This window comes from Anser brachyrhynchus (genome assembly GCF_964034855.1).
Source record: "Anser brachyrhynchus genome assembly, chromosome: 3".
In the NCBI taxonomy this organism is placed as follows: domain Eukaryota; kingdom Metazoa; phylum Chordata; class Aves; order Anseriformes; family Anatidae; genus Anser; species Anser brachyrhynchus.
In genome coordinates this window covers 125,732,850-125,853,226 of record NC_137696.1, presented here as the reverse complement: position 1 = coordinate 125,853,226, position 120,377 = coordinate 125,732,850, and the positions used below count along the sequence as shown (strand labels likewise).

The 120,377-nt window shown below is 49.0% G+C and overlaps 1 protein-coding gene and 1 long non-coding RNA gene across 5 annotated transcripts; one reads left to right on the top strand and one right to left on the bottom strand.

Moving 5' to 3' along the window:
• The first annotated feature begins 236 nt into the window (after positions 1 to 236).
• LOC308191630 lies at positions 237 to 7,035 on the top strand. The gene is made up of 2 exons (XR_013948174.1): positions 237 to 860; positions 1,060 to 7,035. It is a non-coding gene; the product is annotated as an uncharacterized lncRNA (long non-coding RNA).
• Positions 4,588 to 119,870, bottom strand: ASXL2 (ASXL transcriptional regulator 2). Of its 4 annotated transcripts, none has more exons than XM_080584181.1 (12): positions 119,645 to 119,870; positions 93,767 to 93,849; positions 75,377 to 75,485; positions 70,628 to 70,790; positions 40,645 to 40,760; positions 34,351 to 34,477; positions 27,314 to 27,454; positions 24,966 to 25,129; positions 21,363 to 21,459; positions 19,437 to 19,542; positions 17,304 to 18,021; positions 4,588 to 14,657 (listed from the first exon to the last, which is right to left on the bottom strand). In XM_080584181.1, exons 1-12 carry the CDS (start codon positions 119,861 to 119,863, stop codon positions 12,237 to 12,239), a joined length of 4,464 nt encoding a protein of 1,487 aa, XP_080440307.1. In that variant the 5' UTR covers positions 119,864 to 119,870; the 3' UTR covers positions 4,588 to 12,236. The 4 variants fall into 4 exon arrangements, with proteins under 4 accessions (XP_080440307.1, XP_080440308.1, XP_080440310.1 ...); XM_080584182.1 differs by having other exon boundaries at positions 75,377 to 83,119; positions 119,645 to 119,869; XM_080584184.1 differs by lacking the exons at positions 70,628 to 70,790; positions 75,377 to 75,485; positions 93,767 to 93,849; positions 119,645 to 119,870 and adding an exon at positions 60,242 to 61,646.
• Between the last annotated feature and the right edge of the window lie 507 nt (positions 119,871 to 120,377).

Below are 120,377 nucleotides of genomic sequence, written 5' to 3'. Positions count from 1 at the left end.
CTGCCTTCGCCCTTCATTTGCTCTTCTTTTTTTTTTTTTCCTTAAGTGCTTGTGCTGCTACTTATGCATGAGCTCTCGGTGTGCCATGCCATCAGAAGTGTTCAGGAGTTAGATGGCTCTGAGTTTAAATCATCTGTCAGCTTTTCTTACCCTTTACATGAAGTTGTGCTGTATATGGTTGTAAAGAGATCATAGGCCGGTCCAAAATGTGTTTAAGTAAAAGGGTAGGGTTGAGAATGGGCTATCTGAGAAACCAGAATAACAATTTTGGAATCCTTTTTTTTTTTTTTGTAATAATTTAAGATTTTTAAATTATGAATGCACAATTTTGGTCATTAGCAGCCATCCAAGTACCAAAGAAGGTCCTTACAGCCCCTGTATATTTGTATCTCCAGCTGTGGGCTTAGCAAGCAGTGTTTGTTGCTTGCAGTTTCCTGTGCGTCTCAAGCTGCTCTCCACCTCACAGGTATTCCCATCTGACAGCCAGCACAGCAACTGAGATAAAGCAGGAGCTGAGTTCAAGAGAGAAGCAATCTCTTTTTTGTTCCTGTTTAATGTGACAAGATAATTCCCTTGCTTGAGCCACGAGTGTGCTTCTTATCTATATTTAGAAATTGATTCTGCAGTTTTTCTTTCACTTATGAGGTGCTTTTTTTTTTTTTTCCTTAATTGCAATTTGGCAGAGAACAAAACAAACCAGATGATGATTATTAAATTGAAAGCAGAGTCTGTTAAAATACAGATGAAATGTCTGTTTAATAAGATATGCTTTGTATGGCTCTCTTGCAGGGCACTTATCACAGCTGCCTCGCTGCTCTGAAGAGGCTCATGGAGAGCTGAAACAAAACAGGCATGGGAAGGTACAGCAGTCTTAGAATGTTAGCACCCATTTGTTATAACCGGTTAGGAGCAATTAAAGGTTGGACTAGATGATCTTAGAGGTCTTTTCCAACCTAAATTATTCTGTGAATAGCTGGGGTGTTTTTCTTGAGGCAGGGTTTTCCACTGCATAACAACAGGATTCTGTCTACTTCTGCAAGTATTTGTTGTGTGTTGTAGGGACGATAATGTTGGAGCCTCACCGCACCACCAGATGGACCTTTGGAAAACTTCATGTTCTTTGGAAAACTTCATGCTCTCCATGTAAAATGGAGGAAATGAGACAGCAAAGTAAGGAAAGGATTTTTACTTCTTTTTTACTTCATGTCTTTCCATAGTGGGAACAGAGGTAGGAAGTGGATTTTTCACTTTGTGTCATTGTATTTCTTTTTTACTTTATTCTCTGGTCTTTTTTGATATTGATAAAATATTTTTCTTCCTTATTTCCAGGGATGATTTTTTTTATTTTTTTTTCCTGGCCCATAATTCTTTCTTTTTCATGAGCTCCTCCTTGCACTGCTGCGTTACTGCTGACTGGCTAAAGCCTGTCATCCGGGACGTCATCCTGTTGTGGTTTAAGGACAGCAGGAGATGGAGGACCCTGCACTTTGTGCCATGTTTGTTTCAGTGTGTGATCACCCTCGCAGCTGAAGTAATGGGTTGTGATGAAGCTGCTCTAACTGTTCTGCTTCACAGTGATGACCCAATTCAACAGTTCCTAGGAAGATGCAGACTCCACGGTCGATGTGCCCGAGGGCATGCATCCTTCGTACCACCCCACTAGCGGTGTTCCTAGCGTATGCATAAGCATTTGGAAAAACAGTTTGCCATGTGGTCAGTAGAGAGAGGCTTTGAAAACTAGAGCAACAGACGGTGACCTGGCTTTATTTATGCCTTTGATGCTTGGATTTCAGGCTTCACTGCTTCCTAACTGTGGGTCATGCCCATCCTCTCTCCTCCCGGGTGTCACAGGGGAGTTCAGTGGGGCTAACAAAAGCTTAGAGTTTTATTTATTCATTTAACAAAAAGACAAAGCAACTGATCAGTTACATGAATTCAAAAAGAGAAAAAGAAGCTCAGGAAGAAGTCCCATGACGCTGACTTCTTGCTGGCAGCAGCTCAGCTCCTGCGGGGTGGGAAGCGAGGAGCAGGTTCTGGTAGGTAACAGGCGTGCGGCGGAACCGCTGCCTGCCTGCTCAGTTCCTCCAGGATGGGCAGTACTTGCTGCCACAGGGAATTACAGGGAATTTGTGTTAGATGCCCATGAGGAGCTGATGTTGCCAGAAATTAAAAACAGTTGTTTGTGAACTGGTCGTTGAGGGCTGCTACTTTAGCAGGTTGCACAGCCACGGGTAATACAGCAGCAGCTTGTGACTGCAGGGTTTCAGAGACTTTGTGTTGTTTCAGCCATGCACTGCGAGGTGTTTAGGAGCCCTTAAGATGAGAAATAGAGCATGAGTGCATGAGAAATTATTCACATTTATGACACATTACTGTGGGACTGAGATGGTACAGTAATAATCTGATATAATAACCTTTAAAGAGTAGAACAAAATAGCCGAAGCGGTGCCAAGGACATGGCATCATTGTTAACACAGACACGACAATGAAAGGAATAATTTAAATTGCTCATAAAAAATTACTGGGCTCTAAAATTGTCTTATTCAGGAAAACAAGCCTATTAAAGCCTTCCTACAGCACTGAGCCTGATACTTCGGTGGAGACATACCATCCCTGTAACTCACTTCATGTACTCTCTGGTGTTTTACATTTTGCCAACTGAGTAGCAACTTTCTTCTAAACTAAGTTTATCCGCAGTGAATTTATATCCATTTGTTCTTGTACCAGTGCTGAACAGCTGGTTTTGCCCCTTAGTGTTTAGCCTGCTGCTAGCTCGCCATGCCAAACCTTTCAGCTTTTGTTTTAACTTGAACTTCTTGACTTCTTTCTTACCTGTCAGAGCCTTTTCCTTTCCTGGTTATTTGGAAGTTTTTCAGTACATTTGTTCCAGTTTTAAGTAGTCTTTCCTGAATGCAAGTGAGTGGAACCACACAAGATATCTCATTACCTTGTACAATTCACTGATTTTATCTCTACTGGCAATACACAGGCTGGACTTTCAGAATTGTTTTTCCTTTCCCATGGCTGTATCACACTGACAGCTTATAATTACAGGGTATGATTAATGAGTATATCAAGGTCCTTCTCATCCCTGTTACTTCCAGGTAGTGTACACCCACTCCTGAAGCAGAAGCTTGTTATTTGTTCCCAAATGCCTTGTGACACCAGCGTGTACGATTGGTTTTCACATCACTTGGGCCGTGGATTACCGGTTTGGTCTGGGTGTGCGTTGCCGATACTTCCAAGTTCGTGTCATCAGTTAATTTTCTTGGGATACTCCTGACTTCTGGTGCTAATGTCACAGATGAAAATCTGAGTAATTTCAGTAGGATCCCCCATCCAAACCAATTTCCCACTTCTGGGTCTATCTGTATTAAGACCCCTTAAACCAGTTCTTTATATTTACTTCATCTTCTCAAGTTTTATTACCAATTTCCCACATATCAGTTTCCTGTATCGTTTGTATAACTGAAGATATTCCTTATGTGACCGGAAAACAATTTACACTGAATTAGTCTGCACATATCTTTGGTAAGATTGTGTTGCTTTCTATCCCATTTTTCAGCATGGCTTCAAGTAGTTTTTACTTCAAAACTTCCAGAGCCTTGCATATGAATGATGTAATTTTCTCTTATTCTTAAATATTGATTAATTTCTATATTTTATAGTATATTATCCTGTATTATGGAATAATTTCTATCATTCCTGTGCTCCACAGGTTACCGCAGTTCACTTGATAAACAAAACCGCGCTTTGCCTGAGCTGCAGCGTTGTGCCAGCTCTTTCAGGAAACCCTTGTCATCCAGCTGAAGCGGTACGTGGAACAATGTCCTCAGTGAAAATAAGGGGAATAGCATTACTTGTGGTTTGGGTCATGCCTGCAGACTATCTTTAATCACTACCTTTTCTACTTTTTGCCTTTTGTATTTTTTTTTCTCTGCATGAGGTGATAAGATTTTTTTATTTTTTTGCCACTGGTTGCAAACTCCAACTCAGCTGGCCTTGTATTCCACTTTGTACTGCAAGACACACATCTCTTTACTGAGCCTTCCTTCTCCATTTTGTGTTAGGTCTTAACGCTCTTGTTGCGATTATTCACTCGGGAGGTTCACAGCCCCTTCGCATTACCTTTCTATACCTGAAATATAGATTGTTGGTGCTTATAATAGATTCAGTGAAAAGAAATCCCAGGCACCTCAGTCCTCCTGATTTTATTAAGTTGTTAACCGTATCCAAAGTTTACCTGACAAATCAGGAAAGTTGGTTTCAGATTTACTTCTCTGACCTCTTCCCTTTATAATAAATGAATTTGCAGTCACGTGATACAGGTTTTTCCCTGTTCCTTCCTTTCCCCAGATTTACAGTTCAAAGCCCTTAAAGTGTTTCAGCACCCCAAGAAGTGAGGCTTGAGGGAACTGCAAAGTGTTTATTAAACCAGAGTTTTCCCCATGAAATGTATGGAAAAGACTTTACAGATATCCACAGCTTACGAAGCCAGAGAAATGTAGTGCAGTATCGTTTATCGGGGTCCATTAAAAAGACAGAAGGTAATCACTGAAAAATCAACATTAGCAGCACTAACAACCATAAAATCATATGCTTTTTATTTAACATAAAATGAAACATTAAGATAAAATACACATTTGTCCATGTGCTGAAGAACTACGGTATTTTACATTCATTTATAAAGCAGGTAGTTTTACATGACAAAAATAAGTGAGAGGAAGAGGAACAGAATCTGCAATAAGACAGAAGCCACAGGGCAGGCTTTGCTTGTCAAAGTGCTACCTCCTATGGGCACACAGATCCTCAAGTGACAGGTTAGAAACAGGCCGCTTTTAGCACTCCTCAGGTTCCTCTTAATGCTGGTGAGAAGCTAAGGTGGAATCTTATACAGCAAAATGGGTGAAGACTTGGTGACAAAACAACCTTTGCCAAAATGCATAGCTGCAGCATGACGGACCACTTTGTCCCTGATGTATTGCTCCTGCTAGAACAGGCCCACGTAGCTCTTACACGCCCAGACGTTACCTTACCGAACTACAATCGCTTTTTTCCCATGCAAACTGCCGGATTTCTTGCCTGAATTTGACTTTGCAAACAGGCCGGGACAGGGCACGGGCTCACGAGGGCACCGAAGATGGACGGGAAGGGAAGGAGCTACCACGTGGCACTGAAGTCAACTGCTCGTGGGCATGTCCTGGGCACGCCTCTGGACAGGAGGTGAAATTGGAACCGGAGCCTCTGTCCCCGAGGTCCAAGACGATGCCTATTGTGCCTCTGCTCGAGGTGGGCGCAGAGCATGCACTCAGACGGCCACCGACGGGAGGCCAGGAGGCACCCACAGCCCCCGCACCGCAGCCTTTTGGCACCCGCGCTGCCCCGCCGCGGCGGTGCTGGCCCCGGGACTCTGCCGCGAGGATGCTGGAGCCCCGGCCTCAAGCGCTGAGCTCCCGGCCCAGCCCTTCCGATAAGAAACCCGTGGTGCAGCGCCTGCGAGGCCTTACTGAAAGGGACAGGAGACCAACTGGGCTTAAGTTCTAAGGGGGGTAGGAAGGGGTGGGAGATGCAGCAGTACCAGGGGAATAAGGAATGTTTATTAAAAAGTGCAGCAGATCAAAACACGTCACTATTATATATTTCATCTAACCCATATATCTTAAATAGGAAAACGAATACAAAAGCTGTACTTCTGTCTCAGGCGTGCGGTAACTTTCCAAGGTGTAATGTCACCAGAAGACTGAGATGAAGCTGGTCTCGCTGTGTACACTCAGCGGCACCCCTGTGCAGCCCCCCGCATCCAGACCCGACCTGTGCGCGCCCCCCACCCGCGGGGCTTCCTTACAGTGCAACTCTGGGGAGCGACAGCCCTGCCCAGCGTGTAGGTAGCAACTTTTGACAGTCATTGGGTGCCTCGTTTATTGTTTTTTCTTTTTTCCCCCAAGGGATTCCAATAATAATCGAAGCAGTATATACAAATACCAGTTGCCTGCCTTTTCAGTTTTTAAATTTGTACTTTTGTACTTTTAAAACCTGACTCGTTAATGCTTCTTCTTTTCCCCCAGTTTCTTTCCCCCCAAGTCCCAGCAATAGAGAGTTGCTTTGAACACCTCCAATTTATATGAGTCCTGCAATTGCTTGCAGGAATAAGGGGAATATAAATGTGATTTGAGATTCACCTAAGCCAAAATGGGCGTCATGGAAAAGGGGATGAGGCAGGTACGCTGTGCTTTGCGCGTTGTGGAGCCATTTCCACCCTCCTCTCCGTGGGAGATTTGTGTTCTCTCTCTATGCAGAACCAGCAGTTACAGGGGCTGCAGATCTCAGTCTGGCGGGGAGCGCCTCGAGGAGCCCAGGCAAGTGCAGGTGAACGGCATTCACTCAGTCCCCAAGAGCTGCACAGACGGGCCATCTCTGCACTGAGAGTTTCACCACAATTCCCACAAAAACCAAAACAAAGCCACTTTGATAGTGCTTCCTTGAAATCATTGGACTTTTGGTACATTGTTTCAGTTCCCCATAAGCACCATAAGATGCTCGCCCAAGAAATCAAACTATTTATGGAAATTCCAGTGGCACAGCACGACTGGGCAGCTTCTGATTCTGTTTTGGTTGAGTAGCTTCTGTACCAGTACGTCTCTTTGGCTATAAAGGTAGCGTTGCTTGTATAAAAGATCCACCTATTTGTCTTCTCACCATGGATGATTCTGGGTGGTTACGAGGCAAAACGAACGAATACAAATGGAGACACAGACAGGACACAGGACTGACAAATGTTCTGTATGCTCTACCTGAAACTGCTAAACTTCCAAAATCCCTTCGCTGCTGCACTTCTGGTTTCTCTACTCCCTGCAGGCTGCTAAGAGCAGCAACTGCAGCGTGCAGGACTCATCTCCTCTCTCCCTCTTTTCTTCTTTTCCTCTTTTTTTTTTTTTTTAACATTATTACATGCTCAAATCCAAACAGCTCAAATACTTTTTAATACATTGAAAATGTAAAATAAAGAATATATGAAGTACATACAGTATATATATACACATATTTCAAATACTTAAAATCCTTACGTAAAATATGATTTTTCTATATTATTTGTGTAAAAATACATTTTAAAATGGTGTCAACTTGATTTTTCTGTACATACCCTCTATTCCAATTTAAGTCCCTTTTAAAAAGGCGAAAGACAGACAAAGGTTTAGTATCTTCTAAACTGTGTTTACAGGCCTGTTGTCAAAACAAGAAAAGCATGTGGTAAACAGTATTGGATTTCTTCTTTTTAAGAACTCCCATTTTTATTGCATTAGTGGAAAAAACTGAATCTTTTCAGTTCTCCTGCTAGTAAAACTACTCCTGGCCTTGCCGAGAAACTGCATACTCCCAATACCCTGTTTATCTAGTTCATAAATCATCCTTTGTCAATTTGTTTTAGATACTAAAATATATATTACTTAAAATATATTACTGTAAGCTCTTAAAGTTGATCTTCAGTTATATCAAATGTATAGCATTAAAAAAAAAAAAACAAAACTTAGTTAATCAAGAAAATTCTGGCTATCATGATCGCAGCACGCGCGTGAGCTCTTCTCCCTGCAGGGCACCGGTGGCAAACGGACCCGACGCCCCCAGGACCTCCCCCACTGCAGCCCCGTCCCCGTCTGCCCCCTCCCTCCCTCCCTCCCATCCCTGCAGTGTCCCCGTCCTAGCACAGGTGCCCCAGGACCTCACTGTGCTCCCCACCGGCCCCGCACGGAGGCTCGGGGCAGCGCCTGGCCGCTGGAGCTGAGCACAGCGCTGCTGGGCTGGCCCGGGGCGAGCAGAGCCCCGGTGGCCGGTTGCTAGCGGCCAGCGGTGGCTTTGGGACAACGCTCCCAAGGGAAACGAAGCAGCTTCCCCAGGGCTCCGCGCGTCCCTGGTGAGGCTCTTCCAGCACAGCACGCGCGCTGGTCTTTCAGGCACTTCCCTCCGCAAACCCAAAGTTTTTTTCCAAGCTGCTTTCAGCGACCCGAGCGCCGTGCGCCCCAGCTGAGGTGGAAGCTCCTGCCCCAGGGCTCCTGCCGGGGCTGGCAGCCCCCCGGCCAGGAGGTTCAAACCCAGCCAGGCTGAGCCTCCCCGTGCAGAGAAGGCAGAGCCCCTTCCAACCGCGGCATCGGCGGCTGCTCATGGGGCAGGAACCGGCCGGCGATGCTCCGTGCGGCCTGGGCAGCGCGACCGCCGCCGTCGGGCGGCACGGCCGGTGCGGTGACCTCCCGGCCATCACGGCCCTGGCCAGAACTGCCTTCCCCATCAGCTCTGTGACTGCCCTACGAAGCACAACCGCACAACGCTGCCGCGCCCAGCATGCTGCCCTTCTGTTTGATTTGAGACATTAACATCTCAAACAAATTTCCTTCCCCGCGCTGCCCATCTGCATCTCAAGACCTCAGCTCACCTCTAGAGTCGCATTCGCTCCTCCATTGAAATAACTTGTACAAGGTGGTTTTTTCTGCGCTGGGAAGTTAAATGCCAGGGGTCACTTTGCATTTCTCGTTCTCACGCTGCAGGGCTTGGATTGAGGCCCAAAAGGGAACACACACACCTGAGTATCTCTTCTCGCCCAAGTTGCTTTTACTGCCACAAACATGGTCTGACATCAGGCTCTGCAAACATCTCATCTCAGATTTTGTTTGTTACGACAGCATTTACTGGAGAATGTCGCTACTTTAATACCTGCCCACCACAGCCTAACGCTTTACGCTATGTCACGATCTGAATTACAGACGCAGAGCGAAGCAGGCTGGTTGCTGGCTGGAAGGAGGACCAGTGGGAAGGGCAGACGATGGAGGAGTGGGGATGAACGGGGGGAGCCTCAGCAGGAAGGCAGCAGGCCAACGCCACGCAGGGAGCGCTCCCAAATGGGCTGCAGGATGTTCCCTTTCTGAAATACATTATTCAATAACCAGCACTGTAAAACATGCAAAGCTCTCAAGGTTTTATGTAGACCTGTACTTGTACTGATCATTACACTGAGCCCCATCATTTCTAACGATTTCCTAACCGCTTAATGCCCTCTTGCAAACCCGTGGCTATTGTTCCTCAAGTTCCACCTAGTAGCTCATAGCATCTGGTAAAATCAAAGACATGCAGTTAAAAGAATTTATCATCTGAAAAAGGAACAGAATAAAAGTAGCCCAATAAAAGTGCTCAGCTGTTAAAGTATAACTAAGGCACTGAACAGAGTTGTAAACTTCCAGGTCACCACGTAAGCTGCCCACACTGCCCAGTAACGCCTGGCAGCCGCTGACACTTGGGGGTCACCCTCGACCCACGGCGACCTCAGCTCGGTTCCTGCGGTGCTGCTCGTGAACAGCAGCCTCTGGCTCTCAGACATGGACCTGGCAGAGACAACCGAATCCACACGCTGCAGGGGAGCTTGTGCAATTTAAAGGCAGTAGCACGTCGGAACCACAGCTAGGGCTGCTGACTGTTTTAGAAAACGCTGAGAGTACCGGAGCAGCCTTTCAACGTGACAGCGGCAACAGATTCAAAAGCCTGTGAACGCCAACAGCAAGGCAGCAGGTGCGTGCTGCTCCCTCAGCATCCCCTCCTTCCCCCTCTGGAGCAGCCTTGTCAGCCCACAGAATTCACACTGATGGAAGTCAAGGTGTGAACAGAATCGATCCAATTACACCAGCAAAGCCTCTTTGCTTTTTATTTGAGGCAAAAATGACTTTTTCAGTTTAGTTTGTAACCCAAAACAACCTTTAAATTGGATTACACTGAGGGAACGAACGTGTCTCACTGAGGATTATGTTGCCGTAACTTTGCTTTCATGTCTAGACAAGGCTCGAGTTAATAAGGGAAGGGAAGATCCTGCTCCGCCCGGGGTACACCACGTGAAACCATCGCACGCCGCATCCCACGATTTAAAAGAATGGCAGAAATTCCTGTTGCCGCAGCAAAGAGGGAAGCAGGCAGTGATGGGTCGCTGTCCAAATGAGCACTTACGTACAAGGCGACCCAGGGAACAAATCATCCCTGCTACAGCATTTGGGGTTGCAGCAGGAGAAGCCAACCCGCCTCTGCTGGGCTCGCCGGGCACGCACGGAGCCAGCCGTGGGACGGTGCAGACCTGGCGCGGGGCTGCTGGCCTGCAGCCACCGGGCGGTACGACCAAACTGGGAGTATGTCTTGCATCCTTTTGTGAGATGTAAGTGGTTAAAAAAAAATAGTCTGTACTTCTAATACTTAAATCCCGTCCACCACCGGATGTCTACAAGGAGCGATGCATAATTAGACAGCAGGAGTCGCTGCTCCCCGGTAAATTTATTACGGGCAAAACTAAGCCCAAGATACACACGGCAGCTCTCGTTACCTCACGCGCACTAACCCTGCTTTGGAGGACACCACGCTCTGCTGGACAGGGAAGGAAACGTTTTTATTATGAAGCGATTAAGTCTGCAACTCTCGTTACCATTAACAAACAAATCAACACCCGCTCCTTGGAAAACCACACGGCGCTGCCCGGGCAGTGCTCCCGACCCTACCGCCAGCACGCCAGGTTCCCACGGCAGGGAGGGGGAAGCGGGGAAAGCAGTAGTATAGTCAAATGGGAAGAAGGAAAAAAGGCTTTAGGACCCCAGCTCATAAAACAGCTGTCACCTATTTTGTTAATATTGCTTCATCTTAAAAAGGCCTTTGGATTCAAAGTGAATTCAGTGCTTTTCCATCAAAAAGATACATAGATCTGTTACCTGACCAAGCTCCAGGATGGCCCCCCTCCCACCCCGCACAGTGACAACATGGGACTGGACGTGACTATTGAACCTGACGCTGTTCTGGAAGAGAAGTGACACACACACGTCCTCCGTGTGCTGCGGACACGCGGCGATACGTCAACATGCAGATCGGCGAACGCTTTATTAGCCAGCCCGTCGTCAATCCTTGTTGTCGAGCACAAAGTACCGTTCCGTATCGGTTAATTCCGACCACCTGGAGCGAACGGAGGCGTGAGCACCGACTCCCGGCGGCGAGGAACGCGTCCCACCAGCTGCGCCCCTCCCGAGCTCGCCCCGACGCACCACGCGCGGAGCCGGGCCTGGCTCGGCGTCCTCCGACGGACACCCGCTGGCGGACACCGGGAGGCCCAGCGGGATCCTTGCTTTCTTTCCCTACGCTCAGCTAAATAGAAAATCTTCTACAGAAATTCGAGAAGTCTGACTATCTGGAGTTTTTAATGAGCCACAAAAAGCTTCCTAGAAAACAGTAGGACAGAGGGTGACATTTAGTGCACTTCACTTGCATAACGTGCTGCAACAACGGGCGCTGCTCAGCTCTGGGGGTGGCACTCTCCAGCTCCCTTGAAATAATGCCTAATAGAGCAGGTTTCTGCCGGGTCCTGACAGTCCAGAAATGAAATGCAGTTCGGCACATATTTGCGATCTCTGCTTTAAATGGTTCCTGGAATTACCAATAATCACGGTTACTGAGTTGTTTTAGTGATTTAAATCCTTGAATCCTATGGTTAGTACAGTTGCCTTTTTCAGTATTTGCCAGTAGCAAATCAAGATACCTCCGTCCCTAGAAGAAGGTTACTGCAACTGCCTCCTTGAAGAGGAGAGGATATGCGAATCGGAAACACCAGCCAATATTGCACAACCCAGTATGCCTTCCGGAGACAGCCGTGTCACAAGTGAGAGGCAATGACTTGAAAGGCCTGTGCAATGTTAACGCCTTCCAATTCTGAAAAATTGAACTAAAATTTAGAGCAACACAGTAAGCCCGTTCAGGGTTTCCTGCTTCGGTGCTCTGTCATCAGTCAGAACAAACGTTTAGTTTCTTAAATCCGGCTCTTCTCTTTGCCAAGAGAAGCCCAACAGGCTGATGTTTCGCCGGGGGTTCATTCCCCCATCTAGAGCAGAGCTCAGCAAACATGCTGGATAGCAGGCTGGGGTTAATGAAACTGCAGTACAAGTCAAACACTATCTCCTAAAAGATTGAAAAAATATTTTTAAACAAAATAATGTGACATATTTACATAATTCCTTAAGTGCAAACTCTTGTCACAATTCACGTAGTTGAGCTCAATTTAGACTCACTGTACAAGAAGGTGCTCTTTCTTTAATGAAAGAAGAACTCTACTCTGTATTCCTGATTCAGTAACGTGTCTCTTGTGCAAGGCAGTAAATTTCCTGTTTCTTCCCAACGTACTTCCGAAAGCAAACACAACATCCAGCCATCCTCTTCCCCACTTCACGTCCCGGTTACCGCACCACAAGGCAGGAGACACAGAGCTTAGAGGGGCCAATGCAATCGTCATGGCAGAAGGCGCCGCAGCCCTTGCACATGATCATGGCTTTCAACCTGCAGTAACATTTGGAAGGGGAGTCCTCCATGCTGTGGTCTTCAGCGAAGGCTTGAACTGGGATGGTCTGACTGTGGTTGCCAGAGTTCATAGCTTGGCTGGTGGGAATGGTGGTTACAGTCACCGAAAAGGACATGACGTTCCCCATGCTACTAGACAACTGATTGCATTCCGACAGCCCAGTCATAAGGGACCCTTGGTTCACGTCCGGGGAGGTGGAGACGTTTATGGTGCCGCTGTAACTGGGCCCAATGAGCTGTGCTGCAGCATCTCCACCCAGCTTTGGAGGGTGTGGATGAGGAAGCTGGGGAGGCTGCTGCTGCGCAGAGTCCGTGGACGGTACGGAAGGACTGAAAAGCTCAGGGCTGCTGTGCATTTTTCCCCTCATTGCATGTGCCATTTGCTCTTGAGCGGCTTGAATAAAATCTCGCGCTAACGTAGTTCCGTCCAACCCCTGGACGTTCTCCCTGCTGGCTGCTGCTTGCTGAGACGCGGCTGCTTCCGTCTTTACACCCTTCTTAGCAAGGATGCTGTAATCTGAAGGGTTTACGTTATGTGACGCCTGTTCTTTTTCACACTGGCCAGACACCTGCGAAGCCTGGGGCTCCTCTTTTACACTGACACGTTCACGTTCATCGCCAGTACTCTCATCATCTGCATCTCCTTCCTCGCTGCTGCTGCTGCCGTGGCCAGCCATCTCCTCACATTCCCCAAATTCTGTTTTCGGAGCATCAGCAGGACTGTTCAGACACAAGCGGTTTTCTGGGTTCAGGGAGAAGCCTCTCCTCAAACCCTCTGAGCCACGGCCATAGGTGGAAATGTTGAGCAGATAATGACCAGACATAGCAGGCTTGGAGGTCCTTCTGCCCATGAAACCCAGCACAAATCTCTGGCTGGTGGAGCTGTTTTCTAACTGGAAGCCTGAGTGAGTGAGGTTCAGTTGTGAAGGCTGAAGGACCGGAAACAAATTCTGCCTCTGGACCCTCTTGATGAGAGTCTGAAGGATCTGCTCTTGGGTTGTTTTGCTGAGCGCCTCTGGGCACTGGTGCTGGTCAACGCTGGGGTCCTTTCCCGAGGGGACTGAAAAGGTCCTTGGAATGTGAGGCAGAGGCCTGTTCTGGCAAAAGATCTTCCCAAGCTGCTGTGCGGGTAAACCCGGTTGTCTTTCGCCACCCTCGGCTCCAGTGCCGTTCCCTGCTACACTTGTAGCACTGGGTGCTGCTGCCCCTTTTTCTTCGTTAGAAGCTAATGGGACAGTTTTCATTTCTGCTTTGGTGAGGGGCTTCGGCAGGATTTGTTCCAGAGGGACATTCTTGCCCTGGAGAAGTTGGGTGACTAAAGGGTTGTTAGCAGGAATATTGGAGCTTGTTTTGGGGAGGGCCCCACTTGAACTTGGGTGAGTTTTAAGGCTAGGTACTGCTGACAGAGTGTTAGAGGATGGGGCAGATGGAGCAGATGTTACCGCACCTCCAGCCTGGGCTTCTGAGCCTGTGGGTGTCAGTGAAGACGAAGACATCAGAGGGGAAGGAGATGTGCCTTTAGAGACATCTAAGCTGGTCCCTCCTAAGGCCGCAGGCGCTACCTTAGTTACATTTGTGTTGGTACCCGCTGGGGACGCAGTGACACAGACTGTTCCGTCCCTGACAGCTGACGCCCCACTGGCCTGGCTCGGACCTGCTGGAGCAGAAGGTGCTTTCTCTTGTTTGTCACTGCTACCGGCGTATGGGGAGCCTGGAACCTGGTTTACAGTCATGTTTGGGGGGCTCTGTTTTATTCTGTCGCTTTTCTCTAATGCTGATGCCGCTGATGAGGAGCAGTTGGTGCCCGTATTGCTGCCTGGAGTTCTGGATTGCAATGTGGAAGTTTGCTGTAGTTGTGCTCTAGAGAGATTGTGAGCTGGTGGCTGGTCCGTGGCCTGGGTCTCCATTTGGGAATGGGGCCCTGGACAATGGGGAAGAAACCTTCTCGAACTTCCCCCGCTTCCAGTTCCTGCCAGTTCCAGTGCATTTCCTCCAGTTCCAGTTTCGTTGGTTCCGCTTGGTGCTGCGTTACTCCTCTCTCCTCCCCCGCCTGGAGGGCCCCCGCCACCGCCGGGTCCGGGCCCTGGCACTGCTCCCCCCGAAGAAGCGGCGGCGGCGGCGGCGGCGGCTGCGGCGGCGGCCGCTGCCCTCTGGGCCCTGACTTGCTGGGCTTTTGCCTTGATGTCTGCCAAAGTTCTGGCCCCTGTTCTTCCCGGACTGGTAACTGAGGCTGGGAAACGTGCCCCGGGAGAGACCTGGCCCGCAGGAAATGGCATTGGGGAGATTCTGGAAACAGGAATCTGAAAGAGAGGAGGAGAAAAGTAGAACTGAGATACAGGGAACGTTTGACCCGCGTATTTCAGAACAGAAGCGTTTACATGTGTAGTCCTAGATAAATCCCTTTGGAGTTCTCACTTGAGATATACACATAGAAGGACATGGATGATGTTTTGATGCCTGGCACACTGATTTTGAGTCTATTACAATCTTAGTAACTCGGACTGGAAGCTCCTCCCTTGCAGCTACAGGCTAGTGCATCGTACTGCATTATTCATAGGCCTCTCAAGATCCCTCAGCAAATGACTACATGCTGTAAGGTTGTTCCGGAATTCACACCTATCGTGCCTTATTCTAAATTTCACCCTCTATGTATACGCAGTTTATATCCATTCAAATGTCTGTGTCAATGTTCTGCTTTATTCTGAATTATACTTCTACCCCTGTCTGTGTCTTCCTGTAAACTAGTCATATTCTCTATTTACTGTGTCTTCAAATAAAATGCCAAATTTTAGTCCTTTCTTCTAAAACATGTTCTCCACTCCCCGTATCATTACAGTTTATTTGTGTAAGTAAGTTCTTTCTTTCTAGAATGCAAATGATGAGAGCAGGGCACTAATGTTGGTGCTTTTCTGTCTCCATTGTAGAGGCTTAAACTAATATCTTATAAGGTTAACATTTCTCTTCACAGATCTGCAACACCTTGTTGACTCCCAGCCATCGTCTAATTAACCAGTTCACTACTTTCTTCTTTTCTGAAGACTGACATGTCTTTGCCTTACAGAGGAAACTATTTTCAATCACCCATAAATTCACTCTGTATTATTAAATTAAATGCCATGTTTATTACCTCGCACTGGAAGGTCAATCGCTCACCCTGCATGATATTTGTTTTTCCCGAATTTTGTGTTATTAACAGATTTTATTAATACTTGCCTACCTTTGCGCTATACTTATTAATGAACTTAGTTTGAACAACGAACCACTTTTAAAATTTTGTTTTTGTGTTTGTGTATTTCTTAGTAAGAACAATCTTAATAGGAGATCAGAATTCTTAGAACATGCAGAAACACAGCAGTTCTGCAGATTTCCACTTACAGCTTCTGCCTAAGGCCCCAAATGAGGCCCTGTTCTACAAAAAACAAACTCGTATTCCCGCATATATAACTACAAATAAAATTTCTGTGCTTGCTCATCTGTTTACTGTCTACTATTGAGCATAACATCACTGAAGAAAGCATTAGTGTTATCCGTACGTGTGCAATCTTGCAGTCATTTTCTGAAAGAGTATCAAATGTGTGAAATGGGAGTGTTTGTTACCTACCAATGCGAACTTCACAGAATCATAGAATAGCTTGGATTAGAAGCGACCTTAAAGACCACCGAGTTCCAACCCCCTGCCATGGGCAGGGTGCCACCCACCAGATCAGGTTGCCCAGGGCCTCGTCCAGCCTGGCCTTGAACACCTCCAGGGATGGGGCACCCACAGCTTCTCTGGGCAGCCTGTGCCAGTGCCTCACCGCCCTCGGAGTGAAGACTTTCCTCCTAACATCCAATGTAAATCTCCCCTCTTGTAGTTTAAAACCATTCCCCCTTGTCCTATGGTTATCTATCCAAGTAAAGAGTCCCTCTCCATCCTTTTTATAAGACCCCTTTAAGTACTGAAAGGCCGTGATGAGGTCCCCCCGGAGCCTTCTCTTCTCCAGGCTGAACATCCCCAGCTCTCTCAGCCTTTCTTCCTAGGAGAGGTGCTCCAGCCCCTTGATCATCTTCGTGGCCCTCCTCTGGACCCGCTCTAACAGCCCCACATCCGTCTTGTGCTGGGGGCTCGAGACCTGGACGCAGCACTGCAAGTGGGGCCTCACAAGGGCAGAGTAGAGGGGGACAATCACCTCCCTAAATTTCCTGGAAGTTTAGTAGCAGGTGTGTCATCCTATGACCTAGATCTCAAGTGCAAGAGAACTGCATTGTCCAGGCCAAAGTGTGGGACCTTTCAAGCTTCCTTTCTGTTTTCTGTGTCTTTTCAGTGATTTATTGCCAATTTCCTTTCATTCTCGCTACGACTCGGCACTAAAGGACTTTTGGAATTGAGATGTTCCCTAAAATAGCCTTTCCCTGCTACCTAGTCTGACACTCCACTGCATTCAGCTGGTATAAATGATAACCGTATCATTTCTAGACGGTCTTTTTAAGCACAGGCAAATAATTTACTTTTCGGACTTGATAAAATCTATCGAGCTGCTAATAGCATTCTTTCTAGACCTATTATTGTACCAAGGGGGATACTCACACGTCTACAAAGTTCTGTGCACTCCTGGGCTACAAGTCCCTTTGTTAGTATAGTCCTGTAATTCCTCTGCAGCTCTCCCCAGCTCCCAACCGTGACCTGCAGTGCTCCTTATTATTTTCAGTCTTGGGCTTGCATGCTAGAGCGTCTGGTCCAGCAGACCCTTTAACAGATGCATGTGTATGAGAGGCTTAACTGAACTTGATTAGCCAGCCAGCTGATTCCCTTTAGCAAACAGCCAAGCTTTTGTGGTCTTGCACCAACTATTTCTATCACTGTAATAAGCAGGTAACGTAATTCACATGCATAACCAGAAGTGAAGCTCCCACCGGAGCTGATCGATACAAAGCCACCCTGTGGATCTGTCTCGGTTTCTCCTTACCTTGAGCGGGGGTACCCGTGGCACCTGGGTCCCAGCTGCAGGAAAGGACTGCGGCTGGGTCCGAAACGACTGGTGGTGCTGGCAGTTCTCCATGATGCGGGGCTTCTTCTCGGGAGTGGTTAGACCTTCTTCACGGCTCTCCGACTTCCTCTTATGGCCTTCAACACTGACCTCCATTTCTTCATTTGCAGGGGACTTCTTTTCTGGTGTTTGTGGAGTAATCACTGGACTTGCCGCACTTGCTACTACTTCACCTGCTTCAGGGCTCTTTGGTTTGCTCAGGGCCAAAACTGAGGTACTCACAGTCTCTTTTACTGGCGCTTCCTTTGATGCAGCATGCTTCCTCTCCTCTTCTGGCTTTTGACTGACAGCAGATTGTGGTTTCTCTTGAGTGGATTCTCCTTGTACTTTCTCTTTTAAAGAGAGAGGGCGGTCGCTAGGCTTCGCTGCACAGCCATCTGGGGAAACTGAGGCCTCTGCAGGTTTGGCTGGTTTTGGCTGCGTGTCCTCTCTTCTTTCCTCTCCTCCTTTTTTCATCGCGGGTGCTGCCTGGACTGCTTGTGCTTTAGACTCTAATGGAGGAGTAATCTCCTCTTTGACTGGTGCCAGAGAGGCTGGCATGCATTTTGGCTGTTCAGCTGCTGGATTTTCAACCTCTGTCTCGGCAGGGCTGGTGTTTGCTGTCAGTCTCTTGGACTCTTCAGGACTTAGTCCAGAACTAACAAGAAAAACAGAATTTTTGTTTTGTGAAACGTTCTTGCAAAAAGTATACTACCCTTATGAGAACAGAGTGGATTCTCTAAGTATGATACCCTGAATATATTTAACACCTAATTTTATGCCATGATCTTTGAAATCCTTCGCTACTGTTAGTACTTCCAAGTGAAACAGAATTTAATAGCAATGTTTAAAACCAATTAAATAAGATATATGGAACATACATTAGATCTAGTCCGCTAAACAGATACTAATTTTCCAAGCTGCAAACCAAAAGGATTTGCCCAACAGTAAACATTTCCTTTACTAGCCACCACAGCCATTTCTCTACCACATGCAAACCCTGCACAGCTTGCATCTGACTGAAGCTCATATGGTGACATTTGCTGGAAGGGAGCTCCCGAAAAGTGTCCCACCATTTCTTCCAGAAGAACGTGGCTAGTGCCAGAACTGCTGAAGTACCTTTAGCTTAGAACCAACATTGCTGCCTTTCCCCATCATCAAAAATCTGGGAATATTTCCCTGTACTGCTCATCCATCTTTATTTGTGAAATGCCACCAGATCACTTGCATTCTCAACCTGGTTATTTTAAAAATACTTACTCCTTTACTCAGTACTCCATATGTACACGCATACACACCAGGCTCCTACTCACTCATGGAACCCCAAACTACCAACACACAGAATGGTAAGAATAGGGCTTACAATAATCCGAATGCTCTAGAGGGTTAAAACGCCATAGACAAATGGAAGAGAAACTAGCTGACAGTCCAAGGAGAAGCATAAAAGCTGACTGTAAAGATGCAGGATGAGAAATTCAGCATCAGGTATTTATGTGCATCTTGTAATTTCCAAGTTTCTTAGCACAGTTATTCACACAGAAACCTGAAATCCTTTCCAAAGCCTCAAAAAAGGGAAAATCTTGAAGCCAAAAGAAACAGAATGAAATATTTACAGACCTGGGAGTTTAACTGAATGTATGTCTGATTGAAGATGTGGGGAAAAACACAAGATTCTACATAGCAGGTGACTCACGGTACACTCAAACACCACACACCTGTGGATCCTCCAGAATACTGACACTAGAAGAACCACAGGAAGGAAGTGTCTCAAAGTATCACAGTAAGGAGGGGGAAAGGTTAATATGTGAAGATCTAAAGGACATTCTCACATAAAGAAAACAATGCTACACTAGTTAAAGACTTAGAAACCTTATGATAGCGAACACATCAGTTCTGACCTACATACCTCAAGATATTTTCTCAGTTCTGTGACAGAAGGATGAAGCTAGACCTTGTTCAGGTTTCAGGACTGATGAAGAGCAATGTGTATTGGTGGGCAGCACGCTAACAGCACAGAACATGTGTGTCTGGGCAGGCAATGAGGGGGATAAAAAAGACAGTTGAAGGTCTTACCTCTGACCATAGTAGCTCTCAAAAAAATGTTCCTTCCACAGCTCAACCTTCTTTTCTTTTTCTATCTCTTGACGTATTCTTAGCTGCATTTCTGGTGTAAACTCACCTGCAAAATGCAATAAAGGATATCTGCATAAAGTGAACTAGGATAACCACAGAAGCCTTCACACTTCCAGATGAGAGTGATATCTCACAGAAGTCCCCTCCACAGCCTGTGACACTAGCCCTGCCTGCGACACCTCAGCATTTCTCCGGAGCTGCAAGGTGTTTCTTTGCTGCCTCCTCCTTGCAGTGGGTGGGCAACAGCTTTCTGCCAGACAGTCCCAACTGCTTTCGCTGTCAGTGTCAGCTCTGGCTGCCAATAGATGCTTTGTGTGAAACGGTGCTTATTAAATAAATATGAATATATATACAAAAATATGTTGGACGTATGCGTGCACTACATAACTGCCACTTTCTGAAGGCTCAGAAGAGATTGCCAGGCAGACAGCAGAGCAATATGGCACTTGGAAATGACAGCCATGGGTGGCTGTGGTTAAGTGTGCATGTGAGAACATCAAAAGCTTCTTGCTCAGCATGCAACTGAAAATGGGCAGTCTGTGGTGCACAGCACTTAAGTCTCCTCAATCTCTGGAAAAAAAGGAGGAATTCTAAAAGAAGACGTGTCAGCGTGGGTGCCAAACGTAAACATGGCAAGTAACCGCCGTTTGTCATCCAGGACACGTGCATATGTTATATTAAACTGTGGGTGACTCCAAACAGCCTTCTTATGAATCATCAGCAACTTGAAGAGTAGCTGAAGAAAGCCTTCAGGACTGCTCTGCCCACAGTGCCACCATGCTTTGATGCTTGGGCAGTGACGTGCTGCTCAGTGAGAATGTCAGTGGAGATCTCCAGCCTTCGCCCTGATCGCTGCAAGCTTCAGCACCACAGCAGGTTCTACAGCAGTTTTGTTTTTAATCTGGTGAGAAGATCTTTGTGTAAACATTGTTGTACCCTCTGGATGTGTACTCATGAATGGACAAAAGGTCTTCTTTATAGAAGACATTAAAGGAAAACCACTAAATGATGAGAGCCAAACCAGGGGGGAGTTTCAACAATTATGCAGTACAGACAGCTGAGGTCTACGCCTTGTCTGTTTATTGGCACAGATACATCCAGAATCCACAAAATATAAAGGGTGACCCAGAAGAGGATACATTTTCTATGGAAAAGCCTCTTAAAAATCAATTGTCTGTGATGAGTAAATGGTATTCCCTTCTCCCTGAAGTGAGTCCTGATTGATGCTGCTGTCTTTACAAAAACAGCTTCATGGCTGAATTCTGTAGAGGAAATGGTCCCTTGCCAACGAATGAGTGCACTTCTGATGATCTGATCTGATCAAATCATGGAATTAGCACCTCTAAGTTCAAGATGCAAATGACTGTTGAAGGTGCAGGTGTCCTACATATTAGTAAAGGGCTGTCTTTACGGTATACAAAAATTATGGCTCAAAGGATTGGCTGTACCAACTAGATGACTTCACTGATGATGAAGCGCATTACTCCGGGAATGTAATTTACCTTCCCTACTGAGTTTAGCAGTGGGCTATGTTTAGCTACTAAACTTAAGAATAACACATCTTTGCTATCATTTCACCAACATTTTGAAAGCATTTTTCCTTCTTTTGTCATTTCTTCCGAAGACTTGCCCATTTTTCCACATAAGTTCAAAAGATAATTCCCTCCTGCAGCCCCTCCTATGAGTTGTAGTTTACAAAGACGTAGGCTTGCATTTGCTCGCATGAGCTACACTGACTACAGTCTTTGCCTAATAAGTTACTCCAGTGCTTCAATTTCACCATCAAATATCTTCCATACATTCCCCCAAACATTCGTTAGCCGAAAGCCTTCTAGCATTTCACTTCTTTGTCAGGAGAAGTTTTACCTTCTGACAACCTCTCCTTCCAGCCTTGGGCAGCTGACGTGAAGAACTCGTTGTTCAATGCAGAGCCACTCAGCTTCATCAAACCATCTGCCCCAACCTGGAATACATAACAAAGCAAATAGCATTAATTAACTGAAAAGGCAAATGTCATGTTATGTTGTCTGAAAACAGAGCAAGAGTTGCAACATTGCCACAAATCTTGCTAAAATTGGTCTTCATCTCATTTGGAAGAAAATAAGCAGGCTTTTTAAGGCTGTGCCAAGTTTGGGATCCAGGAGATTCTGATAAATTTTCCTCTTCCTTGCTTCAGCCCAGTTGTCTCCAACCTGGCTGCTGCACAAACATACATGAGCAGCACATGATACAGGTGGCAAGGAGAATTGCAAGGAAACAGAATGGCATGAAAAGCTGAAAAGCTTCTGCAGATCCACTTTGCCCTGCAAAATCAATGCAGGATATTGCCTGAACTACCATCCAGCTCTGCCGTCTTCTGGGAAAAGTAAGGACATAAAAAGTATCATCTTAAAGTAACTCTGAAATGTATATAATCATTTCCCTAAATGCTTCAGGAAAAAAAAAAAAGAGATGAAGCTCAAAACCAATTCAGTCTTCAAAATATGGTTAACCAAATAGGACAGTCAAGCTATAGCATAGGACATAAATGAGAACGAAATAAAAAATAAATGAATATAAATAAATATTAAATGAAATAAGGCTAAGACTGGAACATATCATGGTGGGACATTATCATCACATAAATAAACATGGAACTTTCTCTGTTAGAAACACAAAAATATACTTATCAGTCAGGAAGTCACAAAAACCTGCTGTGGGCAAAACAGATGCGATTCCATTCCTTGTATAAGTAATAAATCAGAGCAAACAAGCGAAATCTTATTGTCCAAATTTGGGATATATCCGATTATAATGGAAGATCTGTGGAAGAACTTTCAGTGGTGCAGGATTTGGTAAAGAGAAACACTGCTTTTACTGAGGCCTCATTTGTGAGCAGATAGTTAAAATGCAGGACAGGACGTAACAGGAGGTTTCATAGTTAAGATTGAGTTAGGCACTTAAGTTAGGAGCAGCTGCACAGCCAGCCACTATCGAGATGTACAAAACCAGAAGTTTATTTTCTAATCCAAACCTTCATCGATCAGCTACAGGGGACAGAATTCACCAGACTATCCTCTACAGCAGACAGGGTGCTGCCTGCACCTTATTTTGGAGCACAGGCAACTGTTGCAGGGCTGACTCGGTTGCGTCTCAGAAAGTACCCCCTTTCTGTTTTACAGAGGCACCAACTGGAGTAACTCAGAGGGAGTTACTACCACGCGGAACACAACAGTTATGCGACCTTTTGCATTTCACTTCTTCTGTTTACTACAGCAAAGTCTGACATGTTTTTGGAACATATCACGATTTGATGTGGTGGGCTGCTCTAAGAGATTTACTACAGTGAAATGTAGAATTTGTCCTCTCAGGAGCCAAGCATATTATTTAAATAGTCAAAAGTTGTTCTCAGTCAAATTCTAATTGAATTTAAGGATAATTAAACTTAAAAGTCAGGACAGAAATGTCTTCCCATCTGCTGTGAGCTTCTTGCCAGTAAACTCCAGCTGCAAACTCCACCACATTGTATTTTGACACATACCTAATTATTACAAAGGCAACAGGACTTAGAAAACAATTCCTTCAAGTATTTATTGGACTAACAAGTCCCCAGTGAATGCTCATTGAAGATAGGTCTTTGTGAGACAGCAAAAAATGTTACAGCTCTTCCTAACTCCAAGCGAACAGTATCTGTTCAGGAGAGCATCCTCTGCAAAGCAGATCACACGGTAGCTGCGTGACCCAGATGCATTATTAACACTCTGTGAACCCCCAAAGAGCAGCACAGCCACAACAATGGATGTAACTTCACTAAACACGCATGTCTGTGCTCTAAGTGTCTACTTCTGGGTCGGCATCCCTTCACGGTTCATAGTGATCATGCCGTCTGTGTGTGTAGGTCAGGACTGAGCTCTCACCCCGAAGCAGACACCTGTATGTTGCCACGTGCTGCTGGCTGTACCAACTGCATCTCCACTGGCTGTAAAAGGAGCCTGGAGTAACGAGCTGAGATGTCGACTCCCGGGGCATGACTAAGGTGTGTAAACGCAGGCAGCTGGTACTAGTTTGAACATTGCACAGCAAAACGTCTTCAAGGGACTCACAGATCTGAGACGGGACATACAGAAGACATCCCTCTGGAGTGGCATCTTGAAGCCAGCCTTGGTATCTAAAGGACATTCTAGATATCTAAAGGACATTCCTTTGGAATGGCTCTAGGCACATATGTTAATGCACCCGAATCAACAACCCTACAATTGCAGTGGAAGCACAGTGCAGAAGCCCATTTTGCTCTTAAGACCCTAGGCCAGTTGAGGCAGGAATGATGATGATAAATATAACATACGATTAAGGTAAAAGGAAGGAAGTATTCTTGGTTTAGCTGTAACTTCTCTGGTATTCCACATGAATAGATTTAACTTCACTTCCTGAACTCACTGTTTTTTCCTCCTTTTATATGCAAGTGCAACATTTGTTCTTTTCTCCTCTCTTGGTGTCATCCCTGTCTTCCACAAGCTGCTGAAGAAAACTGCTGTGATGTCGAGACTGGTTCAGCCAGATTTTATTTATCCCTTTGGATGAAATTCATCAGATCCATCTGAGATGAAAATAACTTCTCAGTAGGTTCTCTCATCGGTTCTTTCAGTACTGAAGGATGAGTTCTTACCCCCTTGTGACTAATGGTAATTGTTCCAGTTAACATAAATTGTTTAGTGAAGAGTTGGGTGAAAACCTTCATTGTTTCTTCTGTGCCACTTCCAGAAAATATTCACCCATTCCTCCCCGCTGAGTACTTTTCTACTTTTTCAAATCCCTCTATTCCTGCACAAAGAGGTTTCAAGCAGACAATCCCCAAAATATAAAGGGCCTCCAAAGCTGACTCACTTTGCACGCTTGGTACCTTTACTCTAGTGTGTTTCAGATCAGGACACAAGCTCTTTGCAGTCTACTCTGCAATCTGGACAATATTAAAATGCAATAGAGAACTCACTCAGTTTTCACTCTACCAAATCCAGAATTTGACAGCAGTAACACAACATAATGGGAAACAGAAGAGGACGGAACTAAATTCCTCCATCCGTTTAGGCATCCTGTGGGAAGGCACCTGTACAGAGGGCTGCAGGGTTAATCCTGTGCTGATGAGTCTGGGGGAGGACAGGAGAGGAAGATGCTGAAACCATTGCTCCAGGCCCTCATCAAGTCCAATGTAACAGAAACATTTTTAGCTGGGAATATGCAATTGACTGAATGGAATTAAGCCACTGGTTTATCAAATTTGAATTATTTTATCTGGTAGCAACAAATACCCAAACAAATCACTGAAGAATTTTCCAGTATTTTGCACTGTACACAGAGAAAAAAAGTCTATCCCATTAGATGTTGACATAGATGTGGACATAGATGTTGACGTCTTGTCTGAATTACTTCTGGAGATGCTCCCAGCTGACCCCTAAGAGCCTACCTTCTCTTCACACCAGAAACATAACTTACCTGCCTGTCTACCTCTGGCAGCAGCAGCAGCAGGCGCTGCTGGCATTCCGTAGGCAGAACAGAGAACGTATGCTTGTTGATCAGTGCCCGCAGGTTTGTGTTCACGAGGATGGAGTCAGGGGTTTCCACATCGATTTCAGCACATTTTGTTCTCTTCAGCTGCCCTGCAAAGAATGAAAAAGACACGAGTAACATCTTACCTAAGTGAGGATTAAATGCTCCTTCAGAGTTCACTCCAAAGTGGCATTTCAAACCTTAACTTGAAATAATACGTGGTTTACCTTTGTAAAACGTTATATACATAGCTAAAAACAAAATGTGGGAGGTCCTTTCTGGCACAGAAAATTTCCATACCTAATACATCATACCCTGTGTCAGTTAATCAAGCTTTTCTAGGAATCCTGGGTATCTATCTGGGGACTATCAAGGACTCTTTTTCAGGGGGGGTGTTCTAGAATTGCTTTTAGCCACATCAATTTTCTATTTTAAGCCTCTAGTTAAGGTCAGTTTGTTCTTCTGCATTTCTTCTTGGACTTTACTACCTTATTCTGAGCAAAAGCATTTCAGAAAAAATCATCAGCTCATTCTGCTCGTGTTGAAAGCACAACACTAGACAAAGCAGTAAAAATGCAATATTTCTCCTCTTTCCTTTTCTGTGTTTGAAAGCCAGGAAATCCAGCCTTAACCCTTACACTACTGCCAGCTTCATGTACGTACTGCAAATTCAGAAGCTATCACTGAAGAAAGCATTTGTACCATGTACACAATTTCCTTTGGATTCATCTACTGTCTATTACTGGCAAAATACCACATGCTTTGAGGCTTAGATTAAAAGTGCCTTACTAGAAAAATGGCTGATGTTAAGACAGACCCTGTGCCACCTGAGTTCAGGGATCACAGCACTTATTTTAAGGTAACGGTACCTAACAAAATACATTCCATGAGGACTTGTTCCATTTAGGGAAGACTGCTCCCTCAGAAGTTGTTCAGGAAATGGCTCTGCAGGTTTGTAACTTCTCTAGACTTGCAGAATTTCCTATTCACAGTGAGAGCTGAAGCTAGACTGTAGAGCAGGCATCTCAAGCTAGCTGCACTGTTCCCATCTGACTGAGTTCACTGATACAAGTGCCCTGAGTGGCACCTGAGCACTCCTTTGCCTTACATTTTTCTCCCAATATTTCATTTGTATGAATTTTAGAACCTGGAAATTGTTTTACCTCAATTAGTCACAATCCTTTTACTTTTTTTTTTATGGCCAAGATAGCAATTGCAAAAGCAACCTTATCTCACATGGCACTGTAAATGTGTCTGAGCCTTGAGGCAGTGGAGAGAGAGAAGGAATTCAGAACTGAGGAGACAAAAAATTTGACAAATCAGCCAAATGTGATACTAATAAGTGTAATAGAAACAACAGAACTAGAAGCAAGGCCACATCCTCCTCATTGATAAAATTACTAAAAAATGATCAGTAGCTCTTCATTAAATTATGGCTATCTGTTGTCAAAGAATGAGTTGCTCAGAACAGCAAATCAGAGGATGGGGGATTAGAGAAACCCCAGAGGACTCATGGGTGAGTGAAACTTTTGAACTGATGGGATCTGGGTACGGTATGCAGTGAGAAGTTATGGGCTGAGAACTTACTGTCTTCCTTTTCCTGTGACCTCTAGAGGCAGGGCAAGGTGTCATTTAAATAACGATATCCTATTTTATTCCACCAAATGTATATAGGTGTCTAAAATGCAAGCATTGGCACATCAGCTAGCTGTGTGGAGGACAAATGAAACATGCCCTCAAAGTGCCTTTTTTTACCAGTGATAAAGGAAATTAGCATAGATGGAGACCTCAGCATGGCCTTACGTTCACTGAGGTTAATTTCATCATTGGTATATGCAAAAGAAACCACAAAAGGTCATGAAAGCTGAGAAAGATCTAACTCAAATGAACTGAAAGGAAGCTGAATAACATTGGGGTCTGAGGTATAAAGACCTGGGAAGGATTTATTTATTTTTAATATTTTTTTTTATTTTTTAATGTTACCGAAGTATCTTAAACACATGAAAAAGTCTGCTAAATAATGCAAATCCTTCTTTGCTTCTCAAACTGTAAGCTGCAAATTTAAAGGCAGAAACCCCTGATGATAAGAAGTAAGCAAAGGCTTATTTGTATATGGCAAGTTTGAATTATTTATCCTAGTTCATACAGAAGGTATTAGGAGCACCTTCCAGGATTGTCAAGAAATCACTTTAGCAATGGAATTAAATGCACATTTTAGTCAGTTTTGCTATTTAGGCTTTTGTTCTGTCATCAGAATAACTAAATCTCTGTAAGCAGAAAAATAAATATCTTACTTGCATGGAGCCTGTCAGATCTCTGGAATGGCTTCTTCCCCAGCCCTGGCAAGGAGTTATCGAGCTTAACAGAGGGAGAGGAACTGGAGGTGGAGTTCTGAGGGCTGCTTGACTGTCCATCTGACTGCTTTCCTTCCCAAGCTGCACAGGAAATTGAAACATTTAAACACAGGGATGTACAAAGAAATATTACGAGACATCTGTTTGGACTGAAATAAAGATTCTTTAACACGTGTACCCTAATCCCGGCAGCTCTGGGACAAGCACTTCTGTGATACTTACATGCCTTTATTCTTGTAGCACTCACTTACTGCCCAACAGGCTGACAGCAGAAAAGCCTTTTGTAGCTATCAGACTGTCACAAAATAAAGAGACACCCATTTCAGCTATGGTTTCAGTCTACTTCCCGTTTGGTCCCATCTTGTTTCCCATCCATATCCAATCCTGTGATGATCTTGTTAAAATGTCCTTTCAGAAGCAGCTTCAGTTCCTACTAGACTTTGGTGTCACAAAAAACCTATTCGTACCTTATGTGCACTTTCTAAATTTTTACCCATTTTTCTAAATTGTATTATTTTAGACCAACCTCAGTAATTCCTCCTCCTCTTTCAAACAGAGATATTTTCATGTCCTCATCCCAAGTCACCACTTAGCTGAACTAGTGATTTTACCACTACGGTTTTTCCTTACAAAGCAGTGCCACCCACATCCTTTTTTCTGTAGCAGTGTTTTTTACTGCTGGTGGGAAGAGTTTCTTCCCTAGATTCTCCCTGCCTTCCTTTCTCTCCTCTTTTTAAGTGAGATGAGTTAAGGAAACGAGGAGGTCTTCTCTGCTCTCTTCAGGTGTACACGCAATAGCAGGTGTCCACTCACGCATGGAACGGCGCCGAATCCCGTGTCCTTACAGGCCTCTCTCTACCATCTTTGAAAAGAAATGGAGACTGGGGCAGATTCCCCACAACTAAGGCAAATGTTGCACCCACCTTCAAAAGGGCAAGAAGACGATCTGAGAAAATACAGGATAGTCACATTCATCCCTGGGAAAATAACGGAGTGAGCCCTCCTGGAGCACATTTCTGTGCGCACAAAGGAGACGATAGTGACTGGAGGCAGTCAGCATGGATTTACCAAGGGTAAATCATGCCTGAGGAGCTTCATTACTTTCTGGGATCAAATGACTGGATTTGTGGATGAGGGAAATCAGCTGGATGCCAGCTACCTCAACTTTAGCAAGACATGTGACATTGCGTCCTGCAATACCGAACACGCTGAGACGTCGGGGTCTGGATGGTTGGACAACAGGATGGGACAGTGGCTGGATGGTCGGACTTGGTGGGCAATGCTCCATACTCTGCCTGGAGGGTGGCGACAAGCGAGTGCTTCTGGGCACCTGGCCTGCTTCACGTTTTTATTCAGGGGACAAAAGACTTGCTGAAGTCTGCAGGTGCCACCGAACTGCGGGGAGCACCCCCTGTGCCCGAGGACAGAGCAGCCACCCGCTGGGGCCAAGCCAGGCTGCAGGCAAGGGACAGCAGGAGCCTCACAAGGACAAACACAAAGTCCTGCCCCCAGGGAAGAAGGACCCCTGCCAACAGGGCAGGCTGGGGCAGCTTTGCTGCAAGGCACCGGGGGATCTTGGCGGACAGCGGCTGAACTGGAGCCAGCAGTGTGCCCCGGCACCAAAGGCCTCCTGGCCGCATGAGCAGGTCCCCAGGATCCAGGGGGGAGGTTATCCCCCTCTAGTCAGCACTCGTTACACCGCTCCTCCATTCTGCGTCCTGGCCCAGGTTCTCAGGTACAATGAAGACATGAAGAAACAGGGCTGAGCTCTGCTGAGGGCCACCAAGATGCTCAGGGGACGTAGCACTTGCCCTGTGAGGTGAGGCACAGGGACCAGGCCTTGTTCAGGATAGAGAAGAAAGGGCTGAGGGTGGCCACCTCGTTCCTACAGGGGGCCATCGGGAAGATGGAGCCAGGGTTGTCACAGGGGTGCAGAGCAGGAGGCTGAGAGAAAAAGGGGTATAAGGAAAAGTTTTTTTTCCGAGGAGGACAGCCCAGCAGGGGAGAGGGGGCCCAGAGAGGTTGTGCCATCTCCATCCTTGGAGGTTTTCAAGACCTGACTGGACAGAGCCCTGAGCAACCCAGCGGAGGCCAAGCTGCCCCTGCTTTGAGCAGGAGGTTGGGCTATAGGCCTCCCTGACGCCCCTCCCCACACGAACTATTCTACAACTCTAACATGTTTCAGAGTAGTACCAGAAAGGCTGCACAGACCAACAGGCAGAACGTACCACACCTTACAAACTGCAATGTAGCAGCAAAACATGGCAAGTCAGAGAGAGAAGGGAAAAAAAATAAATAAAAAACAGAAATGCTGGAAGAAAATAGTTAAGTTCACCCACGATAAAAGTGGATGTGGCAATGTCGTGGGAAGTGTAAAACCAAAATAAGGAGAGAAATTGATGTGCTGTGACCTCCTGTCCCAGGGGCCTGGTGTGCTGCCTGTGCAGGGCAGCAGGACCTCCTGGCCACACGCAGGAATGGCAAAAGCCTTCCCAGGACCACAAAGAATTAAGACCGAAAACACTTTAAGCACTTTATGTAATATGAATTTAGATTATTTACTCTACTATTCTATTTTAATAATTACTCCATGTTAGCTAACAATGTTATGGGAATATCCTAGCTGCTCTGGGCCCTTTTTCTTCTCCCCTGTTCCTACTTCCCTAAGAGAAAACGCAATTCCTCCTGGGGCGGGGAGCTCGGGAGGTGTGGTCCTCCAGGAACAGTATTGAGAGTTGTGCTAATGAAGCATTCAGGTTTAATCCTAATAAGCAGAGAAACTGCAAAAGGCTTTTAAACTATCATTTTATACCAAACACTTTATGCACCTGGCACTACATTTTCTTCACACGGCCACTGGAAATGTGCAATTTTCTAATGGATTGATTTTGGCTTCCCCTTCACACCACACCAGCTGAGGTGTAAGGGGCACAAGCACAGCTCAGGACTGATCTTCAAACAAGCACAGTGAGATTAACTGTTTTCCCCTGGGCTTTTCTGAAAGGATCTGAACTAGAAAGCTGCCTGGGAACAACAGGCAACAACATCAGCTGCTCAGTACCCACCTCCCTTACTCTGCTATGAAACGATGCATGAAGTACAGTCGATAAGCACGCCTGGTTCTTTCAGATGGATGGACGGAGCATAGCTGCAACCTTCATATGTTTGAACAGATGTTACAAGAAACATTCCAGCAGTATACAACCAGCAAGCCAGGACAGATTGGTCTAGTTTTGGTTTGGATTTGTTTAGGGCTATTTGGAAAGGGAGAATAAACAAACACACTAAAACACAGAAAGAATTTTATACTAAAGAAAATCAGAAGAGATGAGGAAACATCTCCAATTATGCAGAAGGCTGTAGAGAGAAGAAATCAAATAATGTGCATGTCCATGGTGGATAGGACAGGAAATCTTGGTTTTAAACCAAAACAAGAACAGATTCTGATTGGTGGCTGATAAAAACAATTTAAGGATAAAGTTAACAAAGCAGGAAGGGTGAGACTTGCTGGGAGTTTTTGGCCTTTGCATCGGTGGGGTTTCTGAGAACAGGCTGAAGAAAACATCTGTCAGGAATGCACACGAGATCCTGCCCCGAGGAGAGGATGTGGACTAGATGAGCTCTCGAGGGTCCTAGGGCTAGTTTCCGATGACTACAGAGTTTTTAACCCAGCCAGTGAATTTCAGCTAAACGTGTAATTCATATAATCACACCGAGAAGGTCCAGCAGCAAAGTGTTGCTCATGCTGCTGTTATTTTATTGCTATGTAATCCTCTCTGGCTGCTTCTATGCCAGTAAACTAAATGGTGTCACTGGGCATCCCCCCGGCCCTAGGAACGCCTGGCACACACTGGCCATGTTCTGGCACACACTGGCCATGTTCTGGCACACACTGGCCATGTTCTGGCACACACTGGCCGTGTTCGCAGCTTTAAGCTTTCTGAGTCCCCAGGCAGGGTGGCTGCACTGATTGCTTTTTGGGAGCGATGTTCGGCCTGTGCTAAACACCCAACCATGCCAGGGACTGCCTAAGAGACTGCTAGCTTGTCTTGACTGCCAGCCAAGGCTGCGTCAGGCAGGGGATGTAGCAGACGGGATGGACTGAGTTCCAGTTCTTGTGCCCAGTACTTTGGCAACGATGAGCACAGTAGCAGAGATGCAGTTTCTTTCTCCACAGGCAGTTGCTTCTTGTTCTAAGCAAGGCTTGTTGGCTGAAGGACTGACTGCTTGGAACTGGAATCAGGGTAACAGATGCTATAATATTAATAAAGCCACAGCCGCCTTCTTTAGAAAATGGTTTGGTATTACCCTGGTTATCAGGCCTTGCCAAAAAGTCATTTTTAAGAAGACTAAAAATAGCTTAGGATTTGAGATTGGAGATACAATTTTGTTGTGATCTTTTGTGTAACATTTTCTCTGCCATTTTTGGGTAAGCTTCATGACTGCCAGGCTCAGCCACGTCATCTGTGCAGGGACACCTGGCAGAAACCTTTTACAGTGAGAGCTCCTGCTGCATTTTTCTCAATGCTTACATTTTTATGGTCCTCATCTTTCTGAGATGAATCAAAATGAGTCAAGAAGATCAAGGGTGAAGAATGGAAAAAATGACGTAATTATCGAGGGGGAGGGAACTGCCATCTCACAGAAGGGTCTGAGTGTGACAGACAGCACAGAGTTTTACCCATGATAATTAGTGTAAAGTGCAGGGACTTCAGACGGGGACTGTATGTGCTGCAGAGGCAAGTGAGGTAGGATGAGAATCAGCGGAACTGGGAACGAGAGGAGGAGATCCTTGCTTTTTGGTAGAGATCCCAGCCTCGAAAAGCGAACCCTCTTTTCCCCTTGTACACAGCGCTGTTGATCCTGCTCCTGCCTCTCCCTGCTCCACACGACATAACACCAACCCTGTGTACCAAAACTGTGCTCGTGACTTAGGTCCCAACACACATTGCTCCCCGTTATAGCTGCAGAAATACTTCGTGCCAGTGAATAAACGAGCGACAGAACAGCCATGATTCACTGCACAGAAACATGAAGTGATGTACAAAAAGAACAGCTCTTCTAACCATATATACGCAGTGTCGGGCCCTAAAATAGAAAATAATATTTCAGGAAAGAGTCTCAGAATTTCAGCAGGTCTACGAAAATGCCTGCTTTTGGCTGAGTCTAAAAAAGTAAATGGAATGCTAGGAATTATTAGAAAAAGAACAAAATTAAGAATATCAGAATGCTATACAAATTCACAATGCATCTGCACCCTGATTACCATGTGTTCATTCTCTGCCTCCGTAGGCATATAGCTTTCCTGATGAGGAATGAGAAAAATCAGTAGGACTATTCCAATTGAAAGAGATGTTTAGTAAAGACATGAGTGGCAAGAAGTTGTTGAATAAACAATAGTTGTTCATTGCCTTTTTGATAATCAGATGGAATCAAAGTTATAAGGAGCCTGGCTCAAAAATAATAACAACAATAGTTTTTACGCTGTAACATTTGCCACAAGGCATTTACGAAGTCAGCATACCCACCCTCCGGATTAGGCAATGCACTGAAGAAAATGCCACTGAGTCCATGAAATACAAAGGCATCTCCTCCTGCTTGGAAGGTCCCTGGGGCACAACCTGTGGGATTCTGCGAGAGCACTGCCACATGCCTACCCTGTTCACACACCGTGCTGAACAGAGGCCAAACGCCTCTGATTTGATATGCCCATTGCTCTGGTTTCTGCCATACATATGAACAAAAGCAAATTGGCAATCGGTGATCTGGGAGATGCTACAGAGCCACTACTGGTAACGTTTACAGATGACTCAACAAACTGTGGATTGATAAAATAATTATGGACTTGGTCTACAAAGTAATTTAACTGTACAATATGTAAATCACAAAATCCCAGCCCCCCAGGATGGCTGGGAGCACCCCTGGGTGCCCCTGTCCCCCCCCGCCCCAGCAGGGTGCCCAGCCCCACGGCCCTGGGCTCGGGGAGCTCTCCAAGGAGCAGCCCCCGGCCCCTCTCGGGGCAGCCTGTGCCAGGGCTCCGGCACCCGCCCGGCCCAGCAGTGCTGCCTGAGGGGCAGGGGGAGCCGCCGGGGCTCCGGGCTGGGCCCGGGGCCTCTGGGCCCGGCCCTGGGCACCGCCGAGCAGAGCCCGGCTCCGGCCTCTCCGCACCTCCCCGCGGGTCCTGACGGCCATGGGGGAGCTCCCCCGGAGCCTCCTCTGCTCCAGGCCGAGCAGCCCCAGCTCTCGCAGCCTCTCCTCACAGCACGGGGGCTCCGGGCCCTTCGGCATTTTGGTCTTAGTGTTAATCAGTCAATACAAACACAGAAGCATTTGCTCCATCTAGGAGAAAACAACTTAAGTCGTGTTTACAGAACCAGGAGCTCATCCTGGAAAGCAGTTACGCTGAGAAGAGTTTGGAAGCAACTGCCTAGAAATAACTGCAAAGAATTTATGGTAACTAGTGAAAATCTTCTGCTGGTAAGGAAGCAAATAAGTTGTTGAATGAGCAAGAGAAAAGCAGCGATCTCTTTAATTTCTAATGTAGCATAAATACAGGAAGGCGCTTGAGGATCTTTCAGATAAGAACGCACATCTTTGGAACAAGACACGAAAGCCACACTACAAAATGAAAAGACAGTTTGAAGAGAAATAAATACAAAAAGAAATGCCATCTAATTTGCTTAGCCACGAGAAGGACCTGACTACAGTGTAGAGACAACTATGAGGGAAGACATTTGTCATGGAAAAAAACTTTTTAACTAGACAATGGCACAGTCAGACCTATTCAAGATCTGTTCTTAACAGAATGCATCCCTAGTAAAACCAAAGCCAGGAAACAAGAAGCTGGAATATTTCAGAAACAGAAAGAATACCATATGGAAAGGGGACTTTCTCCTCTCCTCCCCTAAGAACAAGAAAAAGCAAGTTACAGAGAAAATGACCGTAAAAGAAAACACAGGAATGCCACTGCCACGTACCAGATTTTGTAGGTGTGGAGTCACTGGCTGCCTTGACAGCCTTCAGGAGGACATGCTGATTAGACGACACGGGCATGCCTGCTCTGCATTGCTGCTGCTGTTGCTTCTGCTGCTGCTGTTTCAAGGCCTGGGGAAGAGGACAGAAGAACGTGAGCAAAGAGATATTAGAAATATTCTTAGAAATTATTAATACACAGTATAAACATCTTGTTTTACAGCAACCAATAGCTGGATTCTAACTGTAAGTCCATCAAAAGCTTAAAATGGCTTCTGAAATACGTTCAGTTTGCAGGGGACACTGATACTGTCTATTTAAATACAGTTCTACAAGTAGAGACATTTCCTACCTTTGCATTTAAAGCAAAAAGCTAATGGTTGCAGAACTTCTTAAGTTGTGTGTTTCGTGAAAAAGTGATCTCTAGAGAAGGCAAAGAGAAAGAATTCCAAATCTGGAGTTGGTCCAAGAAGTAATTATATAAATAACTTCAAAGTAAAAGTTCCACAATGTAATTCATTTCCATCTCCTGGAGAAGCAAGTAGCAACTTACTAAAAACATTCAGCAGAGACGATACCTAATAAGAAAGACTTTTTTAATTAGGAAAGTAATAAAGAATAGAACACTGAAATCCTTTGTTTCAGAAAAGACTGTTAAGGCAACTATAATTCTGCCTAAAAAACACAAATGACTAAGACAAGGAAGTAAGGAGGCAATTTGGTTAAACTGCAGCTTTTACCCAAACCAAACTGTCTGTTTTCCAAAAATGAACTCAAAACCCAAATAAATTTGACAGAATAAATTACAACAGATTAAGTATACACCTGAATTTCACAATAGGAAGTAACAGAAAGTAATATGCTGTTATATATACAAAGGAGTGGGACTGTTAACTAGAGATCCACTATCTCAAATAACAATAGTGAAATACAGTTTGAACTAGGAGCCAGAATAAAAATACGCAGGAGTCTGCAGAACCTGCCACATGAGGAAAACAAGACAGACCTTCAGACACAGCTTGAGGAAGACTAACAACAGGATACAAGTAACGAAGTGACATGTTAGATTTCTCTTTTCCTATCTATTAAATAGCTCCTATTTATCTGCTTGTCCTGTGGGCAAAAAATATTCAGTCAAACTGAAGAAAAAAAAATGAAAATCACTAAGGAAATATCCTCTGCTATCACAATCAATCTCCTCTTATTGAGGTCAAAAGGTTTCAAAAAAAAAAAAAAAAAAACAAGAAAAAAGAGAGAGAGCCGGTATTTGAGAGACCCGGTATTCATACAAGTAACACAAAAATCTATAAACAAGTTCAAGGAAGCTTTTACAAAGTCTTTTCTGATTTGAAGACGAATTCTTTTCTTGTTTGAAGACAAACTGCAGGCAACGGTGACTGTCAGGAAAACATTAGACTACGAAGACCACTAGTATGCTTAGGTGTTTGTGTGAATCCCATACTTCTATTACACAAATCACTTCAAATGTTTAAGATTTCACATGTTCAGTTCACCTCCTCTTCTGTATGCCATTTGACTGCTGCATTTTTCTTAGCTTAGGTAAAACAATTCTGCTTCTGTTCATTGCCACCCCACAGCTCTCCCCTGTGCAGTGTCTCCGGTGCCCACGCCAGTGGTGGCTGAGGCACGTGTGGGAAGGGAAGGAAACAATTATTCATCAGACATCTCTTCTTAAATTCCGTGTCAACTTCACACTTAGGTTCTGCTAGCATCATCTCCGTTTCTTTATAAATCTTTATATATTGAGTCCTGTCCTCATCACAGAATAATTCAGGGCTTGTTGTGACAAGCCTGGCTCCATCAATACCCTCCTCAGAAGCACCTGGAGGGGACAGAGAGACCCTGCTGTCCGGTTTTCCCCTCAGCCTCCCCTTCTCCAGGCTGAAGGAGCCCCGTTCCCACAGCCCCCCTCACAGGGCAAGCGCTCCAGCACTATCCCGTGGCCTCCCCGAAACTCACTCCGGTTCATCAATGTCGGCTTCTGTTGGCCCCAAAACGGGACGCAGTATTTTAGGAGAGGTCGAATAACGAGTGATAATAATGATAATGATAATAATCAGCAGATAGATATAATCACCCCCCTCCACCTCCTGTTTGTAATACCCCAAAAAGCTGCCAGGGCATGCTGCAAGCTTCATTTACAGCTTGTGTCTACCAAGACCGTGAGCTCTTTTTCGGCAGAGCTGCTCTTGGTGCTATTGCAGGGAGTTAGTCTGCCCCTTACTAGTCTGAGTCCTCACTAAATTTCATGAAGTTCCTTCCAGCCCATTCCTCCAGCTTGTCCAGGCCCTACTGAACAGCAGCCATGCCCCTGAGTGCATCACCAGTGTCATCTGCATCCCGTCTCCTGCAGGACACTGAGAAAAGGTATTTAACAGGAAAGGTGCCAGGATAAAAACACGATGAGCTCCACCTGCAACCAGCCTCCAAGCTGAGTATAAACATACACCATCACCCTCGGAGCCTGGAGATCCCACATTGTTTAAACCAAGTAGTAGCCTTACCATTTAGGCTGTAACATCTGAGCTTGGACGTATGGATGGTGTGGGACAGCCCACGAGAAGCCTTGATACAGGCGAGATACACAAAATCCACAGCTCTCCCCAGCCCCGACCCGCACCACACGAATGCTCCCCCTGTGCCCATGCGCAGGGGTTCGTTATTGTTCTGTTTGCCTTTAAGTTGCCCTTTCCTTCCGCCGTGGTCCCCATGGAGGCAGGTGTCCTGGGCACACGGGGGGGTCTGCACGAAGGGCAGCTCTGAGGCAAACCCCGCTGCGAAGGGTGGAAACCACTGCTTTATTCTGCAGGGTTGAAAAAGCAAAATGCAAAACGGTGCTGTTCAGTATCAGCAGCATCTCCTTTAACTGCCATTGAAGCAAAGACCTTACAGCACCAGCACGTTCCTCCCCGTCAGCTCCACTACGGATGCCAGCAGGGCTGGCAGCAGGGACCGGGAGCTGGGCCAGTGCTCCCAGCTCTTGCTCTGGACCTGCTTACGGCCCCCGACAGCAATGGTAAAAATGTACGGGGACACACCTAACGGGGAGAAGTCTGTGCTGTGCTGCTCCCTTCGTCACACAGAAGGCAACAAAGACTGTTCACCGACCCAAGAGCTTTTGTAGGGTACAGCTGACCCCGGTCCCTGACCTTACTCCTTCCATGTGTGCGTGGCAACAACAGATTAAAAAACGGATAAAGACAAAGGCCAGCAGTATAAACCTTATCAGAACAGAGGTTATGGCTCCTAGTCTCCAAAACCCCAATGATATCTGAACTCTGATGTCTTTGGGACGGCTGCTCAAGCTAGGTAAGGAGAGGAGACGGTCAGTGGATTGGAGAGAAACAGAGGAAAGAATCAGGAGGTTCCTGCATTTTCCAGCAAAGAGTGAGAAATCACCTGTCTGGATCCAGATCACTAATTTCAGAATCTCAGTGTCTTTTTTTCTGTATCACCAAACTACCACTGTAACCAAGGAGGCTTCTCCCCACGGTTGTTTCATCATTTTAGCAGGATGAGCACGGACATGCCTCTGTCACTTTAGACTCAGATTTTGCAAACCTCTAACTCAGGATTCTTCAAAAGCACTGGAAGGAACATGTGGCTTGTGCTGAACACAACCATCTGCTTGCTTACTGTACTGCGTGGTGTTGGCACACCACTGTACGCCATACTATTTGGATGTATTTTACAGTTTTAACCCTGATCTGTTCAGGAACTAATTCCTGTTTCTTCTTTCTTGAAGGACCTGATACTTACTGCCAGTATAGCAGCAGCATGGTGCTCAAGGGTTAAACGTCCTCACTTGCAAATCTGCTCTCTCTTCCCTCCAGTGATAATTACTTAGTGCTTAAGACAGGAGCGCTGAATCCAGCCAGCTGTCTTCTCCAGTGCACACTAGCAAATAATCCGGGTGTAATTAAAAATATGAAAGCTTTCCTTAAGATACTGAGTGAAACAAGAATTATGTTTTTCCTACAACTTTACTCATGACACTTCTGTCTCCTTCCTGCTATCAACATTTGCTCATTCTATCTATTTTTATGACTTTTCCTGCCCACGGGAGCAATCCTGTTTAGGAAGAGGTGGAGGGTGTGGTATTTGGTCAAAATGGCAGAATTCCACTGGAACCAAAATCAAGCAATGGATCGGGCATGCGATGATCTTCATTTGACCCAAAGCCAGAGCAAACTTTAGGCAGGTAAGTTAGAATGTCTGAATGGTTTCAGCATTCTTCAGCAACACCTCTGTGCCCAGAAGATAAGTTACCCGTGTGCCCAGAAGATAAGTTACCACGATGCTACAACTTGATGCTGTACTCTGGGACAAAAGAATTCAGGGAGAAGAGCTGCCGTGATGGTAGATGATAACCATCAGAAACTGCTTTTGGACCTATCGACAGCTGCAGAACTGTGAAGCGCCATCAGGTATGCTGTGCTATGCAGACACGATTTGTTTCCCCATTTCTCCTTCTGGGTTTCTGACCTTTTTTCCCCAAACTAATGAGATTCTGAACAGCGAAACTGAGAACACTGTCTGAAGTTTGGAACTCACTGGTTCTGACATATTTTACTACATACAGAGGCAGAGCTGGAATGAGGATGTTCAGGACGTACACATCTCAGGATATGAAAGCTGGGGAGTGGAGGAAGAAGAGAGCAGAGGCAGAGAGGAGCAAATGTAAAGGTGAGGAAGGCTGGTGGTAACAGGGGCAGAAGGAATTCAGACACGGAAAGTGGAAAACTATTAGGCATGTAATGACAGGCTGGGAGGAGAGGAGAAAAGTAGACGGAGTGTAGGTTTGGAAATAGGGACCCACAGAACAGGGAAAATGAAGAGAAACTGCCGAACACAACAGTGGGAAAAGGACTGTTTATAACAAACTCTAAATGTGTTTGATCACTCTCTTAAAAGAGAAAAGACTGTGGATGTTGGAGACGAATGATTGCCAGCCAGGCTTAACGAGGGATGAGGAAGGGATGGCAAAGAGTATAGTTAATATCACGCTGAATTAGTGAGAAGCAACATTCTGAGGATTCAAATGAAAGTGGAAACCTGACTCTTCAGAAGAAAATCTGCCTGAAGTGACAACACAATCTCACGTCTTTAATTCACCGAACAGCAGCAAGCAATGCCATAGTAACACTGCTGCTTCTGTTGAGAAACAGCAAAGTGGGAAATGAAAGAGAGAAGATTCCCTAAAGCAGGCATCTCATTTTGACATCAATCCAACTCTTGCTGGAAACAAAGCTCCAGTTTATTCAGTTTCCTTATCTTCTCATGTAATATTCTCCTCAACAATATGCCCTAATTAGATCCTTCGCTCTCACTGCAAATCCTTTTCCAAACACCGTAGGCATCTCTGATAGCTGAATACCACTCTGAGTGTTGTTTCCCAGCTGGCAAATTCAAGAAAGCAGGCTGGGCTGGTAAAGGTAAATCCTATCCAGAACACATCATGATTTCATCAGTCTGTGACAAGCTTCCGTAATCCCTCGACTAGCACCTCCTCTGCAACTTGATTCATAACTCCTTACAGATTTTACTCGACTAAGGAGTAAATCTAACCCTGTTAAAGCATTTCCTTTCTAAGGATCATGGAAAACTAAACAATGCAGCTGGGGAAACACCTGCAAATAAGAAACTCAGGGGACTAATTCATCTTGCATTTTTCATTAAAAGAAACAGATCATTTGAGGTACAAACACTTACCCATTCCATCCTGAGTGCCTGCAATAAACACTACCTACAGAACAGTCATTCCCCGAGCATGGAAAATAACCAGTCCTCCTCCTTCTCTCCTAATGCCCAGTAGAAGTCAGTGTGCAGTCCTTCCCCTTCATCCCTCAATAAATACACACATTGCCCACAGAATTCCTTGGAAGGGAAAGTACGCCCCTAATTAGGGGATGAAGTCAGAGGACTTAATTCTTTTCTCAAAAAGACGTTCCATTTTCTAAAACAGACTGTCGAAAGCTAAGGACACTCAACAAAAGGTTGGGTGAAAATAAACAATGTCTTCTATCCATTATCTAAAATAACAATGACAAAATTTCCAGCTGCTTTTTCAGGGAAAAGGCAAAGCACTAAATAGCACGGTATTTTCAATCTCCTTTAGGAGAGGGGGATGTTTTAACAAAGCCCTGTTTACTACCAGACAGCCAGGAAATCCTGACTTACTTCCTTGCAGAGTGCGGTTCCACTTGGCAAGATGATTTACCAGAGAAATAAAATTATTGCCACAATCCCTAGACTAGGTTCCAGACTGTGCTGCTTACCTGTTTGAGTGCCTTCTTGCTGTGCTTCTGGGACGAGGAGATGACTTTGCCTGTTTGGATGGAAGGTGACGGGCAGCCGGCCTGGGGAGAGGACGTCTGTGACAGTCTAGATGACACTGCAAGAAAAAAGTACGAATGAGCACACCGGACAAGCCAACCTTTATAGGTTTGCCTGCAGCACATTAGCCAGTCCTCACCATTTCAGATCATCTCATGAGGCTCATGAAAATTGCACCTCCAGCAAGTGTTACTTGTGTAACAGAAGAATCATTTCTGTTTCCTAGTCCTGTATCAGCGAGGCAGCTGTTTTCCTCGGAAAGCCAACAGCAATTCCTGTGACTGGCTTCAGATCTTTCATCTCCTGTCCATTTCTTTTTCGTGATTTTAATCATGCAAATAGCTGCTATCAAACAACACTGCTGCCTGAAAAAGTTTCAGCTTCACACAGGTTTAGCTACCCGAAGTCTAAATAAAAATACAGACACAGATAATGGTTATCTTCATCTGGAACGACCCGTGGTCAGGTACCTGCCTGCCTGGTGGCACTTCTGATCAGATTAACTCTGCACCCCATGTAAGAGTGGGAAGATAAATGACACGGAAACAAAGGGGAACGTGACTATCACTCACTCCTTAAGAAAGAACTACGGGAATATACTGGTTATACCAGTACATGAACATATAGGCTCACTGAATGAGCCTGGATAGAGTGTAAAGAAATCTCGTCCTAGCCCTGTGGAATCCTAAAGCAAGGCTGCTAGGTTCCCATGATTTGGACTTTCATATCGTCCCCTTACAAGCAAGAAACCAGGGATAGGAACCAGATCACAGCTGGTTATGCGGCTATGTTATACCTCTTTGGTACAGGATACTGAAAATGCTCTGCTCTGGCGGCAGTGCTGATGGATATGTGGCCAGCCGGGGAAACCATTTGGTGTCAGGAGGAAATCCTTCCCTCCCAGGGCGGCGAGGCCCTGAGCAGGCTGCCCCGAGGAGCTGTGGGTGCCCCATCCCTGGCAGTGCCCAAGGCCAGGCTGGATGGGGCTGGGGGCAGCCTGGGCTGGGGGCAGGGGTCGTGCCCATGGCAGGGGTGGCACCGAGGGGACTCTGAGGGCCCTGCCAGCCCAAACCGCTGTGGGATTCTGTGATCAGACTCAGAATCATGGTTTCCCACCTCCTGTCTTGGCAAACCCGTACCGTCGTGGCCAGCAGCCAGGTTAACCTCCCACATGTGCGTATGGAACAGGGCAGGCAACCAGGGCACTAGGGCCAGTGAACGCTTTCGCTGCTGAGGCTGAAAGAGTGCAAGAAAAAAGACCAAAAATACAGAACGACATGAGTCGGAACGCCTCACATCGCACGACGGCCATAAGAAAGCAGACACCACACGTGTCAGCAGGAATACCAGTGAGATACGGCTGCACCTGCAATGTACTCCAAGGCTGTGAGACTGACGGGGTACGGGAGCAGCGGGTTAAAAAAGCAGCATAAGTTAGCAAATTTGGGGTCTGTGTATGTATCTACACATAAATTAGTGCAGATGATAATGCCAGCTGTAAGATCAAGGAGAAAAAATAAGTGCAAAAGAATGTCTGATCCCAGAGATGAGCGTGACCCCAATCACAAAGGATAATCAATAGCTTCACGTTAACTGTTTGAACTACTGCTTCCTGAAGCAATTAGCTGCAGCCTGCACGAGGCTAAGCTAGGATCCTTTCCTCGCAGAAAGGAGGTAAGAGATAATAGCAGCAGCTCTTCATTAACGAAAGGCGCGCTGTGGTTCTGTTCAGTATCCACAGCAAAGGGAAGCTGCTGAATAGGGCACTGACGGCAAGCACCAGAGAGCAATTTCAATAAAAGGCACAAAATTAGTAACAGCAAATCATACAAAGTAAAATTCGCATGTGTGGCATAGGAATGAAGTGTAAACAGCAAGTTGCCTAGAAGGCATATACGCTGGAGATGGGGCTGTATCAGACTCTGAAATGCCATTAAAAACAACTCCTAGGCCATCACGCATAGTAAGAAACCAGTAATTTAAGTCACTGGTAAGATCGCCATATCCAGGTTGATAGGTGCATATAATAAAGGTGACACAGCCGTAGAGCAAGCATAATTACCACTTAAATAGGGAAAAGAAAAAAAAAAAGCTGTCGTAGCAAGCCCTGCAAAGCAAAGGTTATATTTGTACTTTAAAACAGCAGAAAGAAAGTTCCAGAGACGTGCTGCCTCTACTGCCTTTGTGAACTCGCATTTGTCTCTCAGTCTGGTTGAAATCAGAGTTCAAGAAGAAAAAAAAAAGGTGCTGGAAAGACCGCAGCCTGGTAACACCTGGAGAGAGTTCATGAGAACATAAACTCGCAGGAATTCTTTTAATGCATCAATAAGGAGTAATGGCAAAAAAGCAAGTTTGTTGCTGAGAGTCACTCAGACTTCCAGAGATGTTCAACACGCCCCCTGAAAAAGGTTTCTAAAAATTATTTGGCACTTGTTTAAAAAACACAGAATTGGCCTTACTCTGACACTGGATAGAAGGAAAGAACAGGATCCAACGTTAATCAGGCAAGGACTTAACAAATATTCTGCAAGGTCGCATTTTAGTGCTTAGGGACAGACTGGAAGTAAGTACGCTTCTGGAGGAAAACAAACAAGCTCCACGTAGAACCTGTAGTAATCCAAATTAACTGCGTCAGCTCAGGAGAGATGGCTGACAGGTACTTGAAAATGGCCAGCAAGACGATGCAACGAGTAAGGATGGAGAGATGCAGTATCTACAGTTCTTACAGCCTATTTATGCTGGCTGTCTCACTTGCACGCCGTAGCGCTGATCACGTAACATCAAAAAAATGATTATAGAGTTTGACAGGATTCAGGAAAGTAAAGAAAATGGTTAAGGACATGAAAAAACCTAGGGACACTGCGAGATTTGCTGTTACTCTACAGGAAGGGCCGGGACTGGAACATGCAGAACCAAGTGATGCAGCTTCACGCCCATGGGCAGCTCCCAGCTCCCAGTTCCCAGCTCCCAGCTCCCAGTTCCTGGCTCCCAGCTCCCAGTTCCCAGCTCCCAGTTCCTGGCTCCCAGCTCCCAGTTCCCAGCTCCCAGCTCCCAGTTCCCAGCTCCCAGCTCCCAGTTCCCAGCTCCCAGTTCCTGGCTCCCAGCTCCCAGTTCCCAGCTCCCAGCTCCCAATTCCCAGCTCCCAGTTCCTGGCTCCCAGCTCCCAGTTCCAGCTCCCAGCTCCCAATTCCCAGCTCCCAGTTCCTGGCTCCCAGCTCCCAATTCCCAGCTCCCAGCTCCCAAATCCCAGCTCCCAGCTCCCAGTTCCTGGCTCCCAGCTCCCAGTTCCAGCTCCCAGCTCCCAGCCCACCAGCGCTGCAAACGCCCCGCGGCCGGACCAACGCCGTGCCCCGTCCCTCTGACACGGACCCCAGTTTGTCGCTGTTACACACGAAGAAAACACAAGCGCAGCTCAACATTTGCACCCCGTGCACAGAAGCAGACTGGCTGCTGCTGGCTCTGAGACGTTTGAATAGCAGAACAGAAACCACATCCTCTTTGAAGCCTATCACTGCAGAAACTTGAGGCTCTGCATGGAGCAGACGCATTAAGCCAAGCGGGCTACGTCCCTCCAGTCTCGTGCTCCGTTCATGTTTTAATTTTCGTGCTGCCTTGTAACCATGAAACCAACCTTCCGAAGCCAGCAGTGGCGGCGCAGGCTACAATCCCCGCCTGGGAGGACTCACCCCCGGAGCTGACCCAAAAAGTCGCGCCATAAGATTCTGCGCATCCTCTGAACGCGTACGAGCCCCCGGTGCTCCAACGGGCGCGGAGCTTCGACCGGCAGCTGCGACCACGGCAGATTCCGGAGAACAAACAGGAGAACTCGACAAAGCCGAGCGAGTCACAGCTGCTTGAGCTCAGCTGCGGGCCCCAAAGCGAAGGGGGGGTGGACGAGGGGATAAACCAGGCAGAATACACCCCTGGGTCCTCGGGCCCGAAAGCGCTCAGAAAGTTTACAGCCTTTTAAGAACTGAGCATGCAGCCAAGTGGAGGTGTAACGCAAGGACGTGCACGTACAGAGAAATGCTCTGACTCCCCCAAGGACGAGGCTTGACAAGCTGAGCTTGTTTCCTTTAGATTTAAAAAGGGCTTAAGTAAAGTACGCTCTCTCCTCACTTCAAGCTTTCTTAATTGGAAAAATATGCGGAGCTGAGATTACACCTCTTGATGCCCTTAAATCCTAAGAGCACTTCGGGGGGGAAGCCGCAGAACTAATTGCAGAACGTAAAGCAGCACCTGGGAAAGCAATGAACCTTGCAAGACACCCATTTAAAAAACTGGGTGAGTTGCTTTGCACAGCTTTTCCTTCATCAGCTGAAGATTAGGGAAGACTGTGGGACAGTACCTGGCAGAAAAGGGTTTCAGTAGATTTTGTGCATTAGAAACAGTGAACAGAACCTTCTTGTCCCAAAGAGGCGTAACGGAAGGGATGGGGATGTCACCTGGATAACAGGAGACAAGGACAGAAATACGGCTGAAGGGCAGTGCCAAAAAACCCTCAAGTGTCTGAGAGTGCTGGCCTGGAGAAGCAGTTAAACCTAAGCACGCACAGCCAGGACAGCTCCAAGACTAATAACTCCGCACGCTCAGCCCCAAGTCTTTAGCCAGCTGGTTCATTCGCAAGGGTTTATTACTTCCCGCTGTTGGTTTGGCTGGGAGAGGAGTGTGCCAGGTGAAATTTTAACAGCTCTCTTAGATTAAAGTAGATGAGACAAAGTGGAACATGTGTCAGCCAAAGCTCATGAAACCCAATTTCAGATAAACTAAGAATGGACCCAGTAGTCCTGTGTCCCAGCTGCAAGAAAAAATGCTGCAGAAGGTTTATCTGCAGTCCATTACAGTTGCAAAACGTGGGACAGAGGCTCCCTTACGCTTCAGTCTTCTTAACGTAGTTGACACAAAAGCATTTCTTCTGAGAAACTAAATTACAATAGAAATTTAATTGTGTTAAAGGTCAAACTAAATTAGAATTTTCACTCTGGCAAAATCTGATGACATTTTACAAGGTATCAGGTTCCTTTAAGGTTTGCAAACCCTCAAATAGTCATGAATCTATTCTCTTACGTATGCTTACAAACAAACTGTGCTAACAGCAACAGGGAGGTATAGTAAGATTTATTTAACAGTAATTTATTGAACGAGAAAACAAATGATTAGTCCTCTTAGAAAAACTGCAATAAAATACTGCAAATTTCAGGATGTAAACGAAGGCCAGTTCTCACCTAACATAAATAGGACAGGTATGGTTTCATCAGGATGCTGCCTCGTCTCTTTGCTCTGTAGAGCCCCGTTCGGTCACCGCTAAGGCCCTCTGCTCGAGCCCCCGTGCTGAAGGAAGGCACCGGTTCACCACGGCTCGGATGAAGCAACCGGAGGACGACCGGACTGCTCCCCCGCGGGACACCGCGCCGCCCCATCTGCGTCTCCAGCGGTCACAAGGGCAATGGTGGGGAGCGCCACGGTCCTTCCGACCCTCCGGGACTTCGACCGCCCCGGGCACGCTCTGCTGTCCCTGCCCAAAGCTGCTCCTTGCCCAGTACCTGCCCCCAGGTCACCCTGATACCGAGCACCAAGCAGCAGGACTCGTAACTCGCACCTGGTGCTAGGCATTACCACGTAAGACTGAAAAATATGGAAAGGTGGAGATGCTTGAATTATTTTTACCTTTTTTTTCTTTTCCTTTTTCTTGGACTTCTCATCTTAGTCAGGTTATTTACTTTCTGGGGTGTGAATTTAGACAGATATTTGCCTGTTTGAAATAACAGGATCACAGAACCACAGAATGGCTTGGGTTGGAAATCCTACCGGCTCCTGGCACACATCTGCTCACTAGCTTAAAGGAACACTTAATAACAATACTGCAGCTAATGTTTGTCTTTCACAAACAGCACCAGGTAAGCAACGAGAAAACACATGGATGCGGCTGATCCCCCTTTGTGAGAGCAAGATTAACTGCCTGACCGTAATGTCCCGTTAAGCTCAGTATTTCTGGTACACAGAGCTATACGGACCTTAGCTCGTTCAGCCAGTAATTTGCTTTTTGATTGATTGCCTTACCCTCCCCTGTCGCTGCACAAAGCGTGGCCGGCTGCAGAACTGGGCTGTTGAGAGCACAGCGGCTTAAGCCAATGCAGGAAAACACCTGGAGGAGCACTGGGATGGAGAGCAGGGAACAGAAAAGCAGAGGGAGAGCTTGCAGCGTCACAGTGGGGATGATGACAGAAGTCACACTTTTTTGGCAGGCACTTGGGTAATTCCCAAATCAAGATCAAGATGAAGATTTTCTTAAATTGATGTTGCAGAAATGACTGGCTGCTTTGCTCAGGCCTGCCTCAGAAGAGAGCAGTGGGAACTGCTGAAGAAAGCAAGCATAAAGAATGACCTTGTATTATACAACGGTTTTATTTCAGTGACTCCAGAAGAAAATTATTCTTGGAGCAGTCAGCTCAGGGTCAGCCTCGGGTGTTCACTTTACCAAATACTGGCACATGGATACCTTAAGTGCAAACCGTTTAACAGCACAAAGGGAAGCAGAACTACTAAAAATGCACTAGACATAAAGGAAAAAGCTGTAGTTGCTGGAAGAGTTTGAGAGATAAAATACTCTCAAATCAGAAGAAAAAAAGATATAACAGATTGCTAAACTTTGATCCTGACCAAGAGTCTTTTACATGAGCTAGGAAGACAACCAAAACAAAGTGTAAAATGAGTACAAGGACCCTGTATCCTGATACTGCAACAGGTTCGGTGATGAAGGCAGGGGTGCAGCCTTCTGACCCGTGCTCATCACTGGTAACTGGAACTGCGGGGTTTTACTGGATTTCTCATCCTCCAGCTTTTAGAGACCAGAGCTAACTATCGTTTCAAATATACTATGCAATAAAAGAAACTCTCATCTTTGGTAAATGGAATCAAACTATTTCGGAGCAATGAAACCGTTCTGCTAAATTTAAAGGTTAGATAAAAACTCTGCCAGGGGCAGAGAGCCTTCTGCTGGGTAACTGCTCTGGCTACCTGCACCACAGAAACCAACGCCTTAGGAACGGCTGACACAGCCCGGTAACCCATTCAGAGCACCACAGAATGCCTTGGGTTGGCAGGGACCTCAAAGATCATCAACTCCAACCCCGTTCCACCCACCAGGAATCTGAAATCTGTAATCCGCTGCCAGGGTGAATTTGGTTTACTGCTTGGCACGGAAGAAGAACTCTTCTGGATGGTCTGCAGGCACGAGACACTTACCCTTTGCCTTTAACAGGACCCAAACGTAGCGTGGTCCAGACGCAGTACGAGAAGCAGCCCTACCCAGGCAGTGGCGCCGGCCCTACGCCTGCTCTCGCCTTGCTGCGGGACTCGGTGAGCAACACGTGGGCGCACGGACATGGGACTCACCTCTGCTTCCCGGCTGCAGCTTGGACGTAGGGACTCTACTGGGGCTTTGTCTCTGCTTTTGTTTGGGCTTGGGAGAGTGTAACATGAAACGAATTAAAATAGTAGATCCAGAGTTCCTGCTCAAGGGGTTGCATGCATTTCCATGGGGTTTTCTGCCTTGAAAGCTACACATTCAGAAAGAAAAGGCTGAACTTTACTCATTTGGAAAGAAAGTACAGTCAAGCTGAACCAAAAATACAATACTCCCCCCCTTTCAACTATGTGCAGTCACAAGCTTAAAATAACCCAATTTTAAACAGCTAATGGGATCCAGATGTATTACATGAAAAACTCCCAGTGAAAGTCACTGAAACACGTTTTGAGAAGCACAGAAACGTCTCCTGTTCGCCCAACGCCACCTTTGTTCTACAGGTATGCAGTTTGTCAGCGCAAGAACGGGAACTCGAGCTTGAATTCATAACAAAACAGGATCAAACATACAAGTGAGACAACGTTTTCAAGAGTTCTCCACCACACAACTGCTCCTTGCTAAAATTAAGGAGGGAGAAATGACCAAAAATATCATCCAACTGCAACTTCCCAGAACTCCCACTCCTGCACCGGGTGAAATTAGAACTTTTAGTGCTGTGACACAGGTTACACATTCCTACTGTCAGGTTACGTTCTTAAAATGTAATAAAGATCAACCGTCTGCTTCATATAGAGAGACCGGAGTGCATTTGGCACTGGCAGCTCTGGGAATACAAACTGAAGTACTGAACAAGTCTGCGGCTGAGCACCGTGTGTCTCCATGCCCCACAGACAGGCTCACAATCCTCTTCACTACCCACTGTGCTCACTATCCTCTTTTGCTCCCAATTCAAAGCTTTCTTAGAGTACAGTTATTCATAGACTCATAGACCCATAGAACATCCCGAGTTGGAAGGGACCCATAAGGATCATCGAGTCCAACTCCTGGCACCACATAGGTCTACCCAAACTTTTAGACCATATTTATTGATATATGCTTTCTTGGTTCCATGGTTAATTCGTCTACTTGAGGAAAGGACACCAATTAAATACTGAAAACCACCTTAAGAGATAAGAGGAAAGGAAGGAGACAGCTCCACAGCCCTGCCCTAGTGAACTGAAGAAGTGAACTGAAGAACTGAAGTTGGCACCAAGCAGCTCAACACCACGAGCAGTAAAGTAGTGGATCACTTTGGGGAAGACCTGATAACCTGAGGTGCCGTTAAGAGCCAAACATCCCCCATCCAACACTCAAGACCTCGTGTCCGTGATGCCCGGTGGTCAGAGGGATGGGTCACTGCAGTGCTCTTCGGGGCGCAGAGCCCCTGCGGCGGCAGCGGTTCTCTCCGGGACAGAACATCACCCGTCAGCATTATCAAAGCGTCAGACACCACCACTGTCACAAAGCCTTATCAACCGTGGAGATCTCCCAGCTAAACAAACCCCAGGCTTGCCTAAATGACACAGAAGTAGTTCTGGTTTCAGCCTCGGTGCACAGGGAGGGCACGGGACCACCTTCATTATTCAGAGCACGCAGCGCATCTAGCAACACCAGCCCCAGACTGGGAGGCCCTGCTGCAGACGGCTTGCACAAAGGCAATGAGAAGCCCCCACCCCAGTATAAAACAAATTAAATTAAAAGAAACAGTAAAAAAAAAAAAAAAGGCAATCTATATTCCTATCAATTCTGAAAGTTAAGTGTTACCACGTTTCCTGGAGGATGCACAGCGATGACAGAGGCAGACAATGTCATGTCTCCCTGTGTTTGCAAAAGTAAAACCAAGATCATCGAAATGCTCTGAATTTAGAGATGTTTTACTGATCTAAGCAGCATTTTTTCATCTGTTGGGGTGTAAGGTAGTTGTTTTACATACATGTTAGAAAACGACAGCTCTAAGTGCCGGTTACCTCAGCAGACACCAGTTTAGCCAACGCCAATGAGTTGTTCCGAGCTGGTTTCTTTAATATTACAGCAGATGTGTGCTTTAGGAAAAAGTGAGGACTTGTAACGGTGACTGCTAAATTGAAGTCATTCACTTTGGCAGCCCAGGTATTCGACAGGAGCTGTCGCTACCACGGCTGACAAATATCCAGCTCTCACTGGAAGTCCCTTGGCAGCTGATCTGGGTTGCTGCTGCTCTCCGATCTCACCAAGCGGACGAGGCCGTGTTTTGCCAACACTGCAGTTCTGTCCAGCTGCACTTTTCCTGCAGTCTGAACACGCTACACTTCCAAGGAGCACGTGGTACATTAGTGGAAAGGTTGCAGCGTTTGCTTCTTACTCGTTTCCATGCCACGAACACTTCCTGCTTCCTAAAAAACACCTCTAGAGCTCAGAGAACTTAGCAGTACCCCTTAGCTCCTCTCCTTTTGGACCCTGGAAAGCAGAAATGGAATTATTCAGGTGAAGGCCAGTATGTGTAAAACCAAGAACTGAGTGTAGCAGTCCATCCTGCCCAAGCTTACTGCCACGGAAAATCCAGGTGCTGCTGCTGTGTGCTTTCTGCTGACGGCACACAGGTGCTTTGGATCAGCACCTGCAGGTCGCCCCAAGGCAAACGGGGCTGTGCAGAAGAGCCAGCCTAAATTCGTAAAAGACACCTGCAACGCTCCACGTGAAGACCAGCAGAGCCTGAGAAGAGGAGCAGCGCTGATGAGGAGTCACCTCCGCAAGGCAGGCGGGCGCCTTCCCAGCGCCGCGCCGCCCAACTCCGCCACCCGACCAGGGCGAAGGCGCAGGGCGGCGATGTCTGCACGTGAGCACAGCTGACACCGGTGGCCACCGATGGCCTTGAAACGAAGAGCGAGGAGGGTGCATCGCCCCGCAGGGAGAAATCCTGTCACTTCGTGTGGTAACACAAGAGTGAGGAGGAAGCACGAAGCCTAGGGTGGTTCGCTGCTTCCTGAGGCCAGTTCCAGGGCCTCAGTGGGCCCGGGGCTGGCCCGGGGCTGCCAGAACCCAGCCGGCCCCTTCCTGCTCCGACACCCCAGGGGAAAGGCAGGGCAGCCTGCTCGGGAACAGCACGCCGCTGAGGCAGGCCTTGGCGATGCCGGCCCTCGTTTCTGGCTGGCAGGGGCGCGCCACTTGGCCGCGAACGCAGCCCAGCGGGGCAGTCAGCACCGCACCTTCAGCGGCCCCAGAGCGACAGCCCCACCACAGCTCCGGCTGCTTTGCAAACCAACGTCTGCGCAGTCCTGCGGCGCGCAGTGGCCTTCTTCTCAGTGTGATACGGTTCTGTGGTTTCAGTAAGCACAAAAACTATTTGGCTGGCTAGGAGTCAGCCTGGAACCCATTCTGCAGAGAACTTCACCTGCAGGTTTGGCGTTCTCACTGAACGCCAGGTAGGGATATTGAGACACGAACACACGAGGCTCATGCAGTCTACGATAAAATGAGGGAAGACAGGAAAACTGTCACCTAAGCATGTCAGCAGAAGATTTATTTTGAAAAAGGCCATTATGTTACTCTCTCACACCAGAAACGCTTCTAGCACTAACATTCAACTCCTAAAGCGGACAGCTGTGATGTGGCTGACCCCAAACAACTGTTCCCTTTCCCAGTATCCTTCTGTTGCTCAATGTGAACACGGCACCTGCCCCGAGGACCCTCTAAATTGGCTCTTTTTGTTCTTCACAGGTATTCTCATTCCCTGGATCTTAGTCAAAGTGCAGTAACCAAAGCAGAGGTGCCATTTGAATAGGTTATTCCTCAACTTCTGAGTCCTTCAGGAGGAAAATTTACAACTTACAGAACAGGCAGCGACTTGGGTAACATCTCGACAGAGGCCAGCAGGCCATGGACCTCGCCATGCCAGCACCTCCTGCCGCTGGGCAGGGCTGCGTGCAAGGGCAGGAGCAGCACAGCGTCTCTCCCCTCTCACTTTTCAGACATTCAATTAAAAAAGGAGCGTGGAAGGTATTTCGGTATCACACACGTGAACTAGAAGGGTGATTAACTGCACAACAGGCCACCTCACCGTGGGTGCTCTCGCTGTCAGGGCCTGCAGGAGGAAGCGGGGCAGGTCATGGCCCCACGGCACGGCACAGGGCGCACGAGGCACGAACACTTGGCTGCTCTGCAGACGCGGCCGTTCACAAGGCTGGCACCCTGCTCGCATGATGTGTTGGCTTCTGTAGGGCTTCTTCTGGTGTAAAAAGCCAGGATGTGAATTTAGGGTCGGAGGAGCGGGACAGCATTGGTACAGCAATGTGGAAGCAGAAACTGAGGCAGACCTGCTGAGAAGCACGAAGGAGTGCGCACGCAGCACCTTCCTGCCCTGAAATATTTACCTTGCCACACAGTTCACCAGTTCGGCTCAGTGACAGCCAACTGACATCATGGTAAAGCAGAGAAACTCACCTGCTTGTATTAAACCACGTACCTGTGCATGGCAGTCACCAGATTGCCAGGAACGGACAGCTTTAAACAAATAGAGCAGAAACGGCAGCACACGCAGGGCACCGGTGGCACTCGCTGCCAAGCAGGTTCGGGGTAGGACCACAACAGCTTACCGGAATCCAGGGCTTTCCCTCCTGGCTTCCAGGGGGAGTTGAAAAAGGAACTCCTGTCGACTGCCATCACTGATATCATCGTGTTTTTAATAACAGTCTATTTTTAAGAGAATCCACTTGCTACATAACTCAATAGGTCAGAAAGTACTGTCTCCGAAGAAGTCACACCCATACACAAGGTCTGATGCCTCCACCAGACCCCTCGGTGAGCTGCCCCAGCACTGGGCTCCAGCCTTCTGGTCGCTGCTTTGTTTCTGGAGGACTACTGAGGCGTGCAGGCTCCCAGCAGGGTCCTCACGAGTGCCCACCCCTACCCACGGTCAGGGAAGAGAGCACAGGGACCAGAGGCAGGGGAGGAAGTCTTCCGAGGGCTCTGCTGGCCCTGAGCATCTCTGCAGCAGCTGCTTAGAGGCCGACGTAACGGGACCGTGAGCTTCAGGTGCTTTGTTACGGGACACCAGAGCACGTTTCTAGGTTGCTGACTCAAACACAGAGCTGATCAGAGGTGGCCAAACGTGAGCCGTGTAGGAAGCAGACGTAGGCGTTTGAAGAAGGGAAGATGCGGTCACGTTTCTTTGAACTCCCCTCCAGCTTCGTGCGCTGCATATCACCACGGTGTGAGTGCAGAGGGGGGGCCAGCACGGCTACCCTCTTCCTCAGGTCTCAGGAACATTATGCACCGATTACAATTAATTCATTAGCTCTCAGGTCTCTTTGATCATTTCTACTGCAGCCTGTCTCTGTCAAGACGCATTCCAAGAGCAGAAAATACGCAGCTTTAAAATCCCGTACCCTGCTCAGGGAGCACGTCCGACGCCGCCGGGCAGCTGCACAACCTGGGTCGCGCAGAGGACCCCCGCTGCCTGTACCCGCGAGGTGTCTCGCCGCCTGATCCGCTCAACCAGGGGCAGCTGCCAAGACACACGAGCCTGAGAACGAGCCTCTAAGGACGGTGTGAGGGCCAGGAGGGGACAGTTTCATTTCTGTGTGTTTCATGGGCACACGAGAGCAACAAGCAGCTACGCCTGGGCTGTGACAGCAGTGCTGCTGAGATGGCACTACCACAAGTGTCTATTTCGTTGAAGAACCATGAATTACTCACTACACTGACGCTTCCTGATTTTCACCGTGTGAAGCAACATTTGTCTTGGTCGGTGAAACCCCACACAGCTGATTTGGGCGATTCGGAAATTCTCCAAGTAACTTTTATGCAGGGAAACTGGAGAAGGGTGACGACCCCCGCAATCGCCTTGTGCAACACCAGCGCAGGCTCTGGGGTAAGCACAGCTGGCTGGTGGGCCCGTGGCTTGCAATCCTAAATAAGGGGTCAAAGTGTAGCCAGTACAGATGAACGTAATCTGTTTCCCTTATCTGGTTTTACCTACTGTCACTTGTCCTAAATGACTTGAATGTGAGGTCCCGAGGGGCAGGAATCCCACGTGCAGCCTCCAGCACGGCGCTGATCCGGTGCTAGAGCGGGTTTGCAACGTGTCCAGCTTGGGGCTTTCTGCCGGAGAGCAGGAAACTTAGCTAAGATTAAGTTTAGTTTCTTCCCTGCTATTTAGGGACCATTTTCTACAGACCACTGTCAAAAACGTCAAAATAAAGCTATTATGGCTCTTCCTCATGCAGTTGTTCATGATTAACTCCTCTTCCTGATTCACTCCAGATGTGAACAGTCGCTCAGGAACAGAAAGGCCCACATGTAGAAAGATTTGTGAACATCAGTTCCAGCTCACACCCAAGCTGATTTCTGGTGGAGAGCAAACAGCACTGAAGAACCGGTCTCACTGCTGGCCCCGAGATTGCTGCTGTGACCCGTGCCCTTGCCCAGCTCTGCAGAGCAGCTAAGCTGAATGTCCCGGAGGCTTAGGAAAGCAGGCGTAATGTCACGGAAACAAAAAGCTGTTCTTTTCCTACAGCAAGAAACTGCACAGTCGAATTTCAAGTCCTGGGCTGAGGCACTGCCATGGCAATGCATTACACTTGGAAAAAGAGGCTTTTAAATTGACAGAAAATCGATTTTCCTACACTTTATTCTCAGCTGCAGCTGAAGATATTTTGCTGCTATTAAAAGACATTCCTGTTTCTCCAGACAGACACTGAAAATAGAGAAACCGACCCCCCAAACTGAAGTTTGGCAAGTGAAAAGACCGGCGGGCAGATTGAACTCCTGCTGCCGCCGCTTCATGGCCCACCTGTGGCACACGGCAGAGACGGGAACTGTCCCCAGCCCCATCTGCTGCTCCAAGCACCGGTACGACAGCCGCGGGGAGGAGAGGATGGCCACGAGAGGCAGGGACAGCATCCGCAGCACATCCACGTGGGCAATTGCTCGCTTCGCACTTGCTGAGGCGTTTGTGGTCTGAGCCACCGGCTGCTTCGGAAGCAGGGTCAATCTCCCTTAGGCGTCTGTCTACATGATATGGAAAGAAACTGGGAAGTCTTGAAGACATCAGCCCACGCAGCCCTCTGTAGCTACCAGCAAGAGCTTTAACAGCTCTGAAAGTTAGGAAATTACCGTGGGGCGTGCGTTGAGAGGAAAAGAATTAATTCCTGGACTAGAAGATGGCAACAGCTGAGAGCAGGGAGCACGATCGTACAGTTCTCACTAAGAACAGGGACGGTCTGAAACACTGGTTTGTGTATTTCACTTTTAAAAGGTTTAACTTCCCACAAGTGATGAAAACATTAGCAAATCTGGCTGGGAAGAACGCTGACCAGAATGGAAACTGCAGATTGTTACAGACACCAATAAGTTGTGTGCAACCACACTGCACACGGGACAAACAGAATAGAGAGGGGAAGCGAAGGAAACAGTTAAAAATACAGAATGTACTATATATTGCTGTGACACCTTCACAGCTGAAGATGATGACCAAGCTGGCCGTGATCAGTGTTAAGGTGGAACTTGGCTCCTCTTGCTGCTAACAGAAGAGGCAGTTACGTGGCCAACGCTTAGTGAAAATCAGGGGAGTGTGGGAGAAATGTCAGTTCCTCTGCGGGGAGCACAGGTCAGCGCTCCCAGCCGGTGTTTTCAGAATGCATGTCATCCATTTCTTAAAAGCTAAACTTTAGTAAGGCTGAAAACATTTGTACCCTCTGCTGGTGAAGCAAGATGTCATCAAGTCACTCGGGGCAAATGCTGCACAGCATCCAACACCTACGAAGACCCCTCACAGCCCTACAGTCCAGCAGTGCAGGCATATACAGCCCAAACACAGCTCTCCTACTTTCAGCAATGGCTGGACAGGAAATTCAGCCAGGTTCGGTGTGCTTATGACAACCACCACGATACGGCCAAGCCCCACAAGAGACACGATTTGCATGGAGCTGCCGGCTGCGAACCCGACCGAACGACCAGCGCCCAGGGGCCGACACGCACCGCGCTCGGCGTCAGAGCAATGCTGCCTCGGTACCGGGAAGAACGCTCCTAGGAAAGCCTCTGGTCAACGGGGGTCAGAGCAAGGAGAATGACAGGAAACGAAAACATGTACCTGATCTTGAAAACTCTGCGCCATTTCCATCCCAGGTCTAAATACAACCCGGTGAGGCAGAAAAGCACAGCAAGGACAGAACGGCCCTTGAATGAGCAGTGAGGGTCATGCGGGCTGGGGGAGCTGAGCAGCGGGAGGACGACAGTCTGTGACATGCTGAGAGGCACAGCACAGCCAACACAACGACTGCTCAGGCTCAAGTGCGAGAGAGGAAAGCACAAAATGAACGGAGAAGATGCCAGGTTTAAAACCAAAACAAGCGAAGGGAGATGCTCCTTCACCGGCACGCTGAGCTGAGCAAATCCTCACTGCGGGACAGGGCAAGGGCCAGAACCGAGCAGGGGTTCAGCAGGGGACGGGACCAGGCCACGGATGGCATCAAGCACAAGGACAGCCGCTTTGCTCCCAGTCCCTGAGCCTCAGGCTGCCGGGCGCTGCGAAATCCACGCCTGTCGCGCTCCTGCCCAGGAGGCGCCGCCGCCGCCCTGAAGCACGCCGGGCTTCCCTGAGCACGTCTGAGCCTGGGCTGGGGTTTTCCTGTCTGGGAGCACCACTGATGCTCAGCCTCTGCTGAGGGTTTCTGCCCGCAGAGCCCTACCCCAGGAAGGTTTCACTGGGACGCGGACGTGGAAAACACAGAGCCTTGGTGTCGCAGCACACGGCGTTCAAAAAAAGCCCAGTGCTGATTCACCGTGGAACAGCCGGTTCAGTTTAAAGGCACAAGGGAAAAAATGGATGGAGAGAGGTTAAAGGAGGATCCCATCGTGCTGACAGAAGGAGAAAATCAGGCTTTACTCCGAAACGGCTTCGTATACGGAGATCTCAGACACCTCCTGGGGGTGTGCTTTGTTCCGAGCCCCTGGGGAGCCCCAGCAGCGCCGGTGCCCCCGGTGCGCAGCCGCCTCGCCCCCCGGCTGCTTTCCAGCCTGTATTGCCCTTCTGCTAGGGCAGAGCTCGGAGGAACAGCAGGCCGCAGAGCACCTTCAAACATGCCTCTCCCCCAGAGAGGAAAGGCACTGGGCACGTCCGTCCGCACGTAAAAACCTAACGTGACACAGAACACGGAGCTGAAATGAAAGCCACCGAGATTTTGTTCGAAATCCTGAGATTCCGTGTGCTCCGGCGACGTGGAATAATCCGCATTCATCTCTCGCCAGCTGGAGACCCACGGAGCAAGAGGCGCTGGCACCTCCCTGCCCAGCCCCTTCCTGCAACGCAGTGCAGCCGGAAGGTCCGAATGAGACGGGACAGCACATCAGTACTCAGCGACTCCCAACAAACGCCCGTGCAACACATTTCCTCTAGTCTCCAGCTAAGAGAAGCACCGGAGACGCCGGCTGCGTGCAGCAACGCCCCGCGCTCAGACAGAAGTGGTTTTGGGGCTCCGCTGATGGCCCCGAGCAGCTGCAGCCACGTGCAGCAGCTTTCAGTTCCTCCCCGCTCTCCCCCGGCAGCTCTGTGGCTGAACCCCTCCATTCATCACAACCGGCAGCTTTCGGGGTCAGGCCTCACCTCCCTGCAGCGACGGGACGCCCTGCCAGAAACAGGCTCTTTTCCTCAAAAGTGCTTCCCACGATAAGCGGCTGCCCACTCTTCAGTTTTCTGGAGAACACATTAGGGACTTAGAAATCACATTTTCCTGCATTTCAGTGGAAATACCTTGGGGCCGTACAGCACCTTACAAATATCACACCTACGGGAATATTTAAGGTCACCCCAAAACAACCGTTCCGCATTGGTTGGAGACACAAGGCAGGAGTGATGCCCAAAGCTTCCCCGGTCCACGTACCGATGACAGTCAGGGAGCAGCAGCACGATGCCCCTGACCGCCAGCGCGTCCCGCAGCAGCGGCTGCAGCTCCCGGCTGCTCTGCCCCTTACGGATGCGGAGCGGAGCCAGACCGACCCAGAGTTCGTTAAAGAGCTGGGAAACGGCCACAGGTAGAAGCAGCAATGGGAAGTGCACGGCAGAAAACTCATCTCTGTTCCCTTCAGTAAGCCTTGGGACTTTTAGCTGGGGAAGAAAAGGTGCTAGCCCTGAGAGCAGCGATTTTACATGAGTTTCTACACGCCGGCCCCAAAGCACGTACGGCGAGGGCTGGCCCGTTCTGCCCACGGGCTATGATGAAGAGCGAGCAGGGCCAGGTTCGGAAGGCTGGTGCAGGCTGGGATGAACACCTCCGACCCCTTCGCTCCCTGCAGCCCGCCCCGAGGCCCCTGCAGCAGCACCTGCCCCGGGAAATGCCGGCACAGAACCTGCTGGTGTGCAGTCTGCGCCCCCAACCCATCCCTCGGCACACCTGAATGCCCCCCGAACCCAGAGGCAGGTGGAAGAGCCGTGACCACCGCCAAGCTGCTCACCCATCGTGGAACCGGGGGGCCCGCGGCCAAGTCTGGTGCAACTCAGAGGCAGCCTCGGGCGGCTGACAGCCCGTTGTGCAAACCCACGGGTCACCCCACATCTGGCACTGCGGGACAGCCTGAGCGGGGGGTACGCTAACCCAGATAAAGGAAAAGGAACATTTCTGACTTTGCATTTGCAGGTTGCTTGATAAACTGCATAACGTGACACTCGGGAACTGCTTCCTCGTGAGTCACGAGCACCGGCAGGAACTGGCTGAATTCACAAAAGCTGCTATTTCAACCGAATCTTTGACAGGAAGAAACAAAATGACATAACCCAAACAGAGATCTTTTCTACAGTTTTTTTGCAAGTGCTAAAGGCTTGCGGCAGCAAAGCCCTTTCTGAAGCCAGCACCCTGACCAGCCCACGAGCGTTAATTACGGCAGCTGAGGGCCACCGCCAGGGCACGGCTTCTACAGCAAAAGGCGGTGACGCCCTCCAACTGCGAGATCGCCTTCTGTGTGTCCAGGACACACGAGACTTTCCTTTATGCTAAAAGCTAATATACTGAATTTCAGGTATGGAATACAGTTTTATTTCTGTTTTCCCAAGCACGGGCCATTGGCAGTGAACATACCAAGTGTGGGTGTTTAACCGCACCGGGTATTCTTGGTCACTGTCCTGTTTAAGGAGTTTATGGTGAAATCCTATTTTAACCTTACTGAAATATTCTAGTTTCGGTAAATAAAAGTTAGACGAACTCTTGCCCTTAAACAGTAATCTGGTTGAAAAAAACCTGCCTGCTGAGGAGCCACGAGGGCTCCACCAGTGTGTGTCTGCTGTACAAGAACACCCAGCAAGCTGGTAACCGGCTAGTGGAGCAGGGCCATCTGTAATTGTGCCCACTTTGCTCCCTCCTTTTCCCTTCACATTCATTTCAACATCTGTTTTTTCTTCCCTTTTTTTTCCTTTTTAATACAGCAAACATAGGTTGTGATTTGCTGCAGAGACCTGTGATCACAATGATCCCCCAGAAGGTGTCAGCGGCAGAAGCCACACGAAATCCTTCTCCTTCAGGATGCCTCTGATTAGAAAGCGTGCACCAGGAACATCCAACACGTCAGAAATTACAGGAAAATCCAATTTTGGCAGCTATTTCTATAGTTAGAAGCCACAAAAGTCTGGGCAGATCTATACTGGAACGAAGTCGATTTTATTTATTTGTACCAGCTTGCGAAGCCAAGTTTACGCACTGCTCCTGTTGCACTCAAGCCAACTGAAGTTTTGCAGCCGACCACAGAAACAAGACTAAGTTACACACATTTACTTCCAGACACCGTAAGCACAGACTGTGTCAGCAAATTTGAGCTTAACAACCCCAGACGTACAAATGAGGTGCGCCCAGAGACCTAACGCTGCGTTACTGTACTTCTTGTTCACCGCGTGCATTACGACAAAGCACTTGCAAGCTGCCCTTGGTGAAAAGGTGATAAAAGCATCTGGAATCGAGGCATTTACACTTTAAGTTTCGAGATGATTTGAAAGAACACGACACCAAAGAGTCTTGGCAGTAGCCTTTACAAGTACTGTACTGTATCCAAAAAGGCTTTGCTTTTATTGTCAAACTCAAAAGACGACAGCTAAGGAGCTGTTTCGCTTCAAGGCCGAAGAAAAGATATCTCTGTCTCACCGCTGCTCGAGGAATCCGAGCCAAAAGAGCACCCACTTCTTCCCCTAAAGTGCAAGTCTGCAGCAGCTGCCTGCTGAAGCAGCTTCATCTTACCTTCGAGTGGAATTGCATAAAGCTGCTCCATGAACATTATTTCTTCTTCTTGAAATCTGCAATCAATGCTCCTGGCTTCCTCCAGCCTTCCGCTTATGCACAGATGCACAGACAATAATGTATGAGGGTTGTTTCAAATTTTTTCCTCTGTGCTCCTGATTGGCTCAGCGCAATGCCCATGTGGGTCTACAATGCAAGGTTTCTATCCTTTTTAAAATCAAAGTGTCAGTTTTGCTGCTGTCAGAGCACTTTATTTTTGTACATATAAGGAAGTGGCTGTTGATGTTATCTGAATGTGCTTCCTGTTTTATATGTATATGAGCAAAAATAATGTCACATTAAGCTAAACTGCCGTTTCGGAGAGCTCAAGTCAAAGCCTCCAAGCAAAACACGATAATGTGAGCACATCTCATCTGTTCGCTGTCTGCCCCAGTTTGCATCCACTTCGCTGATTCTCATCAGCAATCTGCATTCTCCCAGCGAGAGCTCTCCCCAGGAGCCCGGCACGGAGCTGCACGCCGCGCAGCATCGCCGCCTCCAGAGGTTCTCAGGAGGGTTCAAATCACAAAGGCTCGCCTGAGCTGACATCCGTACCTCAAACACTGCACAGGTGAAAGAGCAGCCAGCACCCGGGCAGCGCCACGAGAAACTCTGCCTGAATTTGGGCTATCCTCAAATCAGGGTGACTTTTTTTTTTTAACGAGGAAGGAGTCTTCTGAGTGTTTCATGTAAGCGCTCAGTCCAGGAAGTGGCGGTGTAGGAGTGCTGCGTTCCAGAGCTGATGCTGCAGAGCATAACACCAAAGGAATCTTTCTAATTGGAATTTAATGTCTTTCTGGTTATTTTAAGGCAGAGCAAATGAATGTGCAACCGCAAACTCGGTTCCACACAGAAATCCTTCTACTCCTGTAGAAGAACAGGGCAGCAAAGCACATGGAGGCACCTCCGAGGACAGCTGCCAGCGCCACTGCTGCTCACCCCCGCTGGCAGAGCTGTCCCTGCCAGGAGGTACTGCCACTTGCACACTCATTCACTGCCACTTTCGCGCAGTGCTGGCTGCAGAACACCCACCAGAGACGAACGACTGCAGCTGGGAGCGAGCTGAAGCTGTCTGCACTTTCTACTTTCATCAGACTTCCCACAGCAACTTCTGGGATATTGAATGCAAGCTATTTTTACAGGTAACAATACAACGAGACTGTGGGTTTTGCTGAAGGAAACCAAAAGAATCCTTCCAGAGGCATGCAGTAAGTAAACGAAGTAGTAAAAATTAAAGAAGATGTTCTTCCCCGTGGAGCTGATGGCACAACGCCTTCCTGCGTGTGTCTCTGAGAGTGCCTCTGGCGTGCAGCTGCTCTGCGCCCTCAGAAACTTCAGCTGACCCACGCGTGGGTTCCGCTCGGTGCAAGTTTCTGCCTCTGAAGTAACAACAAGGAGGAGTTACAGCGTGTGACCGACGGAAGATGCCTTACAAGTATCAGAATTTAAAAATATGTTGTGCAAAGATTTTTTTGGACCATTTCCCATTGCAGTACCTTATTCTATCTCATTAAGCAGATTTGGATCATTTCATTTTGGTGCAAGGCTATGTTACAGGCAAGAATCGCGCCTGGGAAGATAAAGCAGGTGTCTTACATAGGGACAGAAGACCGAAAGCCATCACACCAAAATTAAGTATTAAGACCCAGACCTAGCAAAGTCCCATTTGCTGTACGTTTATGCCCTGGCACTGATTGATTTGAATGTCTGAAACCAAACAAGCTTCACAAGTTTCTCCTGCAGCTGGGGCAGTCGCATCGCCCTGCTGCGCGCTCTCACGTGCCTGACAGAGCATACGGTCCCGCTACAGCTTTTTGCACCCCTGGAGCGGGTACGGTGCCTCTTCTCTCCACCCAGCCACTGTCTGGAAACGCAGGAACGTGATGATCTTTGTAACCCCACCAGCTGACAGCTGGGGCTTAAAAAGAGACCAACCCCACGAGCACAAGCCTTGTTTCCAAGCCCCAAAAAACAAATATCAAAGGTGCGTCCAGCCCCGGACCCCCCGGTCGACCAGCTGAGTTGGATGATGTTCAACGCACTGCAGAAAATAAGGGAGCTGCGATTCTGCCCCTACCTCCCATTCCCTCGTCACAGCCTGGAAGGGAAAACAGCACCAGAAATCCAGGGCTTGGAAGCTTAGTGCATCTTTTGTGTGTGTTTTTTTTTTTTTTAGGACATTTTACTTGGAGAAGTATCTTTTGCTTTCGACCTTCCTTACATGTTTCCAAACCCGCTCGTGAAACACGGACTGACACAGACCTGTAACGCCTACCAGGGGTCTCATGGCTGAGCTGTCAGATACAACTTCTTTAAAGCGAACACAGACGTTTCATGTCGGTGATTTATTCAAATGCACCACACGTGCTTAACTCTTTCAGCTTTAGTGCTTTCATTTTATATCTCCAAAGAAAACCGATCTTATGGGGGGAAGAGGAAGCGGGAGCGAGCAAGCAGACGTTCCTACTGCCTGTCCTAAGTTTTCTTGGATACCAAAAGGATGAGCTCAGCGGTGAGAAGTGCTGCGGTGTCCCCAGGGACCCTGCAGGGGCTCAGAGCCTCCAAGCGAGCGAGGCCGGCAGGTTCCTGAGGCTCCTCGACGCGAGGCTGCAGTGGATGGCAGCGAGACGAGGAGGAAGAAAGGGAGAATAACAGAGAAAGGAAACAGGCACTGCAAAACAAAAACTAAAGAAATCACCAGCAAAGCAAAAAGCACGCAGGGGAAGCCCCTGGTGTGGTTGCTCACTTCCTACGGCTTATCACTGACACAGCAGCACAAAAAGTCACCGAAAACGGAAAATTTGTCAGTAGGGGTGAATTTGAGCCTGTGGAGAGGAATAACACGTGGCCATACAACACACGTCCATTTTCACATTTTGCCAAAAGAGGGAGCTTATCAGGAGCACCAGCACCAACGCATGCGTTTCTGGAGCCAGCCCAGCCTCCACCCTGCACAAGCCCCGGTGCCACGGAGCAAAACCTCTGCGGTCACACACGGGGATTCACACCAGCATCCACAAGCACGGGTTTCAGGACATTAGAGCTTCATTTTCCTACAGCGCTCCATAAAAAGAAAAGGTCATTCATTCCCTCTCATAATGTAACAGTGAAATGTACTTACAACTTCAGCGTTACTCTAAATGACTAAAAAAAAAACTCCAAACCCTTATAAAAGCCTTTTAAAGAGTAAAGAACTTATTTCTGACTTTGAACATTCTCTTGTGCAACGCAGGCTAGGAAATCTTGCATGAAGTCTTGCATGAAGTTTCTGACTTCCTGGCCAGTACAGTTTTTTGTTTTTGCTTAGAGAGAAATCTCTAAAAATATTTCATGTGCCATGTCGTGGTAATACTAAACACTTCATAAAAAGAAGAACCCCACCGAAAGACAGAAACAGGTTAAAAGGAAATTAAACAGCTCATTTAGAAGGGCAAAACACGTGCCAGGGGCAAAGACATCACTTAAATTAACCATTGTAGCCTTCTAGAGAAAACGTTTATCAGACATCAAATATGACTCAAGATTTAGAAATAAATTTGCCTGGTTTAGCAACAGGGTAAAGGAGATGACCAGCAGGGTGCCCACGGAAGCACGCTCCACCGATGCCATTCATCATACACGATCTATCCAGCAGGCAGACGCGGCTTGCTAGCATGGAAAGCTCTTCCGCAGAACAGAAGGGTAAACGTGATTGCAAAGAATTGCCATGGTGCCACGGGAAGGGGCACTGGAACAGCCGGGATAACTCCGTGAGGACAGAGGGCAGCATAAGGAGCAAAGGGAAGAACAGCAGAGCTGTACAGCCCGCGTGATGAACTCTGAAACAGCTACCGGTGCTCAGGACAAGGATCCCACTCACCAGATGTAACTCCAACTCCCCTCATCAGCAAGTAAAAAAGCAAAGACTGTTGCGAAATATGAGGGAAAGGAATAAGCATCAAACATTGAGCTGTTAGAAAATAAAAGACATCATTTTGTGTATTCACAGAACACGAACGTTTTGAACTGAGTGTGCGTTTCTGCCCAGCGACCTCAGAAAAGGTAACAGTGAAACTGAGAAAGGTTCAGCAAATGAAAGAAGGAGGGTCAGAGGGGTCGCACAACGACCAAGTGAAAAACCAGCAACAAAAAGAGAATGGCAAAGGCCAAAAGGATCACGGCACACTTACTGCGCTGTGCCGGCAGTGCCGCGGGGATGAACAGGGACCTGCTGGAAGACCCCGGCGTGCCGGCACTGCCTTGGCAAGCGGCCGTTACTGTGGACGTGCTGCTCAATGCAGAAATACCCTGTGATAGTCCTCAGAAGCTGATACGCTCAGGAAAAACAACGTGCCTTTAAACGAGATGCAGGTTGATGGAACATCCAGCAACCAGCAGCTTCTCCGAAGGGTGCGCAGGCTCCAGGCAGGACGGCCTCCTGCGGTCCGGCACACCAAGACCTGGCTGCGGCTGACGTTCAGGAATCAGCCAAGCCAGACACAGGTTGAGATCAGGAAACAAATTTTCCGCAGACATTCCTTCAGAGGAGTAAGCAGAGACTGTTCAACAGGGTCAACTCAGGAATGAAATCCACTCCTTGGCTGCCACCGCTGTCGCTCCTCTGGTGGAGGCAGAGAAGAAAACCAAACCCAGACACCACCTTGCCAGTCCAGGGCTCACAAAAGCAGTCCTGCTTCTCAGCTCTTGCTCCCTTTGGACAGCTGGGAATTTTTGCATCCCTCCCCACTGCACGCTGCTCTCGCCCTCCTGTCTGAGTGGATCCAAGTCAGACCTCCTGTCCTGGTTCCAGTTAGGACAGAGTTAATTTTCCCTCATAGTAGCTGGTAGGGTGCTATGTTTTGGATTAGGATGAGAAGAGCGCTGATAACATGCTGATGTTTTAATTGTTGCAGAGCAGTGTTTACACCAGGCCAAGGACTTTTCGGCTTCTCGCTCTGTCCTGCCAGCGAGCAGGCTGGGGGTGCAGCAGGAGCTGGGAGGGGACAGACCCAGGACAGCTGACCCAAACTGGCCAAAGGGGTATTCCATACCATCTGACGTCATGCTAAACAATATATAGGGGTGGCTGGCCGGGGTGGGGGGGCTGGCTGCTCGGGGATAGGCTGGGCATCGGTCAGCGGGTGGTGAGCAATTGCATTGTGCATCACTTGTTTCGTACACATTATTATTAATACTATTATCATTATCACTATTATTATTATTGTTATTATTATATTCCTGTCTTAATAAACTGTCTTTATCTCAACTCACCGGCTTCACTTTCCCGTTTCTCTCCCCCATCCCAGAGAGGGAGGGGGGAGGGTGAGCGAACGGCTGTGTGGTGTTTAGCTGCCAGCCGGGTTAAACCACAACACCTCCTCACAGATCCCACCAAAAGCAAACCTCCTTCACCTTCTCCATTAGCAGTTTTCGGTGGGACCTGACCTCTGACTCAGCTCATCGGGTGGCAGCAGAGTTGCCAGGACTGAGACCGGAGATGCTGCGTGTGTCCTTTTCCTTGCCTGCTCTCTGCACCCTGCTTTAATTAGGCATTGGAATGGGCTGCCCAGGGAAGTGGTTGAGTCACCATCCCTGGAGGTCTTTAAAAGATGTTTAGATGCAGAGCTCAGTGATATGGTTTAGTGGAGGACTTGTTGGTGTTAGGTCAGAGGTTGGACTGAGTGACCTTGGAGGTCTCTTCCAACCTAGATGATTCTGTGTTCCTGTGAACTGTCTGCGTGTTTTATTTTCCAGAACCGTGCCCCAAATCAGACATAACAGTTTCAGCTAAGGCATCATCGGTGCTCGCTGCACAGCGGAGCAATTCCGACCTCACAAGCTGTTCTCCTGGCGGTGTATTCCCAGGTGAGCCTTACCCTCACCGCAGTGCTGCCACCGACTGACTCGTTCGTGGTCTCTGCTATTGCAGCATTCTTGCCAGAGCTCCTGCCTAACCAGCTCCTTCCAGTTTTGTGTTCGTGCCTTTATTTAGTCCTTCCTAAAAGCAGTGAATATGCACTTGTGTGAGTTGTAATCTTAATTTGGACTTCATCAGTTTAGTGAAGGTGCCACTGCATCCTGGCTCTGTCTTCCATTCATTCTCTGGCAGGTCTCCCCTCGCGTCCTGCCGACTCTCCTGGCTTCCAGGTGCTGCGGGTGCTGCCTCACCTGCACGCTGAGCTCTGCTGGCAGATGCACCAAGGTTGTCTTGATCTGGAATAAGCCTCCACACATTGTTTCCTTTAGAAAACTATCCCGGTTTCCGGCACAGTCACAACTGCAGCTTTTAAAAGCAATTCATGCAGCTTAAGTAAGAGAAATGATTGTAAGGACATTGGGTTTGCTCTAAGATGTGCGGCTCTTCCTGCTCTGCTGAAAACTAAGAGAAATAGAAATCACAGAATCACAGAAGAAAGTAGTACCGTCTCGTATCACAGCAGCGAGATGTAACAGAAAGCACCTGGCAGAGCCCTCAGATTCTGAGATGCAGCAGAAGTCCTACCAACCAGAACACTTATTTTATTCTGTCATCTTCTGGATAGTCTCTGGTGGCTCCCAAAAAAATAAAAAAGAAAAAATCAGTTTAATGCTGAGAAGAAAACTAACATGGTGTATGGTGCTAAACAAACACGTCTTGCTGTCCATCATGTTCTTCATGTTCATGGTGGCCTCTACTACTCAGCATTAGAAAGAATGCACTTCCTTTTAATACAGCCAAGTGAGCAAAGCTGACTGCAAAGAAAAGACGTTTCAGGTCAGCTTTGTCAACATCAGCATTCAGAGAAATCCAGTATTCTTTCCCCCTCGCTCAGCTTAACTCATTGCTTGTAACAGAAGCAGCAGGAATGCAGAGTGCATTGTTCAAGTTGAGAAGAAGTTGTCATACACCTGGGCTTTCCAAACGGCACAAAACACAGTAGAGTTGTGTCTTTTCTAGAGAAGAAAGCAGCGCAGCAGAACGTGCAATTGCAGCCGCTTCGAGCAGAGCAGAAAGGTATCCTCCAGAGCTATCCCTCCAGCCCCACACCCAGTCCTCCAGGGGTTTCGGCTTGGTGTTTCTGAGGAATGTGCTAAATCTTTAAGTCGGTATGTAAAGAGAAATTTTAATTTTGCTGGGGAAGTCTGTCGATGCAAAGGGACTCATGGTTGATTTACATTCTGAAGCATGAAATTTATCTTTGGCAAGTGGCCTCTGAGACCTAAGTATTTCCAGAAACATCGCTTTATTTCCCCAATGCAACATGCAGAATTACAAGTAGCCATTTCTTAAACCTATTACGAACCAAGAAGACAATGGAGGAGGCCGAGCTCCTGTCCAGGGGAAGACCTCAGACGAAGTCAGCCTCACATCCGTCTGCCCGCCGGTAACACCGCCACAGCAAGTCTCAGCACCACCACTCGGTTCATTTGTTCAAATGCATTCTGACTTCCAGATACACAAACCACCAGACAACGTGCTCTGACACACCGCCTGTCGCTGCTTTCCAACCCACTCCCCTGCACGGAGGTGCATCACCTTTTGCGGGAACTCACTCCTACTCATGCACAGCATTTCAGTATTTCAAACCGAATACAGCCAGTGGTTCCACGTGTCCTAGGGGTGACTTCCCTTTATGCCTCATCCTGATGGCCAAAACGTGGTGCTCAGCAGGCAGCGAGACGAGCAGTCCCCTCCTCTGCTTGTGAGCAGCCAGGCTGCTCAGTGCGGTGCTCACAGCTCACTGCCGGCTCAGCTCCGCCAGCAGCAGCCAAGGTGAGAGCTGCAGAGAAGAGCAGAGTGTAGATGGTGAAACAAACGCCCCCCAGTAGGGCATCTGTGCGTCCCACAAAGGTCGGGCAGCTTCCACCGCTGCTTGCTCCCGTGTAACTGTAAGACATGAAACCCAGAGGCAAGAGAAGCAGCCAGCCGTGGCACAGCGCCTCCGTTTGCATCCATCACGGACCCATAACAGCCGAAATATGGGATGCACTTGTGGGCAGGAGGCGGGATGCACGGACTCGGAAAGGTTTGTCTACAGATACTGCCAGCCAGCTTACGGGATTTAAACTGGGTTGTACATTCAGGATGACTGCGCTTCAGTTTTCACTCCTGCAGTACCGTGCTAGCACAGGTGAAATCCAAGCTCCACGGAGCTCCCCTGGGTCTGGAAGAGGCTCAGTACATCCACAGCCCTAATTAACCGCGCAGAAACACCACCCCTGGTTCAGCAAACACACACTTTGTTGTTCGCAAGTCTCTTAAAGGGAAGCTTAAGGATAAAGTCATCTCCCCTCAAAAGCTGGTCACTGTGTGACACTAAGCAGTAAGTTTGTTAATAATTAAGAGTTACTCACACAAAGGAACGCAATCCGCAGAGGAACAGAAGGAAAACACTCAGTAACACCGCTGACCAGAATTACATTGCTAATACTGAAGTTCTTGACCTCCAGTGCACTGAAGCACATGAAAATACGATCTTTATGCTGAAGGTCAAAATGCCATTCCTAAAAACAATCAGTATCAGACAACAAAGAAGTTCAAAATTGCTTTTTCGTATTTGTCCTGAAACTGTTATTTTCAAATTCTCTGCTTTGAGGTGTGGGTAACTTTTGCTACCCATTTCAGGCTACAACCCCCCTTCCTTCTTCCTCTGGTTCCCAAACCGCACAGGGTCCTGGTTGTTCAGCCATTCGGTAACGGGGTATATGAAACTTTTATATAGATGTATACAAACATAGCTACACAAGCATTGCGATCTCACTGTAAGATACGTTTTCTCTCGCAAGTTCACGTTCCCCTTTCGAATTTTTACATAATATCATAATGTTGGAGGTGCAGACAATGTACCCAAAAAACCCCTTACTGACCAAATGTTTTGAGAGGCTTTGTTAGAAGTGAAAATATTTTAGCCAGACTACCTATAGCTTTCCTTTTAAAAGGATTAATTTGTAGTCAAGTTTTACTTCTAAATTTTTAACGTGTACTTTCCTGGTATTTTAACTGCTCAAATCCTATCTCACAATTTCTTTTTGTTGCTTGCACTGTGACTACGTGGGAAGCCCCACGCAAGGTCTGGTTCCCACAAGCCTTGCACGTCTCATGGACAGAAGGGTTTGGCGGACCCCACTGCTCTATAATAAGGCTTCAGTGGCTTTAGAAAACCACTTACACTAGACTATCCTACTGTATTGGAAATAATTTTTTGATTTTGTTTCATTTCAGCCGGGAAATTCTGTGCATGACTGCGTAGAAAAGGAAAAAGGAAAGGATCAGATTAAAGGGAAAGCTGTAACATCGGCAGCTGCACCAAGAGCTCTGCAGGAACACCCAGAAGGGAGAGGTGCAGCCTGCTACCCCTACTTAAGGGAAAGAGTGAATGAAGAATTTCTGATAAATGTATGTTGCACCCTCACATTTTATTATGATTTTTTTTATTAATTCAGCATGTGACATCTAAATAGATAAGCAGATTTATGAGCAGAATTTTGAAGGAAGAATGAAAATTCAGACAATATTTGTCAAATGAACAGACATGGGAAATAGGGGGGAGTAAAAGGGGGAACTTCAAGTTTATTACTAATACATGATGTAACTATTGCAATGCATTGGCTGAGAGGTGTTCGTTTCTGCTGGTCCTGAGAGAGTAAAACAGCATGATATGACAGTATCCAACAAGATACATTGCCTCCTCAGAGTGGCAAAGATATCAGGATGAAGAAGAATTCATCAGAGTGAAATGCATTCATTACCTTCACTTGGTACTCCCCTGCAATACCAAATATATTATTTCGTGTAAAATCCAGAATCTAGATAGCCTCAAAAAAATTGCTGAAATTTACCATATTATTTAAGGTTGTGATTTAATATTCAACTGAACTGAATACCTAAACATCGTTTGGTTTACGAGGGAAGAGAGTCCAAAGCAGGACAGGACAGGAGGGCTGGAGCCCAGACCCCATGGGACCCCTCGGTTCCCACAACAGGCCGTCACCTCAGAGCTGCGGTGCTCACTCGTAGCCAGTGTTGCATCCAAACATCGCCAAGAGAGGCCAGAATCAAAAGGTGCGGTCATCTCAGGAAAGGAGGGGGATGGCAGAGAAAACCCGAAAGAAAACGATTCCGCTGTTCCTAGGTCTGAAGCACACTATGCCGGTCGCTGACCTGCATCAAGCTGTAAGTACAGACACCTAATGAAAGATACCTTGGGTGCCTCGACAGTGAAGCTGCTCTTGTGACGTGAGTTCTCGCCAGGAGCACAAACAGTAAAAACAGGCCTCAGGCTCCTGTAACGGCCTGGCTGTACAAGGGAACAGATTTGACTGGCAAAATCCTCAAAGTCCTTCACCAGAGACCGTGTCAAAATCACCACTCCTGGAAGGGAAAATTACCTTTCCTTTTCCACCTGCTTTTCTTCCCGTCCTTGTTAGTGCACCCATTGCTGCTGCTGCTGGTGCTGCTGCTGCTGTTCTCGGAGCTCTGCGAGTCGGACTGCGCGTCGCTGCTCTCCTCCGAGCCGTCAGAGAGCTCCTTCAGCCCGTCCGGAACGTCCTTCTGCAAACGAAGCACGCAGGCGAGTTACCCACCCCACGACAAACTCTCTAATTAACGCAATTCTTAAAAGGAGCACTTTGCTTTATTTGCCAAGCACTCGCTGTTGATTTTTTATGCTTGAGAGCTACGTCAGGACTGCTTAGCTGCCGGCCTCAGAGGCACACCGCCTTTCGCCAGTCCGTATGAAACCCATACCCGCTGCCGCGGCTTCTCCACTCCCCCCGTCACCACCTCACAGGCACACCCTTCCCTACGCGCCCCTTTAGTTGTCTGCTCCGTCCTCAGCCACCAACTCCAACACACTTCTGCATAACGAGAAAGGCAGCCAGCTTTGGAAGGTCACGCCAGAGGAAACAGAACGTGCCGGTTGGGCGGCCGGCAGCCCCGGAGACCTCTCACTTCCCGAGCAGGAAGGCCTGCCGGCACAGCCCCCGCCGCAGCAGGCCCGGCAGGGCCGTGCGTTCACACAGGGCTTGAGGCTGCACAAAGCACCAGCGGCTGTGCTCGCCTGTCCGCACCTAAGCCCAGCCTGCCCTCTAGTGATCGGCACCACTCCGGTTTTAACCTACTTAGCGCTAATTAGGGACAGCACCTTGAAGCCTGCCGACTGGGACCTCAGTCGTGGCCGTCACCCCGTCCCGACGCCCGGAGCCCCTCGGTGCGCTGCTTGCCGATGGGCCGTGCACGCAGCGCAGGGCAGAGGCAGACACTGAACTAACGGCCCAGAGTTACCTATAAACCGCAATCCTAGGGAGGACGTCACCAGAAGCGGAGAAGAACCTTTCTATTTATACCAGGCGTCACCAAAGCTGGTAAAAATGAAGCTTGCCTGCTCCTAATGCTCCCGCTCCTTTCAGCGAACCCTCTTTATGTCGTAACTCTTGGAAAGATGACTTTAGTAAGCTGGGACATTTACCTATTTTTCTGATTTTTTCAAGATGTCTCTTTTAAAGTCTTCCACCTGGTCGTCTAGCTACCACTCCTACAGATGTGTCTCCTAAGACGGTGTGCTCTGTCTTTATCACGTGTGGTAAAAGCTGACCTGGCCAGACTTCTCCAAATCTCGGGTTAGAAATATTCCTGCAGACCGGAATCTCCCAGGCTACCGGTGAACAGAAAATCAGTCGTGGGCCTTTCCGATGCAATGGGATAATAAGCACGGGGGAAGCAATAAATAAAAATGCAGGGGGGTACCAACCAGATGCACAGAGGGTTCCCGGGACAATGCCGACCACCGAAAGGCTCCAGCCGCTCACCGATGGACCATCAAGACCCTCCAACCTTGGGGAGGGCCAGCTTGAACTTTTTAAGTAATAAGATGGGGAAAGGGAGGAAAATGAGGGTTCTGCTTGTTTGCCTTGGTCTGGATTTCCAAGAATGACAGCTGTTTTTCCCAAGAACTTTGACTTTTAATTAACAACATGACCTTCAGTTTCTCTGTCTATTGACATCAATACGTCAATTCTTCACTTAAAATGTGAATCCTTCCAGGCAAGACTAAACCTTACTGTACACCTCTACAGCCTGAAACAAATTCAGCCCCTGAAAGCTCATCCTGCACACGCAGCCATTGCAAACACTGAAAAATATTACAAGAAATTGAAATACCAGAAGTTACTAGAAATTCAACACTTTTGCTACAAGTTTTTAAAGGTCATGTAATTTGGTTTATTCTTTAGTATTTAAGAGTGCTTGGAGTTGATCTTCCCCAGGGAACCAAGCAGAGTGTTCAGACTGTCGGAGAAGTGCCCAAGGTGCCCTTACCAGGGCACGTGCATCTTGTAGCTTTAAGAGGAGCACTGCTGGCCGACCCGTGCCGTTACACGCCACTTCAGCCACAGCGCACACCCACGGCATCTCAGCATTTTTAATCAGATGACATATTATCAGTGCTTCCACCTCTCCATGCAAAGCTTGGCTGTTGTGTCTGAAAGGCAGTATCAGTAAAGCACTGAAACAGCCCTCTCCTGTCAAGCACAGGTGTGCCTGAAGCTGTACGTCCCCCACATCCACGCTGCTTGTTACAAAAGCACACTGCTGTGTGTAAGACCTGGCCTCATGGCCTTAAGGAAATCGCTGCAGCTTAGTTGAGAAAGTAGCCACGTTTTTGAGAGCTATAAACCACGTCTTATGGGCTCTGTCTTGGAAGGGTTCCTGTTCACCACCATGAACAGACTCACCGCTCCAAGGCATGGAGTGCTCGGTGCACTTTGGATCACAGCTGACTGCTAGAATTAGGCAAGATTTGGGGAAAGTAGAGGATTAGGTATTTGATAACAGAACTAGAAGCAAAGGGACAAAAAAGAGCAACAACAAAATCCTATTAACAAATATTAATGAAAAATTTGGTTTGATTTCTTGCTGCCCTTAGGAATTCTCCTTCGAAGCATTTCCTGGCAACCACCACCAGAAACACCAGATCCTTTAAACACGATTTCACAGAACTGACATACTCCTCTGTTATGGCTCTCTAATCTGTCTTACATATCTTTACAATCAAATCTAAAAAAAAAAAAAAAACTGAAGGGAGATCCTGGCAGCCTACCAGTCTCCTTCCTACTTGGATCGATGACACAATAATCCGGTTCAGGGAGCCAGCAAAACTGCAAGTACAACTTTGCTTTACTTGCCAGGGATTTTATCAGAAGCTTTCTCTCTTGAGCAGTGTGATTTACCTGACACCTGGCTCTTCTTCCCTCTACTGCAATGGCCATCCCTGCTCCTCAAAGCTTTCTAATGGACAAACCAGCACATTTCATTGATCATGGATCCCCCAAAGGATTTCTCTTTGAACCCACCATCTTCACAACTTCTCCCTCCTGGCATTGCACTGGGACCAAACATGACAACGGGGACCAGAGGATGGTGTGACATGGCTGGCTGACACAGCGGCTTTCTTGACACTCCACCAACATTACCACCTCCGGATCACACAGCCCCAAAGAGGGAAAGACAACGACAAAACTGCCGTGTCCTTAGACATGCAGGAAACAACAGGGTTTTGGAATAACTCGACCTGCTAGTCTAGCCTCCTGCCTAAGACAAATCATTACATTTAATGAACTTATTCCTACGCTGAGTTAAATAACATTGGAGCTTTGCTGAAGCTTAACATTAAGAAAAATAACCAGTTTTAACTTACAGTTCTCATGAGGATGACAAATGGAGCTACCACAGCAGCTCTGATGGGTTTTGTTGTTCAAATGCATGCTCACTTCCAATCTGACTTTGCTTAGATTTAAGCTCTTGACGTTGGATCTGCCTGTGACTTATCCCATCAAAAACACGCTCGCAATCTTTCAAAAGAGATCTTTTTTTCATATCTAGAATTGTTTTGTTCTTTGAAACTTTTCAGCATGGCTTGGCCACATCCTGACACAGAATTCACAGACAATTACTCAACCACTCGTCTGCTACAATATGTGAATCTTTTCCTGAGTCATAACGTTCTGACAAACCTTCTTCCCGCTCTCGACTTAAGGTCGGCATTCCTTACGCCTAAACCAGAAAACTTTACACATTTTCATAATGAAACAAATTGTGTAAGAATGAGACCCAAAAAGACAACTACCTTCCCTCCATTGTTGGCTGTATCTGATAGTCCTTACCTTAAATATACATCCTCCTACCAACAAGATGTTTTATACTTTCACTTCAATGCACTGAAATGAGGCCAATCTCTGTTTGGCACAACAATGTTCAAAGAAAGAAGTTTGTGGGATGTCTTGCAAAGGAAACTTTGGAAGCTCTGAAGATGTTCTACTCTGATGGCACGTCAGCACCAGCACACAGCTCCCAGGTGACAACCTTTGGTGTCACTTTATGTGCTCAAGGAATCGTGCCTTTCCAGTTTACAGGGTGGAGGCAGAAGACGGTGAGAACAGGAAAGCATTTCTCTTCCATTTTAAATATTTTAGGAGACGAATCTCATCTTAGAAGTTACTGTTGCTGTCCAAGGAGCATGGGGTGAGATGAGGAAAGCAGCTCCAACAGAGACATACACTGAGCGGGTCTGTGTTTAGTGAGAGGAACCCTAACTTATTTGACAGTCATCAGTTTCAAATATATAGAGAATTGAGAACAGTGTCAGCAGGCTTCATTCTAGTAGTTTAATTGGGGAAAAAAGTTTCAAATAAAGATTATTCTTTAAAAACCGAATCAGCTAAATCAAGGAATCCTCACTTTGTCCCTTGCAGTATTTTCTGCCTACTGTTAATTGAATAAGGTTAAAGGACTTTTTAATTTCTAAACTGAGATTAGTGAAGGTAACGTTACCTTTTTATGGCTAAAATTGTATCACAATTTTAATTACTCTTTCATTTCTGGATTAATAATTAATAACAGCAAACTGGTAGTTTTATTCACAGTATTGCAAATAAAAACCAGCACTTTGGTTGTGTTTTCAGCACAAAGGTGCTCTCTGACAAGCATGAGGAGACCATGCTTGCATTTGGAGGGATAGTTTGCACTACAATTCATGCCACTGAGGAACAGTTCCCTCTTCAGGATTATCCTAACACAACATATCTTAAACAAATAAAAGTCCCCTTAGCATTCAAACAAAACTGCCCAGCTGAGACACTTACCTTCAGAGTGTACACTCCCATCCGCCCCGGGACCTTATAGAAAATGCCCTCTTCCCCTCGGGAGTTTGTATGTAACATAGCATTCAGGCATGCAAGAGGAGAAGTCCCACTGAAAATAAAAACACAGGATTAATTTTTGTATTTCTCTGGTCAGGATTAATCTTCTGCTGGGAGACGATCACGGCCCCTCACCTGACCACCAGGCATGCAGCGGCAGAAGAGCCCAGATCCAACGTGTATTCCCAAGAATACAAGTTGAAGCTGCCTCAACAAGCAACAGTGAAACCAGTCCAACGAACCCACGCTCCAGCTCCAGAAAATAGGCAAACAAACAAAAAACCCCCAAGTTCAGGCTCTCCGATACCCCTTTGCAGAACATCAAAATGGTCGTTCATTCTTAAAGCTCCAAATGCTCGACGTTGCTCAGCTGAAACTCTGAGCAGATCTGTTGCAAGCTAATTACTGATTGCAGAGATATTTAAAGTTTTCTGGAAAAAATTGCAGCGTGGTGCAACGAGGTTTGTGGGATAGAGAATGGAAACCAATTCTGCAATTTTAGCAATTCCCTGAAAAGAGCCGAGAGCTTCAATCCCAGCCCCAAGAGCTGAAACAGGAGCTCCATCCTTTTCCCTGTGCTGGTGGGGGTTTCTTTGTTTGTTTTTTAAGCTATCCCACTGCAGACAGAAGCAGAATCAGTGGGCACAGAAGACAGGTAACTTTTGTTCCCGTTGCTGGGTCAGGCAGATCGCACACGCTATTTAACAGCTGCCACTGCTTGTACAGCACGCTGGTATCTTGCACTACCCCTGCACAGGAGATGCAAGATTCAGGGCAGAGTTTTCACCTCCCAATATCTTGTCACAAAGGCTCGTACTGGAACCACCAGGTTGACTGAAATCCTAAATTTGTGACTGAATGGCCAAAACTCCTGAGTGGGAGCTACAGCGAGATTGCTACTCATTTGCAGTATGCTTTGCTATAAATATTCAAACAAATCTGCATCGCGAGCAGTGAGATGAGCCCTGGGAGGAAATGGAGATAGAGGTGAGGCAGAGCCCAGACCTCTGACGGCTCAGGCAGCACACGCTCACGCCAGGTTAGACAAAACAGCAGCAAAGCAGCTTGGCTCCATTACTGAATTCTAACAGGAGCAGAAGCTGATATCCTGGAAGAGATTCCAGGGCTCCTTTGCACAGGTGGGGTATAAACATGCAGAGGCCCTGGGCTCGGGGAGCTCTCCAAGGAGCAGCCCCCGGCCCCTCTCGGGGCAGCCTGTGCCAGGGCTCCGGCACCCGCCCGGCCCAGCAGTGCTGCCTGAGGGGCAGGGGGAGCCGCCGGGGCTCCGGGCTGGGCCCGGGGCCTCTGGGCCCGGCCCTGGGCACCGCCGAGCAGAGCCCGGCTCCGGCCTCTCCGCACCTCCCCGCGGGTCCTGACGGCCATGGGGGAGCTCCCCCGGAGCCTCCTCTGCTCCAGGCCGAGCAGCCCCAGCTCTCGCAGCCTCTCCTCACAGCACGGGGGCTCCGGGCCCGGCAGCACCCTGGGGGCCCCGGCCTGGGCTCTCCCCGCTGGGCCCGGCTCTCTCAGTGCTGGGGGCCCAGGACTGAGATAAAGCAGCTCACAAACCACAGGAGAATCACTGTCCCCAGAGGGCAGCTAATATTTACATTGCTAGGCCCAATGCCATCCGTACTAACTGCAGTGCTCTGAGAATTCAGCCCCTGCCGGGGGACCACGGCTCCAGCCGGCCGGTGGGACGCTCAGGGAGGGGGCACCGCGTGCCGGTGGCAGGGGCGAGGATTCAGAGCCACGGACACGAGCCGTGCGTTATCAGGTGGTTCGTGGGACCAGATGGCCGCTTCCTAACCTAAATTATTCCATGTAAAAGGTCAGGAAACAGCCCCCACGGCATTAAGGCAGGGGTGCAGAGCAGTGCCTCAGCACACACCGCTGCGCCTGCTGCCTGCAGTTCTCTCGCGTGAACGCCGACAGGGACGTGACACAGCTGAGCGAACGTGTGTCTGAGCCACGCTTGGCCCAGCTCTACGTGGCAGTATAAACACTATTCCTGTCCTTCTCCCACCGCTGCTCACCAGCTTTCTTCCCCTGCTGCTGCATCTAGAAAATGATCAGAATTTCGTATTTCTGGATCACTGAGTGCATACTGAAGAGCACCGAGCGTGCCGACGCGTGCCTGCACTCAGTAAAGGTCTCAGACGGCGAGAAGCCTGCCACGTACCTGACCTTTCGTTCGCTGAGTACGTTCTTCTTAAAAACTGGATCAAGGCAGAAAATCAACGCTAAGCCAAGCATTTTACAGAAGTCTAGGCAAAGCTATGCTCTGGAAGCTCACCAAGGAATGAAGTCTTGGCAGGACCTATCTTTACAAAAACTATACTTGTCTGGCACCTATACTATTCCTACTCGATTCCATTGTTTAACAGCTTATCTATTACTTTTGCTTTAATTTCTTCTTGCATTCACCTGTCTACAGGTACTTGTCTTCCTCTATACACTCTTTAGAGATCTGGCACAAAGCTAACATTGTTCGAGCCTTTCGTGCACCTTATTGGGAAAATTTTAAAAGGTAAAGTAAGTCTACAAATCCCACATAACTTTCATAAGTTTGGGTTCTGTTTGGGTATAAGATACATGGTCCTCGTGTCATATTGCATCCTCTCTGCCTCTGTGAGCGACCACGGATGAGCCCTTCCCATAGGAACACCTTTCCTCCAGGACCGTCGCTCCATCCGCGCCGCCCCGACACCAGCGCACGGCCGTGGAGCGGAGGAGCAGCCACCACCATGGAGCTTCTGAGCTGCCCTGACAGCAGCTCCCAGCTGAACAGCTCCAGATCTCCATCTGACACACAAACCTCCGCTCTGGAAAACACATACCCAGCACGGTCACAAGGCCAAGGGAAAGAGAGAGGCTGGAAAATGAGCCGAGGTGCTCGTGGCAGCATTCTGATGACATCCCAACCAGGGGGGCTCTGCTGAACTTGCCTGAATCCCACGGGAAAGTGCTTTGGGCAGGTTTCTTTGACAAGATATTGCATTAGTACAACCCTCAACCCACAGCTGACAGTTTGCTAACAAATAAACGTGCAGTGGGGCGGTGGTTATTTATTCCTGGAGATGCAGCCTTCCCCTCTGATGGGAAAGACTTTGCCCCTGATCTGCTCTCTGCTGCCCTTTGCTCAGAACCCCGTAGCACTCACTCATTACTTTTTCCAGCTACCTGCATTTGGTGCCCAGGCGATGCTTTTAAATGCAGTAAATGTCTAAAAATAGCCTTAGGAATCAGCTGATATTACGCTGTTATTTCTGGGGCTTGCCTTTTTTTTTAAAAAAAAAAAATGAACAAAGGCCATCCCTTCCTTTTGCAGGAACTCACACCAGATCATCAGCCACTTCTGATGGTTCCCATCACTCGACCTCAAAAACAGTAGTTAGAGAAGCATCTCAATGGGAAGATGCTGCTCCAGAGGCATCACTATCTGCTATTTCACTTCAGTCCCTTCCATTGCCCCCATACTGCGTGTATGGAGCCACAGTCAGCTGGGTACTGCTGCCCATGTGGTGCCGTTAACGTGCAAGGCATTTTAGAGGTCTCAGAAGAGGATTCAGCTTTCAGAAGACCTCAGCTCTATGACGTGACAAGGTCCCTATTGCTAAGTTCCTTCCCTTCTGGAGAGCAAGCCCCTAACTCATTTCTGGATCTTCTGGACTGAAGCAGTCTCCAGCTTTGCAATCACTCCCATCGATCACCTTGGACTCTAAATAAGCTCAAGTTGTGGTTCTTGGCTTGAAGATCAGGGGTTTGAGGTGCAGTTGCTCAAATGTTCACAGCTCACGAAGGAATTACGTGACTGCTTTGAGGACAGGCTCGTTGCAGGCTTTTGTTCTATCTACTGAAAATTGGCTTGACACAGTATATTGCCTCATGGACAACATGTGTAGAGTTACCGTGAAAGGAGAAAATAAGGTACGTCCATACTGAGTGCCAAAGTCTCCCGGAAACAGTCACACGCTGTCCTTCCAACAGCATTCCTCTCCATCGCCCTCTGATGAGCTGATGATCAAGAAACACAGAGGCTTGCTTCTCCCCTCCTCCCTGCCCTCTTTACAGGCTTTTTGTTTTAAGTTTCCACACAAAGAATCTTCCCAAATGAGCTAAGACTAACTTGCGCTTTTCTCATGTGTTGAGTTCCCCTGTTCCCCCATCCCCAGTCCCCTCGGCATTCACATGCGCACACGTAACAGCGACTGCACCCCAAGGAGCTGGTGGGCAGCAAAGCCACTCTCGGATGAGGGGTTTTGCACACCAGCAGTTTAAGAACAGGCGCTGAATGTGAATGCAAGTAGCACAAGGTCCTGTAACCCCTCCGCTGCTACAAGGTGTAAGGCATGGGGCTCTTGGGGGTTTGTTTGTTTCTGGAAACACGGGAATGTTTAGGAACCAAGCGACATCCTCTTTGGTTCCACGTGCAGCATCCTTAGCTGGTGTGGGACATGTACTGTTTAACAAAGTAGGCACAATGCCAAACTCACATTTATGGCATGGAGCTAGAAGAGAGGTTTTTTTTTTTTTTTGTTTTTTTAAATGAGGTGGTTTTTTTTTAAATGTAAATCCATGCACATGGATTAAGATACTTCATGTAGACAGGGCACACTTAGTATTTTACTGAACTGTAAAACTAAATAGTAGAATTTCCCCCAAGAAGTAGTTACTATATGAAAAGTTACACATGATGTTTTTATTAAAACATTAAGCAGCCTACATATATATACTTTTTTTTTTACAGCTAAATAAGCAGTTCCAATATTCATTCCAGCAGGTTTTTCAGTCCGTAAAGATTTTTACATCACATGTACTACTCAAATAGCATGAAAAAAACATAACATTTCACATTAGGCTTCCACATAGCTGAGAGGCTGCACAACAGTGATCCAGCTGGCAGGTTTTGTGGAGAGCAGGTAGAGGATCACGGCTGGGGCTCTGCCTACAGCCAGCTCCAGCCTGAGCTGGTGCATGCCTCTGTTGCTCCTGTCACTCAGCAACTGGAGCGGCTGCCTTCAGTTCTTGCTTTACTTCTTAATTCAAGGGAGGGGAAGAGCACGACTTCAGTTCACCAGACCCTGCCTCTCTGATCACCCAGCTGCAAAGAAAGACTGGCAGCAAACTCATGGTGTCAGAGCAGGGACCGTAAGCCATGCTTACACCTAGGAGCTTGATCATAAAACCGGGCAACACAGACTTGTTCTCTGCTGGAAGCCTTAAACCATTGTACTTTTCCGCATCCTATGTATTACCCTTCCTTGCAGTGTATTTCAACTTGGGAAAAACTTGGGAGTAACACATCCACCCAGGCAAAGCTACCTTCATGAGCAGCAAGAGACACGGTTTTAGCGCACGCACAGGCATTAAAGTACAGCACCAAGAAAATTTGCACTTACAGATGCTGCTTGAGAGGTCCAATAAAGCAAGTACTCACCAATACTTACCAGGTGACCACCCAGCACAGTGAACAGGCTGAGCAAATACATGTTCTTAAACTCTGTATTATTTATTATCTTTATTATTTATTATTTATTACTATCAGAGAAAGCATAAATCTTTTAGCTGTACACAACATTCACGGTCAGCCCCAAGAGTGGTACTCCATGAGCCTCTCTAGAACCATTTCCTTACTCTGTGTTGGGACAAACATTAAGCGCCTGTAAAGTGTCTGTTCTGTGACCTTGTTCCCAGCTGCCCTCCTACCATTGCTGTTCTCAGCAGCGCTTTCCACTGAAAATCACATTTTAGGAATTATTCTCGTCTAACACTAACTGCCCTGTTAGAAACATCAAATTTAACAGATTTATTGGAACTTATAAGTCTATTTATACTTATAAACTGTTCATATTTATAAACCTGTGGCTGCTACATGAACTATAGTCTGTATACTGATGACCAAACAAGGGTTTCTGGTAGCTTCTAAATATTTATTGTATTTTGAATATTAACATTTTCCTTAGCTGCACTTTCATCTCATTAACGAATCAAAAATTTCATCTCAAAATTAATCAACCAGCAGAAGTGACAGGTGCTCTGCCTGCAGAGCAGGCACATACTCCACTTACTTTATTGGATTGCTGAAAGGGCTAAAACAGGTTAATAACAATCTTTATAGCTAAAAGGTAGTTATGAGGCCAGTGGCATACGAAATACACATTCCGAGCTGTCACCCCTCCGAGCATTTCTCTAAGCTACTTCGCTTTTCCAGTGGCCGCGTACATACCAAGTCCTCCTTCTGAGAATTGCCAAACTTAAGCCTCCATCATATCATGGCATTTTACATTCCACATTAAATTCAAAGCTTCTTCAGACTGAGCAGGGAAAAAGGGGTTTGAAAATGGTAAATGCACACAAGGTTAAGATGAGACATCTCTATTGCGAGCAGCTGCCTGTTCAATGGGAGAAGGAGGTGAGAGCATTTTTCTTTCCACACTTTCAATTCCACTGCGTAATCCTTTCCAATCAGCCTTACCCCTGCAACCTCGGGGAGGAGCAAGGGGATTTGTTCTGATTTGAAAACAAAATGTGACTGAATCATTTCTGTTCAGTCATCTATGGATGGGATGCTAGATTGAAACTGGATTGAAACCCTAAAAAAATTTTTTTATCTGTGCAGTATTTGAACTCACACTTGCACTCAGAACATCATGCAAGGTGCATTTATCTATCGAAAGGCTACTTTATATTAAAGCTCCATTTTTCATGTGTCATTTACGCTATTCCTCCGTGCACACCAGCAGCGTTCAGCTGGGTGCAGGCCCAGCAGCTCCCACCACAGGACCACCACCTCTGGCTCCAGAGCATCCTGCAGACAGAGGCGGCACCTGCTGCCGCGGCTCGCGCAGGAACAGCGCACGGAGTCGGTTCTGTGACACCAGGGCAGCGCGGTAGCACGCAGCAACCCGGACACCACAGAAGAGTTAATTATCCTCTGCTCTGAATGGAAGCTTAATATAAAGTGCATCCGACAGCGAGCACCTTCATGTCACATTGTCACTGCAAGTGCACGGAACTCGATACAAGGCCCAGACTCGGCTGCGTTTAAGGGTGAGGGTTTTCCCCGTTTTGTCCTTTTGAGCATCCCTTCTTCCCCACTTTCCATTTGAATCAGACATTCACACAAATAGCTTTTGGCTTATTAGTAAATTAAAACATGATTTTTAAAAACGATAGGTTTAGATCTACTGAAGTGTCAGAGGAGAGAGAGAGATCGTAAGCAGATACCACAGTACCGACTTGAAGTTTGTTAACACAAATTTATGATTTAGAAAAGCAGTTTTATTCTACGCATTAGATTGTTTTACCCCATATACACTGCCAAATGACCCCGGGACAAAGACGCACAAAAACATCATGCAAATCAAGCACCCCCTCCCCACAAATTCAGGACTGCAGACAGCAACGTTAATTTATGAGACACCAAGCACTCACATGCTATTAGCCTGGTATTTTCCACAGACTTGCAAGCAGATTAAGATTTCACGTTTGCATTACACTCAAAGGCTAATGCAAACTGCATGCAGGAAAGGTAGATTAACGTAAGAGAAGCATTAACACTAGTTTACTGCTATTTCTTTGTTTCTAAGTCTGTGAAACAAGCAGTTGCTCTTTTAATTAAGGCTTTTGCAGCTTGCGTTAATACAGAACAGTAGCTTTAGAACAATCAGCAGTGGTTCTTACCTTCTGGAGTTGGAGTGCAACCCAAAAAAAGGAGAGAAACACCCCTTTAAAAACTTTAGCAAAACAATTGTCTAACCATTAATACGAACCCTCCTCCCCATCCACCAGAACCAAATTAAGAAAGCTTTGGGCAGATCTGCAGCAATACTACAGCTAGGCTCTATCGTACACATAAGCGGGCGTAGGAAGATGTGCACCCGCCAGGCTTTTTTTCAGCTTACTTTCCGAGAAGCTGGCATAGATCCACCAATCCCAGGTAACTTTCAACCCCCCCAGTTAGTGAACTTCTATTAGAAGTCAGGTGGGCCCTTTAGAGGTCCCGTATGTGGCCAGGCACCATACAGAAGTTTACTTTTATCTCACAACTTAGGCCCACAGTTGTGGGTACAGCAGCAGCCCTACACCCCAGAGGAGCAAGACAGTCTGTGAGCAATTTATTGAAGCCAATGGTTGGGTTGTGTCACGTGTACAGCATCATCTCAGCCGTGTTCCCAGGGGTAAATCCAGGGGCTGGCCAAGTCATCAGTAATGCAAACTAACACACTACTTGCTCCATTTCAGTATTCCCACTGTTGGGGGGTGGGGGAGAGGGAAGGAAAGAAGGGAGGGGCTGGTTTTGGTGGTGGTTTTTTTTTGGTGGGGGTAGAATTGGCTACAAGATTTTTCATGTGACAAAGCCAATTATTAAACACCAACACTTGAAGTTCCTGAGAATTTGTGCAAGATCAAAACACAGTGCCCTGAAAACCTGGGTGGTGCCAGTGAGCACAGTGAGCTGGGGTGGAGCTGCACTTGTATCAGGGTGTAGTAGAGGGCACTGGAGACCCTTGGATCAGGACCAGCCTGGAGAATGCTGTGGTGCTCTTCAGCACACGCTCAAGTTGAACTTTCTTTATAAGCTTTAATTACTGGTCTGCTAAGACTGATATGACTACTGGATCTGACCTACAGGAACATTACTAGATTCTGACATCATACACTGAGTCCTGGATGAGATCAAAAAGCCCTTAGATATTGTTTACATGCGTAAGCAAAAGCTTCAGGTTTATAGCCCTCGATGAGCTTCACCTTACCAGTGTCCATGTGTAAGGTACTTATCTGTGTGCCCCTTGAGGGCCTATGCAGAAATGATTAGCACTTTCTGGTTTTAAAGGACAAATTCATATAGAGGAACCTCCCTCTAAGGCTTCTGGGGCACAGAATTAAGACTTCAAAGTTTCTGGTGTCCCCCCACTCTTTGTCTCTGCTACAGGGCCGCGGGCTGGTTCAAACTGAAGGTAAATCCTACATCTAGCTGCTTGCTGAGATCTCAGCTCCTGTGTTTTCTAGGAGAGAATGCCAACTTTTTAGATGCCTGTAGTGCTCATCACTGGAATATTACACCCCACATTTCTCCCTGCAATAGCTGTTACACTTTCACATGATAGAAATGGATGTATAACTTTATTTTGAGGAGCCAGCAAAACCTGCTACTATTCTAGTCTCATGATGAGAGAAGTGGAAGACGTGGTTAGTCAGGGATTTGATACCTTTAAGTAAGTAACTGCTATGGAAAGTCACCTAGCTGGACTTTCTCCTAACATAATGAACGCATCTCCTGCTAATGGTAACATGATGTTTCTGTATAACCATCCTCTTCACCTCTTCCTATTCTTCTTCCTTCATCCTCTTCAACTTCTTTCTATATAGCCATCCTCTTGAATTCCAACCTCATGGTTGGAATTAGAAGGGACTTTAAAGATCATTTAACTGAAACCATTCTATGATTCCGTAAGTCTTCAAACTACTCTTTTTCAAACCAACATTTTTCCCTACAGGCATTATTTACATCATCTACCAACTCATCTCCATCCTTCTGCAGATACTGGGTGGTGCAGAGCTGATGACTTCGATGTTTCTTTAAACACTAATGAGGCAGAGTCCTGTGGGGTTTGCCAGATCCAAAGCGTCCCTCAGGACCAACAGCGTTTCATTCTGCGGCCTGCAAGCCAACAAGGCAAGCTCCAGGTGAAGTACGGGCACTGCCTGCAAAGATTCATGAAACAAACCTGACAGACTTGGTGGCCTGCAGGTTGCCATTCCCACTGCCCTGCAGATGAACAGGAAAGACCAAGGTGGGGTTCTAGCACAAAGAAAGCCTTTTATAAACACCTGAGGTCACCTGGGGCTGGTAGAGGCCGAGCGCTCGGCTGGCAGAAGATGGGCCTCAGGGAGAGCCCCGGTAGCAGAACCCCAAACGACAGCAGCCACGGAAGGCCACAAGGCCCCTCGCCATACGTACCGCTAGCCCTAGTGAAAAGCTACCCGAAAACACAGCCCAGAACAGCCTCCCTCCACCAAACGCCACCTGAGGCCCTTGGGTACGATGAATGCTGGCAGCCATTTGACCCAAGATGGCTTTAGCCTGTACTTTACAGAAATTCCACTTCACTACAAAAGACGTCACAAGTACCTCAAACAATGTGATGTTCTGGTGAACTTCAGTTGAAAATAAGCTGATAGTTGGTTATTTTCTTCAGAAAAAGCCAAATCCAGCTTTGTAACTGACTAAAAAAAATGCAAGACCTTACTGTACCAGCAGTTATTGCCCTCTGCTTCTGCCAGCCCTTCTCTCGAGCACTTACAGCAATGAACAGAAGCAAGCTGAAGAAAAGGCTTGCAATTAAAGCCAGCCTGCCTGTAAGGCTGGTGCTAACGCACCTGCTTCCAACAAATGCCCATTTCCCATCGGGAAAGACTCCCACATTTCAGATGTAAAGAGGTCAGCAATACCTTTATGGACATTTTATAATATCTATCTTCCAGCAGAATGAAAACAATCTAACTAGAAACAGCAGAGAGGTGGAGATAACCCAACCCTGGTGGTTCTCAGGAATGAAGTGTGACAGGCCCTGCCTGATTTCCCCCGACACGCTCTCAATATTACTGAACCTATACAACTTGAACCCCGAATGTTCCAGCTCATTGGAAGATTAAATTCAAAGAAACTGTGGATTAAAGATTTTGTAAAGTTATTTAAGTGTTTGTCAGCTGACGGCTTCAGCTAGCTACAGGGCCTTCCACGCCAGCCCAAAACTTGCAACTTCGCACACTGAAAGGGAGGAAAAGCAAAGCTGTTTTGTACTAACCAAGCACGATCTATTTGCAGTATCATACCTCCGGTCACCCATGAGAAACAGCACTTAACTGTACTCTTTCCACAAAGAAGCCTGTAAAGGCTTTGAGGTATTGCAATGACTCAGTCTTACAAGAGGCACTGAGGCCAAAAGGCCACTTCTCCCCCGGAGCTCGAGGCTGGGAACCAGGAACTGCAGCGATTCAGGCCGGGAGGAACCCCTGGAGGCCGGGAGGAACCCCTGGAGGCCGGGAGGAACCCCTGGAGGCCGGGAGGAACCCCTGGAGGCCGGGAGGAACCCCTGGAGGCCACAGGCCCAACCTCCAGCTCAAAGCAGGAGCACTCCAAGTGTCTCAGGGCTTCGTCCATCCCAGCTTTGAACACCTCCTGTACAGGGAAAAACCTTCCCTGGCCCTGCTCTAGTGGTTTACCACCCCACAGTGAAAATTTTTTCCTATCTAATCCAAATCTCCCACCCTGCAGTCTGTGCTCATCGCCTCTCAGTCTAGCACTGGGCTCCTCCACAAAGTCTGGCTCCATCATATGTAAGCTATCAGCAGAAGTGAACACACCAGAAACCAAACCACCACATTCTGAAAAGCAGCCTTGGATAAAATAGCTTTGAAATGTACTGCGGTACAAGCAGAGTGAGCTCCAGAAGCTTCCTGGTGTGGTTACCAACAACAAGAAGTTGCAAATACTTTAGACCAGTCTACAGAGATTTTTTTTTTGCAAGCTTTGTGTCACCTGACCCTCACGTTGTGAGATGCCACAGCAATCACCAGGCAAATTTAGATCTAAATCTGATCTTATGGAGTTGTGTAAAGCTTTATTTGGATGAATTAATACAGCAAACAAACCTAGCGTGCCAAACCTGCTGCCTGCTGCACCCTCGATGGGCCACTGAACCCAAGTCCTGCCAGCACCTCCTCCCCATAGGGGTCCCGCAGCACGGGGCAGGTGAGGGCTGATGCCAGCAGAACAGGCTGCCCCCAGGAGAGTTTACTGGCATGTTCCTTTTGCATTTAAGGAGCTGCATGGCTAGCTAGTGTCAGAACATCACAGAAGCACAAGTGTCCTCCTGAGGACGTTTTGCTGTAGCAGTGGGAACAGTCACTCCGTGAGCAGGCCTGAAAGGTCCTCCCAGGCACACGCTGTTCCCACCTCATTCACCCCTTTCCAGCCAAGCTCCTGACAGAGCAGAGGCAGGAAAGTACACTTTAAATAAGCTTTCTAGCTTCAGCACATTGCTTTCCACTTTTCCAGCTTCCTGCTGCCATGAGGAACCAAGGCAGGGAACAGGAGTAGAAGATACAAACCTCCTGGTCCTTGCTTTCCCTCTCAGGTACTGCCTCACAGGTACCTCTCAGCCCCCAGATCAGATCAGAGGACAAAAAAACAAACTAGATATGAGTTCACCAACATATCAAATGGCCTGGAGCCATTTTAAGAGCAATAATTTTAAGAGCAATACAGCAAAGGCTGTTCTGACCTGTGCAGATTTCCTTTGTCAGAAGCTGAGCTCTCTGTAACAGCTCATCAGTAGAAATAGCTCTTCAAAATATTGACAAGTTTAAGCTGTCAGTGTGCAGATCTTCACTGAAAGGAGGCAGGAAGCAGATGGCATAGCAATTTCTTTCCTTAGTATTTTGACTACGGACATGTATGTCCAGTGAGGCACTGGAGATCAAGAATGAAGACATCCCAAAATCTCTTTTGCACATGCCCATAACCCAAAGCTACTTCCCACCTCAAGTGATTTTCCCCAGGTGATGCAACTCTGATCTGGCAATTATTTGGAGTCTCCTCCTTGGAGGGCTGGGCACCCTGCTCACGTTGGCCCTGCTGGGGCGAGGGGGAGGGTGACACAGGGACACCCAGGGGTGCCCCCAGCGCCAGCCAGCCTAGGATTATTTGGACTGCCAAATAATTACCTGCTACCAAAAGCGAGGACATCACCTACCGCATGCAAAGCACAGCCCTCGTTGTGACCAGATGACCTCTGGAGGTCCCTTCCAGCCCCAGCTGTTCCGTGATCCCGAGCTCCGGAGGTGACCTGACAGAACAGAACCAGGCATCCCAAGGGTGCCTCTCCCGAGAGCAGGAGCGCTGGCTCAGAAGCAAATCCAAGCGCTCCGGGTTTCGGTTCTCCCAAGAGAACTTAGTTGGTTATATCATGCACTATACAGGCCACACTCTGTGCTTAGAACTGTGAATATAACTTACTGCGTAACTTGAAATAACTGGAATGTCTCTCTGGGCGTGCTTCCTCCAAGATATCACCACATGGACCATGAGAAGTTCTACCAAGATAATTCTGCGCATGAGCCAAGCATGTCTAAAAGGTGGGCAATTGCACATAAATGTTTCTCAACTAAACTTATGACAAGAACCAGACTGAGCTGATGGAAACGCTTCATTTCTTGAAAGCAAGTGTCCAAAGCCATTACGGAGTGTTTTGAAGGATTCAGACTACATTGACCATCCTCAGGACTTGTGAAAACGCTGGAGGACTTCAGAACCTACAGGGAAAATGAGTTACAAGACCTGCTTTTTGGGAGGTAAAATGATCAGTGTACTCGTACCCAAGATTTACACCCTCAGAGTGGACTTGCAGAGCAGCAGAGTTTTGTGCAGTTCCCTCCCAGGCAGGGGAAGCTCCCTCTCCAGAAGGGCCAGGCACAAGCTCCACGTGCAACAGCCCCAGCCAGCAGCAAGAGCAAGAGGCTGTCACGCTATCTGCCAGACACAGGATGCATGTCTCTTCCGCTGGTGGATAGTTTCAGTTTCACCATTTTTTTTTAAGATAATGAATTTTTTTCCCAATCGATTTTCTCCATAGGAGACTTTTTGCCTAGACTTTTACTGTGGGCTCACAACCGCTTTAAAAAGCAGCTTTCACAAGAGGTAAATCCAGCAGTTTTGACAGAAGCAGCTTCTACAGAGATTCCCTTCCCTGTTGAGATAATTTGTCCTCACACCCAGTTTAAGTGGGATCAAAAGGAACTTCACCCTTTCCAAAATTTAAAAGCCTTTAAAAAAAACCCTGCATCCTTCTGAAGTCCCCTCCCAGCCCTGCACTGTGCTGTGGGGTGTTTGTGCACGCACCCGTGTTCACTTCTTGGAGGAAGACTCTGCTAGAACCAAGCCACGAAGGAACGCCAGCCCTGAGAACCACGGAGCTCAGCTCCCCCAGCCCTGTGTTATCTCCTAGCTCCACAGCAGAAGATAAGGACATCGACAAAGCACTGGGGAACAGCTGTGAAATATTTTAGTGGCAAAGTGTTCTGCCAAGAACAAGGAGAGTCACTTCACTGGTCCTCAGCTGATGAGACTGAGACAAGAATATCCTACAGCAGTAAGCAGCCTCCCTCCTCCTACCACCAGCACGTTTCTGAGACTGGTCAATGAGAGAGCTGGTCATTTGCATCAAGTTCATCCTCTTCAGTTCTCCTCTTGCAAGAGAGTGACCAAGTAGAGGATCTTCCCCTGGTCAGGGGGATGCTCATTTCATAGCACACAGGCTACTGCAGAAATAATACAAACCTGGCACCGCTCTGAACTACGCAGAAGCTAAAAACCCGTGTTTACTTTAGATGAGGGTAATCAATATTCTCTTCCTCACTGGTTAGGAAGAAACACTGCTCACACTACCAGCCCACAGAGGACAAACTAACCACAGAAGTACAGCAGCCTTCTGATTTGCAGATAGCAAAACAGGAGAGAAATAACGGAAGCCAGTTAAGAACCCTTATGGAAGTCTGAAGTTACAGAGCTGGCAGCTCAGAGACCGAGCAGCTCCAGCCCTGCTCACAGAGCTTGCACCTCCTCAGGATGGAAGTCGCCTCCCCAGGGGTGCCCCGAGCTGGATGTGCAGAGCATCTTGCAGGGCGTTTGGAAGGAGAGATATGTCATCGAGCACCACCTGGAGGGCAGGAGAAACTCAAAACCATGCCAGTTACAACACGTTTATCTCTAGCCCAAACAGGACCTGTGAAAAGGAATTTGGCTTCTGTGCTTTTTTCCAAAATTGTTTCAGGACTTTGTTTGGGTTTCTTTGTATAAGAAACTCAAAAGAATATCCAAAAGCAGCAGCCAGAGCACCACGCTTGTAATTTCACTGAGATTAGATGAACTTCCCTGTTCGAAGACTAACTCATTAGCATTTAGGCAAAAGCATGGACTGGAGTTCACACCAGTATTTTTACACAGCCTCCTCTGTAAACTCCCCAAAATACAGAACATTCATGGCTATTGAGAGGAAAGTCTCAGAAAGATAGCCCCCAAAGATGCCAACTCTTTGGGTACTCTTACACTAATGGACCCAAGGAGATTAAAGAAACTCAGTGACAAGCTAACAATTTTTTAAACAACAGCTACTTATCTTCAAACAACCACGATTCTCTGTTGTTGCCTCTTGCTGCCCTTCTATCCTACGCATTCAGGTCTAGGGAACTTCTACACCTGGTGTTGCTGGGTTAGCACCATGATCCTGTGCATCTTCAAAGCCTTGTGTGAAAGCGTGTCACAGCAAGCTCAGACTCGTCCAAGCTACGCTGCCAGCACAGCGATAAGGCAACATAGGATGCTGGAAACCAAAGCCAGATGTGGTTACACTGCCAACTCATCAAGTACTTTTTTCACAAGTTCTATTTTTGCAGTTTGCAAGTAGTGACCTGTAGGAAAGGATCTCAAATGATTAAGACAGCCTGTCAAAATAGGCAAATAAAGAAAATCAGGATGACAGATCACACAAGAAAGATAGGTCTGGCTTTGGGATGCCTCAGGTCTCCAAAAGAGACATGTCGAGTACTGGCCCTGGGCTGACCTTTAAAATCACGATTTAAATTGCTTGAGTGCTATGATAAAATTAAAAATACAGGCAAGATCATCAGCCAGTATCACTCAAGGTATCTATGATCTATGTTCTTTCAGAAAAAGATCTTATAAAATATCTAGCCTCTTCCCAAAAAAACAGCCTTGTCCTGCAATAACAGAAGTCACTCTTCCCAGTTTCTCCACACTCAGGCCAATTGCCACCCTTTGTCCCTGCAATTCCAAATCCCCTACAAGAGGGCCAGCACTTCAAGTCCTCTGAACTATGCCAACCTGCCCTCAAGCTTCTTGCCAAGCAGCTGCACAACAGGAATCAAAGCAAGAGAGACCTGACCGGCTGCGTGACCAAACAAATGACTGCTGGGCGCTAGTGGGCTCCCCATTCTCTGCCTCATTTCAGAAAACCCATGGGAAAGTAACTTGTCTCTTCTAAAACTAATTTCCTACCTGGAATTTGAGGTTAAAAGACAGATGTATCTACAGATATAAGAAATAGATGTTGAAATAAAAAAGCATCGCAGTCAATACTGACATGGTTTAAGAGATTCTGGTTTGCATAGTTTGCTACCAAAAATTTGTTTTTCTTTAAATTAAAAGCAAATTGCACTGAGAAAATTTAAAAATTGAATGCCTTGGGTACACGTGAGCAGGAGAGCTTATGTCCTGCCTGCAAACTCACACACCATTTCTACCAACCTGGGAGTCTCGCAGCTGCTTGCTATCTCAAGACAACAGCACAGGGAAATTGCTGTAATCTGCTCTCGAAGGCTTTGCCATGGTTTCCTGCCAGAACTTCCACATGAAAGACTCAAGATCTGGTGAGCCACACATGCTCATCTGACAACTTTTACATCTTATCTAACATGCTTTTTCCTCTAAAAAAATGCTGATTTGTGTTAAGTCCGTCTGTCACAGGCTTTGACTTATCAGAAGCTCAATCCAGCCACCAATGGACAAACATTACTGTTATGAACTGGAGCTGAATTGCTTAAAAACTGATAACTTATGTCTCAACCTAAACAAAGCTTTCCTATGTCACTAACATTTAAGAGGAAAGACCACTGCATGGCATCTGAACATGGATGAATCAGAAGATGAGTAGCTGAACTGGAGAAGTCAAGTTTGGCATCTGACAGCTCCCACCAACATCTTTTGGTATTTGAGATACCGTGCAGTTTGCAGTCTCCTGATGCTCAGCAGCAGCTTTTAGAAAGGGAAAGAACTTACTATCAGCTCAGACGAAACCCCCAAGTCAACTGCCACTGCATGGCATGGCATTCCTGCCCTTCCTTTTTTGGGGGCCTTTCACTCCCAAATCTAGTCTTGCGAGCTAGACCGGATCTTTTGCACCACATCAGAGCTCCTGCCTAGGGCTCTCCCGAAAACAGCGTTCTGAATTGCTACAAGGGTTCATGACTTGTAAGTGCCTACTGCTTGCCGGACTCCGTGATCACCAATACAGACCACTGCCTTTCTGTCTTTGGCAGGGGGGTAACCATGCTGGTCAGCTCCTTCTGCTTGGGGAGGTGCCTTTTACAGATTAACAGCATTTGATTTGTTCGATATTGAAGCTGTCCTAAGGCTGGTAAGCCTCTGGTACAACTAAATGTGGTACTGCCCCAGAATGAAGTGCATTGTCAGGACAGGAATTGCATCCTGCTTTTGTCACATCACATCCTTAAGAGCAAAATAATAATTGGGATTCCTTACTTTAAAACAAGCTGACATTTCCAAAAAGCAAAATACTCTTATGTTGTCCACAACTTGAGCAGAAGATCTTGTTATCTACACTTGGGCCCTTCTGTATTTCCTGAGAAGCATCTGTATTGCTGTCTTAAGCTGGCAAGGGGCGTGGGGAAGATAATTAAGTCAAATTTAGGATGGTTAGGTCATTCCAAAATAGATGAGCTGGCATCCAATCCTCTTTTCTTTCCTTTTCCTTTGCTCTTAGAAAACAAATAAATACTTTCTACTTCACAGGAGCTCTGTATATCAGCAAATAAACCTGTCCATCTCAGGGAGATATATATGAGCAAGGACTCACAAGTTAAGCTATGGTAACAGCAGCAGCTCCACATTTGTCATCTGAACTACTTTTACAGCAGATCAGATCAGTAACACCTGAGTTGTGTACTGGGCAAAAAGGGGCACTCAAATGCGCAATACACTCCTTGTGCAGAACAGGAAGATCTCTAAAACAGAAAAGCATCATACTGCAGACGAATACTAAAAATAGCATGAGACAGTTTTGAAATAAATTGTAACTGAAGCTTGAAGCTGCCTTTTTTTTTTTTTTTTTTTTACTACCTGAATAGTTTCCAGTTTTGTTTTGGGTCATTTCCATTAAACTATTCACTTCTTTGTTTGTTTTTAAAGATAAATAAAAAGTAGTTAAATTTACCCATACAGTTATAACTGGAGTTTGAACCTGATCAGACCCTGTTCATGTCATACAAAAGCTGCAGACCAGAGGCGTGCAGCATATATTTGGAAATGAATGACCCTCATCTAGCTTTCTCAGTGAGAAGTATCAGTGACTTCGTTTTTTTTGTTTGTTTGTTTTAAATTGGGATCTGGACACCAATTCTAAAGACATTTAACATTTTAGTCCCAAAGATACACAGGAGTTATGGGTTAACAGTGAACTAAGTTGGAATCAAAGTGTTACCCTGTTTTACTGCTATGGATGCTTAACTTACCTGATTTCTTTAAGTCCTTCTTTCTGGATGACTTGAAGAATCTCTTTATGGCTCATAGGTGTATTAGGATACTTCTCCAGGACCTGGCAAAGTAAATTGAAAGTACATCACTCATTTGCATTTTCATGTTAGTGTTCCACTGCACAGAAAGCTACGTTTCATGATTTAGACATCTCCTAGGATACAACCAAAGAACTACTGAGGATCTCACAGCTGATAACCAGCCCTCTCATCTGAAAACCAAAGAGCAAAGAGACTCCAGAAGGCCGCCTAGAAGACTTACGTTAGTGCAATTCCCAAATTTTATTTGTAATGCACTGCCCCTAGATAACATTTCCTAAAGAGAACAACAGTCATGCTTTACAGTAACAGAGGAGCTTTTCCACCATCCCCTTCATTTGGGAGTTCTTCAGCAACCACTGAAGTACCACAGACACAGAACTTGCAAAAAAAACAGATCCTTCAAGCCTGCAGATATCTGAGGTACAAACAAAGCCAGACACAGCTAGCTGAGGCAGTGGAGAGCTACTGCATACAGCTACCCACCCCAGCAGACTGTTTGCATCAACAATCATGCTCTGAACTGGCACAGCTCCTGCTCACAGCCATGCAGATTTATCCAACACACCTAGGAGAAAATCTCTTCTTTGAAATAAAGCTGCAATTGGTATTATGCAATTACAGTCCCTAACAAGAGTCAGATTCTTAATGAAATTTTTTCACTTTTGGTATTTTTTTCAGTGGCTTGAACTTCTCTCATCCTAGTCGGAATGGGGGTACAAATGGGGCATCTGCAGAACTTCCACCAGTTAAGTCCATGTAAGACAGGAGGAGTCTGCACTACATCAGTTAACGTCAAAAAAGCCAGATCAAGCTGGGACAACTTTAATACTAATGATTGGCTTGATTTTAAGAAGTTTAAGGAAATTTGATGTCTAATACCGTTAGGGTTCTTCACAGACAATTCACACTTAAATTTCAGAAGTACGGGCTAAGAAAATATCTCCTGCATTAAAACTGTTAAATATATCCTCTCCTTTCCCAGCCCTCACCAAGCACACCCTAGCACCTGTGTGTCTTCCTCAGCTTTCAAGAGGAGCAAGAGGCAAAAGCGTAATTCACAACAGGGGACAGATGGATGCTTAAGACTGCCAAAGGAAGATGCATTATATTTGTGCTTAGTGAACAGTGAATGTAATGCAAGTTAATGCTATGCTTGACCAGAAAGTTACGTTATTATATTAAGAACAGAAAGGAAAAAAGTTTCCCAATTATAACCCTGCATGTCCATGGAAAGCTTAGAATACAACAGTTCTGTTGGATGGGACCTTCAAAGATCATCAAGTCCAGCTGCTGACCACCTCAGTACCTCTACATAGTTATTCCAGTTAGCTTGGCCCCACACCTTTCTTCCACAGGGCTTTTTGTTGTTGAGCTCAGCAGGGTGATCAGCCCAGACCCTGCCATGCCTGCCTGCAAACCACGATGGAGCACACCTGTGCTTTGAGAAGCTGCTGCTGATCAACCAGATGTCAGGAGGATTCTTGTAGGATCCCACACACCAGCTCCCTGAACAAGCCAGGGCCAGGCATTTTTATCCTTCTCCTCACTTCCTTCAGTTCCCATAGGATCTTAAAGCCTCATCTCATTGTCACCAAAACCAGAAGATGCCATGGACCTGCACATTCCCAGTCAGCTCTCAGTGCTGCTCTGCTAGCACTGACGGCTCCTCAGACCACTGTACGTGTTCTCCATCCAGACACCTGCAGGCAAAGGAAGCCCTTTTGCTGCTGAAAGGAATAAAAACTTCCAGTCTTCACCACTGCCCCAAGGAAGGCAGCTTTTTATTCACTGAACAGCACAGGGCTTGGGCTGTTCCCAGCCCCACGGGATGGCTGGGGGCACCCCTGGGCACCCGCCCGGCCCAGCAGTGCTGCCTGAGGGGCAGGGGGAGCCGCCGGGGCTCCAGGCTGGGCCCGGGGCCTCTGGGCCCGGCCCTGGGCACCGCCGAGCAGAGCCCGGCTCCGGCCTCTCCGCACCTCCCCGCGGGTCCTGACGGCCATGGGGGAGCTCCCCCGGAGCCTCCTCTGCTCCAGGCCGAGCAGCCCCAGCTCTCGCAGCCTCTCCTCACAGCACGGGGGCTCCGGGCCCGGCAGCACCCTGGGGGCCCCGGCCTGGGCTCTCCCCGCTGGGCCAGCTGCTGGCTCAGCCGGGGCTGCTAGGCGAGAGTAGACGCGTGTGGTATTTCGGTTTGGTGATGCTAAAAGGTCCTGGTGTCAAGGTGAACTCTTTGTGTATTACCCCAAAGTACAGCAGTAAGAGCTCAGGAAGACAGATTAGCAATAAAACTTTAATGAGAAGAGCCTGAGCAGGAAAGGAGGGCCACTTTTTTTCCTTCTTGCCCACAGTTCTCCACCCCCAAGAACAAGCAGCAGGATTTGAGCTGCCAGCTTCCCCTCCCCAGCTCACACGCACTAATTCTGAGCAGAAAGGCCAGAAGAGCAGGGAGCACAGCAGCAGGACTGCCACACGGCAGCGAGGATCATGCACTGTTGATCTTGCAAAGTTCAATAGCTCCACGTGGTTAACTGCACAATTCCAGCACAGCACAGGTTTTATGGACTTAAATCATCTGGGATTCTGCTCAGAGATTCCATGGAAGCCTTATCTGTCATTATACTTGAGAGATAGTTTTATCTGCCAGATCACAGTGCAAATTCCAAGCCATTTTCCACTGGGAGGATGCACAAGAGCATTCTTCATCTGAGGGCACGCCCCAGGTGGCCGAGTACACAACCGGGGCACCTGGCTGGAGCCACTGGTGGGGTGCCACAGGGCTGGGTACAGCAAAACTGATCAGTAGGGCCTGTGCTCAAACCCACGAGAAGAGTGCATTAAGTCCCAGTTAACCATTGATGTTGACTTCAAAATAATGCCGGCCTCACCACACAAGGTGCCTGCTGCTGGTAGAAAAGGAGGGCCCACAAAAGCCAGGCCACTCCCTGACTCGACACAGGATGCTCAACAGGAGGATGAGAATCTTTACTTTGCATCTCTCCCCTCCCCACATACACCAGTGAGGACATTAAATCGCATGAAATTAAAGCGACTAGCAAGCTAGCTCGAGGCCCAAGGTGCCATTTTAGTTGCTTAAAAAAAAGTCACAAAACCCAGGCCTCCTCTGCTGAGACAAACAGTCCTCAGAAACCCAAATGTTTTTGGATAACCATGTCTAAGTAAAGAAAGAAGATTTCAACACATTAGGAAAGGAGGAGACACCAAACAAGTTATTGTGGTGCTGCTGCAGTGCAGGATGTGCAGGGAAAGGAGCTGCAGAACCGCTCTGCAGAGGCTATCGCGAGCACTGACCAACGCGTGCCAAAGAGTGGCAAACACACAGATGTTAATGCCAAGTCAACGCTTTCAGGAGCCTCACTCAGAAGCAGCTGGGAGAATACTTTGGGGAAAAAATTGGGGGAAAAATCACAATTGCCTCTTTTTGTTAAGAATGTTACGTGGCTTTTTTTTTTTTTTTAATGCTAAGCCAGTCTTGAATGACTGCTTTCTGCAGGCAGTTTCTACAGAAGCTGGGGTCCATGTAACCAACTACATGGCAAGAATCAGAAGATCTCAGAGTTTCACTTAAGATAAATGGAAGCACGGGGAGGATGGAGACAAGGATGCAAGAGCAAGTCAGAGGAGAGAAGTATTCAAAAAGCTTCGCATTCTTGTGTTGCCTTCACTATGAGAACATAAAGCAAGTTGCAGTCAGAAAAGCACGAACTGGAAGTTTTAGGGATTTTAGTCTCTCTCAGTGGTTACCTGTGACTGACACGTAAGGCACAACACAGGAGGAGACTCCTCAGAATCACTGCTCCTACGCCACAGAACCAGCACTGAAAGCCCTTTCATCACCTGAAAGTTCACAAAGGCATCGTCTAACAGGGGGAAGAAAACACTGCCTTATTGCAAAGCATGAGCAGGAACAATTGTCAAAAGGCTTTTGGATCACTGAAAACACTTTATCCCGTGAATACTACGCAATTAGGTACGGTTTAAATAGAACAAAATCCCAGGAAGGGTCCAGCTTTGGGAAACACGCCCAACGCTTAAGCTCGGTCTAGACGAGCTCATCTGGAAAAACAACTTTCCTGGCCCAGCAGCCCGGCTCCTTCCAGCAGCAGAGAGTTTACACGACAATTCAGAGACTTGTTTACAGCGGTCAGATGTTCCCCAGCAGCCTCAAACACACAGCTCTGAGCTCTGCCCCGGCCCAAGGACAAAGCCGGAGCGAGCAGCTCAGACAGGCCTGCCAGCCCCGTGTCCCCCCAGGGCACGCAGCCCCCACCACGCAGCTTCGAGCGGCACGCCCAACCCCACGGGTATCCCAAAGGCGAGTAAGGAGCACTTAAATCCACACGGTTCGCTCCACGGAGGACTGCTTCACCCCATGGAGGCCAGCAGCAGCCCCGGGACACCCGCCCGCGGTGCTGCTCCACGGCTGCCCGAGCCCTGCACGGTGGGACGGGGCTGTGGAGGTGGTGGTGCCACAGACAAACCCAGCACAACTGGCTGCGGCTACGCAGGACCGGGGTAGTTTGCACTGTCCTGGCAACAGGTCATCATCTTGTGCTCTTCAAGAAACGTGTTCAAGTCTCTGCTTAGATAAGCAGAGCAGCTGGCACCTTAAGAGGCAGTGGTAACTGCTCTACAGGCTGAGCCAGAAGAACCAGGTACGAGGAGATTAAAGAGGCTTTAGAAGATAAATGCACCTCAAGTAGCTTCTCCTCTCTTCTGCCCATTTAATGCCATGTCAGATCTTTCACTCAAGGACTTTTTTTTAATTGCTGTGCGTAATAAAAAATATAGCCACTATTATCCGCCACAGAACTGAAGCAGTGGCATTTTAAAACTAAGCGTCGGGATTTACAAGCTACCTTCCTGCTATGCTCAGCATCGGCTTAGACAATCGAAAGCACAAACCAGCAGACACCAACAACAAGATGCCAAGAAGCCACCTCATTGTGTGAACCTAGCTATTCATACTGGGAAGCGTCAATGTGCAACTTCGGTGAAGCTGTGCACTTGAGATAGTGTCACCGATGCTCAAATTATGCTGCCTTAGGTGCCAAAGTACTCTCTTTGGCTCATTGTTAACAAAAACTGTTAAAAGAAGTTCTTTATTGCAGTATATTCTGCTTTGTACCGTGAAGCCGTCCTGGTTTCTGCAAGGGTTTCAAAGAAAACAGGACCATCAGAAGACATTCCTTAATTTTACACCTTGGAAGAAAGGCAGCTTTCTTCCTCTTAGAGTAGTTGTGTGAAAAACGCATTCATCCTACCTGCAATTAAATTCAAAGGATTAAATTTCAGAGGGTAAGCATCTATACCAGGCAGACCTGGAAAAGAGAGACACCCCTAAAGCACGAGCCTACCACGCAAAACCTCCCACAGAAATACCCCCAGCGTCTCTGCTCTTCAAAGCAGTTCACTTTTTCCACGTCTCCCAGATTTACGAGCACTGGCAGGACGACTCCACCTCGCCCCAAGCCTACAGCAGAGTAAGAGCGCATTTCACCCAGGCTGCTCACAGAGCGAAGCAGCAGCGGGCAGCACGGTAAGAACACGGAAGCACCTCGGCGGAAGATGCTCTGTGAGACGCTATAAAAGGAAAGTAAATTTGTCGATGTAAATTACTTCGGCACTTCTCTTATTGCAGCGCTGCTCAGCTCAGGCTCAAAGTCCACGTCCTCCTCCCATGCTGTCCGATCCGGAGTGCCACTCCTGCACCAGCCCTGCTGCCCGCGGGTGTTCCCAGCTCTGAGAGCAACCTGGGGAGCCCAAGGCGGTCCCGACAGAGAGCAGCATTCCCAGCATCGCCCTGTACAACGAGGGCTCGCCGTAATTACTCAGCCTCTGAAGCTCCCAGGAAGCTATCTGCAGCCTGAATCTGACTGCACTGAACTGCGTCCCGAGGACCACGGGGCTGGCAGAACCGGGTCCCAGCGGCAGGGAGCAGCAGGAAGGACGGGGCTGGAAGCGCCAGGGATGTGCAGAAGGGCACCGCAGCGCCGGGCTCAGGAGGGCACCCTCAGGAAGAGCTCACGGCGGGAGCTGACAAGCAGCAGGGCGATGATGCACCACAGGCAGGGCAAGCAGGAGGGATTTAAGAGCTGAGAAGCAAAGAAGCAGAACTCCAAACACGATCATTCAGGGCTTGCTGCTTTGGGAGTAGGACAGCATGCATTTGCCGCCCCGCAACCAGAACAATCACCTTGACCTCCAAGCTTTCATCTCATTTCCACCTTCAGATGAGATCAACGCACTTCTCGCCCCAAGCCCAGCACAACAGCAGCCTGTTCTCAACGGGGCCTCGAAAGCGGCGCTCCTGTGCGCTGCGCCAGCCCGGCTGGAAGGCGGCTGAGGCTGAGCAGCACGGATGGCTGCACACACAGCGAGTCCTTTCGGTACTGCTAGGGCCGAGCGCTGGTTCTGAAGACACACCAAACACCACACGCCACTGAAGCAACTGGGCTCCCCAGTACAAAGAGACAGGGATCTCCTGGGAAGAGTCCAGCGGAGGGCCACAAAGCTGATACAGGGCCTGGAGCATCTCCCCTGGGAGGAAAGGCTGCGAGGCCTGGGGCTGTTCAGCCTGGAGAAGAGAAGGCTGAGAGGGGATCTCAGCAATGTGTATAAATACCTGAGGTGTGGGAGGCAGAGGGATTTGGCCGACCTCCTTTCAGTGGTTTGTGGGGACAGGACCAGGGGCAATGGCCACAAAATGGAGCCCAGGCAGTTCCGCACCAACATGTGAAAGAACTTCTTCCCGGTGAGGGTGACGGAGCGCCAGAACAGGCTGCCCAGGGAGGCTGTGGGGTCTCCTTCTCTGCAGATATTCAAGGCCCGTCTGGACGCCTGCCTGGGCAGCCTGCTCTAGGGAACTGCTTTGGCAGGGGGGTTGGACCCGATGGTCTCTTGGGGTCCCTTCCAACCCCTACAATGCTGTGATCCTGTGAAACCAACCAGCGCTACCATTGCTAGTGAAATGAGCACACAGATCTAAGCACAGTGTGCCACTGCATGCAGGATGCAGGGCATTTAACTCCTCTGAGCTGCCTCCCAAGTCTCCCAGTGTGCAGAAATCTTGCTTAGAGGTAAGTTCCCTGCCTTCCCATACATACCCAGGCAGGCCAGGTAACCCCCTCATTTTAGATTTTATTCCTTTCTTCAGTTATTTGACAGAAGAGGAGGAGGGGAAACCCCATGAAGAGAATCCTTAAACAAAGCTCAGGAGCACGGCGAGGCCATTACTGCATTGCCTGACTGTTAACAGGAAGCAGCTCTGGAGGAAAGCAACGAGAACCTCAGTGCTACAGCTCTGTGTTTAGCCAAAGGTTATCAGGAGCAATAAGAGCAAGGGTGTTCAGCTCGGAGACGTTACAAGTTGAAGATCCAGCCTCAGCTTTGGAGGGATCTCCACGGATGTAATTTCATCTAGAGCCTTTCTAGGAAAATGCAGTCTAGAGTCATGTTTCCTTATGTTCATTTCCCTCCAGCTTTTTACTACAGAAACTAAAATTACCCTCCTCCAGAGCTTGGAGAGGCTGCAGTGACCCCCCCGGACACTGACACAACGCAGGATTAACTCAACACACCACTCCTCCTCTTCCTCCTCCCCCCGCTTCCAGCTCCAACTGCTCAACTTGCACAAAGCTCTCGCTGGTGGAGGTTTCCACCCAGGAGAGCTGGATCAAAGCTGGACCATCACATAGCCACTACCGCTCTGATCTCCTGACACTTCAGTACGCCACCCAACAACCCAAGCAGTACCAGGCTGTTGGGAATCGCGTACTTCTTTCCAGTGAAATACTGGAATACGGCACTTGACCACACATCCCAGTGCAGTAACTGCTAGTAGATGCTTCTCAAACATTTATCTTCAGTCTGACCATCGAAACAGCAAAAACAAACCAACTGAACATCTGCTTTCAAGAACAACCAAGCATCCTTTGCACGCACTGTTAGGGGAATAACACGCTCGCAGAACAAAACTTCATGGAAAATCGCACTTGCCATAGGAAGCCTTACAAGTGAAACCCCACTAGAGGCCAACGCTGTTCCTGCGGCCGAAGTACAGGTCTTTGGTTTGGGGCACGCACTCGGGAGCTGATCAGCAGCTGCTGGTAGTGCTGCATCACGCCTGCGTGGGACCAGCTCCTCAGCCACCCATGAACGCAGGCACAGACGACGCAGCACTGTTTGGTTTTCATCCCACTGGGGGGCCTGATGGGGCAGAAAACACAGCTTCGAGGTGCACCCCACCCACATTCACGTCCCCTCTTACCTGCTTATGGGAAAGCTCGCTGCAGTCAGGGGTTACCTTAGGGATGCCCCCGGGGGAAGTCTTGCACCTTACAGCACAGCAGCCAGTGTTCAGACATATCGATGTGGCGTACTGTTTGCAGAGAGTTCCATCAGGTGGCTGCACTCCCACGCCAACACTCTTTCAGTAGTATTTCCAACAGTAAAACTACCTAAAGATTTCCACTCAGATCCACATAGATCATCAACACTGCAGCAAAGTGCCATAGCTCCACCACTTCATTGCCAAGGCACGAGGAACTTGCCAGAGATTAAGCTTTTCTGATGCCCACAAATTTTTCTTTAAAGCCACCAGACTGCAATTTGGCTAAGCCAAAGCAGAGGCAGTCCATGACTCCTACCTACCTGCTACCTGCTTCACGCTGCAGCCCCCTGAATTCCACGAGAGGGAAACTGCATCAGCTGGGAATCTGACCCTCATCTGCTGGCAGACAGCAGAGCAAAAAAAAGTTCTGGCAAAGCAATTTCAATTTCATCCATCAGCAAGTTTTCCCCCTCGCCTTTCAATATCCTCACTGCCTTGCCTAGCTATTTGTGCTTCTGGAAAGTTAGGATACGACGTTCTTGATCCGGCTCAGCTTTCAGCCTTGCGTACAAGGAATTTCTTCGGTTCTCATTATGGTCTGGCATTTTACTGACAAAACAAACGCTAGGTTTCAGAAGCACTAATAGCATCCATATTGAGCTCTGTTGAAACAGCATGCGTCCATTTTTCCCCCCTCGAAGTGCCACGCCACGAAGCTATCTATCTTTCCATTTCTAAACACCAACATGAAAAGCTAGGGCAGCAGACTAAGCTATCCTGCTAGAAACTACAATCCGGGAAAGGAGCTTTTGAACACTTCCACTGCTGTGCCTTTTCCAGCAGATTACATCAGGAACGAGTTCCTTCCAGTTAGTTTCAGCTCGAGGTCTTCAGGAAATTCAGCAATTGTTGAACAAAAACAGCATTGAGCGCTGACTGCAGGATGAGGAAAGAAGAACATCAGTCCAGGGAAGCTACTCCATTCACCATACGAAGTGAATCCACACACTCGTTCCCAGGTACCAGGGTTCCAGGCTGGGAACGGCCTCCGAGCACCCTGGGCGCACCAAATTAGCATGCACCGCACTGAAATGCGCTCACACCGCGGGCAGGCAGCCTCCTTACAGGGCTGCAATGAATCATTCATGAATAAAGGAGCTAAAACCCTCATTAAGGGAATAAAAAAAGACATCCCCTCCCCCAGACCGGCCCAGCACAACCGACTTACTGGGTCACGCTGTTGAGTTTTCTTTTAGAGCTCGCCCTTTGCCAGCAGTGAGATTCAGCTGTAACTTTCCGTGTGAGCGAGCTCTGAGGGACCAGAGGCGGCTCTGGGACTGAGTACAGCACAGCGGCATCCAAACTTCAGGTAAAAGCCTCACGGCAACTGAGGTTAGATTTTTGTTTGTTTTTAAACATCACTCTCCAAGCTCAGAATGAGAAAAAAAGCACCCTAATCCAGTAACATTTTCAGCAAGTTTTGATAAAAGGGCACTTTTGAATTCCTGCTGTCGATCGTCTTCTACACGGAAGGAAGAGAATTGCCCAAGCCAGCGCTGTAAATGCCATCACCGCTTAAACTTGGGCTCCTTCCTGCTACTTCCTGGAAACAGAATTTAAGAATTTAAACTTCATGAAAGCCGTGGAAACCACAGCAACTCGAGAAGCCGTCCCCCCCCACGGTGACACCCGCTGACTAGGCCTCAGCACGGGGTGAGGCGGGACCCCTCGCCTCCCCGCCACAGAGGTGGTAGGGGGCAAGTGCCCTTACAGAGCCCGTCAGTAAGGGGGGACCTCCATGCAATGAAGCATTTCACACAGAAATGGGCCGGCTACAGAAAGCCAGGCACACATGACACGAAGCCCCCGTGCCGCGGTCGCTCCAGAGCACACCACGGCCTCCTCGCGGCAGCACTGAGGGAAGCGAAGGGAAGGACGGAAGGGCCTGACCCACATTGCAGCGCCTTCGCCACTCATCCAATTAGCCAAACGCCGTTCAAGGCTTTGACCAGAAATGAGGTCAAGAAGGAACGGGCGATTCTATGCCATCGGAAACCTAGCGCCATTACATGCCAGTGCTTGTGACCGCTCTTCCACAGCAGTTAGGACCACAGCACGTCACACCACTTTCAAAGGTGTCTGAGGAAACAGCAGCGTGAAGAGACAAGATTCAGACACCACATTTCACCCACAGAACCTGGTGAGGCATGTGCAGAGCGCCGAGCTCGGAGGACACGGGGCCGAGCAGCTCCAAGAAGCGCAGGGCCTCCTTCCATGGAGTCGCCACTGGGGCAGCGAGGCAGAAGGCGAGCGCTGGCCCAAGGAACAGCAACCTGGCTCCAAAGTTGTCTGCACGTGTGAGCAGTTCAAGGATACGGCAGAGCAGGAACTGAAGCAGTGCTTCAAGTAAACCACTTCTGGATTTGCAGAAGCAAAGGCCCATCAGCAGGACGGCTGCAGCCTCCTCGTGAGCGCCGCAGGGCGCGCGATCCTGCCAGACCCGCACACCTCCGCCTGGACGCCCGATCAGCTCAGCTCTACGTGAGGAAAGAGCACCGACAGGATTGTATCGACCTCAAACGCTGGGAGAAGTCTGAGTCTGTGACAGACAAAGCCAGAAGCAACTCTCTCTACAAAAAAACCTTAAGACGTTTGGACCTCGCACTTGTATGCCTTAATTTAGAAGCAAGGGACTGAAACAGCACCTCCGAGGTGTGGGCTCGAGTGCAACCTGCCTCCAGCAGCAATGTGTGTATGGGAGGGGAAGGGATGGAAGTCTACCGGGGACTAACAGAGGAACGCTTTCAGATGTTCCCTGCATTACCTCTCAAGGCTTGGGAAGGCCGAGGAGTTGTACAGCAGTGACACGAGAAGGTCGCAGCGGTCAGCGAGAGCCTTGCTGACCTACCTGCACCTGGCTGCGTGTTCTGGCTCTGCCACACAGCACAAAAATTCAAGTTTGGATGCAGAATTCTGCAAAGCCGTGTATATCTGTACAGATACACACTTCAAATGTATGCGGCCTTAAGCTCCCAATAAGTATTTGGGAACAGGATTCGAGCTTAGGCCCTGTACCTATGGGCTGTGAAAGGAGGGCGTGGGGCAGCCAGCAAGGCTCTCCCAGTGCAGGTCGATGGTTCCCAACAAGAAACAAACCACAAAGCAACAGGAGAGTAAACACCAAGCGGGTCAGAGTCCCGGCAACCTGCGTGTAGCAGCCCAACGAGGAAGTCTCAAAAATAAACGGCCTTCAGACGGCCGCCCCGCGGGGGGCAAAGAGCAGCTCGCAGGCAGCTCCTGCTGCAGCCGGGAGGCACAGCGGGCCGGCCAGGGCACGCACAGGAGAGCACGGGCTTGCTAAACCCGACGTGACCTGCTGCTAAACTCAGACCGGTTCTTTTACTGAACCTGCTGCCAAGACACTGCATTTGTCTCGAGCGACTGAGCGCGCCATTCGCACAAACTCCTGCGAGCTGAAGGTCCTGATGCTGGAGCCCTGCACCTCAGCGACATCTCCCTTCCTCCGGGCTGCACAAACACGTGCGCTGCCAAAGTGGTAAACAGGATTGGGGCCCTAATCCAGGCTAAAAATGCCTTTTTAAAAATACCTTTTTTTTTTTTTTTTTATTAAGGGCCCAGATCCGTTTTATGATTCGGTTTGCCAAGCAGCTTCAAACACGCATGCGGCCCTACTAGAACAGAGAGGAGCCAGCACCAAGGCAGACATGGTCCCGCACCTCCCCTGGACACGCCACGAGGACCCGCAGGGAGCAGACCACCACCTCCCCATACCCGCTCCCACCCCGCACCAGGGGGTCGTGCCGTGCGGAGCCATCGCAGGCCCTTCACCCATCACCTGGGACCGTGTCCTTGGCTGGCACCCTCTGTTCCGAGAGGCGACAGCCGCCTCTGAGCAGCATCGCTGCCACGAGACAGATTGCTGCTGCTGGGCAGGTACTTGCAGAGCCTCCAACTGAAAAATCATCTTCAGGCCCCAAGGTCGTTGCACAAGCAATGCTTAACGCAGCTCGAGCGCACCAGCTTACCCGAAGGCACGAGAACATGCAACGCTGAGTATTTATTGCCAACAGTGAGAAAAGTCTTCTTTTCAAGCACCTTCCTTTTCAGAACTCCACCTTGCCCTGAGTAAAATTGTTAACAACCAGAAGAACCTCAGTACTGCTTAATTTCTAAAATGTGTCCTCAAGTAACCAGAACCAGGGTAGAATTAGTAACTTTTACTACAGGAAAATGGCTGGTATCTTTATGCTCCTCTGTCCTTGCTGGAAAAAGAGCGTTCTCTTCCCCACCTTAGCTTTCACACCAGTCAGAGAGCTGAAGAAGAGACCTCGGGAAATTCAGTGCCACTGACCCGAGAGGCAAACAAGCACCAAAAGCCTCCATGTGAACACGAAGAGCTGACGATGAGGCTATGTGCCTGGCTATTCCGAACAGAAACATCTCAGAACAAACTCCTACAGCTCCTCACAGCCTCATTCAAACACAGTTGGACAGACCTGGAAATGCAAAAGCCTCCCGTGGCCGTAGGAGCGCTGCTGGGCGCTGGCACGATGCTCGCGCTGCCTGCCAGCAACCCCCCGAGCTGCTCGCAGCCCCCGGGCCCGCCTGTCCTCCCCGAAACCACGGCCGCGCGCCTTCCAGCCGGAGGTCGCTGAGCTGGAGTGTGCGCGTGTGTTTTGTTTTAGACACGGTGACCAAGGCTTCGTAATTCCCTCTACCCGTTTTGCCTCTGGTATTAAAACCAGGAATGCTTTCCACCAAACGCTGCCCGTGGGAATTGGTGAGCACACGCTGCAACGGGCCGGAGGTGTAAGAGCAGCTCAGGGACCAGGCGGGCGCGCAGCAGGTACCGGCAAACTGCCGGAGCCTGGCAGCAAGGAGGGGGCTCTTTCCCTCTTCCGACAGGCCACAGACCGAGGCCTTGCAAGTCCCTGGCCAAGGCCAGAGGAGGCGATCTGCTCCATCGGGAATTCTCTCCCCGCTTCCTTCCCGTTCTGCTGCGTTCCTCCACAGGTAGCACAGGAAGCCCCGCGCTGTGTGCTGGCTCTAGACAAATCTCCCAGCCTTAACCTTCCCCCATCGCCGCTGCAGACCCAGGAGACCACCCAGGACCCCACGTCTCCCCTTCAGATCTACTTCTGCTGTAGCGCAGCATCAGCACAGGACCAGAGAGCGATGAGGCATTATCTGGGCTGTAAGGCCCCGTGATGCTCCTTCAGCTACACGGGAAAGAAATGACCAAGACAGATGCAGAGAAAGCTCAAGGCAGCATACGCAAGCAGTGTCCCGGGGAAGCAAAGAGGGATGACCAGATTTCATGCAAGACACCAATATCTCACAAGATTTCTCTGTAAGACCACAGAAACCCCTCGGGAGGGCAGAAGGTGCACAGGGCACCTCTCCTCTCACCTCTGCACAGATGTAGCAGAGGACAACAAGGTCCCTGCAGCCGCTGAGATCCCCACGAGATGCAAGGACAGAGACGTGACCCTGACAGCCCCTGCTAACTGGAGCACACGGGTTTCCACATTCAAGTAACCACGGAAGATACAGGTAAGTGACTCGAACCAAGGCAGCTCTCCTGCAGGATATTGTTTTTCCACATTCCTTCCCCTACAGCAAAGAGGAAACCTTAGCACTCATTCTTTCCTTATAAGACTGGAAAACATTTAGCAGCACACAGCTCAAGAGCAGACGTTAGGTCAAAGAGACAGGAAGCCTCAGCAGCCTGAAACATCAAAACGAAAGGCATCTGAAGCACATGAGCTGCTTGGTTAAGGAACGGGTAACATTTGCAGAGAACCACGCAAATAAAACCAGTTTATTAACGGAGTTAAGAGCTCACCTACAACTCCAAACCTTTGTCAGGAAGGTACCAGTTTGCTGCAGAGCTCCTACTCCCACCAAGAGCCCCCCTCCAGCAGGCGCACGGTCAGGTACCACCCCGCAGGCGCTCAGCTAAGGACAAGTACGGAAAAAGCATTTTGTGAGCGTGTTCCGGGGGCATTCAGGGACTGAAGACACTGATAAACCGGGGCTGTACGGGCGCCTTGCCACCTGGCTTTGAGGTTCATTACCTACACGTCCTGAAGCAGGCAAAAGGCCCAAATGCAGAGACGCAGGTGTTTAATCATGAGGTTTCCTAAGACATGTTCATTTATTTAGTGAAAGAAAACCTACCCAAGTTCAGGCAAGAATGAAGCCTTCCTGATGAAGGATAAAGTCGTTACTGCCATTCCAACTGCACTTCTGACGTGAGAATTTTGTTAGCAGCCCTGTGAGCAGCTTCAAGAACCGAGATCTGCAGGCTGAGCTGGAAACAGCTGCAGGGAGGCGAGCAGGGGGACTTGGCGGGCTGCAGACAAGGCCAACTTTAAGGTCCCTTCAAACCCAAACCACTCTAGGATCCTCAAGGTCTTACGTGGAAGAGGAACAGGCTTTTGAAGTGATGCTTCACACCAACACCTCAAAACCAAGATAAGCGGCTTGTGAGACTTGAATCTCAGCTGAAACCTACGAACCTGTCACTGCTCAGTGACAGCCAGCCGCAACCTGCACCAGAAGTCGCGCTTTTCCTGCACGCTACCTGCAGAAAAACAGCTTAAGTGATGTTCTGACAGCACCACGCAACAAACGCTGACTTGTTCACGACAGCAGGAACAGGATTCACACTTCAGCAGGAGAGAACCGAACCAGTTGTGGCTGAGGTACCAGAGGCACGCCTGGGAGAGGGCGAAGTGTCACAGACGGAAAGGGCACAAACCCCACCAGGCGTTATCACTGACCCTCTGCCACCAGGGGGGCTATGCCCACAAGGACAGTTTCATTTTCAGTATTTCTGGGAGTACACGGATATTCAATAAGGCGGCACTGAGCAAGCAGAACTACACTTGTACTGCAAACGCCTTTAAGAGAGAAGGCTGCTGCTGCTGAAGAGCCCGCTACCTGTCACGTGGAGACAGGAGCAGCGCAGTCAATGCCATGCGAGCATTACTTTCCATTTACTTGCCGAGGTCTTTTCACATTGCAAAAGCCACAACTGCCAGGAACACTAGCCTGCTGCAGCTTTTCAGCAGCCACAAATCCCTCAAAATGCTCAGTTTATACGTCACAAGCCAGAAAGAAAAAGGGGAAAAAAGGAGTAAGTGGGCTTTGTTGATCTCAGGGAATGACATATTGGGACAGAGCATAGACGGGGCTCAAAAAAAGGTTCTGAACAGCAAAACCATAAGCCATAAGAGGTAATGTTTATTGTTGCGTCTAAGAGGTTTAAGAGCCAGTTTGTGTTTCCCCACATGGAAAGGGAGAGAAGAATTTGTCCGAGCAGAACTGGGGTTGCATGACTCGTCTGAAAAAGAGCAGGGCAATTTTTAAGCAGCAAGATGGCAACCACAGGCCAGCCTCACCTCCGTCCCTGCAAAGGTGATGGAACAGCTTGCTCTGGAGGCCACCTGCAAGCAAGTGGAAGAGGAGAAGGTGATGAGGAGCAGTCAGCATGGATTCACCGAGGGGAAATCGTGCCCGACCAGGCTGGTGGCCTTCTGGGTCGTCATCGCTGGCTGGGGAGATGAGGGGAGAGCAGCGGGTGCTGTGTGCCTTGACTTCAGCACTGTCTCCCACAACATCCTTGAGAAGGAACTTAGGAACGCGTGGGACAGGTGAGCGGACAGCGAGGCGGACTGAGAACTGACTGCCTGCCTGGCAGAGCTCACAGGGTCGCAACCAGCAGCGCTGAGTCTAGTTGGAGGCCTGGAGCTAGCGGTATCCACCTGGGGTCCGTACTGGGCCCGGCCTTGGTCAACTTATCAACAACCTGGACGAAGGGATAGAGTCCGCCCCCAGCAAATTCGCTGGCACAAAGCTGGGAGGAGCAGCTGACACCCCAGGAGGCCGTGCTGCCATTCAGCGAGACCTGGACGGGCTGCAGAGGTGGGCAGAGGAACCCGACGGGGTTCAACCAGAGCAAGCGCAGAGCCCTGCACCTGGGGAGGAATAACTGCGCGCATCAGTACAGGTGAGGGGCTGACCTGCTGCAGAGCTGCCCTGCAAAGAAGGACCTGGGGGTCCCGGTGGGCAACAGGTTGGCCGTGGGCCAGCAGTGTGCCCTGGTGGCCAAGAAGGCCAAGGGGATCCTGGCGTGCATTAAAAGGAGCGTGGCCAACAGGTCAAGGGAGATGACCCTGCCCCGCTGCTCTGCCCCGGTCAGGCCACATCTGGAACACTGTGCCCTGTCCCAGGCTCCCCAGTTCGAAAAAGTCAAAAAAGACTTTGTCAAGTCCAGGGGAGGGCCTCAAAGATGATGAGGGGCCTGGAGCATCTCCCATACGAGGAAAGGCTGAGAGACCTGGGTCTGTTCAGCCCAGGGAAGAGAAGACAGATGATCTGATAAATGTTTATAAATATCTGAAGTGCAGGATGCAAATGGACAGGGTCAGGCTCTTTTCAGTGGCGTGCAGCGACAGGACAAGGGGCAACAGCCAGAAAAATGGAGCGCAGGAAGTTCCACACAAACACGGGCAAGAACTTCTTTACAGAGAGGGTCACAGAGCGCTGGGACAGGCTGCCCAAAGGTCGGGGGGTCTCCTCTGGAGGTCTCCTTCTCTGGAGATAGTTGAGACCCACCGGGATGCCTTACTGCTCAGCCTGCTGTTAGCAGGGGGGTTGGACTCGATCTCCAGGGGTCCCTTCCAACCCCCACAATTCCGTGAATCTTACCGAGTTTCTATTCAGAATCCTACCAAACACGAGTAGGTGCACTCGGACTCTCATAGGGCCAGCACAGCTGCGTGGAAGGAAGACAGTGTCTGACGTGTATAAAGCCACTGGAAGGAGCTGTAGCGGAGCAATGACAACGAATTATTTTGTGCTCTTGACAACGAAGTTTTAATCTGGAAGTTGAGCTCCTACCCCACAGGAGCTGCAGCGAGGTGACGTCCGTCGGACTTCCTGCCTGGAAGCAACCGGTACTCGCAGCAGTTCCTCCTAAAGCAAACCAGAGGGCATCGAGCAAGGATTCCTGCGGAGGTTTTTACACGGACCCACTACAGAGCTACACACAATCAAAATTTGTCCACATGCACGGCAGAGTTTGGGCTTGCTTCGGAGCACTACAAGCAGGAGACAGGCACAGCTGCTGCCCCCGGTCTGACGGAGCTCTCACACGCAGGTTCTTTCTGTTAAGCTTACCTGAAGATAAAAGCACACTGAACCCACCTGAGAGCCGGCAGAGAGATCGTGATCTTCTTGCAACTAAACTTTGATGCGCTTCAGCATAGAAAAAAAATGTCTCTGGGTTTTACACACAACAGAAGCCAGGTAAGCATGTAACCCGGCTGGCTGAACAGCTTCATCCACGCTTTCTGAGGCTGCACTGTTGATAGCTACACACCTGGTTTTAATCCCTGATCTGAGAAGGATAAGGAGCTTTATCGTGCACATTTATGATCACCCCGTACGTGTCTCTGGAAGAGCCAAACGCTCCATTTCAGTACCAACACAACACCGAGCTCCTGGACACCTGGCCTGAGGGCTGTCGGTACCCGCTCGGGACAGGCACTTGAACACATCGCACTGCGGCTACCACACAGGACCCGAGTACTTCTGCAGGAGAACAGCAGTCTGAACCACAGAGCAGCAAAAGCAAAACAAAAACACGCGGTTTGGTCTCAAAGCAGGAGGACAATACACTTAAACGCGTACCAGTGGCGCTGCCTACAGCCACCAGCTCCTGAGCACCAAGGCACCAGGGATCTGACCAGGAAATCGGGAGCCCTCAGTACCTCTGGTGCACTAAGCATCACCACAGAACAGGACGGTTGGTCTCTGTAAGGATCACTGCCCCTAATTTCGTACCAGACCCTTGTGCCTGGCTCTCCCGTCAGTTTTGTATTGACCTTGTCACCTGCCTGCATCTCACCAGCTCGGTCACAACCATACCATGGGGGGGACGTGGAGAAATGACACCAAAATCCTCATTACAGGCGAGGTGAGGAACACCCAGCGCCCCATCCTTCCCCAGGGACAGCCGTCCCATCAGCGACAGCCTGCCTTCGGTACGTCAAGCTGGCCGTCCCCTGCCCCTCTTCTCCTCCACATGCATAAGAACAGCTTCCAGGAGCGTAGGCCCTGCAGTGAGGAGACCGCTCTGTGGTTGTTCTGGGACGCAGCTGACCCGCCTCATTTCCCTACGTCTCCCTCCTCACGCTTTCTAGAGGTGAACGCGGCGTTTGCCCTCTTCTCATCAGCTTCCCCCAGCCTGGGGAAGGTGATAAAGGATCGACCTGCGGCCGTGTTGGCTGGTTCCTGCAGTGCACCAGGAAAGCAAGACGCAGTTCTAGCAGCTCGAGGTTGAACTGAACACCTGCCCCTCTGCTGTAAGTACCAGGCCCACAGCAGGTCTCGATCGACCTTCTGCCCGAGACTCCAGCACCCCACCACCCAGAGGTGGCTCCCCCGCCCTGCACGCAGCTAGGGACCTCCAGAGCAGGAGGGAATTTCCAGGTATTTATCAACCTGCCATTTCCACAAGCCCGTGCAAGCCTTCAGCACCCGCAACACCCTGCAAAGGCAAGTTCCACAGCTCACATCTCCTCCCGCGCTCTGAACGCGGAGCTGGTGGGTGGCATTTGACGCCCCTTGACTTCTGCCCTGGAACAGGAGGCTTCCCCTCTGCCTCTTTGCTCCTCCTCTAGAGGAATTCACATAATCTTACCGCCACAGCTATCGAGCCGTGAGCTCACGTGGTTATCCTCCAAGTTTTCTTCTCCACTCAGCTCCACCCGGAGCAGCAGCCACACTTCTCTCCTGTGCAGCGCAGCGCCTTCCGGGGGATCAGCAGAGCAGCAGCAGCAGCAGGCGTAGCTCGTTATCTCAGTCCTCACATTTTATTCGAAGGACTATCAGCAACCAGGTCAGTGTTTTCAGTGTGCCCCACCGAAGCTGCCTCGTTTGGGAGACGAATTCAGATCAGACTCTGAGAAGATCCCACACCAGCGGTGTTTAAGGGAGACGGGAAATCAGACCACGCGTCCTGGCTGCGTATTTATCCCTCCAAGCAGCCCGAGCTAAGCACATCCACGAAGAACCCAACCGTCACACAGAGACGGATCGAGCACCCGCTTCGTTCTGCGCACCTGCTATGCTTTAACACGCGTTGTAGGCAACGGGTGCACGTGGTGAACTGAAGCCAAAAGCCCCCAAATGATCTTCCACGCTGGCACGTTTGGGCAGCGACAGCCGCCCACCGCAGGCACACCGCGGTGCTGGCGAGGACAGCTCGCGCCCCCACCTCCCTCCACCCCAGGGGTGAAGCCAGAAGAGCACCGCTCGCTCCCGAGCGCGACTAAACACAAAGAACTCGAATCTCCTGCTTTTTGTAGAAAACCTTGGTGATGCCCAGATCCCAGCTACCTTTTACTAAAACATGATTCTCAAATTTTGCCAGCACTCTGGCCAAAACTCTGGGTGCTACCCAAGGGCGAGGCCCATCCTTCTTCTGCAGGCGCAGCAGACGGCATCTGGAAACAAAACTGGCTTTTGTTCTCAAGCGTCCCCACTCGGAAGAGCCTCACACACGAGGTGCACAAGACACGCTCGCACACCTACACTCCCAGCCGGTTAGAGACCACCGCTTGCTGCAGAGAGGCCGCTCCGCTGCTCTTGCAGCTTCAGATACAAGCTCAGTGAAGGAAGCCTGCAGATCTTTAAGCCTTCAGCGCCAGAATGAAGTTAAAGGAGAGACCAAGCAGAAGTATACCCAGGCTCCACATTAAAATTAGTACCTCAACTGCATTTATGGCTTTAAGTAAGAACACAAAGAAAGAAAATGTGTTCAAGATCCTGAAGCACCCCTTGCGTTCCTTTACCTTAGGACCATTAAAGAGAGACCTTTTTCTCTGAGTACGGCAAAGACAACTAACTGGATCCCGTTATATGCCAAAAGGCTCAGGAAGTCTCACTAGCAGCGAGTTCAGAAAGCACTTTTCTTCTCGAAGCCAGCAGAAAGACTTGTGTCGACACAACGCAAGTTTGCAGAAGTTCATCCCAGGTTCAATTCTCTTGTCAGTTTGTCTCCGGACAAGCTCTGAGGTCCTCCCACAGCATTACCTGAACCCGATTTTGTACAGAAGTCACAAGAAGGCAGAGCTGCAGCCTCCTCCCGGGAGGCAGAGCAGGCAGGTGCCTGCCCCAGCTGCGACCGGCGGGGATTTCCCCGGGGTTCGGGCATCGCTTCCTCCTCCCGCACCGCGAGCCGGGCACCTGCGTCCCCACCGCCCCCCTGCTGCCTGGGGGGACCCCGGGGTCTCACCGCGTTACGGTGCCTTGGGAACACGGGCTGCACCGCCCTCAGGGCCAGAGGCGGCCCTGCCAGCTGTCGTTGAGGAGCCGTACTGCTAATAATAAAAGTTTAACCACCCGGCGTTGCGCGGTCACCTCCATCCATCGGCTGCAGAGCCGGCGAGGAAGCTTGCCGAGCCCAGCTGCACGTGCAAGGCAGCAGGCGTGCCCAGCCCCGTAACCCAGCCCCAAAGAGGTCAGTGCTCCCAGCAGGACCGTCACGGGGAATTAGCTTTAAAATGGCAGGCGGCTAATTGGATGACTGATCGGAACCAGTCTGTAGTCCCCTGCTTTCCTAGCGCAGCGGATTCCTCTTCCACCTCAGCCCTTCCCAACTACTGCCGTACCAGATCCAACTTGAGGGCGCCATTTGCAAAAACTTGTCTTCCCACGGATTCCCAAGAGGAGCTGAGAGCAGCTTTCAGGGTACTGCAAGCCCCAGCATCCAGAGAGTGGAAGGACCATCCGTGTGGAAGGACGCCCTACAGAATCACAGCGTTGTAGGGGTTGGAAGGGACCCCAAGAGACCATCGGGTCCAACCCCCCTGCCAAAGCAGTTCCCTAGAGCAGGCTGCCCAGGCAGGCGTCCAGACGGGCCTTGAATATCTGCAGAGAAGGAGACCCCACAGCCTCCCTGGGCAGCCTGTCCCAGCGCTCCGTCACCCTCACCGGGAAGAAGTTCTTTCACACGTAAACTGGACCAAAACCGAGCTCTTATTCACAGAGCAACGGCTGACTTCACAGGAAGGTCTTAAAAAAAAAACCAACATTGTCAAAATGAAGGCAGAATACATCCAAGTGCCACGGTCCACAAGAGAGGCATCTCATTAGGCAGCGAAGAAAACTGCAGCTCTGTACTAACACCCAGCAGTCGGCACAGCTTCAGTCCCGTGCAGCCAGGAGCGTGCCCCCAGAGCAGCGCTGCCGAGGCACTTCCCTGGCCAGGGGACGTCACTGTCACGGGGCTGGCGGCCACCAGCCGCACTGGGCCCATCCCACGGGTGTCCGGGCAGGGTTTTTGTGGAACAGAGCAGCTGAAGCCACGGCTTCCCGTCCCCGGTGAGGCGGGTCTCACACCTGGAGATCAGTCGAGGACCGGCAGGCAAGCGGTGACATTACCTGGGGGATTGAAAAAGCCGCATGCCACGCCACAGGGAGCTCCACCCAAAACAAACAAGGCAAACCTCACCAGCCGCGGCTATCGGCTCGCTTCACAAGCTTTGATTAATCATTTAACTTTCTGCAGAGCCACCTCTTTAACTGCCTCGCTGCAAGTGAAAAGCCGGCTCTGCAATTCCACGGGAAGGGCCTGCTGGGCTCCCCGTCCTCCTCCTACCCGTTTTCCCTCCCTAATTAATTCTTCATTTCACCAGTCCTTCAGAGGCCTGAGCGCCCGGCCTCAGACGCCTCACGCGTTTTGTTCCCAGTTAAACCGGGCGCAGGCTGCGAGCAGAGCCCAGCGCCGCTGGCCTACACGCGGGAAGGCTGCAGGCAGGCACTGGAGGCGAGTCGTAGCAGAAACCACCAGTGCTGTCTGCCAGGCCATCCGTTCCTTCCAGTCCGTCCCCAATTAATGTTTTACAGACCCCTCTGAACTGCTGTTTATTTCTGCAGCAGTCTTTGAACCTCTGTAGATTTTCAAGTTTGTGCACACGAGTGAGCAAGCGGACGTGCAGCCAGGGCCCAGCTCCTGCCGCTCAGAGCCTCCTCCGATTCCTCTCTCCAGAGCATCGCCCCCTCACGAGGCGGGTCTCCCCGAAGCCCGCTGCGAAGGCAAGCTGTTTGCTCCCCCAGCTTCCTGCTGGATTTTGCCCCGATCTCCTGTGGGACGCAGCAGACGGGCCTGTGAAGGCCAGAGCAGCTCGCGTGCTGCGTGCTACCGGGGCGGCATGGCGTTAGCCCCATCGCAGCGCTGCTCCAGGCCGACCCCCCTGCGAGAGGAGCCGGGTTCCTGCCGCAGGAGCTGCTGCGAGAAGCAGCACCACGACAGAGCTCACATCTGCACCTGAAGCATCCTCCACACCGCGGCTCTGATTCCCCTGCCCCGCCAAGCGCACCCTCTCACTAGGTTTTCACCCTCCGAAGCCAACAGAAGGCGGTTTGGCTCTGCAGGAAGCCAGCACAGAAGGAAAAACACAGCTGTAGCAGCTCCAGCTCACAACAGGTAGCACGAAATAGGGCATTTTGCAAGCCTAGGTGGCCGGCCGATGAGCAGGGTCGGAGCATTTACAGGAGACAGCCTCGGGCACCGCGCTCCTCCCACCCTCGCAGGGCTCCTGCCGCCCCAGCTCCGTGCAGCGGAGCGCTGTTCTCTCAGGTCACACACGGGGACTTCCCACGAAAAACAAGCGCCGAATTTCTTCACGTTCGGCACGTGACGCCTTCCTCTGCGCAAACAAAGCGCGGAGACGGCCTGCTCGTGGCTCCCGGCCAGCGGCAGGATCGCTTGCCTGGGTTCGGACAGGCCCCCGGCACGCCACCGCACCCTCGCCACCGCAGCAGCGGACGGAGGAGGATGCACGGAGCTCCCCGCCGCTCTCGGCTCCTCTGCTCTTCCAGCGAACCGTGGCACAGGAACCGTGCAAAACCGAGCCAAGAGGAACAGCGGCTTGGGGCACAGAGGAGCGCGGCGCCCTGAGCTGTCCACGTAACGCCGCGCCTGCACTCCTGAAGCCTGCCCCTTCAGCCACAGCGAACATCGCTTCGGTGCCATAACACACATCCGAACGAGACCACAGCAGAATTACTGCACATTCGCTCTCACGTCTGCACCTGCTCAACCAGCCCCAGCTCCAGCGTTCTGAGCCCCAGGAGAGCCCCACAGCTGCAGCTGCCCGTTCCAGCTCAGCCGTACCCGGGCACCACCAGGTCAGGAGCGGGGCTCCCGGCTCAGATCTGCCTGCGAGACTACACGCTGAGCCCAGGCACCGACCCCCAGCGAAGTTCAGGAACACTCCCGAGCGGTCACCCAGCTCTGAAGGGCCGAGGCGTAACCCTGCGGACACACACGGGTTCCGAGGGGCAGCCCCGGGGCCAGGAGAGCGGCCCTGGAACCCTTTGGTTTGCTAACGCAGACGCCACACCTCCCGGTCTTCAGCAGGACATGGAGTTCAACGCACAGCTGACCGTAGGGAACAACTGGTTTTTGATAAGTCAGCTCTTTGCTCTAGACACGCTGTCCCGCTGCTGTGTCCCTGCAGGTCCCTTTGCCGCAGGACCGTACCTGCGGCGCACGCTCCAGGTTGGAGACATCCGCTGCATTTACCTTAAACTCGGGCAGCGCACAGCACCCGCTGCTTACCTCGACGCAGCTTTCTGTTTTAGCTGCAGGGACACACAGCCGCTGCCCCGAGAAAAGTCACAAGCTAACAGCCAACTGCAGCTGCACATTTACTGAATGAGCCAGGAAATAAGAAAGAGGTTGTTTATCAACAGTAACTTCCTCCCTGAGCGCACTGCCCGCGTGGGGCACGCTTCCCTTACCTCACGCCGCAGCTCTGCTCCGATTAAGGGATGTACACATAGAAAAACGGGCACAGTTTAAGCCCCACTGAATCAATCCTGTCCGCACGCATACCTGCTGCCCGCCCTCTGCCTTCCAACCAAACAACAGCCACGCTTTTGCCGCCCGCCACCGTATTCTGAGCTAACCCTGAAACATCGGAACAGATTTCGGAGGCTTGGCACCCCCCTCGCCACGCTGCCGTCCCCTGCCCTGCACCGGCAGGCTCCCGGCTGCAGGTAGCTCCTGGGAAGCCCGGGCTGGCACGAGGCCACGCCGGCACCACCCCAGCGGCGCTTTCCGGCCGGTTTAGCTCCCTGAGCTACACGCACCCGCGGTGATGCAAGAGAGAGGAGGGACCGGCCCCAGCGGAGCATCGGCGCTCAGCGAACCCGGCGGCCGCGGCGGCGCAGCTCGCCAGGACAGCTGCCACCAAAACCCGCGGCCCCGAGCCCCCCCCCGGCAGCTGCCACGCCGTGACCGCCAGGGCTCCTTCCACCCACCACGAGCGGAGAGCTGGAGCTGCAAGGAACTTCGCTCCTGAAACAGGCGCAGAGCACTACAAGAAGACAACAGAAAGCTGCTCCGGTCTGAGAAAAGCCTCCCGCTACCCTTCAGGAGCGGAGGAAGGGGACGCCTGAGAGCTGCTGCGTTGCCGAACAAAGCTCCAGATCTCACCCTGCTGACTTCAGCCACCGGCAGCTGAAAAGCCAACGGGACCACGCAGGCCAGGGCAAGAACCAAAAGATGTTCTTTCAAGCTGAAAACACGGGGAAACTTTTTTAAAGGCTGAAACCGGAGCTTGACCAGAATATTTTAATGTTCCTGCTGAGGACACAGAGAGAAATATTTGCCAAAAGGGAGGTTTGGGCAAGCATTTGCTCAGCTTTCCCTACTTTTGGCTCCCTCTGCCATGAAAGTAGATCCGTGACCCAGGGTAACACATCACCTCCAGTTCGATAATTTTCAGCGCAGCTTTTCTAAGCGCTTACTTTAGCCTTGGAGTGGCTTTTGGAACAGAGCAGCGGGCAGAGCGTGAACAGCAACGCACTCAGGCTGAAAAGGATTTGGTTACAACCAAAAAGTTGTAGAAAAGAAAAAGAAAAAGTTTCACGCTCGCATTTGCTCTGTGCGTTGGACTGTGTATCGGGGATTCTGCCATGCTTCTCGGCAAGAAATAAGAACAGATATGATATATTAAAGGTATATTAATAGATATATACGCAGATATAAACAAAAACACGCGGAGAAGCCAGTGCCCACCCGCGGGCCACACCTCACGCCCTTAAAATAGCCAGCTGCGTCGTACCCCCCGATCGAGGGAGCACCCACTTGGGTGCCTGGCAAGCCGCGCGCGCCGGGCCCCGGAGCCCCAGGGAATCGCCCTTTAGGCGGATTTCGCGCTCGCAGGCCCCACCCGCAGGTGCCCGTTCCCCTTTACTTCCCCGCCAGACTCCTCCGGCCCTGTTTTAACACCCACCCCCGCCGGGACGCGCCTGGTTTAACCCCGACCCCGACCCCTCCTCTCCCCCCCCACAGGACCCGGCCCCCCCCGGCCCCCGCCCCGCGGCCCGGCCCCGCCGCCCCCCCCCCCCCCCCCCCCCCGTACCGTGCGGGCGGCCTCGGCCCAGGTCCTGCCCTTCTTGCGGCGGCCCTTCTCCCTCATGTCGGACGCGGCGGCGGGCTGCGGGCGGGCTGCGGGGGGGGGCTGCGGGGGGTGCCGGGGCCGCCCGGCGGGGCGCGGCGGCCGCCCTAGGGCTGAGCGCTGCCGGCCCCTGCGCCCGCCGCCGCTGCCATGTTGGGCCCGGCTCGGAGGGGCCGCGGTCATGTGACCCGCCGCGGGGCTCCGCCTCCTCCTGCGCCGCCGCGCGGCGGGGGGCGGGGCTTAGGGGAGGGGCGGGGCTCGCAGAGGGGCGGGGCGCGTCGAGGGGCGGGTTCGATAGGGAGGGGGCCGCGAGGGGCGGGGCTTCTGGGGGCGGAGCTTATTGGGGGCGGGGCTTCGGCGGGGGCGGGGCTTCTGAGGGGCGCTTTGGGGAGGGGGCGGGGCTTCTGAGGAGGTTTTAAATAGAGGCGGGGGCGGAGCTTTTTGTGGTCGGGGGCGTGGCCTCTTGGGGGCGTGGCTTTCTCTAGGCGGGGCTTCCGGGGTGGGGTGGGGCTTGTGGAGGGGCGGAGCCTCGCCCTGCGCCTGCGCGCTGCCCGCCCCGCCCCGCCCCGCCCCGCCTCCCGCCAAGGGCCGCGGCCCCAGCCGCCCCCCCGCCCCCCCCCGCCCGTCCCGGCCGTCCCTCCCCCACCGCCACCAACCGCCACCGTCCCCCCCTCCCCCACAGTGCCACCCACTGCCA

Excerpts from the sequence above, each read along its gene's own strand:
- ASXL2 (XM_080584181.1), bottom strand. The coding sequence starts at position 119,863 with ATGACCGCGGCCCCTCCGAGCCGGGCCCAACATGGCAGCGGCGGCGGG. Across the intron at positions 40,761-70,627 it reads AAGCAGGTGGAAAAGGAAAG|TGTCATCTAGACTGTCACAG; the intron begins GTAATTTTCCCT and ends TTTTTCTTGCAG. Across the intron at positions 34,478-40,644 it reads GCAAGAAGGCACTCAAACAG|GCCTTGAAACAGCAGCAGCA; the intron begins GTAAGCAGCACA and ends CCTCTTCCCCAG.